The 144179-nt window shown below is 50.2% G+C and overlaps 1 long non-coding RNA gene across 1 annotated transcript; it reads right to left on the bottom strand.

Annotated features, from left to right (window-relative positions):
- Positions 1-83032: 83032 nt before the first annotated feature.
- LOC141152872 (uncharacterized) lies at positions 83033-143548 on the bottom strand. Its single transcript, XR_012247177.1, has 3 exons — positions 143418-143548; positions 84631-84758; positions 83033-83195 (listed from the first exon to the last, which is right to left on the bottom strand). It is a non-coding gene; the product is annotated as an uncharacterized lncRNA (long non-coding RNA).
- Positions 143549-144179: the final 631 nt, after the last annotated feature.

Raw genomic sequence — 144179 nt, 5'->3', positions numbered from 1 at the left:
AGCGCGATTGTGGGCACAAGGCAAACTAATGCTGCCTGGTGTGCATGGTGCTGAAGAGAGAGTGGAGGTGACGATAGATCAAGCCTCTATATCAGGCCCGCTGGGATGTCCAGGAGACCCCGCTCCCTCCTTCCACAAATACATTTGAATAGTGTGGCATGGGGACTGGGACAGAGGGCCGCTAGTCAGCCCGCCCCGATGTGCAGCAGCGTGTTGAGGTCAGCACGCTGCTGACATTATCACACTGTTGCTAGTGCCGCAGAGACACGTCGGGCACCGACGGAGCCGAAGATTAAATGTTTTATCAATGTGGATGAGTGAGGGAGGGGGTTATGGCACATAATGGGGGAACAATTGTGAAAGGGGGCACAGTTTTGTGAGAGGCAGTGGGTGGGATACTTTATTCTGAAGGCCAGTTTGTGTGTGAGGGGGGATATTTTGGAGAGGAGCAGCATAGAGGAGGATATTTTGCAGAGAGGCAGCGCAAGGGGATATTATCAAGAAGGGCAGTATGGGGAGATATTTTGGAGAAGGGCAGTGTGTGTGTGGCTGTGACACCCCAGGGGTCTGGTTGCCACAGTGATAGAGATATTACGTCTGAGAGCAGGTGGGAGGTCTCTTGGTCAGGAATCCTATGCATGCCACACCTCCTGCCCAGTCCTGGGAGGGGAAGAACTTCCCCTATATAAACCTGGGGCTGAGGCAGGGTTAGAGAGTTCAGAGGGAGAGTTCAGCCAGGAGGGCTGACGGAGCTGTGGCTCCGGCTGGGCCCAGCTCCTGGGCCATGCCAGAAGTAGAGACAGAGAAGAGAAGCAGCTATGGGAAGAAACAACAGGAGCTCTGTGGGAGCAGTGTTACAAGGAGTCAGGGGCTGGCAGCTGCAGAGCTCGCCCTGACTGAGAAGCTATCACCGGACCCAGAGTCCGAGGCTGTGGGGACTAACTCCTACCCAGCAGCAGAATCCGTCAGGCAGGGGATTTCAGGTCCTCTGGCCAAGAAACCCGAAGGCACGGTCACACGCATGGGACCAGCACCGCCGTCGTGGAGCGGAAGCTACTAGAAGGCCCCGAGTCACCGGCCATACGGGTGAGCACCACACGGTACACTCAGGGATGTGGGCTACTTATACCCGCCTCTAGCAAGGTAGCCAGAAGAGTACAGTCAGTTTGGGAGGCCTACAACTCCGCCTGGCCAGGGGAGATCCCATCTGCTCAAGGACTAACCAGGCCCCGATCGCTAGCCAGTACTCCGGGAGGGTCTATCTTTATCACCAGTAAAGACCCTGAATTACACCGCATCGTCTCTGAGTGATTCCTGCTACCCAATCATCCACGTCGGCTGCACTGAGGCCATACCCCTCCCGTTGGGGGTGATACTATCACGCTGCACAATCCTACCACCGGCCTCAGCGGTCTGCCCTGCAGCGGCAGCTCCTTCGCTGCATTCAACGGGTGGCGTAGTCGTCCAACATCTACCGCTAATACAGCGCCACTTAGTCTGACTCCCTGGGCACGGACCGGGTCACCGCCACGAGACTACAACCTTCAACAGATCCGGCTCCGGGTAAGCTCCCGCGTGCGCAACGCTGCGCGACACAGGCCCAGGGGTGCGTCAACTTTTGGCGTAGTCGGCAGGATCTCGTGCCCGCAACCACCGGGTACTGCGTGCCTGAAAAAGACTGTTCAAACTTACCAGTGGTGAAGATTCCCGCCATCCGGCGCCATCTTCAGCCTTCTTCCCGCCATCGGTGAAGATTCCCGCCATCCGGCGCCATTTTCAGCCTTCTTCCCGCCTTCCGTGGAGTTTTCCCGCCATTGGACGCCATCTTGAGGACGCCGCGCGGGAAGAAGAGGGGCGTGGACTCCGAAAGCGCGCGAGAAACTGAAGCCCCGCCTCACGTCCGGACGTTGCGTAAGGTCCTGGAAGGAGCCCAGCAGACGCCGACGTCACAGGAGCGCGACGGAAGGTCCTCAACCCTGACGATCCACTGCGGAGCCGCGGCCTACGGAAGAGGATCATCGCAAGGTAGGCCACGGTCCACTAGGGGGGAGAAGGATGTCGGATACGGAGGAGAGCTTCACCGCTTCAACCCCCGCCAGCGCCACCGCTGTTGCGGTCATGCCTTTCACCATGCCCTATATCCCGGGGGCAGCCTGGCTACCCCAGTACTCAGGGGAGTCACATACCCTGCATGACTTTAGAGAAAAGCTGGATAGCCTCTTCCAGGTGTACCCCCTCACAGAAGAGCAAAAAGTGAGCATCCTGGTGGCCCAATTAACCGGGGCAGCCCAAAGGGTGGTAAAGTCCTGGCCACCTGGGAGGAGGACTGTCGCAGAGATACTAACCCAGCTAACCGAGGAGGAGCTGCAGTACTACCAATACGAGGAAAGCCAAGAGGACCCGGACGGGTCTGAGGACTACCCTCAGGAGGGAGCACAAAGAGGACATAGCTACTGAAGGGAAGTAGCGTGAATAAAGAGCTGTAAATAGTTACCCGTAAGGGTACAAGGACTGCTGCTAATTAAAATATGGTCCCCGTTGGGATTAATGAATTGTTCCCCATGTGCCCCTATCTTAAACCAGGCTGAGGACTGTGAGCAGCCATTCCTTATCCCCACTGGCCGAGGACTGAGAGCGGCCATATCTTGTGTATAATTATGTGTTTCTAGTTATTTATAGGAGTCCTTGGTGGATTTACCGGGAATCCTTTGTACATGGTTGGAGCGTAACCCAGGAATGGACTAAAAGACTGTTAAGGACTCGGGGCAGGACAGACCCCTACCTGGTTACGTCTCCCTGTTTTGGTGAAATGGACACCTTGCTTTCTTCAAAGACTGCACCCGGTTACGGACACGCCGTAACCATCTTTATGTGTTTTTCTTATTGTATTCTTATTGTTTATACCTTGTTATGTTTTTCTAAAAATATGTTTAGTCCCGGAGTACTAAATTTCACTAGGGGGGAATGTTACACCCCAGGGGTCTGGTTGCCACAGTGATAGAGATATTACGTCTGAGAGCAGGTGGGAGGTCTCTTGGTCAGGAATCCTATGCATGCCACACCTCCTGCCCAGTCCTGGGAGGGGAAGAACTTCCCCTATATAAACCTGGGGCTGAGGCAGGGTTAGAGAGTTCAGAGGGAGAGTTCAGCCAGGAGGGCTGACAGGGAGCTGTGGCTCCGGCTGGGCCCAGCTCCTGGGCCATGCCAGAAGTAGAGACAGAGAAGAGAAGCAGCTATGGGAAGAAACAACAGGAGCTCTGTGGGAGCAGTGTTACAAGGAGTCAGGGGCTGGCAGCTGCAGAGCTCGCCCTGACTGAGAAGCTATCACCGGACCCGGAGTCCGAGGCTGTGGGGACTAACTCCTACCCAGCAGCAGAATCCGTCAGGCACGGGATTTCAGGTCCTCTGGCCAAGAAACCCGAAGGCACGGTCACACGCATGGGACCAGCACCGCCGTCGTGGAGCGGAAGCTACTAGAAGGCCCCGAGTCACCGGCCATACGGGTGAGCACCACACGGTACACTCAGGGACGTGGGCTACTTATACCCGCCTCTAGCAAGGTAGCCAGAAGAGTACAGTCAGTTTGGAAGGCCTACAACTCAGCCTGGCCAGGGGAGATCCCATCTGCTCAAGGACTGACCAGGCCCCGATCGCTAGCCAGTACTCCGGGAGGGTCTATCTTTATCACCAGTAAAGACCCTGAATTACACCGCATCGTCTCTGAGTGATTCCTGCTACCCCATCATCCACGTCGGCTGCCCTGAGGCCATACCCCTCCCGTTGGGGGTGATACTATCACGCTGCACAATCCTACCACCGGCCTCAGCGGTCTGCCCTGCAGCGGCAGCTCCTTCGCTGCATTCAACGGGTGGCATAGTCGTCCAACATCTACCGCTAATACAGCGCCACTTAGTCTGACTCCCTGGGCACGGACCGGGTCACCGCCACGAGACTACAACCCTCAACAGATCCGGCTCCGGGTAAGCTCCCGCGTGCGCAACGCTGCGCGACACAGGCCCAGGGGTGCGTCATGGACATTTTGGGAAGGACGCATAACAATTATTTATTCAGGGGTGCAGCATGGGAGTCATTTCTTGGGCAGTATAATGATAGTCTTATTTTTAAGAGCTTCATGTCGGGAAGTGCTCCTGAAGACTGAGAAAAGGGAAGTCTGCAGAGATGAGCTCTGAGCATGAAAATGTGGTGCCCCTGAGGGTTCAGTCGCAACAGAGATACTGCACCTCACCCAGAGGTGTGGTGTCTCCCTTCTCTCAGGTAAGCTGGGAGTGCTGCACAGAACCCCAACCACCTACATCCAACACTACACCGCTCCAGGCCAGCAGGAGGGGCAAGACGCAATGTAGTTTTCTGCTGAGCCCTGGCCCTGGCTGGAGTAGGGGGGAACCCAAAGGTAGGGGGAACCAGTAGTGAGTGTGGGTGGAGGAAGTTGAAAGAGGGAACACACATACAGCAAGTGTAGTGCCGGCGTCCCTGCCCTCTGCTAGGCAGGGACGCTGCTCCCCTCACCGCTATGCCCCGTGCCCGGCGTCCCTCTCCCGCTCTGCTGTCAGCGCGCGCTCCTTCCCGGCGTCCTCCTCCCGCTCTGCTCTCAGCGCGCGCTCCTTCCCGGCCCCTGTGCTTAGGGCGCGCGCGTGCGCGCTCCCCTCCTCTTAAAGGGGCCGCGCGCGTCGTCCTAAGGAGTCCCCGGCCAATGGCCGGAGGACTTCATCATATATAAGGCACCTCCTCCAAAATGGAGGTGCCCGAGCAATGTTGTTTGCACCTGTGTCTCACCTGTGCTTCAGCCCTCAGGTCCCGTTGCCAGTTACCTGCCAGTTACCTGTCAGATTCCTGCCTGATTACTTGCTACCTGTCTGCTAGTCTGAGGTCCGACGGTCTGCCTTACTACTCCTGTCAGTCTGTCTAAGGACCAGCCTGCCCGCTCACCTGGGAGCGCACATCAGCTACCTGCCTGCCTGCCTGAGGTCCGACGGTCTGCCTACCAACTCCTGTCAGTCTGTCTATGGACCAGCTTGCCCGCTCACCTGGGAGCGCACATCTGCTATCTGCCTGCTAGCCTACCTGGAGGCTCCGCCGTCACGTGCTGTGACCACCTGCCTGTCCAGTGACTCCTGCCCGCTCACCTGGGAGCGCTCATCTGCTACCTGTCTGTTTGCCTACCCGGAGGCTCTGCCGTCACGTGCTGTGACCACCCGCCTGTCCAGAGACTTCTGCCCGCTCACCTGGGAGCGCTCATCTGTCGCCTGTCCGCTGGTCTTCCTGGAGGCTCCGCCGTCACATGCTGTGACCACCCGTTCATCCAGAGACTCTCGCCTGCTCACCTGGGAGCTCTCGTCTATCTTCAGCCGCCACAGGTCGTACCAACCCTATACCTAGAGACTGCCCCGGTCACTTGCCGTGACCTCCAGCCCGTTCACTCAGAGACTGTCCCGTTCACTCAGAGACTGTCCCGTTCACTCAGAGACTGTCCCGTTCACTTAGAGACTGTCCAGGTCACCTCCTGTGACTGCCTGCCTGGTCGCCACCCGCTCCCTTACAAGGACCGCCCCCTTGTATTGTAGCCCAGAGGTTCCGCCTCCCAGACCCGTTACAGTTTGCTCGGGCCATGGAACCCGGTGGCACCCAAGCTCCCTCGCTCTCGGACCTGTGTCATGAACTGTCCCGTCAAAGGTCCCAACAGGAGTCCATCCTGGGTCACCTGCGGAATGTCAATACTCGCCTGGACACTCTGACTGCTCCACCGACAACCTCCGCCAGTGCCATGTCTCGCAATCCGGCAGCCCGGCTGCCCACTAATACCATGGTATCCTACCCCGGACCCCGGCTTTCTGCACCTCCTCGCTTCGGAGGCGACTCTGTCCAGGCTCGGGGCTTCATAAATCAGTGCACCCTGCACTTTGAACTATTGTCCCACCAGTTTAACTCCGACCGAGCCAAAATTGCATTCATCATGTCCCATCTCACCGGGGAGGCTCTGGCCTGGCTAAATCCTCTATGGGAGAGAGGAGACCCCCTGGTGTCCAACTTGCCTGCTTTTCTCACGGCTTTCCGGAAAGTCTTCGACGAACCCGGACGGAAGACCTCATCCGCATCATCATTGCTACGCCTCCGTCAGGAAAGCCTCACCGTGGGCCAATATGCCATACGGTTCCGTACCCTTGCCTCGGAGCTGGCCTGGGATAACGACGCTCTGGTTTCCGTCTTCTGGGAGGGTCTGTCCGGCCGTATTAAAGATGAACTTGCCGGTCGGGACATTCCTACCACTCTCGATGACTTAATAACTCTTGCCACCCGGATTGACCTACGGTTCCAGGAGCGTGTCAGAGAGGTCACCCGTGAGAGGAGGTTACTACGTCTAGCTCCTACTTTTCAGAAACCCGTCACTCCTTCTGTCTCTAACCAGGTACACCCTCCTGAGCCTATGCAGGTCGACCAGACCAAGATGGTCAAGACCCGTCAGGACTTACGCCGTGCCGAGGGGACCTGCTTCTACTGTGGCAGTAAGGAGCACCGGATCCGTGCCTGCCCGGAGAGGTCGGGAAACGCCTGTGTCTAGGTTCGCTCAGAGAGGTCCACCTAGACAAGAATAAATCCTCTCCATCCCTGCTGTTGTCAGTTTCAATCGTCTACGGGGAGAACCGTTATTTCGAACTAGCCCAACTGGACTCTGGAGCAGCCGGGAATCTTATTTCACAGTCCCTGGTAGAGAAATACCGCATCCCCACCAAACCTCTGGCTGTACCCTTGTCTGTGGCTGCCGTGGATGGGGGGCTCTTACCACGCCCCATCCAACTCATCACCGAATCCATTACTCTGCAGGTGGGAATGCTGCATTCTGAAAGTATCTCCTTTCATGTTCTGCCTGGACTCTCTCACGCCCTCTTGCTAGGTCTGCCTTGGCTCCAGAAACATGCACCCGTGCTTGACTGGCAAACCGGAGAAGTCCTTCGCTGGGGACAAGACTGTCATAAGACCTGCCTGGTTCCCGTCCATCCCGTCCGTCCCTCTCCTACCCCAGCTAATCTACCTGGACTTCCGATTCCTTATTGGTCTTATGCTGATGTCTTTAATAAAAAGGAGGCAGAGACATTACCCCCTCATAGACCATACGACTGTCCCATCGACCTGTTACCCGGTACTACTCCTCCCCGTGGGCGTATTTATCCTTTATCCGCTGCTGAGACCCGGTCGATGTCCGAATATATTAAGGAGAATCTGGCCAGGGGATTCATCCGGAAATCTACCTCCCCGGCGGGAGCAGGCTTCTTTTTCGTCAAAAAGAAGGACGGCTCTCTCCGTCCCTGTATAGACTATAGAGGCCTAAACCAGATCACGGTGAAGAATAAGTACCCCCTTCCGCTCATTCCAGAATTATTTGATCGTCTGAGGGGGGCTAGAATCTTCACCAAACTAGACCTCCGTGGGGCGTACAACCTGGTTCGTATCCGTCAGGGGGATGAATGGAAGACGGCATTCAACACCCGGGACGGCCACTATGAATACCTGGTAATGCCCTTTGGTCTCTGTAACGCTCCTGCCGTCTTTCAAGAGTTGGTCAATGACATCTTCCGGGACCTTCTCTACTCCTGCGTAGTGGTGTACCTGGACGACATCTTGGTCTTCTCTCCGGATCTCCAGACTCACCGGAGGGACGTTCGTCAGGTCCTGCTCAGGCTCAGGCAGAATCACCTCTTCGCTAAATACGAGAAGTGCCTCTTTGAGCAGACCTCGCTTCCGTTTTTGGGCTACATTATTTCTCAGACCGGCCTACGAATGGATCCAGAGAAACTGTCTGCCATCGAGAAATGGCCCCGACCGGAGGGGTTGAAAGCCATTCAGCGGTTCCTGGGCTTCGCCAACTACTACCGCCTCTTCATACCACACTTCTCTTCCCGGACTGCCCCAATTTCCGCGCTCACCTGTAAGGGTACTAATCCCAAACAGTGGCCGCCCGAAGCAGAAGAAGCCTTTCTTTCCTTAAAACAGGCCTTCTCTTCCACCCCGGTGCTGCATCGCCCGGACGGCAACAAGCAGTTCTTCCTGGAAGTGGACGCCTCCTCCTCTGGAGCTGGAGCGGTACTTACTCAAAAATCTTCTTCCGGGAGGATGGTAACTTGCGGCTTCTTCTCTAAACTCTTCTCCTCCTCAGAGCGCAATTATTCCATAGGAGATCGAGAGTTATTGGCCATCAAACTGGCATTGGAGGAGTGGCGTTACCTGCTTGAGGGGGCTCTTCACCCGGTAATAATTTACACTGACCACAAGAACTTGGCTTACCTCCAGCATGCCCAGAGACTTAACCCGCGCCAAGCCCGGTGGTCCTTGTTTTTTGCTCGTTTTGATTTTGTCCTTCATTTTCGCCCGGCTGACAAAAACGTCAAGGCGGACGCCTTGTCTCGATCCTTTCTGGTATCTGATCTCGAGGAAGATCCGAAACACATCATCTATCCCGCCAGAGTAATGCAGGTGGCTCCCGTGAGTCTAAATCGTCTCCCTCCCGGAAAGACGTTCGTATCAGTACCTGATCGGGAGAAGATCCTTCACTGGGGTCACTCGTCTAAACTGGCTGGCCACGCTGGTCAGAAGAAGACCCTCCAGCTTATTTCCCGTCACTACTGGTGGCCTACCCTGCACAAGGATGTAATAGACTTTGTTTCTGCCTGTGTGTCCTGCGCCCGCAACAAGGTTCCGAGACATCTGCCAGCCGGTCGCCTCCTTCCGCTCCCAGTACCTGCTGCCCCCTGGCAGCATATTGCAATGGACTTCATAACTGACCTCCCACTCTCTGCCGGTTGTACGGTCATTTGGGTGGTCGCTGACCGCTTCTCCAAGATGGCTCATTTCGTTCCCCTACCAGGCCTCCCGTCTGCACCCGAGCTAGCTAGAGACTTTATTCGTCACATCTTCCGTCTTCATGGCCTGCCCCTCCACATCGTGTCGGATCGTGGGGTACAGTTCACCTCACGCTTCTGGAGAGCCACTTGTAAACTACTAGACGTCACCCCGGACTTCTCTTCCGCTTACCACCCACAGTCCAATGGTCAAGTGGAGCGGATCAATCAGAACCTGACCAGTTACCTCCGGCACTTCGTTAATGCCCACCATTCTGACTGGGTGGATCTCCTACCATGGGCCGAGTTCTCTTACAATAATCACGAGAGCGAATCCTCCTCCAAATCCCCGTTTTTTGTAGTCTTTGGTCAGCATCCTCGGATTCCTTTTCCTGTCTCCACCTCGGTGGACAACCCGGCTGCGGAATCTCTCGTTAGCAAATTTTCCTCCATTTGGGAGAGTACCCGATCCGCACTCCTTCAGTCGTCCGAACGGATGAAAAGACACGCTGACAAAAAACGCCTGGATCCTCCTCAATTTCGTCCAGGAGATAAGGTCTGGCTCTCATCTAAATATGTTCGACTCAAGATACCTTCTTACAAGTTAGGGCCTCGGTTCATCGGACCTCTGGAGGTCACCAGTCAGATCAACCCGGTGGCCTATAAATTGAAACTCCCGGCCAACTTACGGATCCCTAACTCCTTCCATGTATCTCTCCTCAAACCTGTGGTACTTAACTCTTTTTCCAAGTCTACAGGTACGCCTCCTGCTCCGGTTTCCGCTGAGGACGAGTTTGAGGTAGAGAACATTCTTGCCACCAAAAGGGTAAGAGGAAAGACCTTTTTTCTGGTAGATTGGAAGGGGTTTGGTCCTGAGGAGAGAACGTGGGAGCCCCGGGAGAACATCCATGCCCCTCTCATCCTAGCTAAATTTCTGTCTGGCCTAAAAAAGGGGGGGCCTAAAGGGGGGGGTACTGTAGTGCCGGCGTCCCTGCCCTCTGCTAGGCAGGGACGCTGCTCCCCTCACCGCTCTGCCCCGTGCCCGGCGTCCCTCTCCCGCTCTGCTGTCAGCGCGCGCTCCTTCCCGGCGTCCTCCTCCCGCTCTGCTCTCAGCGCACACTCCTTCCCGGCCCCTGTGCTTAGGGCGCGCGCGCGCGCGCTCCCCTCCTCTTAAAGGGGCCGCGCGCGTCGTCCTAAGGAGTCCCCGGCCAATGGCCGGAGGACTTCATCATATATAAGGCACCTCCTCCAAAATGGAGGTGCCCGAGCAATGTTGTTTGCACCTGTGTCTCACCTGTGCTTCAGCCCTCAGGTCCCGTTGCCAGTTACCTGCCAGTTACCTGTCAGATTCCTGCCTGATTACTTGCTACCTGTCTGCTAGTCTGAGGTCCGACGGTCTGCCTTACTACTCCTGTCAGTCTGTCTAAGGACCAGCCTGCCCGCTCACCTGGGAGCGCACATCAGCTACCTGCCTGCCTGCCTGAGGTCCGACGGTCTGCCTACCAACTCCTGTCAGTCTGTCTATGGACCAGCTTGCCCGCTCACCTGGGAGCGCACATCTGCTATCTGCCTGCTAGCCTACCTGGAGGCTCCGCCGTCACGTGCTGTGACCACCTGCCTGTCCAGTGACTCCTGCCCGCTCACCTGGGAGCGCTCATCTGCTACCTGTCTGTTTGCCTACCCGGAGGCTCTGCCGTCACGTGCTGTGACCACCCGCCTGTCCAGAGACTTCTGCCCGCTCACCTGGGAGCGCTCATCTGTCGCCTGTCCGCTGGTCTTCCTGGAGGCTCCACCGTCACATGCTGTGACCACCCGTTCATCCAGAGACTCTCGCCTGCTCACCTGGGAGCTCTCGTCTATCTTCAGCCGCCACAGGTCGTACCAACCCTATACCTAGAGACTGCCCCGGTCACTTGCCGTGACCTCCAGCCCGTTCACTCAGAGACTGTCCCGTTCACTCAGAGACTGTCCCGTTCACTCAGAGACTGTCCCGTTCACTCAGAGACTGTCCAGGTCACCTCCTGTGACTGCCTGCCTGGTCGCCACCCGCTCCCTTACAAGGACCGCCCCCTTGTATTTTAGCCCAGAGGTTCCGCCTCCCAGACCCGTTACAGCAAGTATATAATAGGAAGCCATATTAGGGCTGTGATTCACTTCAGGAGGGAGTGAGAGAACACTGTACAGTGAAGTACAGTGTGGAGGGGAGCAGGGAGCAGGCTCCATAGTTAGGGCCCAGGATAGAGGCCCCGGAGGGGAGCAGGGAGCAGGCTCCACTATACTTAAAGGATCCCAGGGGGTACGGCGAGTGCAGGACGGCACCCGTACGCCCCGCTCCTGCCAGGAAACAGGAGGGATCGTCCTTGCCGCATTCAAAACCCCAGGGGGTCAGGCAGGGGCGTACATAGGAATCATGGGGCCCCATAGCAGAAGCTCTGATTGGGCCCCCCCCCCCCCCAAAAAAAATTAAATAATTGTCTGGGTCACCAAAGATCAGATCTCACAACTTTCCATCCTTTACACAGCAATTTTCCTCCTGCTGACGTCCTAGATCTCTCTTTCATTGCCCCATAAAGTATGATGCCAATAAAAGGGCCCCCCAAACACAGTATGATACCCCCATGGTGAATTCCTCCATATGCGCAGTATAATGACCCTAATGTACCCCACCTCAACTCCCAGGGCAAAGTATGCTGACCCCAACACAGTATGATCCCCCAACTGTGAGCCTCTAGAGCTAGAGAGGATGGTACATAATAAGGGAGGGTGTTATACATAATAAGAGGAAACTATATAACTAAGGACGGCGCTATACATAATAAGTGAATACACTATATACTAAGGGACTGTGCTATACATAATAAGGCTGCATTCCTGCATCTATGTGGAGTGTCGGTGTGCTGCCCTGTTTTACCGACGCATTGAGCATGTCCTATTCTAATCCTCAAAATCAGATCAGAACAGGACATTCTCTGACCCTCACAGCTCTCATTCTCAGATCCGTGATTTTCATGGATGTGTGAATGGATCTATAAAACTCTACGAGTCAGTGGACCATCCGATAAAAAAATCTGGCAGCACAAGGACATTTCACACAAATGTGAGAATGCAGCCTAAGGGATTTTACATGTAACATTATCACTCCAAGTCACACAGTGCAGATACAGAATAATATTTACATCCAGGCACTTACCGCTGATGTCTCATCTGATCAGAGTCAGTTTCTGCTGCTTCTTCTCCATCTGGTCAGACCTTCATGTCGACATCTCCCAGCCACGTCTCGTCTTGTCACGATGATCTCCAGCCTAGAAAATAACAAGGTCACATATTGTATGCATACATGTGTCTCCCCCGCTCTGTGTCCTCAAATACAGATATGCACCCCCTCATTAATATACTATTAGCCACTTAGTAATCAAAATATAAAGTGATAAGCAGCACTGTGCCCCCCATTAACTATAATCTCCACAAGCCAATAATATAAATTATTCAGTCTCTGTGACTCTCCCCAATTAACTGTAAGGCTATGTGCACACGGAAAACATACAAGGCTTTACAGTGCAAGAAAAGTGAAACCCCATAATTGCTCTCTCCCAGCACCCCCATCATTGCTCTCTCCCACCACCTCCATCATTGCTCTCTCTCAGCACCCTATCATTGCTTTCTCCCAGCACCCCCATCATTGCTCTGTCCCAGCACCCCCATCATTGCTCTCTCCCACCACCTCCATCATTGCTCTCTCTCAGCACCCCATCATTGCTCTCTCCCAGCACCCCCATCATTGCTCTCTCTCAGCACCCCCATCATTGCTCTGTCCCAGCACCCCCATCATTGCTCTCTCCCAGCACCCCCATCATTGCCCTCTCCCAGCCCCTCATCATTGCTCTCTCCCAGCACCTCCATCATTGCTCTGCCAGCACCCCCATCTTTGCTCTCTGCCAGCACCCCCATCTTTGCTCTCTGCCAGCATCCCCATCTTTGCTCTCTGCCAGCATGCACCCCCATCATTGCTCTCTCTCTCAGCACCCCCATCATTTCCTCTCAGCACCCCCATCATTGCAGTCCCAGCAACTCCATCATTGCTCTCTCCCAGCCCCTCATCATTGCTCTGTTCCAGCACCCCCATCATTGCTCTCTCCCTGTCCCCCACCATTGCTCTGTCCCAGCACCTCCATCATTGCTCTCTCCCAGCCCCCTATCATTGCTCTGTCCCAGCACCTCCATCATTGCTCTCTCCCAGCACCCCCATCATTGCTCTCTCCCAGCACCTCCATCATTGCTCTCTCCCAGCCCCCCATCATTGCTCTTTCCCAGCACCCCCATCATTGCTCTGTCCCAGCACCTCCATCATTGCTCTCTCCCAGCCCCCCCATCATTGCTCTCTCCCAGCCCCCCATAATTGCTCTCTCCCAGCACCCTCATCATTGCTCTCGCCCAGCACCCCATTATTGCTCTCTCCCAGCACCCCCATTATTGCTCTCTCCTAGCACCTCCATCATTGTTCTCTCCCAGCAACCCCATCATTGCTCTGTTTCAGCACCTCCATCATTGCTCTCTCCCAGGAACACGTCATTGCTCTCCCCTTCCCCACCATCCCCATCATTGCTCTCCCCAGCCCTATCAGCCCCATTATTGCTCTTCCCAGCCCCATTATTGCTCTTCCCAGCCCCATCATTCCTCTCCCCAGCCCCATCATTGCTCTCCCCAGCCCCATCAGCCCCATTATTGCTCTTCCCATCCCCATCAGCCTCATTATTGCTCTTCCCAGCCCCATCATTCCTCTCCCCAGCCCCATTATTGCTCCTCCCAGCCCCACCATCCCACCATTGCTCTCCCCCCACCTCCCCTCCCCAGCGTTTCAGTAAACAAAAAAAAAACTTACCTCAGCTCGCTCCCCTGCAGCATTCTCCTGGTTGCCGGCAGCTTTCTTCCTGACCCAGGCGTGCGCTGCATGATGACGTCATCAAGCTGCGCGCGCCTGGGTCAGGGAGGAAGCAGAGGACGATCCCTCCAACTCCGCTGCTATTCTCCTCCTGACAGCAGCGGAGCTGCAGGGATCGCTCCCCGACCGCCGCTTGCAGGGAGCAGCTGCACCTTGCGGGCCCCTTGGTGCAGCTCCATGGTGGGGACCCGGCGCAGCTGCACCGGCGGTATGTCCACCCCTGGACTGCTATGGGGCCCTCCTCGCTCACGGGCCCCATAGCAGTCGCGTGGTCTGCAGCCATTGGCGGTACGCCACTGGGGTCAGGCTGGTCCCGGATCCGACGTACAGGTAGGACTGCAACATACCCGAGCGGGACTGAGAGTGGGCAGCCTAGGGCAACGGTGAGAAGGGCCAAGTGTGGAGAAGGTCGAGTTAGGCACATCTGAAAGTGGGGTTCTGCCAAGCACCCCTGAACTGCCTGAAGGAGGACTGAGCCCCTGCCCGGTGAACGCAGCGCGACTGGGGAGGCTATCACCTGTGAATTTGCCTTAAAGAACTGTAAGTAAAGCCCTGGACGACTGCACGAAGTGCCTCTGTCTGTTTCTTTACTGGCGCCAACTTTCCTCACCGCACCACAACGCCCAGCGCACCCACTTCCATTCATCCTATACTGCCCTGAGGCCTACTCCACCTGTGGGGAGCCGTCCCATCAAAGCTGCCCCTAACATCAGCCTCAGCGGACTGCCGCAGCGCTGGTAACCTCTTACCAGGATCCACAGGTGGCGTCACAAACTTTTATTTCCATTTTTACTAAACCCCCTTTTTTGGCGCACTGTCCGCCCTGGGCCAGCCACCGTGATATACATATATACTGCCCCAGTCAATAAGACCCCACCGGGGGCGCGACAGCTCGCTTTTGGCGTCACGAACAGGATGCGTGACCAGCCCACCATCGGCGGATATTGTGTGCCTAGAGAAGTGTTTTCTGCACTGTATGCAGCGCCCGCCCTGGAAGAACGGGCGCCATTATCTGCATGCCAAAAGACAAGAAAATAGAGTCTCCCATCTGTCGCAGAGTGCATCTTCTTACAGTCACCACTGTACTTACGAGAGCTTCAATCAGCAAGATATCTTGAGTAAACAGTATTTACTTCATACTGGTTAAACATGAGATACAATTCAGTGTCACACAGTCCGTGTGCTGCTGACATAACACATTCAGGAAAGGAAAAAAACACAGGAAGTAAAAACAACCAACAATTGAGATCTTTCCTCCCACCACATTACAGCAAGCATATAACTTTACACACTATCGCCATCTGCTGTCTGGTTAGTATAAAGTCCTTCTTTCACTTATAATAAGTCCTAATCTGTTGTATATGCCAACACCCTTTCTCAACAGTAAGGACTTATTCAATCAAACCCAACTTTTTTATTAGTCTCTGGTGTTTATCAGCATTCAACGCCTTTGTGAAGATGTCTGCGGTCATTTTTTCAGTAGGACAATACTCTAACTTCAAGACTCCTTGTTCCTGATGATCTCTCAAGAAATGATATTTCACATCAATATGCTTGGTTCTTGGATTGACTCTTTCCATCTGAGCAAGAACAAGACATCCTTGATTGTCCTCGTTCAGTTTTGTTGGTTCCAACTGTGGTTGTCCTAATTCTATCAACAATTGTCTTAACCACAGTACTTCTTGACTCGCATGTGCTGCGGCAACATATTCTGCTTCTGTTGAAGACAGTGTCACAATTGACTGTTTCTTACTTGTCCAACTTATTGGCCCACCTGAGAGAAAAAAAATATGTCCACTGGTAGATCTTCTGTCAGTTGGATCTCCAGCCCAATCTGCATCAACATATCCTGTTAAAATGCAATTATCACTTGTGGGTAATTTCAGCTTAACATTGCTAGTTCCTTTCAAATAACGCATTACTCTCTTCACGGCATTCCAATCAGCTTTATTTGGTTTTGATACCTTTCTACTCAGGATTCCTACTGCTGCTGCGATGTCTGGTCTTGTAACGGTCGCTAGATACAGTAGTTTTCCTATTGCTGTTCTGTATTCTTCATTATTTGGTAGCATATTTTTTTCACTGTTCATCTCTTTGAGATAATTAGTTTCCACTGGAGACTTTACTGTTTTTGCATCCTTTAATCCAAATTTTTCTGTCATGTCTTGAATCATGTGATTTTGATTCAGTAGGAAACTTCTGTCTTCTTCTCTTTCTACCTGTATTCCTAGGTACTGTTTTACATTTCCCAAGTCTTTGATTTCGAAATGTTGCTTCAGGATTTTTAGAATGTTTTCTTTATCCCTTTCTTGTTTAAAACAAATCAAAATGTTGTCTACATATATGAGTACATAAATCCATCTATTAATCAGCCTTTTTGTGTACAAGCATGGATCAGCTTTGCTTCTTTGAAATTTTTCATTTGTAATCACTTCCGTGATTTTGTCATTCCATGCTTTAGCTGCTTGCTTTAAACCATATATGCTTTTCTGTAGTTTGCAAACTTTGTTTGGATTTCTTTCATCTTTGAATCCTGGAGGTTGTTCCATGTAACGGTCTTCTGTTAAATCTCCATTCAGAAAAGCTGTCTTTACATCCAGATGTCTCAGTTCCATCTGTTTCATTGCTGCAACTGTAAGTAAAGTTCTTATTGTAGTGTGTTTGACAACTGGAGCAAATGTCTCATCATAGTCTTCTCCATATTTTTGAGAATACCCTTTAGCTACGAGTCTTGCTCGGTATCTTTCAGCTGTGCCATCTGTTTGGTATTTTACTTTAAAAATCCATTTACATCCTATGGCTTTTCTTCCTTCTGGCAAATCTGTTAGTGTCCATGTATTTGAATGATGCATGGATTTAATTTCTGTTTCTGTTGCTTCTATCCATTTATTAGCTTCTTCTTCAGGAAGTTTAGATATGTCTTCCCAAGAGGTAGGCTCATAGATTTTTCTTATGCTTGTCTTGTATGAGAGACGTTTTGGTGGTTTTCCTTTGTTCTCTCTCATTGAATGTCTTGGTTCTGTGTCTGTTTGTAGTTGTGATTCTTCACTTTCAGTATTTTGTTCTTCATTAATTTCTACTTCTTTCTCATCAGATATTTCTTCAGTTATGTCACTATTGTTTTTCTCATTTTTTGTTTCAACTGAAATCATAATGTCTTCATTTAAATCTTCAGTGAATGTCACACTGTTACTCACCATAACTCTGTCTGTTTTGGGATCTAGGATTCTATATCCTTTGCAATTTTCACTATATGCAACGAATATTCCTTCCATGGATCTGTTTTGAAGTTTGGAACGTTTTTCTGTTGGAATGAATATAAAAACTTTACATCCAAAAACTTTTAAATAATTGACTCTTGGTTTCATACCTTGCCACAGTTCATATGGAGTTTTCGTCAGTTTTCTGGAAAAAAGTCGGTTCTGCAGATATGTAGCTGTCATTGCTGCCTCACCCCAATATTTCTCTGGTAGTTTGGAATCCGTCAGCATACATCTTATCATTTCTGTTAGAGTTCTGTTTTTCCTTTCTGCTACTCCATTTTGTTCAGGTGTGTATGGAACAGTTTTCTGGTGTTCTATTCCATTTTGTCTTAAGTAGTGTTCTATTCTGTGACCTGTAAATTCACCTCCATTATCACTTCTGATGACAATTGGCTTCCTTTGAAATTTGTTACTTGATCTTGTTACATAGTCTACAAGTTTATCAAAAACTTCACTTTTGTTCTTAATTAAGTATGTGACTGTGTATCTTGGGTAGTCATCTATAAAAGTCAACATGTATCTATTGCCTCCTGATGTAGTCACTTTCATGGGTCCACATACGTCAGTGTGCACCAAATCAAGTGGTCTTTCACTTTTCATCTCACTTTCTTTTGGAATAGATATCCTTGTGGCTTTGGATTTTATACAACATTCACATCTTACGGTAATTGAGCAATCTGATATCTTTAAATCTTTTGTCAATTCTTTTCTCTGTAGTTCCCTTATACTGTCAGGGTGTCTATGACCTAGATGTCTATTCCACATGTGAATACAGTTTTTGTGATCATGTGTACATACCTTCATGTGTTCCTTTGGTGTGTCAAAATGATATAATTGTTCATCTGCCTTGACTTTGGTGATCACCTTGTTTCCTGCAATAATTGCACACTCATTGTCTTTGAATTTTACTGTAAGTCCTATTGCTGTTAAACGTTTCACAGATAATAATCCGCCTTCCAATTTTGGAACATACAACACATCCTGTACAAGTATCTTTGAATCTTGTCCGAACTTGTTTGAACAATTTAGCATACCTTGTCCGATACCTTCTGCGGTTATTTTGCTTCCATCTGCAAGATAAATGGCTTCTTTCTTATCTAAATCAAGATCAGTAAAGAAATTCTTGTCACTTGTCATATGACTCGTTTCTCCTGAATCAATAAACCAACCAAGTGATGATTTCTTGTCTGTTACTTTAAATGTGCCATTCCAATTATTCTCACATGAATCGGAAATTGTGTTTTTTACTTTCTGTGTATGCTCTTTATGTTGTCATTTTTGTTGTTCTGCTTTCCATATGGTACAGTCTTTTTTTAAATGACCTTTTTTCTTACATCTGAAGCATTCTCTTGTCTCTTTATTATAGGGTTTTTTAAATTCTGTAGCTTTAAGAGCGTTTTCACTGTCCTTTTTAGTAGAAGAATCATTTCTTTGTTCTTTTCTTCTCTGATATTCATCTATTAGTCTTGTTTTCACAAAATCTAATGTAATGTCAGTTTCTGGTCTCGTCTCAAGGGCATTTATCAAGGCTGTATACGAATCTGGTAAACTGCACAATAATATAGCTGTTACATGACTTTCTTTAATGTCTTCACCAATAGATCTTAGCTATGATATCACTTCCATCACTTCCATCATTGAGAATATGTGCTTCTGCATGTCGTCATTTGCACTCAATCTCATACTGTAAAGCTTTCTTAATAAAAATAACTTGTGATTCAAGCTAGGTCTTTCATACAATTTCCTTAATTCTTCCCACATTCCTTTCGCTGTTTCTTCATTTCTTATATGTATTAATTGAGCACCATCCACTAATAAGCTAATGGTGGCTCTCGCTTGTCTATTCTTCTTATCCCATGTCTGATTATCTTGATCTGGTCTTTCTGTAACAATTACTTCCCATAAATCATCCTTAGATAACAACATCTCTACTTTGAATTTCCATAACTGATAATTTTCACTATTCAGTTTAGCTACTGTGAATTTCAGTTCTGTGTTACTCATCATCTTTATATAGTCTTACTTGTTTAGAGAGTTGTACTGAAGATATTCTCCTGTTTTTTCTTGCTAGTTCCTGTATGTCCTGCCTGTGTTGAATTCTCTGTAATCATATCCAGCTCCTGGGATCATGAATTCCTCTGTCACTCTGTATCTGGATTTATTTCCTTCTGTTTACAGAGCTTATCTGTGTGCTCCGTTATCTGGGGTTATAAACCAGGATCCTCTTGTAGTGCGGGCCTGTAGTGTCTGGGCTCCGGCCTGGGCCCATAACCTGTCGCAGAGTGCATCTTCTTACAGTCACCACTGTACTTACGAGAGCTTCAATCAGCAAGATATCTTGAGTAAACAGTATATACTTCATACTAGTTAAACATGAGATACAATTCAGTGTCACACAGTCCGTGTGCTGCTGACATAACACATTCAGGAAAAAAAAACCACAGGAAGTAAAACAACCAACAATTGAGAGCTTTCCTCCCCCACATTACAGCAAGCATATAACTTTACACACTATCGCCATCTGCTGTCTGGTTAGTATAAAGTCCTCCTTTCACTTATAATAAGTCCTAATCTGTTGCATATGCCAACACCGGGTACCGAGTCTCCCCCATATATTCCCCTGGGTTAGACACAGCTCTGACGTAGTCCAGCGTTCACCAAATCCGGTGACTGTGAATAGCAGTAAGTAATATTACTGCTATTCACAGTTGCTGGGTACTGACTTCACCGCTAATCAGAGTTTCCTGCTTCTGCTGCCATCTGTGAGCACTAATGGCTCTGAACAACGGTGACCTAAGTAACTACACTGCTCATCAGAGCCGCTCAGTCACACTGCCTTCTATTAGACCCGGCGACTCTAATGAGCAGTGTAGTTACTGACGTCACCGTTGTTCAGAGCCGCCAGGTTTCCCGGATCGCAGTGGTAGCCGGAGATTCTGATGGGCAGTATCATTACTTACTGCTATTCACAGTTGCCGTTGCTGGATTTGGGAAACGCTTGGCTATGTCAGAGCTGCATGGGAACATTTTTTCAAATAAATTGGTGAACGAGGTGTAAGGGGGTGTGCCGTGAAGGATGAGGCTCCCCAAACTGAATCCAATGGAATTAAAGGATGGGGGGTAGTGTTTCGGGAAGGATGGGTCTATAGAGAGCACTGGGTCAGGACATCTGTCATGCAGATATCTGATATAAAAGGCCAGAGTGACAAGGCGGGAAGGGAGTTGGTGTCAATAAGTGAAACCAGCAGGAAGTGTGCTGAGAATGACATCGTGGTCTAGTCACCAGGATGTGCTTGTAGGCCTAGACCAGACCAGTGGGGTGTTGTGAGCCAGTTAGCGGGATCCAGATGTTGCCGGTCAAGACCCGTGAGCCAGACTACGCAGGTCAAGACCTGAGGCCTAGCACTATGCCGGTCAAGACGTGTAAACCAGACTACGCAGGTCAATACCCGTGAACCAGACTTTGCAGGTCAAGACCCTAAGCCTGGCCCTCATTCAGCCTAGCCCGATAGATGACCGTTGCTGATCAGACATCAAAGACCATGTGCTCCAGTCTGGAAGTGGATGTCTGCTGCGATGATCAGGAGGCGCAAGTGAGCTGGGCTATTACTTTGAGTGCAGGCGTTGGCTGGGCTCGTTATGGGGCTGTGCAGCAGATGGGACGGGGGACGGGCAGTGTCAGAGGGCGCATAGGGCATTACTTGATTTTGTTAGAATGACTTGTGGTCTAACGGGAAATACCGGTGACCCCCCGTTAGCATCTGAACTTAAAGGGATTGTCTGACGAACAAAAGTTAATTTTAATCAATATATCTTGGAATGGTAATAACTTCCACAATTGGATGTATTTAAATAAAATGTTCTGTGCTAAAATAATCTTATAAATGTGCCCCTGCTGTGTACTGTGTAATGGTTGTGTCTGACCGTGCTGGAAAATGGTCTGATAATACCACATCTCCTGGGCAGGGGGAGGAGAAAAAAGTATACAGACATGGCAGAACGGGGGCTCAGTGGTTAGCACTGCAGCCTTGCAGCACTGGGGTCCTGGGTTCAAATCCCACCAAGGACAACATCTGCAAGGAGTTTGTATGTTCTCCTCGTATTTGCGTGGGTTTCCTCTGGGTTCTCCGGTTTCCTCCCACACTCCAAAGACATACTGATAGGTAATCTACATTGTGAGTCACAATGGGGACAGTGACGAGAATGTCTGTAAAGCGCTGTGGAATTAATGGCGCTATATACAGGTGCATCTCACAAAATTAGAATATCATCAAAAAGTTAATTTATTTCAGTTCTTCAATACAAAAAATGAAACTCATAGTATATAGAGTCATTACACACAGAGTGATCTATTTCAAGTGTTTATTTCTGTTAATGTTGATGATTATGGCTTACAGCCAATGAAAACACAAAAATCATTATCTCAGTAAATTAGAATACTTTATAACAACAGCTTGAAAAATGCTTTTAAAATCCAAAATGTTGGCCTACTGAAATGTATGTTCAGTAAATGCACTCAATACTTGGTCGGGGCTCCTTTTGCGTCAATTACTGCACCAATGCGGCGTGGCATGGAGGCGATCTGCCTGTGGCACTGCTGAGGTGTTATGCAAGCCCAGGTTGCTTTGATATCAGCCTTCAGCTCGTCTGCATTGTTGGGTCTGGTGTCTCTCATCTTCCTCTTGACAATACCCCATAGATTCTCTATGGGGTTAAGGTCAGGCGAGTTTGCTGGCCAATCAAGCACAGTGATACTGTTTTTAAACCAGGTATTGGTACTTTTGGCAGTGTGGACAGGTGCCAAGTCCTGCTGGAGAATGACATTTCTATCTCCGAAAAGCTTGTCGGCAGAGGGAAGCATGAAGTGCTCTAAAATGTTCTGGTAGACGGCTGCGCTGACTTTGGTCTTGATAAAACACAGTGGACCTACACCAGCAGATGACATGGCTCCCCAAACCATCACTGATTGTGGAGACTTCACACTAGGGTTTACTGACTATGGTGAACAACATTAAAATGTAACTTTTATTATGACATTAAAAATGTGTTTTTAATCGCCCACCCTGCTTATAATCAGTCTATCCACTCTACTCCATATAACATGAACAGAGCAGATACTAATATTGTTTAAAAATATATACAGTGCAGACCAGGGCCGGCTCCAGGTTTTTGTGGGCCCCGGGCGAAAGAGTCTCAGTGGGCCCCTTTAGCACATACCACGATTCAAGATGCACAGATACGGCGGAGAAATATAGGTATACAACACAGGGCCCAGCCTGCCACCTCATCCATCACATATACAAACATGCAAATGTGGCACCCCAGGGGTCTGGTTTTCCACAGTAATGTAATGTTATGTCTGAGAGCAGGTGGGAGGTCCTTTGGTCAGGGATCCTGTGCATGCCACACCTCCTGCCCAGTCTTGGGAGGGGAAGAACTTCCCCTGTATAAACCCTGGGCTGAGGCAGGGTTAGTCAGTCAAGGAGAGTAGAGACAAGAAACAGTCACAGGAAGAAACAGCAGAAGCTCAGTGGGAGCAATACTACTACAAGTCAGGGGCTGGCAGCTGCAGAGCTCGCCCTGACTGAGAAGCTTTCTTACCGGACCCGGCGTCCGAGGCTGTGGGGACTAACTCTTACCCAGCAGCAGAAGCCGACCGGCAGGGGATTTCAGGTCCTCAGGCCCAGAAACCCGAAGGCCTCGAGTCACCGGCCATACGGGTGAGCACCACACGGTACACTCAGGGACGTGGGCTACTTATATCCGCTTCCAGCAAGGTAGCCAGAAGAGTACAGTCAGTTTGGGAGGCCTACAACTCCGCCTGGCCAGGGGAGATCCCATCTGCTCAAGGACTGACCAGGCCCCGTTCACTAGCAAGTACTCCGGGAGGGTCTATCGTTGTTACCAGTAAAGACCCTGAATTACACCGCACCGTCTCTGAGTGGTTCCTGCTACCCCCATCATCCACATCTGCTGCCCTGAGGCCATACCCCTCCCGTTGGGGGTTATACCATCTACGCTGCACCATCCATCCACCGGCCTCAGCGGACTGTCCTGCAGCGGCAGCTCCATAGCTGCATTCAACGGGTGGCGTAGTCGTCCTGCATCTACCGCTGTTACATCGCCGCTCAGTTTGACTCCCTGGGCACGGACCGGGTCACCGCCACGAGACTACAACCCTCAAGAGATCCGGCTCCGGGTAAGCTCCCGCGTGCGCAACGCAGCGCGACACAGGCCCAGGGGCGCGTCACAAGCACACACACACAATACGCAGACTTGTGTGGCACCCTGCTACCACAGGTACCACAGGACCCAAAAGGGTGCATGGATGGACTTCTCCACAAGAGGCCCTCACTACATGCAGATGCGACACCCCAGGGGTCTGGTTGCCGTAGTAATAGAGATATTATGTCTGAGAGCAAGTGGGAGGTTTCTCTGGTCAGGATCCCTAAGCATGCAACACGGTCCGCCCAGACCTGGGAGGGGAGGAATCTGCCCTTATAAACTGGGTCTGGGTCGGGATTAGAGCAGTCAGAGCCTGGAGAGGGAAAGGAAGAACAGGAGCTCTGTAGGAGCAGTAGCAGAAGTCCAGGGGCTGGAGCTGAGCAGAGCTCGCCCTGGACGAAGACACTAAAACCAGACACAGGAGTCCGAGGCTGTGGGGACAGATATACACCCAGCAGCAGAAACCAGCCGGCAGGGGATTCCAGGTCCTCTGGCCATAGAAGCCCGGAGGCTCAGTCACAGAGAAGGGACCAGCGCCGCCATCCAGGAGCGGAGGCTAACAGAAGGCCCCAGGTCACCAGTCATACGGGTGAGCACCACACGGTATACTCAGGGACGTAGGCTACTTGTAACCGCTGACAGCAAGGTAGCCAGGAAGAGTGCAGATTAACGGGGAGGCCTACAACTCCACCTGGCCAGGGGAACTCCTGCTTGCTCGCAGACTGACCAGGCCCCTTATACTAGTCAGTACTCCCGGGAGGGTCTGCCTTGTACCATCAGTAAAGACCCTGAACTGCACCACACGTCTCTGTGATTCCTTGTTGCACCAGCACCATCAGCACTGGGACCCTCACACCATCACTCCCATCATCTCTCACATTAGCTGCCCTGAGGCAATTACTCCTCCCGTGGGGAGTTATCCCATACTCGGCTGCGCAACCAACATCAGCCTCAGCGGTCGGCAGCGCAGCGGCGGTCCCCACTGACCGCAATCCACGGGTGGCGTAGTCGGACACTTATTACAACATTTAGACTGCCACTGGTTTGACCGCCCTGGGCACGGACCGGGTCACCGCCACGGAGAACTACAACCCCCAGCGATCCGGCTCCGGGTATTCCCCCTGCACAGCAGCAGCAGCACAGGCCCAGGGGGCGCGTCAACTTTGGCGTAGTCGGCAGGATTTCGTGCCCGCAACCACCGGGTACTGCGTGCCTGAAAAAGAGACTTTTATACTTACCTGTGGTGAAGTTTCCCGCCGTCCGGAGTCGTTTCCCGCCATCCGGAGCCGATTCCCGCCAATCAGACGCCATCTTGGACCGTTTCCCACCGTCTTCTGCCTTCTTCCCGCCATCAGACGCCATCTTGGACCGTTTCCCGCCGTCTTCTGCCTTCTTCCCGCCATCCGCAGCTGCTTCCCGCCATCGGACGCCATCTTCAGGACGCCGCACAGGAAGAAGAGGGGCGTGGACGCCGAAAGCGCGCGAGATCCGAAGCTCCGCCCCACACAGTGACGCTGCGCAAGGTCCTGGAAGGGAGGAAGAGCGACGCTGACGTCATCGGAGCGCGACGCCAGGTCCTCAACCCCGACGATCGACTGCGGAGCCGCGGCCTACGGAAGAAGAGCATCGCAAGGTAGGCCACGGTCCACTAGGGGGGAGGAGGATGCCGGATACCGAGGGGAGCTCCACTGCCACAGTCACCGCCAGCGCAACCGCTGCTGCGGTCATGCCCTTCACCATGCCCTATACCCCGGGGGCAGCCTGGCTACCCCAGTACTCAGGGGAGTCACATACCCTAAATGACTTTAGAGAAAGACTGGATAGCCTCTTCCAGGTGTACCCCCTCACAGAAGAGCAAAAAGTGAGCATCCTGGTGGCCCAATTAATCGGGGCAGCCCAAAGGGAGGTAAAGTCCTGGCCACCTGGGAGGAAGAGGACTGTCAGAGAGATACTAGCCCGGCTGAAAGACACGTTTGACACCCGCACCTCAGCCGAAATAAAACTAAGATTTTATGGGTGCAAACAACGGGCTCATGAAAGTATAAGAGACTATGCTTTAAACTTACAAGAGGCCCTGAGAGCCATTAAGCAGGCAGACCCTGACAGCGTGGGAAATGAAGATAAGCTGTTGACTGAACAATTTATTGAGGGTCTACTGTGCAATGCCCACCGAACCCAGTTGCGGGCAATGGCCTTACAGGACCCTGACCTGGACTTTGCACAGTTCAAGGACAGAGCCATCCGGGTGCTCAGAGAACCGGCACAAGGTGGCGCTGTGACCCACAGGCGCCCTGCTATCACTTACCACCAGGAGACGGCGCCCTTGTCTGCAGGGCCTGTGGGAGCTGATGCGCAGGCTTTAAACAGTGACCCGGCTATAGACCTGCACCATCAGGTCCAAGAGCTGACTAAGAGCGTTGCCGCGCTAACCAGAACTGTGCAGTCTTTACAGGTCTCTTCTCCAGGAAAGATCCAGCTGGCATCCGGACCGGAGGACGTCCCGTGGCGCCGACTGAGGAGGACCCCACCGGCCAGAGAAAGACCCAGCGACAGATACGAGGACGGACGACCCATCTGCCGCCGCTGCAATCAACCCGGACATGTGGCAAGGTACTGTCATTTAAACGGGCACAACCTGGGGTAGAGGGCCAACCCCCAGGCATAAGACCATCAGGCCCATCAAACTGGCGTGATAAATACGTAGGGGGACGTCCAATCTTGCCTGTGGTACTGGATGGCATTCCTATGAGTGCCCTACTAGACACCGGGTCACAGGTCACCACCATCCCGTACGTGCTCTTCAAGCAGTACTGGAATGACTCGGACATAACCCGCTACCCAGATGACGACCTGAGTATCATCGCCAGCAATGGTCAGCCCGTGCCGCAGGTGGGATTCAAAGAGGTGACCATTAAGATCGGTAAAGTCGAACTGGCGGCACAAGGACTGATTATAGTGGACATAGACCGTCATGAGAGTCACCCTAGAATAACCTTGGGAACTAATGTGATTGAAAATTGTCTTGCAGAGGTGATTCTCATTTTACAGCAGGTTGCCAAGAACGCCAGTTCTGGCCAGCAGCGTGTGCTCGAAAAAGAGATCCGGGCACTGATGAAGCGGCAACAGGTGGAACTATCTGGTGGTGAGATAGGTAGCGTGAGAATGTGTGACCCGTTCCCTATTGCCATGCCCCCAAAAAGTGAGATGATGATTTGGTGCCGGGCAGCTATTGGTCTAAGAGGTAGAGACTACCAAGCAATGGTAGAACCCGTCTACTCAGACAGTAGGCCCACCATTTTGACAGCACGGGGGGTGGTCGATGTACGCCATGGGAGGGTGCCCGTTCGCATCATAAATATCGGGGAGAGAGAAGTACACCTGCCCCGGTATGCCACGCTAGCCAAATTGTTCACCATAAACCAGAATTCTGTACAGGCCGTGGAACCCTTGCCTCCATCTCAACCAGAGGAAGGTAACGGCTCTAAGAAACCAATGGAGGACTGGTGTCAGCAACTACATTTGGGTACTGACTCCACTCCCTCACACCAGAAACAGGGAGTCTATCGGGTGGTTCAAGAGTACGAGAGAGTGTTTAGTAAACACCCGTTAGACTTCGGGCGAGTAAAGGGGGTAGAACACCACATCCCCACGGGAGACCATCCTCCCATAAAGGAGAGATACCGACCCGTACCCTCTGCACACTACCAACATGCCAAGGGGATGCTTAGAGACATGAAGGAGGCTGGGGTAATCAGGGACAGCTGTAGCCCCTGGGCAGCTCCACTAGTCTTAGTGAAAAAGAAAGACAACACCATGAGAATGTGTGTAGACTACAGGAAGGTCAACCGTATCACACACAAAGATGCGTACCCGTTACCAAGGATAGAAGAGTCCTTAGCTGCATTAAAATCTGCTAACTTCTTCTCTACTTTGGATCTCACTAGCGGGTACTGGCAGGTTCCTGTAGCAGAGGCGGACCGGGAGAAGACCGCATTCACCACCCCGATGGGTCTCAGCGAATTTAACTGTATGCCGTTCGGGCTCTGCAACGCACCAGGAACCTTCCAACGGTTGATGGAATGCTGTCTGGGACACCGGAACTTCGAGACGGTCCTGTTATACCTGGACGATGTCATCGTCTATTCCAAGACCTACGAGGACCACCTGAAACACCTGGCAGAAGTGTTCGAAGCTCTGGCGAATTACGGCCTAAAGGTGAAACCCTCCAAGTGTCACCTCCTGAAACCAAAGGTGCAGTACCTGGGACACGTGGTGAGTGCTGACGGAGTGGCTCCTGACCCCGATAAGATCACCGTGATTAAGGACTGGCCAAGACACTCTCCAGCATAAAGGAAGTGCGGCAGTTCCTCGGGTTGGTAGGCTACTACCGAAGATTCATTCCCGGTTTCACCAAAATGGCAGCCCCTATGCAGGACCTCCTGATAGGTCAATCTCGGAAAGCCAAAAACCAGAAGCCGCCCTTTAGGTGGGAAAAGCTGGAAGAGGAGTCCTTCTGCCAGCTGAAGATGGCCCTCACAGGGGATGAAATCCTGGCATATCCAGACTACAGCCAGCCCTTTATCCTCCACACGGACGCAAGCAACATCGGGCTAGGAGCCGTACTGTCCCAGATCCAGCAAGGGAAAGAACGGGTAATCGCTTACGCCAGCCGAAAGCTACGGCCCACGGAGAGGAACCCTGAGAATTATAGCTCATTCAAGCTGGAGTTCCTGGCAGTAGTGTGGGCAGTGACCGAACGTTTCAAGCATTACCTTGCCTCCTCCAAATTCACCGTGTACACGGATAACAACCCGTTGACACACCTGGACACTGCAAGGCTCGGTGCCCTGGAACAGAGATGGATGGCCCGCCTGTCCAACTTTGAATTCACCATCAAATACCGGGCAGGACGATCAAATGCCAACGCGGATGCCCTGTCTAGAATGCCGAACTTACCGGACGTAGGGGAAGATCCAGAAGATCTGGAAGAAGTTGAGCTCCCTGCGTTCCATCGTCATGGGATTACCCTGTATTCCCACCGTGTGAAGGACAGGCGCTCCATGACGTTCAATCCCTTGCCCCACTACAACTGGGCGGAGACACAAGACAGTGATCTCGCAGTCCATTTGGTGAAGGAAATGCTGACCCAAGCCGATGCCAGTCTTGACCCAGACGCTCCGGAGGAGACCAAGCAACTGTGGAAGGAGAAAAGTAAGCTGTTCCTCTACAGGGAGAAGCTGTGCCGGAGAATGGTTAACTCTCGAACACATGAGTTGACCTGGCAGGTAGTGGTCCCAAGACGAGACGCGGCTATGGTTCTGGAGGCATACCACAACGGAGCAGGACACTTCGAATGGAAGAAGCTGGAGTTCTTGTTGCGTGAACGGTTCTACTGGGTAGGCATGAGAGGAGCCATCGAGAGGTGGTGCAGAGACTGTGGCCCGTGCCACCTGAGAAGAAAGGACCGTGCCAGCCAGAAGACTCCCTTGCAGCCCATCATCACCAGACAGCCACTGGAACTGGTAGCCCTGGACCATGTGAAACTGGCTCCAAGCAGATCTGGGTATGTCTACGCCCTCACAATCGTAGATCATTACTCCCGGTTCCTGGTGGTGGTCCCGGTCAAGGACTTAACGGCTCAAACAGCAGCTAGAGCCTTCCAGCAGCACTTCTGCCGTCCACACGGGTACCCGGACCAAGTGTTGACAGACCAAGGACCAGCCTTCAAAGCGGAGGTCTTCCAGGAGTTCTGCAAACTGTATGGCTGCAAGAAGATAAGAACAACGCCCTATCACCCTCAAACCAATGGACTCTGCGAGAAGATGAACCAGGTGGTGATAGATCTGCTAAAAATGTTGCCCCTGGAAGAACGCAGTCTGTGGCCTGAGAAACTGCCCGATCTGGTGGACCTGTATAACCACATCCCTGTAGGTTCCACCAACTGTACCCCGGCTTACCTAATGAGAGCAAGACCTGGTAAGCTGCCTATTGACCTGGATATGGGAGTCCTGACGCCTGAGGACACCTCGCCAGAGGCAGACTGGGATACAGAACGGCAGCAGCAGTATCGGAAAGTGCAGGAGAGCGTCGAGCGAAGTCTGTCTCAAGCTAGAGAAAGACAAGAGAAGGCTTATAACCAGTATGCTCCCGCTGTTCCCCTGGTACCTGGAGAGCAGGTCTTGAAGAGGAAGAGGCGGCTCCACAAGTTGGACGACCAGTGGGAGAAGGACCCATACACCGTACTGCCATCAAGCCATGAGAACCCAAAAATCTGCGTAATCAGTAAGGATGGAGGAGAAACCACAGCCATTGTCTCCAGAGACCACCTGAAGAAGTGTCCCGAGCAGCTGCAAAGCCCTGAAGAAGATCAAGAAAACCCTCAACCCGCAGAGGAAAGGGAAGAAATGATCAGTACCGTACTCGGAGACTTCCCCCGGTCTTGGACACAAGTAAACGGCGCTGTCGTGGTACCCGTCCTCACCTTTCTCCAGCCAGCCCCGCAAGTGCCTACAGAGGAACCGGTAGAGCTGGAAGAGCAGCCGGCCCAAGAGGCAGAAGAGTCCACACCAGCAGTACAGGAGGATCAACCCTCTGCTAGTAGTGAGCCTGCTGTGCCCCTAGTGAGCCAAAGAGTGCGCAGAAAGCTGCCCAGCTTGCCCATAACACCTCCTACACCCTGTAGTGCAGAACCAGTTAGTGAGCTCCGTAGGTCCACTAGAGTCACTAGAGGTCAGATACCCGCTCGCTGGAGAATCTAAACCAATGCACTGTAAAGTTGACTGTTTATTGAAAAACGTTTATGGTTTATGTTTGTTGCCTGTTACTAATTATGTTTCTCAGTTACCCTGCAGATTTATTTGGACTAACAGGTTATGGACACTGGATAACTGGAACAGTTTTGTAGATAGTTGCACCTTGGTGCCCCTTTGCGAAGACGGCCGCGGAAAAGAAAACCTGTCTGGCGTGGCCTACTTGCGGCCCAAAGTAGCTAGCTCCAGCCTTGTAGCCACGCCCAGGGCCAACGCAAGGGGTTTGCTTTGGACAGGTCCCCTATTCTGTGCCAAGACTTCGCTTTGTTGGGTGACATGGACACCCCTTTGTATCATAAACTTCACCTTGGGTGATATGGACACCCGGTCATGGAAACGCCGTGACCTCTACAGACTAAAGTTTCTTGTGAATATGTTATTGTATTATTGTTATACCTTGTATTTATGTTTCTTTAAAAATGTGTTTAGTCCCGGAGTACTAAAATTTACTAGGGGGGAATGCGACACCCCAGGGGTCTGGTTGCCGCAGTAATAGAGATATTATGTCTGAGAGCAAGTGGGAGGTTTCTCTGGTCAGGATCCCTAAGCATGCAACATGGTCCGCCCAGACTTGGGAGGGGAGGAATCTGCCCTTATAAACTGGGTCTGGGGCGGGATTAGAGCAGTCAGAGCCTGGAGAGGGAAAAGAAGAACTAGGAGCTCTGTAGGAGCAGTAGCAGAAGTCCAGGGGCTGGAGCTGAGCAGAGCTCGCCCTGGACGAAGACACTAAAACCGGACACAGGAGTCCAAGGCTGTGGGGACTGATATACACCCAGCAGCAGAAACAAGCCGGCAGGGGATTCCAGGTCCTCTGGCCATAGAAGCCCGGAGGCTCAGTCACAGAGAAGGGACCAGTGCCGCCATCCAGGAGCGGAGGCTAACAGAAGGCCCCAGGTCACCAGCCATACGGGTGAGCACCACACGGTATACTCAGGGACGTGGGCTACTTGTAACCGCTGACAGCAAGGTAGCCAGGAAGAGTGCAGATTAACGGGGAGGCCTACAACTCCACCTGGCCAGGGGAACTCCTGCTTGCTCGCAGACTGACCAGGCCCCTTATACTAGCCAGTACTCCCGGGAGGGTCTGCCTTGTACCATCAGTAAAGACCCTGAACTGCACCACACGTCTCTGTGATTCCTTGTCGCACCAGCACCATCAGCACTGGGACCCTCACACCATCACTCCCATCATCTCTCACATTAGCTGCCCTGAGGCAATTACTCCTCCCGTGGGGAGTTATCCCATACTCGGCTGCGCTACCAACATCAGCCTCAGCGGTCGGCAGCGCAGCGGCGGTCCCCACTGACCGCAATCCACGGGTGGCGTAGTCGGACACTTATTACAACATTTAGACTGCCACTGGTTTGACCGCCCTGGGCACGGACCGGGTCACCGCCACGGAGAACTACAACCCCCAGCGATCCGGCTCCGGGTATTCCCCCTGCACAGCAGCAGCAGCACAGGCCCAGGGGGCACGTCACAGACACCTCCACCCTTCCACCTCATACCACCAGAGGGAGCCCTGTTAGGGATATATAACCTGGAGGGTGGAGTTAGGTAGTCAGTGAGTTCAGTCAGTGAGTTCAGTCAGACAGGTGAGAGAGCAAAAACAACATAGAAGCTAGGCCAAGTTGCAGGCTGGCCAGAAGCTTAGAGAGAGGAAGACACGGACCAGGAGGCCTACAACCCGCTCACTGGGGAGAGTTTTGAAGTGCACCCTTCCTAATAAGTACCCTGGACCCTACCTGCCGTTACACCAGTAAAGGTACTGAAGCGAATCCCCTGTGTGCGTGTCCGTCATTCCCCCTGTCCCGACCGGACCATCTCTCACCTGCATCCCCTCCATCAACCCTGCCCCGGAGGCCCGCTCCGCCTGTGGGGAGCAAAAACATCCCAGCTGCCATCCCATCACCCCCGGAGGTCTGCAGCAGCGCTGGTAATCATTACCAGAAACCACAGGTGGCGTCACAAGACAAACTGTTAACAAAACCCCTTTTAAAGAGTGACCCCAGAGGACGGGCCCGGGAGCCGACTGCCGTGACATTCTACAAAGAAGGTAAAGGCCCGGGTACCGAGTCTCCCCCATATCCCCTGGGCGAGTCACACGCATGCACACACACACACACACACACAAAGGGCGCACGCACACACACAATACGCAGACACACACACACAATACGTAGACACGCACAAACACACAATACGCAGACACGCACACACACACAATACGCAGACACGCACACACACACAATACGCAGACACGCACGCACACACAATACGCAGACACGCACACACAATACGCAGACACGCACACACAATACGCAGACACACACACACAATACGCAGACACGCACACACACAATACGCAGACACGCACACACACAATACGCAGACACGCGCATGTGAGGCCCTCCCTGAGAAATGGGGGTTTACTCGGAGTCGGGTCGGTGTAAAGGGTAGCGGGGGAGGCAGTCGTGGCCTGGACCTGGTCCGTGCCCAGGGCGGTCACATAAAAGATTTTTAATGGGCTTTCAAGTAAGAGTGGTATTTTCTGACTACGCCACCTACGGTTTCCGGTGATGGACACCAGCGCTGCTTCAGTCCACTGAGGCCGGTGTTACGGGCAGCTAAGATGGAACGGCTCCCCGCCGGCGGAGCAGGCCTCAGGGCAGTGTGAGGAAGGATGGTGCCGCGCAGGAAATAACAGGCTGAAGCGGGGTGTGAAGTCATCCAGGGTTTTTTTACTCACATTAAGATAAACTTTAGCTGCAAAGCTTCCTGCTCCTCACGGCGTACTGCGGCCACCAGGAAGGGGGTCCAGCACTTTCCAGGTAGATCAGGAGCACCTGTCGAGACCCCTCTGGTGTGTGTTCCTCTCCTTGGTAAATTCTCCCACTAAGTCTTCTCCTGACTGTTTGTGTGGTTAGAACACGGTGTAAGGCCGGGTCCCACTGGATAAACGCAGGTAGAGAGGTACAGGTGGTGTAGGCCGCTCCGTCCGCATCCCTCCCGGGATCCACTAAGCCTCCGGGCTTTTCTGACTGAGACGTGAAGTAACAAAGTCAGATATCGGGGGCCGGTCACCCCTCTTGCAGTAGGAATCCCTCTGACTAGGCCAGAATAGAGAATACAGGTGGCGTAGGCCGCTCCGTCCGCACCCCCCTGGGATCCCTTTGCCTGTGGAGCCTATCTCCTCCGCTCCCCTCCAGGCCTCCTTAGGTAAGGACCTTGACCGGGTAGAGACAGTGGTTAACTCTGACCCGCTCCTCGTCTCAAGGCCAGAGAACGAGGACCGTGTATCTTTAGTCGGTTGCAGACTTTCTCTGAACTCTGGCGGGTGTCCTCAGTCAGAGAGGAAGACCACAATCACTGACGAAGATCACAATCAAAGGACCTTGAACTTAAGATGGCCGTAGATTAAATATGAATTAGTAAGTGTTGCATAAAAGTGTGTCCTCCACTCTCACCCACTACATGGTTCCCCCTATCTTTGGTTCCCCTAATCTCCTCTATCCTGGGCCGGGGCAGCACCCTAGTGCATTTAGGCCCCCTTCAGGACAGGAGTGGTGTAGTGTTGAATGGTGAAGTGGTGTCCTGAGAGATGCTCCATTCTTACCTGGAAGAGGAGATACCACACCTCGACTGAGGTGCAGTACCCCTATGACGACTGAACCCTCAGGGGCGCCACACGCACACACAATACACAGACATGCACACACACAATACCAGACACGCGCACACACAATACGCAGACACGCACACACACAATACGCAGACACGCACACACACAATATGCAGACACGCACACACACAATACGCAGACACGCACACAACACGCAGACACGCACACACACAATACGCAGACACGCACACACAATACGCAGACACGCACACACACAATACGCAGACACGCACACACACAATACGCAGACACGCACACACACAATACGCACACACACACACAATACGCAGACACACACGCACACACAATACGCAGACACACACGCACACACAATACGCAGACACACACGCACACACAATACGCAGACACACACGCACACACAATACGCAGACACGCACATACAGTGCACAGACATGCGCATGCACACGGTACGCAGGCATGCACACGGTATACAGGCATGCACACACACACACATGAACATGCTCCACAGATATACACACACAATACGCAGACACGCACAGATACATACACATACATATTTGAACACATTCTTAAAAACACATATAAAACAGACATAAATATATACACTGTGTGCACAATTATTAGGCAAGTTGTATTTTAGAGGATTATTTTTATTATTGATCAACAACTATGTTCTCAATCAACCCAAAAGACTCATAAATATCCAAGCTTAATATTGTTGGAAGTTGGAGTGGGTTTTTTTTAGATTTGGCTATCCTAGGAGGATATCTGTTTGTGCAGGTAACTATTACTGTGCAGAATTATTAGGCAACTTAATAAAAAACAAATATAATCCCATCTTACTTGTTTATTTTCACCAGGTAAACCAATATCAGTGCACAAAATTTAGAAATAAACATTTCTGACATGCAAAAACAAAAACCCCAAAAGATAGTGATCAATATAGCCACCTTTCTTTATGATGACACTCAACAGCCTTCCATCCATAGATTCTATCACTTGCTTGATCTGTTTTCGATCAACATTGCTTGCAGCAGCCACCACAGCCTCCCAGACACTGTTCCGAGAGGTGTACTGTTTTCCCTCCCTGTAGATCTCACATTTTATGATGGACCACAGGTTCAGATCAGGTGAACAAGGGGGCCATGTCATTATTTTTTCTTTTTTTAGACCTTTACTGGCCAGCCACGCTGTGGAGTAGTTGGATGCATGTGATGGAGCATTGTCCTGCATGAAAATCATGTTTTTCTTGAACGATACCGACTTCTTCCTGTACCACTGGTTGAAGAAGTTGTCTTCCAGAAACTGGCAGTAGGTCTGGCAGTTGAGCTTCACTCCATCCTCAACCCGAAAAGGTCCCACAAGTTCATCTTTGATGATACCAGCCCATACCAGTATCCCACCTCCACCTTGCTGGCGTCTGAGTCGGAGTGGAGCTCTCTGCCCTTTACTGATCCAGCCTCTGGCCCATCCATCTGGCCCATCAAGAGTCACTCTCATTTCATCAGTCCATAAAACCTTTGAAAAATCAGTATTAAGATATTTCTTGGCCCATTCTTGACGTTTTATCTTATGTTTCTTGTTCAAAGGTGGTCGTTTTTCAGCCTTCCTTACCTTGGAAATGTCCCTGAGTATCGCACACCTTGTGCTTTTTGATACTCCAGTAACATTGCAGCTCTGAAATATGGTAAAACTGGTGGCGAATGGCATCTTGGCAGCTTCACGCTTGATTTTCCTCAATTCATGGGCGGTTATTTTGCGCCTTTTTTTGGCCAACACGCTTCTTGCGACCCTGTTGGCTATTTGCCATGAAACACTTGATTGTTCGGTGATCACGCTTCAAAAGTTTGGAAATTTCAAGACTGCTGCATCCCTCTGCAAGACATCTCACAATTTTGGACTTTTCAGAGCCCGTGAAATCTCTCTTCTGACCCATTTTGCCAAAGGAAAGGAAGTTGCCTAATAATTAAGCACACCTTATATAGGGTGTTGATGTCATTAGTCAACACCCCTCCTCATTACAGAGATGCACATCACCAGATTTACTTAATTGGTAGTTGGCTCTCAAGCCTATGCAGCTTGGAGTAGGACAACATGTATAAAAAGTATCATGTAATCAAAATATTCATTTGCCTAATAATTCTGCACATAGTGTATACACACTCATACACACTGACATACACAGACATTCACATCATACATGCACACACACATAAGAAATATTTTTTACACTGTGTTCCAAATTATTATGCAAATAATATTTTCTCAGATTTTCCCAAATTACCTATATGAATTGCAGTCATTGTAATTTTCCAGTCAAATAACTATTAGAGTACAATTGAAAGGTTTTTGTACAAACTGCCTATGATAACAGTATATTTTTAAAAAATTAAAAAACTCAAACTACACTCAAAATGCATGTTCCAAATTATTATGCACAGCAGAGTTTTCAACCTTTTCATTTTAATAAAGAACAAAAAAATGGTCATTTTTGAAAATTATAAGCATTAGCAGGTTATTACAAACTGAAATCAAACAGTTTCAACTCAAAACTTTATTCTAGGTGATGTTACATTTGCACATAGGACCCCTTGTTCGAAAGGAGCTTCTGAACTCTCTCGTCCATTGAATTTGTCAGGTTTTGGATGGTTTCTGCTTTAATTGTTTTGCATGAGGACAGAATACCCTCCCAGAGCTGTTGCTTAGATGTGAACTGCCTCCCGCCATCATAGACACTCCTTTTGATGATGCTCCAGAGGTTCTCAATGGGGTTGAGGTCAGGGGAGCCTGGGGGCCACACCATAAGTTTGTCCCCTTTTATGCCCATAGCAGCCAGAGATGCAGATGTGTTATGTGCAGCATGAGACGGGGCATTATCATGCATGAAATGATCTCGATGGTCCAGATGGATGGAGTGGAGGATGGCTGGTTGATGGACACCCCATGCAAACACGGCTACGGCGTTAACAAGGAGGAGGTGGAGTAATGTTTTGGGCTGGAATCATGGGGAGAGAGATTGTCGGCCCTTTTAGGATCCTTGAAGGGGTAAAGATAAACTCCATAATGTATGTTGAGTTTCTCAAACAGCACTTCCTTCCATGGTTCAAGAAGAAGAACCATGCATTCCGCAGCAAGATCATTTTCATGCATGATAATGCACCATCTCATGCTGCACATAACACATCTGCATCTCTGGCTGCTATGGGCATAAAAGGGGACAAACTTATGGTGTGGCCCCCATGCTCCCCTGACCTCAACCCCATTGAGAACCTCTGGAGCATCATCAAAAGGAGTGTCTATGATGGCGGGAGGCAGTTCACATCTAAGCAACAGCTCTGGGAGGGTATTCTGTCCTCATGCAAAACAATTAAAGCAGAAACCATCCAAAACCTGACAAATTCAATGGACGAGAGAGTTCAGAAGCTCCTTTCGAACAAGGGGTCCTATGTGCAAATGTAACATCACCTAGAATAAAGTTTTGAGTTGAAAACTGTTTGATTTCAGTTTGTAATAACCTGCTAATGCTTATAATTTCAAAAATGACCATTTTTTTGTTCTTTATTAAAATGAAAAGGTTGAAAACTCTGCTGTGCATAATAATTTGGAACATGCATTTTGAGTGCAGTTTGAGTTTTTTATTTTTTTAAAAATATACTGTTATCATAGGCAGCTTGTACAAAACCCTTTCAATTGTACTCTAATAGTTATTTGACTGGAAAATTACAATGACTGCAATTCATATAGGTAATTTGGGAAAATCTGAGAAAATATTATTTGCATAATAATTTGGAACACAGTGTATATGGGGATTGGTGAAGCTCGCTCACCTGCGCCCTGGCCTGTGTCCCGTCCAGCTCCTCAGTCATGTGGCAGTGCAGGGCCTCAGGCGTGTCACATGGCCCTGGACCATCAGGGGGGCCCACTCGCCGTCAGGGCCCGGCCGCTTCCCCGGTATCTGTGCAAGACCGCCGGTGCTGTTCAAGCCCTGCTCTGCTACATGCAGCAGCAGTCAGTGTGCGGTCAGTGTGCTGCTGCTCCACCAATCAGGCCCAGTGTTGTCACTTTCCAGACATGGCCGCGCGCTGTGCCCAGTGCCGCTGTGTCTGGTAGTAATGACGCGGCAGGGGCGACACACAAGCACAATTAAAGGCGCAGTGTCGCACCTGCGTGTCATTACCACCAGACACAGCCGCACTGGGCACAGCGTGCGGCCATGTCTGGAAAGTGACAGCACTGGGCCTGATTGGTGGAGCAGCAGCACACTGACCGCACACTGCTGCTGCTGCATGAAGCAGAGCAGGGCTTGAACAGCACCGGCGGCCCTGCACAGATGCTGGGGAAGCGGCCCAGGCCCAATAACGAGTGGGCCCCTCTGATGGTCCAGGGCCCCGGCATATGCTCGGGTACGCCGGGTGTTGACGCCGGCCCTGGTGCAGACCCTTTTGTGAGATTTCATGTTCATGTGTGTCATTGCACTTCGCCCACACACTACAAGAATGATAGCTATGGAGTGTTCAGTTCAATTTTTTTTACTACACTCCTCAATTAACTATTCTCTATAGCATGTCCGTCAACCCCCCCCACTCCCCTTTTTATTTTCCTCTCCAGAGTATGGGGTTTTATGCTATTCAATCATCACTTACGCTCATAATCACTGCACTATACCATTTAGCTCATATACATGTGGCACTCCAGGGGTCCGGTTGCCACAGTGGCATTGCCTCCCTCGAAAGAGGTAATGCCATGCCTGGAAGCAAGCAGGGATCCCCTAGTCAGGTATACTAAACATGCAACATTTTCCTGGCTCCAGACCAGCAAGGGGAGCACCTCCCCTTAGCAACTGGGATCTGGGGGTGGGGTTAGTTAGTCTTAGTGTGAGCAGTTGAAGCGAGGAGCTGGGGACTGGAGCTGCGTGGCAGCTCACCCCAGAAGAATCACCAGCACAGAAGAACCGGACACCGGAGTCCAAGGCTGTGGGGCACTGAAGGCCCAGACACAGAAACCAGAGGGTAGGAGACTGCAGGTCTCCTGGCCCCATCAGACGCCCGGAGGCTCAGCAGCACCGCAGGGTCCAGCACCGCCACGAGGGAGCGACGCGCCAGCAAGGCCCTAGCTGCCTGCCATACGGGTGAGCACAGAAACGTTGCACTCAGGGACGAGGGCCACCGCACAGCTACAAGCAGCAGGGCCAAAGAGTTTAGTGGAAAGGGAAGGCCTTCAACTTCACCTGGCAAGGAGGATTCTTTACTTGCTTCCAGGCTGCCCGGACTTCCACTTCTAGCCAGTACCCTAATCCCGGCTTGTCTAATCAGCACCAGTAAAGACCCTGGGACTGCACTTCCTTGTCTTCCTACTGTCAGAGTATACGGGTTCTACCAGGGCCTGATAATCTTGACCCCTGAGACCAATTGCTGCTCGACACCATATCAACATTTCACTCCTCGTGGGCATTGCAATGGGGAATGGATCACTTATCCTGACACTGCCGATTTCCCCTCCAGACAGTTCTACCTGTTGTCTTTTCATCAGGGCTCTGATCTCCCTCTGTAGAACCCGCTGCTGACTGGAACTGGCAGTCTCTGCGACCTGTTGTAACAAAACAATAATTTCTGCAAGACAATTTTCTATCACATTAGTGCCTAAGGTTATCATGGGATGACTTTCTAGACGATCAATATCAACAATAATCATTCCTTGTGATAGCAATTCTACTTTGCCAACTTTTATGGTCACCTCTTTATACCCCACCTGAGGCAAGGGCTGACCATTGCTGGCATAGATACTAAGATGTTCATCTGGACTGTGGGTAATGTCTGAGTCAGTGCAGTATTGTTTATAAAGGACATATGGCATCGTGGTCACCTGGGACCCAGTGTCCAGCAACGCGTTCATTGGGATGCCATCAAGCATGACAGGTAGGACCAGGCGTCCTTCCACGTACTTGTCTCGCCAGCTTTGTGGGCCTAGTCGTCTTACTCCTGGGGGATTGGCCCTCTGCCCCAGGGGTTGCTCATTTTAAACCGCAGAATCTTGCATAGTGCCCCGCCTTTTGACAGCGGCGGCAGATGGGTTGTCCGTCCTGGTCGTAGCGATCGCTGTTCCTCCCTCTGATCGGTGGAATTCTCTTCTGTCGTCGCCACGGGACGTCATCTGGACTAGAAGCCAGCTGGATCTTTTCCTTGGGGGACACTTGAATGGCCTGCACAGTTTTGGTTAACGCAGCCACGCTTTTGGTAAGCTCCTGGACCTGAAGGCGCAGGTCTGCAGATGGGTCATTGTCCAGAGTCTGCGCGTCAGCCTCTACAGGTTCTGTGGATGCCACCTCTTGGTGGTATGTGATAGCTGGGCGCCGATGGGATGCACCGCCGCCTGGTGTTGATTCTCGCAGCACCCGGATGGCTCTGTCTTTAAATTGTGCAAAGTCTAGATCAGGGTTTTGCAGAGCCATAATGTGCAGCTGTGTCCTGTGAGCGCTGGACAGGGGCCCCTCAATAAACTGCTCAGTCAGCAATCTGTACTCATCATGCACACTGTCGGGGTCTACCTGCTTGCTGGCCCGCAGCGCATCCTGCAGGTTAAGAGCATAGTCCCGTACACTGTCCTGTACTCTTTGTTTGCACCCGTAAAACTTCATTTTAATTTCTGCTGCAGTGCGGGTGTCAAAAGTATCCTTTAATCGGGCCAGTATTTCTTTTACAGTGCCTTTGTCTCTGCCCGGCCAGGACTTCACCTCTCTCTGGGCTGCACCGATTAGCTGGCCTATGAGGATGCTGACTTTTTGCTCCTCAGACAGGGGGTACACTTTAAACAAACTGCGCAATCTTTCCTCAAAGTCATTCAGGGTGTGCGTCTCCCCTGAGTACTGGGGCACCCCAGGGGTCCGGTTGCCACAGTGGCATTGCCAGGGGTGGATTAAGAGTAGCCAGGGCCCCGGGCAGTTTAGAGGGCGTGGGGCCCCCCTTCCCAGGTACCCGATGTATCACATGACATGTCACATGATCCTCATTGATTGATCACTTGATAGGTCTTGTGAGTAACACACAGATATTCTGATCACATCTATAGACGGAAAATGACGGAATTTTTTTCCATTATGTACAACCCTATACATAACATAGCGCTATATATGCCAAAAGAGAGAACCAGGTGATGGCGCTTTCTTTGCCACCTGGTTCTTCCTTTTGGCATCCTCTTTGTGGGATACTCCTGTCTCAGGATACAATCCCACCTCACCAGGTCGGCCGCAGTCTTTTGCAAATTCATCCATACTACAAGCGGGAGTTGTGCCTCTGCTTGCACAACCGCATCAGGTGAGCAATTTCCTATAGATACTCACCCTTTTAATTGATCAAATCTTACTACGCTTAGATAGCGCCACGTTTTTTCTCCTTTAGGAAATCTATTATCATAGCACTATATATAGTAGAGCAGGGTGGGAGATTAATTTTCCCGAGGGGCCACATGAGAGACCATGACTGTTGTGGAAGCCGAGCCAATAGGCTGAAATTAATTCTCCTCAATATTAATATTAACAAAATAATTTTAAAAAATTATATTAATTGTATGACTTAATATTGAGCAGAATTAAGTATTCTGATATCCCCCTATATACAGTATAAGCCCTCACATAACTCCCTATGCACAGTATAAGCCTTCATAGCCTCCTATATACAGTATGAGCCCCACATAGCTCCGTATATACAGTATGAGCCCCTAACTAGCCTCCTATATACAGTATGAGCCCCTAAATAGCCTACTAGATACAGTATGAGCCCCACATAGCTCCCTAGATACAGTATGAGCCCCACATAGCTCCCTATATACAGTATGAGCCCCTAAATAGCCTCCTATATACAGTATGAGCCCCTAAATAGCCTCCTAGATACAGTATGAGCCCCACATAGCTCCCTATTTACAGTATGAGCCACTGCATGGCCTCCTATATACAGTATAAGCCCACACTGCCACCTACATACAATATGAGCCCCCACATAGCCTCCTATATACACACACAGTATGAGCAAGCACATAGCTCCCTATATACAGTATGAGCCCCACATATCTCCCTATGCACTGTTTAAGTCTTCATAGCCTCTTATATACAGTAAGAGCCCCCAAATGGCCTCCTATATACAGTATGAGCCCCACATAGCTCTGTATATACAGTATGAGCCCCTAACTAGCCTCCTAGATACAGTATGAGCCCCACATAGCTCCCTAGATACAGTATGAGCCCCACATCGCTCCCTAGATACAGTATGAGCCCCTGCATAGCCTCCTATATACAGTATGAGCCCCCACATAGCCACCTACATACAGTATGAGCCTCCACATAGCCTCCTATATACACACACAGTATGAGCCTGCACATAGCTCCCTATATACAGTATGAGCCCCACATATCTCCCTATGCACTGTTTAAGCCTTCATAGCCTCCTATATACAGTAAGAGCCCCCAAATGGCCTCCTATATACAGTATGAGCCCCACATAGCTCTGTATATATAGTATGAGCCCCTAACTAGCCTCCTAGATACAGTATGAGCCCCACATAGCTCCCTAGATACAGTATGAGCCCCACATCGCTCCCTAGATACAGTATGAGCCCCTGCATAGCCTCCTATATACAGTATGAGCCCCCACATAGCCACCTACATACAGTATGAGCCCCCACATAGCCTCCTATATACACACACAGTATGAGCCTGCACATAGCTCCCTATATACAGTATGAGCCCGCACATAGCTCCCTTTACTGATGGACTGTCAGTTCCACAGCCAGCTCAGAGAATGGTTGAATCCCACTCTGGGGGCGGCAACATGCCGCTGCCTGTGAGACACCTCTGACCACAGCATGAGGTGGCCCAAAGGCACCCCCTGACGGCTGTACCCAGGTCACCTGCCCCTCCTCTTCCCCTAGGTACGGCCCTATACAGTCTATATGAGAATACATGACTGGTATCTATAATATAATCAGAGATGTGTCCGTCTGTCTGAAGCCTCTATAGACTGTACATGCAATGTGCCTGCGCAGTCTGGCCAGAGACAGAAGAACACATCAGCCGTGACAGGTGAGAGGCAGGAGGACGAGGATAAAGGATTGTGATGCTGTATGCGTAAGAGCTGACCACATACCGCTATCTCCAGCGCCATTAGGACACATAACTCGATCTCTGGCGCCATTTTGTTGAAGACACTGTGTTCAAATTTGTCTTCAACAAAATGGCGCCGGAGATCGTGCTATGCTCAGGTGCAAACTCTGGCGCCACACTCCTCCAGCCTCACCAGAAGAACAGCAAAACAGGCAGGATGGGGGAGCATATACCAGGATGGTGGAGCATATACCAGGATGGGGGAGCATTCGGTTTCAGTCATGGGGTCTGACCCGGCGCCGGTTCAGTCATTGCTTTGAGAAAACAGAGCAGCCGCTGTAACCCCGGCCCTGACTGACAGCCAGCCTCAATGTAGAGCCAGTGTCAATCAGTGCTGGGGGCTCGGTTATAGCAGCCGCTCTGTATACTCAGGAGTGGTGACCGAACCGACACTGCCCCCATGACTGAAACAGAAAACTGGCGAGGAGAAAAAAGTTATGCTGGGCAGCATAATAACGCTGTTAACCTGCCATGTAACCGTTATATATGCAGGTTAATAGCGTTATTTCTGATGACAGGATCCCTTTAATTCTGTAGCACAATAATTGTTTGTGTTTTTAAAACATTCAAATAAAATAAATAAAATTGTGATCATGAGACAGATCTGGGGGCGATGAGAGATTGGGGTCGCGCCTACACCTTACACATCCCTGTGTAGCTCCAGCCTTAGTGACCACACACGGCCATCGCTCGGACATGTCGCTCCCCAGCATGCCTGATCGTTTCTCCCATCTCCTGGCGCCGGCAGTGCACGGCGGCTGAGTGTGCGCTCTGCTGCTCCGCAGAGGCTGGATCTGATAGATACACACACTGGCCATACAATACACTGTACAGACCCTATGACAACACTTCCTGGCACAGCACACAGGTGGGAATAGTTTTGTATTTTCATTGCAAATGACAAAGAAATCGGCACCGAAGATAGGATAAAAAAAATCAGATTATGAGATACTTGCAAAAATGTCACTTTCTCTTATTGAGCAGAGATATTAAAGTACACCCCTGTCAGTGTCAGCCGCGTCCACTGTGTGAGACCTCTGCTGCTGTCAGTGAATAGACACCACCTGCGCTCAGGTGCAACTAATGACTGCTTCCATTACCTTCCCACAAGCAGAGACCCAGACAGCTCAGATCACGTGACACTATAGTAAAAACAAGAAGTAAATGTGTAAATCACAAGACAGGGTGCACTACAAGCCGCAGCATGCTGACACCACAGTGCACACCTACCTCTCAGGGCACTGTACGGCGCCAGCCTCTGGCCGGTCTCTCCACTGCACACCGCCCGCTCCCGGCTCACACATCCTGGAGGGCCATTCCTGCTCGGCCTGACATCATGAGGCAGGGCGGCCCAGCGTTGATGCGCGATCGTCCTAACAACACGTGGCCGGCTAGGAGCGGCTGCACAGCGTGAGCGGGCACCTTACTTTTAAATAAGCGCGCCCGGCCGCCTGCGCTGTGTATGCTGGGTCCGCTCTGCCTGACGTCATGCGGCAGGGCGGGCTCAGAATCATTCAAGCCGTCTGCGGCCGCATCGTGACAAAAAAAAAGACATGGGATTGCGAATTATAATGGGGGCAATTCATGGCCCCCCCAGAGCCTTGGGCCCCGGGCGGTAGCCCAGATTGCCCTCATTATAATCCGCCTATGTGTGTGTGTATGTATATATATATATACATATATATATATATATATATATATACACTACCGTTCAAAAATTTGGGGTCATTTAGAAATTTCATTATTTTTGAAAGAAAAGCTCCAGTGTTTTAATGGTACATTGTGTTTGCTAACTGTGTAAGAAGGCTAATGGATGTTTAGAAAACCATAGCAAACTCTTGCACAAGTATGTTAGCCCAGCTGAAAACGGTTTGGCTGATTTGAGAAGCTACAAAATTGACCTTCCTTTGAGCTAGTTGAGAATCTGGAGCATTACATTTGTTTGCTCTTTGAAACTCTCAAAATGGCCAGAAAAAGAGAACTTTCATGTGAAACTCGACAGTCTATTCTTGTTCTTAGAAATGAAGGCTATTCCATGTGAGAAATTGCCAAGAAACTGAAGATTTCCTACAACGGTGTGTACTACTCCCTTCAGAGGAGAGCACAAACAGGCTCTAACCAGAGTAGAAAGAGGAGTGGGAGGCCCCGCTGCACAATTGAGCAACCAGACAAGGACATTAGAGTCTCTAGTTTGAGAAATCGACACCTCACAGCTCCTCAACTGGCAGCTTCATTAAATAGTACACGCCAAACGCCAGTGTCAACGTCTACAGTGAAGAGGCGACTCCGGGATGCTGGCCTTCAGGGCAAAGTGGCAAAGAAAAAGCCATATCTGAGACTGGCTAATAAAAGGAAAAGATTAATATGGGCAAAAGAACACAGACTTTGGACAGAGGAAGATTGGAAAAAAGTTTTATGGACAGACGAATCAAAGTTTAAGGTGTTTGGATCACACAGAAGAACATTTGTGAGACGCAGAACAACTGAAAAGATGCTGGAAGAGTGTCTGACGCCATCTGTCAAGCATGGTGGAGGTAATGTGATGGTCTGAGGTTGCTTTGGTGCTGGTAAAGTGGAGATTTGTGCAAGGTAAATTGGATTTTGAATAAGGAAGGCTATCACTCCATTTTGCAACGCCATGCCATACTCTGTGGACAGCGCTTGATTGGAGCCAATTTCATCCTATAACAGGACAATGACCCAAAGCACACCTCCAAATCATGCATGAACTATTTAGGGAAGAAGCAGGGAGCTGGTATTCTATCTGTAATGGAGTGACCAGCACAGTCACCAGATCTCAACCCCATTGAGTTGTTGTGGGAGCAGCTTGACCGTATGGTACGCCAAAAGTGCCCACCAAGCCAATCCAACTTGTGGGAGGGGCTTCAGGAAGCATGGGGGGAAATGTCTCAAGATTACCTCAGCATAATTAACAGCTAGAATGCCAAAGTCTGCAATGCTGTAATTGCTGCAAAGGAGCATTCTGTGACGAAAGCAAAGTTTGAAGGAGAAAATTATTCTTTCTAATAAAAATTATTATTTCTAACCTTGTCAATGTCTGGACTATATTTTCGGTTCATTTTGCAACTCATTTGATAAATAAAGGGTAGGAGTTTTCATGGAAAACACAAAATTGTCTGGGTGACCCCAAACTTTTGAACGGTAGTGTATATACGTATATATATTATACATATGCATTCCTACTATCAATATTAAAATATTAAAAACCACTATCCCATCTGATTCTACTTAAATTATTTTTTATAATATTTTTATACATATTGTATTTATACCCAGCCCATTCCCTTAAAACTATCAATTATTTATGCTGTATTTCCTCTATTGTCAATGCTTGAGATACGACCCAAAAAATCATGAGCCAAACTCATTTCCCGCCATCATTCAATTAGCCGCCTGGATGGTTTGGCCGATGCAGGAGACATAATGCCACTCCAATCTCTTCATCCAAATACAACTATACATAAAAAGTCTAAGGGTTCCAAAAATTATGCATTATGTCCACATATCAAAGACAGAGAAGTGTGCACCATAATTGTACCAATGAGGTTACGTCTACTAGCTAAAGGGCTCATTTACACTTATTGCAGATGTATGGCATGAGAATCGCTAGTATGGCACCCATCGACATGTATGGCCCCATGTTTTACCTTTTAATGCTTCTTTTGTCACTTTATTTTCTGTGCAGATTTGTCAATTGCAGCTTCAAGCCTTCTAAGGGGACTATTAAGTAAAGTAAAAAAAAAGATTTAAAAAAATATGAAAAAAAACCACAAAAGTTCAATTCACCCCCTATTACCACATCGAAAATAAAACAAAAAAAATACACATATTTGCTATCGCTGGGTTCAGAAACGCCCGTTCTATCAAAATATAAATTAAATTAATCTGATCGGTGAATGACGTAACGAGGAAAAAAAATTGAAATGCCAGAATTACGTTTTTTTGGCAGCCGCAATAATGCAATAAAATGCAATAACAGGAGATCAAAACAAAGTATCTACACCAAAATGGTATCAATAATAACGTTGGCTCATGGCGCAAAAAATAAGTGACTCGCCCCCAGGGCCGTGGGGTACTCGGCAGCCGGGCCTCTGGATGACGGTGGGGGATATCACGGTGGCTGGCCCGGTCCGTGGCCCAGGGCGGTCACCAAAAAGGGGAATTATATATAGGGGATTTGGAAAGTTTGTGACGCCACCTGTGGAATGCGGCTAAGGGGTGCCACCGCTGCGGAGCAGTCCTCTGGAGCTGGTGTTAAGGCAGCAGGGATGGTGTGGCTCTCCACAGGAAGAGCTAGCTCCAGGGCAGCGTGGGGTGTAATGGATGGTGGTGCAGGGGAGAGACGGCAGGACAGTCCCGGAGGAAAGACGGACACTCACACGGGGGTAAGATTCAGTACCTTTACTGGTGATGATGCAGGCACGGTCCAGGGTACTCCGGACGAAGGGCGCACTTTTGGGCTCTCCCCAGTGAGCGGGTATAGGGCCTCTTGATCCGTGGCTTTACTCGCTAAGCTTCTGACCTGCCTGGAGCTAGGCCTAGCTTGGTTACTGTCTCTCTTTGCACCTGCTGACCTGGTGGTAGGGCCTTCTCTTGGAGATCACTCTCCCTGGTCGCTGGGGCCTCCGTGACTCCTTACCCTGGTACTGTAATCAGCGTTTGGTGAACCTGGGACCTGTAGTCCTCCAGGGGTTCTGGTGGTCCCTACTGGGTATAAAGGGACCCCGTAGGCGCGGACCTGGTGTCCGGTATATATATATCGGGGTGAGCCTGGAATGCTCCTCTTCCCCCTCGCTACTTCTTCCTTCTCCTCTCGCCTTCGGCCACACTCAGGGCCCTCACTAGGCCTTCACTCGTGCTGTAGGCCTTGGCTCACCTAAGCATAGTGACGCGCCCCCTGGGCCAGTGCTGTGCAGGGGATACCCGGAGCCGGATCGCTGGGGGTTGTAGTCCTCCGTGGCTGTGACCCGGTCCGTGCCCAGGGTGGTCAAACCAGTGGCAGTCTTAGGTAATAACAATGTCCGACTACGCCACCCGTGGATTGCGGTCAGTGGGGACCGCCGCTGCGCTGCAGACCGCTGAGGCTGATGTTGTTTGCGCAGCCGAGTATGGGATAACTCCCCACGGGAGAAGTATTGCCTCAGGGCAGCTAGTGTGGATGATGGGAGTGATGGTGTGAGCGTCCCAGGACTGATGGTGCTGGTGCGGCGATGAAATACAGAGACGTGTGGTGCAGTTCAGGGTCTTTACTGATGGTATAAAGCAGACCCTCCCGGGAGTACTGGTTAGCAGTAGGGGCCTGGTCAGTCTGTAAGCAAGCAGGATCTCCCCTGGCCAGGTGGAGTTGTAGGCCTCCCCGACTATCTGCACTCTTTCCTGGCTACCTTGCTCTATGTGTAGCACCCCGAGGACTCGGCTGCTACAGGAGTATTGCACCTCAAACCAGAGGTGTGGTATTCCACTCCCGGGTAAGGATGGAGTGTGGGACAGAGCTCAGATAGCTTCATGCACTACACTCACCCCATTTCCAGGGGACAGAACAACGGTACTCCCACCAGATAGATGTGCAGGTACGACAGCGTCTGTCCCTGGCTGGAGTGGGGGGGGGGAGGAACATCCCAGTAGTGTAGGAGCAGATAGGGGAGGGACTCTGGGCATAGGTAGGAGCCCATTGGGTGCTAGTCACCTGGGCTCGGGTGTCAGAGGGAGTATATAAGGTGGGCACCATCTTTAGACAGGGTCTGTTCAGCCTGGAGGAGTGGAGAAAGGAGCTCAGCCAGAGAGGGCTGAGGGGGAGCTGTGGCTCCGTCTGGGCCCAGCTCCAGAGCCAGGCCTGAAGCATAGAGAGGGAAGGAAGAAGAGGAACACAAGGAAAGGCCCAGAGACGCAAGCAGAAGGAACCCTGAGATCCCATGAGTGAACTAAAACGGGTGAAGGGTTGGCAGAGAAGGGTACCGGATCCCAAACTGGTGGAGGTCAATCATCCTTAGCCAGGAACCGGAGGTTGTGGTCAAGCTTTGGCACGACCCCTCGCCACATCCACCAGGAAGGCACGCCACATAGGGTCAGGAAAGCCGGAGAGAGGTTTTGCCCCATAAGGCCCGAGGAAGCCGGACATAGGTGGGTCCCTGGTGAGGACGGCCAGTAGGAAGGAAGAGAGGGGAGCTCTGGACCACGCTCTGGAATCGCCTGGGAGTTGGCCGAGTCCCTGACCTGGTGGACGCAGCACGGCTCGGGTGGTCCTACTGTGCACAAGGATCTGATAAAGAACTGTGAGTAAAGCTTTTGAAACTGCACTTCCCGCCTCTGTGTTCCTGCCGTCACACCTGCACCCTCAGCACTGGGACACTCGCACCATCACTCCCATCATCATCTCTAACAGATCTGCCCTGAGGCCATACTCCTCCCGTGGGGAGTCATCTCATTCTCAGCTGCACACACAACACCGGCCTCAGCGGACTGCCGTGCAGCGGCGGTTCCGTGACCGCAATCCACGGGTGGCGTAGTCGAACATTCTAACATCTACTGCTAAATACTGCCGCTCAGTTTGACTCCCTGGGCACGGACCGGGTCACCGCCACGAGACTACTACCCCCATCTGATCCGGCTCCGGGTAAGCCCCCGTGCGCGCGATGCCGCACGACACAGCAGGCCCAGGGGCGCGTCAACTTTGGCGTAGTCGGCAGGATTACGTGCCCGCAACCACCGGGTACTGCGTGCCTGAAGAAAAGTTCACATTTACCGTAAAAAGGAGTCTCCCGCCAATTCCAGAGGGTTCCCGCCATCGGACGCCATCTCGGGTCGTTTCCCGCCGTTTGCCCGCCATCTGCAGCCTTTTCCCGCCATCCACGGAGTTTCCCGCCATAAGGAGACGATTCCCGCCATCTGAGACGATTTCCCGCCCTGGCAGAGCGGACTCCATTATGGGCGTGCCAGAGGGTGGCAAGAGGCCACCTCCCATCGTGGGCCAGGTCCAAGAATGGCGCCAAAAGCGGAAACCGCCCCCACCAGCAGAGACTGCAATGATAGAGATGTCCATCAGCGTGAGGGGGCTGCCCCTGGAACTGACTGTCACCAAGTTGCCCCGGGACCACCCTCAAGGGGGGCGGATAGAGAACAAAACAGAGAAGATGGGTGCGGCCTGGAGGAGTCTGGACAGATCGCACCCGGAGATGGAGGAAGAGTCGAGCAGCACTGACCCTGTGGTCCGGAACCTGTTGCAGGCTGCCACCCCAGAAGGCCTGGTGGAGATCCTGGCACAGCTCCCCAGAGATCGGGAGCGTGCACAGACCGCGCTGGAAGCCCTGGCCCGGAAGATGGCCCAGGTACAGCAGGAAGCACTGGCTGAGTGGAGAAGGGAGATGGTCCAGCAGGCTGGAACCCGCCAGCAGAGGACGCCACCCGCATCGTGGAGCATGTCTGCCCCTGAGGATGGTGCAGGAGGGACGAAGGCCGGAGACGACGCCGCGGAGGGAGCCGCAGGGATGGAAGCAGGTAATGGGGACGTCATCACCCCGAGCCCAGTAGCCGTAAGCCTGCCCCGGCTCCCCGTCGCAGAGAACGAAGTTCCACTCATCGCGCCCGTTGCCGCATCGCCGCTGCTACCAACTAGGCCTCAAGCGGCAGGAGCCGCGGTCGCGCCCTCTGTTACGCCACGCCCCTGGACCCTGAGTGTGGCAAAAGAGGAAGTGCCCCCGGCCTGGTCGCAAGGCCGAGCGCCCCCGGGCGCCGCGGTCCCCACAGCGCCCTCCTCCCGGAAAGCGCCATACCTGAATCCAGACAGGATGCCTACGGCCTGGACGCAAGGCCGAGCGCCCCCGGGCGCCGCTGCCCCTACAGCGCCCTCTACCTCCACCGTGCCACCCCTGGGTGAAGATCTGTTCGCACAGCATACTAGCCCGGACGGGCTGCCTTTCGTTTGGCCACCGGAGTACATCAACCCCCGACTCCGGAAGGAATGGCCTCTGTGTGAGCCTCTGATCCCGGCTCCGGCACCCGCCAAAATTGTTCCGCTCCCGCTGGAGGAGGCCCAATTTGCATGGGACCCCACCGGTGAAAAGCTCATGGGGTTCACCCAGGAGACCCGGGCGGACGCAGCCCGGCGTGAGGAATGCTGCCGTCAGCAGTTAGAGGTCTTCGGGAGAGAACGGCGAGAGAGGCGGATCCGCGAGGAACGGCTGCAGGTCCAAAGCGCGGAGCAGAAACGCCGGGCCCGACGAAACCCCCGTACGGCCCACGGTCCCCGCGCCACTGGGACTGTGATAAAGTTTCAGCTGGAGAATGGCTGGGGCTTTATCCGGGATCACCGAACCCCCGGCGACGTCTTTGTCACCCGCAGGGATGTCGAGTCTCACCTGCCGGAGGGACACCGAGGACGTGACCTTTACTCAGGTGATGAGGTCACCTTCACCCGGCACCAGTGTGCCAAAGGACCATACGCCCTTCACGTGCACCGGTTGACGGAGGAGGAGATACAGGATGAGGAAGATCAAGAGGACCCGGACGGGTCTGAAGACTACCCTCAGGAGGGGACAAGGGGAGGACATCGCTACTAAAGGGGAGTAGCATAAGCAAAGTACTGTAAATAATTTACCCGTATGGGTATTCGATATGCTAAGTGAAGTGTGGTCCCCGTTGGGACTAGTGTGGAACTGTTTAAAGGAACTGTTTCCTGTGTGCCCCTATCCCCAATCAGGCTGAGGACTGTGAGCAGCCGTTCTCCTATTCCCACTGGCCGAGGACTGAGAGCGGCCATACCCTGTAAATAGTTGCGCTTCTTCAGGCGCCCCCTACTGGTTTTATAAGGAACTGGTTTTTTTTCTATTAGTGACTGTTGCACTTTACCCGGTCACAACTTGCACCGTGGCCGGAAGAACAAGAACGTTTTATATAAAAGAGTTTTATATTGAAAGTTTATACTGCTAAAATGATAATATAAGAAGTTACCTGTAACGTTATATTTTCTGATAATGTTTTTTATAATGTTTTATATGTTAGTGTGTACTTTAAAAATTTTGTATGTTTTATAATGTTATGCTCTTTTCCAGCCCGAGGACGTGCTGTGGTTTACCAGGGGGGAATGTAGCACCCCGAGGACTCGGCTGCTACAGGAGTATTGCACCTCAAACCAGAGGTGTGGTATTCCACTCCCGGGTAAGGATGGAGTGTGGGACAGAGCTCAGATAGCTGCATGCACTACACTCACCCCATTTTCGGGGGACAGAACAACGGTACTCCCACCAGATAGATGTGCAGGTACGACAGCGTCTGTCCCTGGCTGGAGTGGGGGGGGGAGGAACATCCCAGTAGTGTAGGAGCAGATAGGGGAGGGACTCTGGGCATAGGTAGGAGCCCATTGGGTGCTAGTCACCTGGGCTCGGGTGTCAGAGGGAGTATATAAGGTGGGCACCATCTTTAGACAGGGTCTGTTCAGCCTGGAGGAGTGGAGAAAGGAGCTCAGCCAGAGAGGGCTGAGGGGGAGCTGTGGCTCCGTCTGGGCCCAGCTCCAGAGCCAGGCCTGAAGCATAGAGAGGGAAGGAAGAAGAGGAACACAAGGAAAGGCCCAGAGACGCAAGCAGAAGGAACCCTGAGATCCCATGAGTGAGCTAAAACGGGTGAAGGGTTGGCAGAGAAGGGTACCGGATCCCAAACTGGTGGAGGTCAATCATCCTTAGCCAGGAACCGGAGGTCGTGGTCAAGCTTTGGCACGACCCCTCGCCACATCCACCAGGAAGGCACGCCACATAGGGTCAGGAAAGCCGGAGAGAGGTTTTGCCCCATAAAGCCCGAGGAAGCCGGACATAGGTGGGTCCCTGGTGAGGACGGCCAGTAGGAAGGAAGAGAGGGGAGCTCTGGACCACGCTCTGGAATCGCCTGGGAGTTGGCCGAGTCCCTGACCTGGTGGACGCAGCACGGCTCGGGTGGTCCTACTGTGCACAAGGATCTGATAAAGAACTGTGAGTAAAGCTTTTGAAACTGCACTTCCCGCCTCTGTGTTCCTGCCGTCACACCTGCACCCTCAGCACTGGGACACCCGCACCATCACTCCCATCATCATCTCTAACAGATCTGCCCTGAGGCCATACTCCTCCCGTGGGGAGTCATCTCATTCTCAGCTGCACAAACAACACCGGCCTCAGCGGACTGCCGTGCAGCGGCGGTTCCGTGACCGCAATCCACGGGTGGCGTAGTCGAACATTCTAACATCTACTGCTAAATACTGCCGCTCAGTTTGTCTCCCTGGGCACGGACCGGGTCACCGCCACGAGACTACTACCCCCATCTGATCCGGCTCCGGGTAAGCCCCCGTGCGCGCGATGCCGCACGACACAGCAGGTCCAGGGGCGCGTCATATGCGGGTAGAAGTAGCCCACGTCCCTGAGTATACCGTGTGGTGCTCACCCGTATGACCGGTGACTTGGGGCCTTCCGTTAGCCTCCGCTTCACGATGGCGGTGCTGGTCCCTTGCTTGTGACCGTGCCTCCGGGCTTCTAAGGCCAGAGGACATGGAATCCCCTGCCGGTTGGATTCTGCTGCTGGACCTGGATGTCCCCACAGCCTCGGACTCCTTGTCCGGGTTTAGTGTCTTCAGCCAAGGCGAGCTTTCTAGCTTCCAGCCTCTGGCACTCGCTCCTGCTCCTACAGAGCTCCTAGTTGTCACTTTCCCTCTGTCTGCTGTCCTCCAGACCTGACTGCGTCTCTGTCTGGGACTTCACTCTAGGCTCTGACTGCTCTGCTTGTTCTGCAGGCTCTGTCTCTATCTTAATCCCGCCCCAGACCCAGTTTATAAGGGCAGATTCCTCCCCTCCCAGGTCTGGGTGGGCCGTGTTGCATGCTTAGGGCTCCTGACCAGAGAAACCTCCCACTTGCTCTCAGACATAATATTTCTATTACTGTGGCAACCAGACCCCTGGGGTGCCACAATAGCAGCCAGCGTGCTGCCTCTTCGCTGCTCTCTGAGCGTCAGCATGCTCTCTGCTCTGTCCCTCTCTGTGTCTGAGTAGGAACTCACTAAAAACTAGACTAACTCCACTTCCTGGCTCCACCCTCCATTTATATATCCCTAACGGGCTCCCTCTGCTGGTCTGAGGTGGTAGGGTGGAGATGTGTGAATGTGTGAGGGCCTCTTGTGGAGAAGTCCATCCATGCACCCTTCTGGGTCCTGTGGCACCAGTGCACAGCAGGGCACTACATCCACCCCTAGTAAAACTCATTACTCCTGGACTGAAGCATTTTTCTCAAAACAAGTTAAACAACAACATTTTTTCCCTTTATGGGAGGCACTTTTTTTGAATGTTACAGGTAACATTATAATACAATAGTATAAAGTATCTTCAGAGTTTCTCAAATCAGTTCCAGTGAGATCCCAACAGGGTATCCCTCTCACTGGTTAAAGTGCAAAGGTAGCTTGAGGGACCTGTCCGTAAACCCTCCACGTAGGCCCTGGGCGTGGCTGCAGGGCACAGGCGATCCGGGGTCAGACCACGACTTCTGCCACACCAAACAGGTTTTTGTTCTGAGGTCGCTTAAAAGGCACTCCAGGGAGTGCAACTATGTACATGACAGTTTTTGGGCTGCTCACAGTCCTCAGCCACCGAGTCCCTTATATATACCCTTATGGGTAACTAAATGCAATGAGAAGTGTCCGTGTCACATAAATTGTCCATTAACAAGGCAAAATAAATCAATAAATAAATACATGAAATTATTGCAAGAACATACCCTACGGGGTAACTATTTATACTGGCAGTGTTTCTCTATTCACTCCCTATACCTGACAGGGGTCTGGCCTTTTGTGCTACGCGATGACCTACGTAGTACTGGGATGCGTGTAGTGTGGATGCTTGCGCTATTTTCCGCTCTGTCAGCTCTATATGTTGGTGGACTGCAAGACTGCCTTAACCGCTCTACGGGACTGGCAAGTACACTGGTTCCTGGGCCTACTGGCTCTGCTTCTACCGGTGATCCTTCTTCCGGGGATTCTTCCTGAGCAGGCTCTTCCGGGGCACTTACAGGCCTTACTTGCAGTGGAGAGTCTTCTGGCTGTTGGTAGAAGTGTAGCACAGGTATTATTACTGCACCATCCAGTTGAGGCCAATCTGCCGGGAAATCTCCTAAGACAGTATGGAGTACTTCTTCTTTAGGCTCCTCCGGTATGGGGAGAGGCACTTCCTCCTGGGGCTTCAGCGGACTTGGGCACAACTTCAGATGGTCTCTTGATACTGTTGCAGTTGTTCTTCCACCGTCTTTGCTAATTAGACAGGTTTTCCTATTGTCGAATCTGGAATTCAACACAGTGTAAGGTTCCCTTTCCCACTGGTCGTCAAGCTTGTGGCTTCTTCTCTTTCGTTTCAGCACAACTTCTCCAGGTATCAAGGGTTCGGCTGGTGCACTCTTGTTGTACTGTGCTTCCTGATTATCTCTCACCCTACTTAAACTGTCTTCGACACAGGCCTGTACTCTCTTGTACTGCTCCTGTCGAGCCGTATCCCAGTCTTCAGTGGACATATCTGCTTCTGGCTCTACCACTCCAAGCTTCAGGTCCATGGGCAACCTTCCGGGTCTTGCTCTCATGAGGTACGCTGGAGTACAATTGGTGGAACTCACAGGTATGTGATTGTACAGATCTACCAGGTCAGGTAGTTTGTCTGGCCACTGGTTTCTTCCTTGAGAGGTAAGGTTTTCAACAGGTCGATGACTATGTTATTCATCTTTTCACATAACCCATTGGTTTGAGGGTGGTACGGTGTAGTCCGGATCTTCTTACACCCGTACAGATGGCAAAACTCTTTGAACAACTCGGCTTCAAAGGCAGGGCCTTGATCCGTCAGCACCTTATCCGGGTATCCATGGGGCCTGCAGAAGTAGGCTTGAAACGTCCTTGCTGCAGTTTCTGCCATCAGATCCTTGACGGGGGCTACCACCAGGAACCGGGAGTAGTGATCCACCATGGTCAGAGCATACGAGTAGCCTGATCTGCTGGGTGACAGCTTGACGTGGTCCAGAGCGACGATCTCCAGGGGCTGGGTTGTCTTGATGGACAGGGGTGCCTTCTGGTAGTCTTTTCTTCTGAGGCTACAGGGTCCACAATCCCGGCACCACCTCTCTATGGAACTCCGCATTCCAACCCAATAAAACCGATTCTTCAGGAGGGTTTCCAGCTTCTTCCAGCCAAAGTGCCCTGCTTGATCGTGGTAGGCCTCCAATACCATCTGGATGTCTGTCCTGGGCACTACGATTTGCCATACCATCTCATGGGTCCTAGGGTTGACGTACCTTCGTCACAGCTTCTCTCTATAGATGAACAGCCGGCTTCTCTCATTCCACAGTTGCTTGGCTTGTGAAGGAGCGTCCTTCTCAAGGGAGGAACCTTCCTGGGTTATCAGTTCTTTGATACGGCTGACAACTGGGTCGCTGTCCTGGGTCTCCTTCCAACTGTGGTGAGGTAAAGGGTTTAGTGTCTTACCACGAAACCTCCTGGAGGTGCGCTGCTCGTGGACTATCCCATTTCTGTGGAAGGCAGGTAGTTCAATCTCCTCCAGGTCATCCACTTCTTCTTCATGGGTCGCTGTCCTGGGTCTCCTTCCAACTGTGGTGAGGTAAAGGGTTTAGTGTCTTACCACGAAACCTCCTGGAGGTTCGCTGCTTGTGGACCATCCCATTTCTGTGGAAGGCAGGTAGTTCAATCTCCTCCAGGTCATCCACTTCTTCTTCAGTGTTCGGCTGGTGAGGCATTCTGGATAGGGCATCGGCGTTTGGCGTTCTTGTGGCCTGCCCGGTACTTGATGGTGAACTGATAGTTTGACAGTCGGGCCATCCAACGCTGTTCCATGGCTCCCAACTTGGCTGTCTCTAGATGTGTCAAGGGGTTGTTGTCAGTATAGGCCGTGAACTTAGTGGAGGCCAGGTAGTGCTTGAATCGTTCAGTGATGGCCCAGACCAAGGCCAGGAACTCCAACTTGAAGGAGCTATAGTTTTCTGGATTACTCTCGGTTGGACGAAGCTTCCTGCTAGCATAGGCAATCACCTTCTCCTTGCCATACTGCTTCTGACTCAACACAGCTCCAAGTCCCTCGTTGCTGGCATCAGTGTACAGCAGGAAAGGTTGGTTGTAGTCAGGGTAGGCCAGGATTTCTTCGCCAGTCAGGATCTCTTTCATCACTGCAAAGGACTCAGCCTGCTCTTTACCCCACTGGAAGAAGGGGTTTTTGCCTCTGTTGGACTGTCCTACCAGGAGATCTTGCAAAGGCGCTGCCTTCTTGGTGTAGTCCTTCGGTAATACCCGACCAGTCCCAGGAACTGACGTACCTCCTTGAGATTCTTCGGCTCCGGCCATTTCTGGATGGCAGTGACCTTCTCCGGGTCTGGTGCCACTCCTTCTGGACTGACGATGTGCCCCAGGTACTGAACCTTTGGTTTGAGCAGGTGGCACTTGAAAGGCTTCAATTTCATCCCATACCGGGACAACGACTCAAATACCTCTGCCAGGTGCTTCAAATGGTCCTCATACGTCTTGGAGTACATTATCACGTCATCCAGGTATAGCATCACAGTCTCAAAGTTACGGTGCCCCAAATAGCACTCCATCAATCTCTGGAACGTTCCAGGGGCGTTGCAGAGTCCGAAAGGCATACTGTTGAACTCGCAGAGTCCCATAGGGGTAGTGAAGGCCGTCTTCTCCCGGTCCTCCTCAGCAACTGCTACTTGCCAGTATCCACTAGTGAGGTCAAGGGTAGAGAAGTAATTTGCAGACTTTAATGCAGCCAGGGATTCCTCTATACGGGGCAAAGGGTATGCATCTTTATGTGTTATGCGATTTACCTGTCTGTAATCTACACACATTCTCATGCTTCCTTCCTTTTTCCTGACCAGGACCAGGGGAGCTGCCCAGGGGCTACAGCTATCTCTTATTACCCCTGCTTTCTTCATGTCATGCAACATTTCCTTCGCTTTCTGGTAGTGTGCTAGTGGTATGGGCCTGTAACGTTCTTTGATGGGTGGATGGTCACCTGTGGGTATATGGTGTTGTACCCCTTTAATCCTCCCAAAATCAAGTGGGTGTTTGCTGAATACCTGTTCGTATTCCTGGACCACCCTGTATACGCCTTGTTTTTGATGGACAGGAGTGGCGTCAGTCCCAACATGGAGCTGTTGACACCAATCCTCCAACTGAGCTTCGGAGTCATTGTCCTCCACTGTATCTGGTGGGGTCTAGGATTCCACTGTGTGTATGGCATCATCATTCACAGTATACAACCTGACAACAGTGGCGTATCTGGGTAATTTAACTTCATCCTCCCCACAATTTAGGAGACGTATGGGTACCCTCCCATTGCGTACATCAACCACCCCCCTGGCAGTTAAGAGTGTAGGTCGGTGCTCTGAGCTAATGGGCTCCACTACCGCCTGGTAGTTCTGTCCCTTGAGACCTATTGCTGCCCTACACCAAATCAGCATTTCACTCATCGGGGGAATCACAATGGGTATCGGGTCTGTCACCCGTACATTACCAATCTCACCACCTGTTAGCTTTACGTGTTGCTGTTACAAGAGGGCTCGTATCTCTTTCTGGAGCACCCTCCTCTGCCCTGGTTTGGCAGTGTCAGCAATCTGTTGGAGCAAAAACAACACTTCTCCCAAACAGTTACCAACAATATTTGTACCAAACATCATATACAAGTCTGTATCACCAGGGTTAGACTCCACTACAATCAGTCCTTGGTCCTTTAGTTCCGCTCTCCCCACCTTCACTGTCACGTCCTTAACCCCTACTAGGTTAAGAGGAAGGCCATTAGAGGCATACACAGAGGTTCGTGGCTGGCGACTGGAGTTCATCTATGGACCAGTACCTTTTGTAGAGGACATAAGGTATGATGGTTACCTGCGAGCCGGTGTTCAGTAACACAGGTGTTGCTATCCCGTCCAGCACGAAGGACAGGAAAGGCCTTCCTCCTACGAACCAATGGTACCAGCTTGATGGGCCTGGTTGATTCACTCCTGGGTGTCGGCCCTCGGCCCCAGGGTTTGCCCGTTTAAAGGACAGTTCTGCGCTGTGTGGCCTGCCTTGTTGCAGCGGTAGCAAATGAAGTCTCCTGGAAGGCGACGTTGGTCGTTAGTCCTCCCACAGGGTGGTGTTGTCCTCCTCCGGGGTGGCGTTGTCCTCCTTCTTCTCCTTTTCCAGGGGACATCCTCAAGGCTGTCGGCGAGTAGGATCCTTCCTTCCGGCTCAAGCTCCGTCTGTAGCTGCAAGGTGCTCAGGACAGTGGCCAGGGTTTTACTTAGCTGACGCACTTCAGAGCGCAGGCTGTCCAGCTCGCTAGGGGGCACTGTTTGCATCTTTGTTTCAGCCGTTAATGAAGGAGCAGTGGGTGCTGCGGGCACTGGGGTGGCCGCACCCTGGTAACGTTGGATAGCAGTATCTGATGTTTCCAGGGGCTGCAGACCCTTTATAGCCATGGCCTTAAGGGTGTAAAAGGTGGCATCTGGATGATCTAAGGCGCACCACCATACAGTTCTGCTCTCCTCCTGGGACCTCAACCCCAGGATGAACTGTTCCGTTAGCATTTTATTTTCATCTTATATTCTGGCTGGACTAACCTGTTTCAGGGCCCGCAGGGCTCCCTGTAAGCGCCAGGCGTAGTCCCGGATACTGTCCTCAGGTTTCTGGACACAGTGGTAGAACCTCATCCAGAGATCTGTCTCAGTGTGGTTTTCAAACACAGTTTGCAGTCTCTTAAAGATGATGGATACTGATTCCTGGTCTGCGGCTGGCCAGGTTTCAACTTCTCGCTCTGTGGCACCAGTCAATTGTCCCAGCACAACAGCAGCTCTCTGCTTACCAGTCATAGAATATGTGACATCCTCTCCGGTGCAAGCCCTTTTTTTAGTTTAGTTTACCCTGGGTGTTGGGGGACTCGGTGTCGGGCCCTGTTATGGAGAGATGGGATGCAGCCGTGGCCCGAACCCGACCCGTGCTCAGGGCCGTCACGTTAAAAGGAGATGGTGTGGGCTTGACCGGGTTGAGTGGCTAATTAACGACTACGCCACCTGTGGTGCCTGGTGAAGAGTCACCAGCGCCGCTGCAGTCCGCTGAGGCCTAGTGTTATGGCGGCCAAAGTTCTTACTACTCAACACAGGCGGAGCAAGGCCTCAGGGCAGAGGGACAGGATGGAGGGGGTAGTAGTAGAGGAAAAGGGATGCCGCGTCCTGCGGTGTGGCGCAGAAATAACAGTCCGGAGGCCATAGGGGTGAACTTCCAAGGCTTTAATCACGTAGTTGGCAAAGCAAGGCGACTCCCTGCTCCCTGCGGAGTCCCGCGCTCACCAGGGACGGGGGTCCGACAACCTCCGAGTCAGTCCAGCATTCAGTCGGGACCCTACAGCAGAGTGTTCCTGAACTACAGACCGAATCCTTTCCTGTCCGTGTGTGCATAAATAGGCCGGGACTCCCTCTGAACTCCTCTCAGAACAAGGGCATGGGTGGTAGCTCCGCTCCGTCCAATACCCGGTGGGATCCTCTGGGCCTACCGGGCTTTCCCGACCAGGACATAGAGTGGCAAGGTCGGGTGTCGGTACCCCTTTTGCAGCCGGAGTCCCTCTTAATATATCAGGTAGGCGAGGACAGGTGGCGTACACCGCTCCGTCTGCATCCTCCCCGGGATCCATTTGCTATGGAGCCACACTCTAGAGCTCCGTGCCTTCTTGGTCATGGTCCTCGACCAGGCTGAGATATTCCTTATCTCCCGCCTGCCCATCATCCCAAGGCCTAGGGACTAGGGCCGTGTCTCCATCCCCTGCAGGCCCACACAGGATCCACTTTCAGGGTAAGAGTTCACGTTCTGACACCAGTCAGGGTACAGCCATAGTACAGCCAAGTACTGTCAGGCATCAGTTAAGAACAACCAGAGAACAGAAGAGAACCAAGAGCCAAGATGGCTTTCTATTAAATATGAAATTTAAAGTGTAACTAACTTGTAGGTCCTCCACCCTCACCCACTAACTGGTTCCTACCACTTTGTGTTCCCCAGTCTCCCTGTAACCAGGGGAGCAGCACCTAGTGCATACCGGCTCCCTCTGGTGGAGAAGTGTGGTGTTGGATGCAAGGATTTGTGTCACGACTATCACACTGGTCTTACCTCAGAGGAGGAACACTACACTCCATTAGAGAAGTGCAGCATCCCTGTGGCGGTCGAACCCTCAGGGGCGCCACAGAATACATGTCCAGTACACCGCATATCTTTCTCTTGAATCCAGACAGGGTGTCTGGTTTGCCATCATACTGGGGGAGCCACTTCGCTCCAGGTAATACGGCAGGGCCATGGGTATCAATGGGGTCACGACCCCTGCTGGTGGAGCGGCCGCTCCGGCCTGTGCAGCGCCGGGCACAGATTGGGCATCAGGAGCGTTAACCAGTGCTCCGGCGGCTTGCTGGTCGTTGGCCATGGTTGCGGCCCCCTAGTGAACCGGAGCCTACCTTCTTCACTTTTTTTTATCAGGTAGGCCGCAGCTCCGCGGGTGACGGAATTCTTACAGGACCTTGCGACGTTCGCGTCTGACGTCAGAGCGTCCTCTGGACTCCTTCCAGGACCTGACGCTTCCTGGTTCGATGTCAGGGGCGGGGCGTGTCCTGGGCTTCGTGCGCTTCCAGCGGTTATGACGCGCCCCCTGGGCCAGTGTTGTTTGGGGGATACCCGGAGCCGGATCAGATGGGGGTTGTAGTCTCCGAGTGGCGGTGACCCGGTCCGTGCCCAGGGTGTCAAGCTCAGTGTGTGGCAGTCCTACAGATGTTGCTGGATGTTCTTTAGTGTCGACTACGCCACCCGTTGATTTGCGGTCAATACGGCCGCCGCTGCAGCAGGGTCCGCTGAGGCTGGTGGTGTGTGTGCAGCTTCTGGTAGTATAACCCCCAACGGGAGGGGTATAGCCTCAGGGGGTCAGTTGTAGAGGGTGGTGGTTGTGGTGGTGCAGTGAGGATAGCAATAAGACTCAGAGTCGGGCTGTGCAGTTCAGGGTTTTTACTTACTGCTGTAGTTCTGGTCACTCCGGCCTTGAGTGACCGCCCGAGCCGTGCTGCGTCCACCAGGTCCTGGACTCGGCCAACCCCCAGGTAATTCTGGAGCGTAATCCTGAGCTCCCTTTCTGACGTTCCTTTTCTCTGGCCTTCCCCACCAGGGATCCACCTATGTCCGGCTCCCTCGGGTCTCTTGGTGGGTACACCTCTTCTGGGTTCCCTGACCCTATACTTGGTCTGCCTTCCTGGTGGATTTAGTGGGGGGTCGTGGCAGATCCTGCCCACAACCTCCGGTCTCTGGCTGAGGATTAGTGCCCTCCACCAGCTTGGGATCCGGTACCCTTGTGCCAACCCTTCACCCTGTTGCTTGTATTTGGGCTCTTGGGGTTCCCTCTTCTTCCCCTCTGGGTCCTTCTGACTCCTCTCTCTCTTCTTTCAGGACTGCTTGACCCTCTACAACAGACTGACTAGTAGCTGTCTGCCTGTCTGACTGTCTGACCCTGATCTAAAATGGTTCCCACCTTATATACTCCCTCTATGTGTGAGCTCAGGTGACCAGCACCCAATGAGCTCCTAGCATTACCCAGACTGCTCCCCCTATCTGCCCCTACACTACTGGGATGTTCCACCCCCCTCCCACTCCAGCCAGGGACAGACACTATCGTACCTGCACATAAACTGGTGGGAGTACCGTCGGTCTGTCCCCCGGAAATGGGATGTATGTAGTGTATGCAGCCTACTGAGCTCAGTCCCACACTCCATCCTTACCCGGGAGTGGAATACCACACCTCTGGCTTGAGGTGTAATACCCCTGCAGCAGCCGAATCCTCAGGGTGCTACATTCCCCCCTGGTAAATCACAGCACGTCCTCGGGCTGTAAGAGAACAAAAACATCAAACATACAAATTTTTATCATAAAACATAAACATATAAAACAATATATATATCAGCATAAACTTTTCATAAATAACATTCTTGTTCCTCCGGCCACGGTGCAACTTGTGACCGGGTAAAGTGCGACAGTCTCTTCAAGAAAAACAACAGTTTCCTATAAAACCGGAAGGGGGCGCCTTAGAAAGCGCAACTATTTACAAGGGGAAAGTGGCCGCTCTCAGTCCTCGGCCAGGTATAAGGAAGGAATGACCGCTCTCAGTCCTCGGTCAGTGGGATTAAGGGAAAATACGGGTAACAGTTTACACTTGTCCCAACGGGGACATATTTAAAGCAGCAACAGTTCACTGTACCCCGACGGGTAACTATTTACAGTCTCTTTACCGTACTTTAACGATGGCGTCCTCCTGCTCCTTCTTTGTCTTCAGACCCGTCCGGGTCCTCTTGCTCCTCCTCACACCGCAGCTCCTCCTCCGTCAGGCGATGCACATGGAGGGCGTAGGGTCCTTTGGCACACTTGTGCCGGGTGAACGTGACCTCGTCCCCTATGTACAGGTCACGACCTCTGTGTCCCTCCGGCAGATGGCTTTCTACGTCTCTGCGGGTTACAAAGACGTCGCCGGGGGTATGATGGTCTCTTATGAAGCCCCACCCATGCTGCAGGTTGAATTTAATCACAGTCCCGGTGGTACGGGGACCATGAGCTGCACGGGGGTTCCTCCTGGTCCGGCTCTTCTGCCCTGCGCTTTGTTCTTGCAGCCGCTGCTCTCGGATCCACCTCTCTTTCCGCTCTTGCTCAAAGGCCGCCAACTGCTGGCGGCAGCACTCCACTCGCTCTGCTGCAGCTGCCCGCGTTTCTTGAGTGAACCCCATGAGGTCTCCTCCGGTGGGGTCCCACTCGAATTGTGCTTCTTCTAGCGGGAGCGGGGTTCTCCTGACGGGCTTCGGAGCCGGAATCAGGGGCTCGCACAGGGGCCTTGCTCTTTGGAGTTCCAGTTGGTAGTACTCCTGGGGCCATACAAAGGGCTGCCCATCCGGGCACGTGTGCTGGGCAAATAGATCTTCGCCCAGGTGCGGCACTCGAGATGTTGAGGGCGCGTTGATGGTAGCGGCGCCCGGGTTGACCAGGCCTTGCGACCAGGCTTGGGGCACCCTAAAGGTAAAGGGCACCGTAAGGACGGCGGCGCCCGGGGGTACTCGGCCCTGCGACCAGGCCGGTGGCTCCGCGGATGTAGGGGGCGCTGTTGGAATTGCGGCGCCCGGGGGTACTAGACCTTGCGACCAGGCCGTTGGTATTTCCTGTTTGGTCGCGCTCAGGGTCGAGGCGTGTGACGTCACAGGGGTCGCGGCCGCGGCTTCTGCTTGAGGCCTAATCCGGCACGGTGACGATGCAGTGACGGGCACGGCAGGGGGAATTTCGGGCTCTGCGACGGGGAGCTGGGACAGGTACACGGTTTCTCGGCTCGGGGTAGAGACGTCCCCTTTACCTGCCTCCGTTCGTTCAGCTCCCTCCTCGGCGCCGTCTCCGGCCTTCACTCCTCCTGCACCATCCTCAGAGGCGGTCTGTCTCCTCGTCTCGGGTGGCGTGCTCCGCTGACGGGTTCCGGTCTGCTGGGCCATCTCACGGCTCCACTCCGTCAGTGTGTCTTGCTGCACCTGGGCCATCCTCCGTGCGAGGCCCTCCAGCGCGGTCTGTGCACACTCCCGGTCTCGGGGGAGCTGTGCTAGGATCTCCACTAAGCCTAGTGGGGTTGTTGCTTGCAGCAGGCTCCTGACCACTGGGTCGGTGCTGCCTGTCTCTCCCTCCATCTCCGGGTACACTTTCTCTGGACTTCTCTCCAGACTTCTTGTCTCCGGGTGCGCTCTCTCCAGACTCCTCCAGGCTGCACCCATCTTCGTTGTTTTGTTCAGTCTCCGCCCACATTGAGGGTGGTCCCGGGGCAACTTTGTGATTGTCAGTTCCAGGGGCAGTTCTCTTACGCTGATGGACACTCCCAGCATCACAGTCTCTGTTGGTGGGCGCGGTTTCCGCTTTTGGCGCCATTCTTCGACCTGGCCCACGATGGGAGGTGGCCTCTTGCCACCCTCTGGCACGCCCATAATGGCGTCCGCTCTTCCAAGGCGGGAAATCTTTGGAAATGGCGGGAATCGTCTCCCAGTGGCAGGAAACTCCATGGATGGCGGGAAAAAGCTGCAAATGGTGGACAACCGGCGGGAAACGACCTGTGATGGGGTCCGTTGGCGGGGACCCTCCGGAACCGGCGGGAGACTTCTTTTTGAGGTAACGGTGAACTTTTCTTCAGGCACGCAGTACCCGGTTGTTGCGGGCACGTAATCCTGCCGACTACGCCAAAGTTGACGCGCCCCCTGGGCCAGTGTTGTTTGGGGGATACCCGGAGCCGGATCAGATGGGGGTTGTAGTCTCCGAGTGGCGGTGACCCGGTCCGTGCCCAGGGTGTCAAGCTCAGTGTGTGGCAGTCCTACAGATGTTGCTGGATGTTCTTTAGTGTCGACTACGCCACCCGTTGATTTGCGGTCAATACGGCCGCCGCTGCAGCAGGGTCCGCTGAGGCTGGTGGTGTGTGTGCAGCTTCTGGTAGTATAACCCCCAACGGGAGGGGTATAGCCTCAGGGGGTCAGTTGTAGAGGGTGGTGGTTGTGGTGGTGCAGTGAGGATAGCAATAAGACTCAGAGTCGGGCTGTGCAGTTCAGGGTTTTTACTTACTGCTGTAGTTCTGGTCACTCCGGCCTTGAGTGACCGCCCGAGCCGTGCTGCGTCCACCAGGTCCTGGACTCGGCCAACCCCCAGGTAATTCTGGAGCGTGATCCTGAGCTCCCTTTCTGACGTTCCTTTTCTCTGGCCTTCCCCGCCAGGGATCCACCTATGTCCGGCTCCCTCGGGTCTCTTGGTGGGTACACCTCTTCTGGGTTCCCTGACCCTATACTTGGTCTGCCTTCCTGGTGGATTTAGTGGGGGGTCGTGGCAGATCCTGCCCACAACCTCCGGTCTCTGGCTGAGGATTAGTGCCCTCCACCAGCTTGGGATCCGGTACCCTTGTGCCAACCCTTCACCCTGTTGCTTGTATTTGGGCTCTTGGGGTTCCCTCTTCTTCCCCTCTGGGTCCTTCTGACTCCTCTCTCTCTTCTTTCAGGACTGCTTGACCCTCTACAACAGACTGACTAGTAGCTGTCTGCCTGTCTGACTGTCTGACCCTGATCTAAAATGGTTCCCACCTTATATACTCCCTCTATGTGTGAGCTCAGGTGACCAGCACCCAATGAGCTCCTAGCATTACCCAGACTGCTCCCCCTATCTGCCCCTACACTACTGGGATGTTCCACCCCCCTCCCACTCCAGCCAGGGACAGACACTATCGTGCCTGCACATAAACTGGTGGGAGTACCGTCGGTCTGTCCCCCGGAAATGGGATGTATGTAGTGTATGCAGCCTACTGAGCTCAGTTCCACACTCCATCCTTACCCGGGAGTGGAATACCACACCTCTGGCTTGAGGTGTAATACCCCTGCAGCAGCCGAATCCTCAGGGTGCTACAGTTACGCCTCTCCGATTACCGCGGTTACGCCCCTCTTCTTCCCGCGCGGCGACAGGAAGATGGCGGACAATAGCGGAAAATCTCGGGAATGGCGGGAAACCTTCACCACAGTGAGTATTACAGTCTTTTAAGGCGCACAGTACCCGGTGGTGACGGGCACGGAATCCTGTTCGTGACACCAGAGGAATGACTCGCCCCCAGGGCCGTGGGGTACTCGGCAGCCGGGCCTCTGGATGCCGGTGGGGGATATCACGGTGGCTGGCCCGGTTCGTGGCCCAGGGCGGTCACCAAAAAGGGGAATTATATATAGGGGATTTGGAAAGTTTGTGACGCCACCTGTGGAATGCGGCTAAGGGGTGCCACCGCTGCGGAGCAGTCCTCTGGAGCTGGTGTTACGGCAGCAAAGATGGTGTGGCTCTCCACAGGTAGAGCTAGCTCCAGGGCAGCGTGGGGTGTAATGGATGGTGGTGCAGGGGAGAGATGGCAGGACAGTCCCGGAGGAAAGACGGACACTCACACGGGGGTAAGCTTCAGTAACTTTACTGGTGATGATGCAGGCACGGTCCAGGGTACTCCGGACGAAGGGCGCACTTTTGGACTCTCCCCAGTGAGCGGGGATAGGGCCTCCTGATCCGTGGCTTTACTCGCTAAGCTTCTGACCTGCCTGGAGCTAGGCCTAGCTTGGTTACTGTCTCTCTTTGCACCTGCTGACCTGGTGGTAGGGCCATCTCTTGGAGATCACTCTCCCTGGTCGCTGGGGCCTCCGTGACTCCTAGCCCTGGTACTGTAATCAGCGTTTGGTGAACCTGGGACCTGTAGTCCTTCAGGGGTTCCGGTGGTCCTTACTGGGTATAAAGGGACCCCGTAGGCGCCGACCCGGTGTCCGATATATATATATCGGGGTGAGCATGGTATGCTCCTCTGCCCCCTCGCTACTCCTTCCTTCTCTCGCCTTCGGCCACACTCAGGGCCCTCACTAGGCCTTCACTCGTGCTGTAGACTCTAATTCCACTGCCTGGCTCCACCCTCCATTTATATATCCCTAACGGGCTCCCTCTGCTGGTCTGAGGTGGTAGGGTGGAGGTGTGTGAATGTGTGAGGGCCTCTTGTGGAGAAGTCCATCCATGCACCCTTCTGGGTTCTGTGGCACCAGTGCGCAGCAGGGCGCCACATAAGTCCACACCCAGCCCCATATCCTGAAGAATCCGCATACGAGATGTAGGGAAACTACAGGGGTTGCTCAGGCACCTCCCAACTGGGGAGAGTGACATTTATACTAGATGCTTCCCAGCTATTGGCTGGGTGCATTTTGAAGATTCCTTATAGAACGGGCTGGCGAGCCGCTGGGAAGCCTGTGCGGTGTGCACAGGAAACAAGGAGCAGGAGACGTGCCAGGAGGCAGAAAAGTCATGTTGGCGTCCCTGCATGGAGAGGGAAGAGGGACTATGCAGGGGTGCAGGCATTAGTGTTACACACTATATTGTAAAATCAGTGGTGCCATTCAAAAGTACAACTCGTCCTGCGAAAAATCAGCCCTCCTACGGGTAAATTTACAGAAAAATAAAGTTATGGCTCTTGGAAGAAGGGGAGGAAAAAACTAAAGCTAACAAATTGAAAATGGCCATGGTGTGAAGGGGTTAAAGAGTAACCCTCGTTTAATTTTTTTTCCATAATCAGTGGTACAGGTGAAAATTAGAAACTTTGTAATATATCTTATCAGAGAAATCTGCTGCTTTCTCTGCCAGGAGTGAGATCAAATTCCCAATTCATGAGTAAAATGTGTCTTCAGTGAATAAAGATTTCCCCATTACTGAGATAGATGTCAGCCGGTACTCATAAAATTCTATGGAGAACTGTAACTGTTGTTTCAGAAGAACTTGGAGCAGAATGTCTGTGTCTTCCTCTAACTCCTCCTTTACCATAAAACTTTATGGGCACCAACTGTCATCTCCTATCTCAGTAATGGGAAAATCTATATTCACTGAAGACACATTTTATTCATGAACTGACAATGATCAGTCCAAGAGGTGAATGAAGCAAATTTCTCTGAGAAAATACAGTACAAAGTTGCTTAATTTGATTTATGAAATTAAAATAAAATGACGGTTACGCTTTACTCATTTCGAACTCTCACATAGCCTCTTTGCATCACATTCTTCTACGCTTTATGGTCACATTTATGCTTAATATTTATTTGGACACAATTTGGTTTAGAAGTTGTGCGGAAGAAGAAAAACAGGGGATAAAGTCCTTGTAGTGAGAATGAGCTCACTGATGGAATCACTGTTAACTCATTTTTCAGTCTGCTATGTTGTGAAACACACAGGCCGTCGTAGCAAAATGGTGAAAAAATTGTAATGAATTCTTTTTGCAAAAATGATTTTTAGCCAATAATGCATGCATTTATCTAAAAATATATTTTTTATTTGTAATTATTTGTTAATTTCCTTTAATATATTTGTTGAGAGGGGGCACCTAAAAAAGTGCCGACGTAGAAAAAAATAGATGGATGGCTAATTAGATAGAGGATTATTAGGTATTCAGTATATAACAATCACTTTAACATTTATAGTAGAGATGATGGAAAAAAAAGTAATAGCGAGTAAAATGGGTGAAAACACACAATGGGAAGTACAAGGAAAGAAACGAGGTTCACTAAAGAAGCTACAGAATTCTGATACGTTTTACAATCTAATGTACTAGAATATGTGTCAGTCTTTGTTAGGTTCTTATTCACCCGGAGAAGATGTATTAGGTGGCAGAAAACTAATGGAAATTGTTGAACATTGAACGCTTAAACATTTGGCTTCCGCCCAAGAATGAACTCAATTTCTTCATTATTGCACGGGGTGCATGTGACTGATAAACACTAAAAATAAATGTAAAAACTGCAATGCAAAACTAAATCCCCCAACAAATGTGTTTACTGTGCAATCAAGTGGTTTTATATATACAGTACAGACCAAAAGTTTGGAAACACCTTCTCATTTAAAGATTTTTCTGTATTTTCATAACTATGAAAATTGTCCATTCACACTGAAGGCATCAAAACTATGAATTCACACATGTGGAATTATATACTTAACAAAAAAGTGTGAAACAACTGAAAATATGTCTTATATTCCAGGTTCTTCAAAGTAGCCACCTTTTGCTTTGATGACTGCTTTGCGCACACTTGGCATTCTCTTGATGAGCTTCAAGAGGTAGTCACTGGAAATGGTCTTCCAACAATGGTTTTCACTTCACAGGTGTGCCCTGTCAGGTTTAATAAGTGGGATTTCTTGCCTTATGATTGTGGTTGGGACCATCAGTTATGTTGTGCAGAAGTCTGGTGGATACACAGCTGATAATCCTACTGAATAGACTGTTAGAATTTGTATTATGGCAAGAAAAAAGCAGCTAAGTAAAGAAAAACGAGTGGCCATCATTACTTTAAGAAATGAAGGTCAGTCAGTGCGAAAAATTGGGAAACTTTGAAAGTGTCCCCAAGTGCAGTTGCAAAAACCATCAAGCGCTACAAAGAAACTGGCTCACATGAGGACTGCCCCAGGAAAGGAAGACCAAGAGTCACCTCTGCTTCTGAGGATAAGTTTATCCGAGTCACCAGCCTCAGAAATCGCAGGTTAACAGCAGCTCAGATTAGAGACCAGGTCAATGCCACACAGAGTTCTAGCAGCAGACACATCTCTTCAACAACTGTTAAGAGGAGACTTTGTGCAGCAGGTCTTCATGGTAAAATAGCTGCTAGGAAACCACTGCTAAGGACAGGCAACAAGCAGAAGAGACTTGTTTGGGCTAAAGAACACAAGGAATGGACATTAGATCAGTGGAAATCTGTGCTTTGCTCTGATGATTCCAAATTTGAGATCTTTGGTTCCAACCACCGTGTGTTTGTGAGACGCAGAAAAGGTGAACGGATGGACTCTACATGCCTGGTTCCCACCGTGAAGCATGGAGGAGGAGGTGTGATGGTGTGGGGGTGCTTTGCTGATGACACTGTTGGGGATTTATTCAAAATTGAAGGCATACTGAACCAGCATGGCTACCACAGCATCTTGCAGCGGCATGCTATTCCATCCGGTTTGCGTTTAGTTGGACCATCACTTATTTTTCAACAGGACAATGATCCCAAACACACCTCCAGGCTGTGTAAGGGCTATTTGACCAAGAAGGAGAGTGATGGGGTGCTACGCCAGATGATCTGGCCTCCACAGTCACCAGACCTGAACCCAACCGAGATGGTTTGGGGTGAGCTGGACCGCAGAGTGAAGGCAAAAGGGCCAACAAGTGCTAAACATCTCTGGGAACTCCTTCAAGATGGTTGGAAGACCATTTCCGGTGACTACCTCTTGAAGCTCATCAAGAGAATGCCAAGAGTGTGCAAAGCAGTCATCAAAGCAAAAGGTGGCTACTTTGAAGAACCTAGAATATAAGACATATTTTCAGTTGTTTCACACTTTTTTGTTAAGTATATAATTCCACGTGTGTTAATTCATAGTTTTGATGCCTTCAGTGTGAATGTACAATTTTCAAAGTCATGAAAATACAGAAAAATCTTTAAATGAGAAGGTGTGTCCAAACTTTTGGTCTGTACTGTATATACAGTATATATATATATATATAAATAACATATATACATTTTCGGGCGTATGTGTGCAAGGTTGGAGTGGCCGTGCTCATCTAGTGCCGCACACATGAGGACCCCATCTAAAGCTTTCGGTAAGGTGTTACTTTATGCTTTGACTATTACATTTTTTTTTTCTCAAATAACTAACGGAAAAACTTCAAAGCAAACATTTAGACTCCAAAATTACTTCAGACCCCTATGTAATCCAGACTCTTTCCGTTTTTGCATTTCTGTTTTTTTCCTACCCTTCTTCCAGGAGCCATAACTTTTTCTTTTATTTTTCCCCCAACCTAGCCGTATGAGGTCTTGATTTTTGCAGGGCGAGTTCTACTTTTTAAATATCACCATCCATTTTACCACGCAATGAGCTGCTAAACAGAGCGATAAAAATCGAAGTGCGATGAAATTGACAAAAAAAAAAAAATGCAATTTCACATTTGATTTTTTGGATTATTTTTTTTATGCTGTTCATAGTAGAGTTAAAATGACCTGGCAGTCTGATTCTCCAGTACGCATATGTAGCACCCCGAGGGCTCGGCTGCTACAGGGGTATTGCACCTCAAACCAGAGGTGTGATATTCCACTCCCGGGTAAGGATGGAGTATGGACCAGGACTCAGTAAGCTGCATGCACCACACACACCCCATTTCCGAGGGACAGCTCAACTGTGCTCCCACAGAAGTGCAGGCACAACAGCATCTGTCCCTGGCTGGAGTGGGGCGGGGGAGGAAAACCCAGTGGTGTAGGAGCAGATAGGGGTGGGTCTCTGGGCATAGGTAGGAGCCCATTGGTTGCTAGTCACCTGGGCTCGGGTGCTATAGGGAGGTATAAAAGGTGGGCACCATCTTAGGAGACAAGACATGACAGACAGTCAGAGGAGAGGAGTGCAGTCTGAGGAGGAGTGACAAGGAGCAGAGCTGCTGCATGGGCTCTGCTCCCCAGGCAGGCCTTGTCAGGAGGCTGGAGCCTGAGAGAGAGAGAAGAAGGAACAGAAAGGAAAGTAAGAAAGGAACAAGAACATCAAGAAAGGCCCAGAGACACGAGGACAGAGGGAACCCCAAAGGCCCAGGAGATTGCGGGTGAAGGGTTGGCAGAGCAGGGTACCGGGACCCAAATTGGTGGAGGCAACAGATTCCTCAGCCAAAGACCGGAGGTTGTGACCACATCTTGGTGCCACCCCTCACTACATCCACCAGGAAAGCATACCATATAGGGTCAGGGAAACCGGAGATAGGTTTCGCCAATAGAAGGCCCGAGGGAGCTGGACAAAGGTGGGTCACTGGTGGGGACGGCCAGAGCAAGGAAAAGAAGGGAGTCCTGTGCCACGCTCTGGAATTGCCTGGGAGTTGGTCGAGTCCCTTGCCTGGTGAACGCCGCACGGCTTGGGCAGTCACTCCCTGCAGAAGTGACTCAGATGACAACTGTGAGTAAAGCATTGGAAACTGCAACCACACGTCTCTGTGTTTCATCACCGCACCAGCACCATTAGTGCTGGGACGCTCACACCATCACTCCCATCATCCACACTAGCTGCCCTGAGGCAATACTTCTCCCGTGGGGAGTTATCCCATACTTGGCTGCGCTTACAACATCAGCCTCAGCGGTCTGCAGCGCAGCGGCGGTCCCCACTGACCGCAATCCACGGGTGGCGTAGTCGGACATTTATTATCACAATACTAAAATTGCCTCTGATTTGACCACCCTGGGCATGGACCGGGTCATCGCCACGAGGACTACAAACCCCCAGCGATCCGGCTCCGGGTATCCCCTGCACAACACAGTCACATACAATACCTACCTTGCTTTTTTTTTTTATTATTATTATTATTATTATTTAAGTAATGCTAAAAAATGAAGCAACAAAATTAAGTAATGAAAAAAAAAATTGGAAAATAGTTTAAAATAATAAGTTTTGTGTCTCCATTTTCCATGACCTGTAACGTCTTAGTTTTCCGGTCAGTGGAGCAGTGTGACGGCTCGTTTTTTTCGTGTGCCGAGCTGTCGCTTTTATTGATACTATTTTCGTGTAGATACAGTGTTTTGATTGTTTCTTGTAGCATTTTTTTTTTGCAGAGTTGCAGCAACCAAAAAGTGCCATTCTGATGTTTGTGTTTTTTCTTTTTATAGTTTTTATCGATCGGGATAATTTAATATTTTGATAGATTGGACTTTTATAGGCGTAGACATATGAAATATGTTTGTTTTTTAATTTTTTCATTTATTTTTAAGATGGTAATTCAAATTGTTATATGTAAAAAAAAAAATGTAAACTTTTTTTTTTTGTTATACTTGAGAGTCGCCTTAGGGGACTTAAAAGCTTCAACCGCTTATATCTTACTAGCTATTGAACCCGTTCTACGCCCGGGTGGCGAGCATTTTTATTGGTATATGGTCTCCCATGCTGGTATGTGCTGCCCCCATCCTGTCCCCACCATCCTATACTGGTATGCATGGCACCCCTCATCCTCATCCTGGTATGCATGGCACCCCTCACCCCCAATCCTGGTATGCGTGGCACCCCTCACCCCCAATTCTGGTATGCGTGGCACCCCTCATCCCCCCAATCCTGGTATGCGTGGCACCCCTCACCCCCAATTCTGGTATGCGTGGCACCCTTCACCCCCAATCCTGGTATGCGTGGCACCCCTCACCCCCAATCCTGGTATGCGTGGCACCCCTCACCCCCCAATCCTGGTATGCGTGGTACCCCTCACCCCCCAATCCTGGTATGCGTGGTACCCCTCACCCCCCAATCCTGGTATGCGTGGTACCCCTCACCCCCCAATCCTGGTATGCGTGGTACCCCTCACCCCAATCCTGGTATGCGTGGTACCCCTCACCCCAATCCTGGTATGTGTGGTACCCCTCACCCCAATCCTGGTATGTGTGGTACCCCTCACCCCAATCCTGGTATGCGTGGTACCCCTCACCCCAATCCTGGTATGCGTGGTACCCCTCACCCCAATCCTGGTATGCGTGGTACCCCATACCTCATCCCTATCCTGGTATGCATGGTACTCCATCCCTATCCTGGTATGTATGGTATTCCTCATCCTGGTATGCATGGCCCCCCTCATCCGAATCCCGGTGTACGTGGCCCCCCTAACCCCCCCAGTCCCGGTATGCATGGCACCCCTCATCCCCCCAATCCTGGTATGCGTGGCACCCCTCATCCCCCCAATCCTGGTATGCGTGGCACCCCTCATCCCCTCAATCCCGGTATGCATGGCACCCCTCATCCCCCCAATCCTGGTATGCGTGGCACCCCTCATCCCCTCAATCCCGGTATGCATGGCACCCCTCATCCCCCCAACCCCGGTATGCGTGGCACCTCTCATTCCCCCAATCCTGGTATGTGTGGTACCCCTCACCCCAATCCTGGTATGTGTAGCCCCCGCATCCCTTTCACGCTGTACACACATCCAAAAAAAAATAAACACTTATACTCACCTTTCTTCTCTGTGCTCCAGCGCTGCTGCGTCCTGTTCTGCCGGAGGCCGGGGCGGAGCGCTGTGCCAGAGCACTGCGCTGTCCGGCGCCATTTTGCTGAAGACACTGCAAATGTGTCTTCAGTAAAATGGCGCTGGATAGCGCTATGTGCATGTGCCGATCCGACGCCTCACTCCTGCCCCGGTCTCCAGCGAAGAGAGGCGCCGCGGCAACGCTCCTCCCGGTCAGGTAAGTATGTAAGTATGGCGCCGGAGATCGCGGTATGCATTCAGTGTCTACGCATACCGCGATCTCCGGCGCCATACACTCCTCTTACCTGTAACGGCTCCATGCGTTCTTCTGCCTGGAGCCCGACTGCGCGTCACGCATGCGCAGTCTATAAAGGCTTCAGACAGAGGGACGCATCCCCCGTTATATTATAAATACTCCAATGCAAATGTTTTGCAATATACATTTAAAATCATGGTCTCCCATGTAGACCAACTGCAGGGAAGCATAGAGGGCCTTCAGTAGACCTTCGGCACTCATATTGTAGGGGGGTGGCGATAGGCACGTGGAATGGCCTACCCCCAGCCACATTATAAATGTCACGGTCAAATATTTTTCCATACACCTGTATGGCACTCATTGTTAAGGGGTTAATTAATTTAGGTCTCAGACTAGACCACATACAGTGGGGAAAAAAAGTATTTAGTCAGCCACCAATTGTGCAAGTTCTCTCACTTAAAAAGATGAGAGAGGCCTTTAATTGACATCATAGGTATACCTCAATTATGAGAGACAAAATGAGAAAACAAATCCTGAAAATCACATTGTCTGATTTGGAAAGAATTTTTTTTTTTAAATTTTGGTGGAAAATAAGTATTTGGTCAATTACAAAAGTTCATCTCAATACTTTGTTATATATCCTTTGTTAGCAATGTCAGAGGTCAAACGGTTTCAGTAAGTCACAACGTTGGCACACACTATTGCTGGTATGTTGGCCCATTCCTCCATGCAGATCTCCTCTAGAGCAGTGATGTTTTGGGGCTGTCGCTGGGCAACACGGACTTTCATCTCCCTCCAAAGGTTTTCTATAGGGTTTAGATCTGGAGACTGGGTAGGCCACTCCAGGACCTTGAAATGCTTCTTACGAAGCCACTCCTTCATTGCCCTGGCGGTGTGCTTGGGATCATTGTCATGCTGAAAGACCCAGCCATGTTTCATCTTCAATGCCCTTGCTGATGGAAGGAGGTTTGCACTCAAAATATCACGATACATGGCCCCATTCATTCTTTCATGTACCCGGATCAGTTGTCCTGTTCCCTTGGCTGAGAAACAGCCCCAAAGCATGATGTTGCCACCCCCATGCTTCACAGTAGGTATGGTGTTCTTTGGATGCAACGCAACATTCTTTCTCCTCCAAACACGACGAGTTGTGTTTCTACCAAACAGTTCTACTTTGGTTTCATCTGACCATATGACATTCTCCCAATACTCTTCTAGATCATCCAAATGCTCTCTAGCAAACTTCTGACGGGCTCGGACATGTAACGGTTTAAGCAGGGGACACGTCTGGCACTGCAGGATCTGAGTCCCTGTCGGCATAGTGTGTTACTAATGGTATTCTGTGTAACGTTGGTCCCAGCTCTCTGCAGGTCATTCACTAGGTCCCCCCGTGTGGTTCTGGGATTTTTGCTCACCGTTCTTGAGATCATTTTGACCCCATGGGGTGAGATCTTGTGTGGAGCCCCAGATCGAGGGAGATTATCAGTGGTCTTGTATGTCTTCCATTTTCTAATTATTGCTCCCACAGTTGATTTCTTCACACCAAGCTGCTTGCCTATTGCAGATTCAGTCTTCCCAGCCTGGTGCAGGGCTACAATTTTGCTTCTGTTGTCCTTCGACAGCTCTTTGGTCTTCACCATAGTGGAGTTTGGAGTGTGACTGTTTGAGGTTGCGGACAGGTGTCTTTTATACTGATAACAAGTTCAAACAGGTGCCAGTACTACAGGTAATGAATGGAGGACAGAGGAGCCTCTTAAAGAAGAAGTTACAGCTCTGTGAGAGCCAGAAATCTTGCTTGTTTGTAATTCACCAAATACTTATTTTCCACCAAAATTTGAAAAAAAAATTCTTTCCAAATCAGACAATGTGATTTTCAGGATTTGTTTTCTCATTTTGTCTCTCATAGTTGAGGTCTACCTATGATGTCAATTACAGGCCTCTCTCATCCTTATAAGTGGGAGAACTTGTACAATTGGTGGCTGACTAAATACTGTTTTCCCCACTGTAAATAAATCAGACCGTAGGATGAGTCAGACTCCTAAATTAATTAGACCCCAGAATGAATAAGATCCCAGACCAGAGGAACAAAATAATATTGTGGCCCCAAATTAGATACTTGGTTATTGTGCTTGATGTTCCCTTCATCAACTCTTGGTTTGGGGGCCAGTGTGTCCATTGGAACCTGGTTAAAGGGGTCTGCAATAAATGACTGTTCAAACCAAGCACAGGTGCTTGGGTGCATGGACAAGCAGTTTAGAGATCTCCTGTGCCCACAGCTCCCTGGGAATCTTCTACCCACTGCATATTGGATCCTCGTGTTGTACTCAGAAAATATCCATGCTCCTTGCTCCCCTGGCACAATCTAGATTCGAGGACCCAGCAGGGTGTTCACCATCTCCTCACTATATCCAAGCCCGCTCGCAGTTTACCTACGAATATACAGCTATATATTGCATTAGCCTTTTACCCAACATAATTATTTTGCAATCCTTCTCTAGAAATAGAAATTACGTGGTCATAAAAGTGTACTCCAACAAAATCCGGCACAGGTTAATAAAATACAGCCGTCACAGAATGGAGTGTGGGATACGTATATAAATTATATGCAAGTGTTGGCCATTAATTGTTCTGATAAACTGTTATTGAGCCGGTAATTGATTGCATCAGCTCAGCGGATTTTCCACTGATGCAGTAGAATCAGCACAATTGTATTTTGGAATTCACCGATCTTCCTTTTCATTTAGATAAGTGGAATTTGCTGAGTGATATTTCATTTATAGCCTCAACCTAAACAAGTCACTTATCATGGTGGAATCAGGCAACTAGGAGGAAACAACAAAGAGTTATATTATTTATATTATTTTTCTGCAAAGAAGAATACAAGGTATCTTGAAGAGCCAGAGCAAAACTGGCTTTTGGGGCTCAGGCAGATATTTGTGCTTCTATGTGACTTTTTTTTCCTCTTTGGACATTATTCTCAAAGGGAATTTGTCAGGAGAATTTCACCCCAAAACTATTTATATGCACATGTAACTCTTTGAAAGACAAATCCAGTAATACCTTTACACGGCCAGTGTTACACGCATGCCGCTAGGTTCAGATAGGGGCGAGACAAGTTACATGAATTCTTTGTAATCCTGGGGGAACCGTTACTCAGGGCGACCATAGACCATGTGCTGCAGCTTCTCTCAGGCACACAGGGGTATTGACCCTTAGGCACAGACACGTAAGTTGTTTCACTTGTTGACCAGACACACTTGACAAGAGTCCTCATAAACAGTAGAACAGTAGCATTTAATAAGAAGCCGCACCGCCAGTGCATGTTAAGATTTATGAGCAACAGGCTCCAGTGACAAACAGTACAGTTTCCTTAGCAGCACAGCAGTTCACAGTCTTCCCAGTAGTACAGGTCAGCACAGTTCTAATGCAAAGGCACATTAATGAACACCGCATTCTTTACAGCACAGTGAGATGGAGGAAGGGGAGGGTTTGCTGAGGGAGATGATCCCTGTGACACCATTTCTTCCAGTCGTTATGTTTCTGCCTGACAATACTCTGCACTGCTAGTTCAGGAACTCTACCTGACCTGTGTTTAGCTTCACTCCTGACTTTAATCCTTTTCACTTGCAGGGGCGCTTCTGTGAGATACAAAACACACACACCTTTCTCTTCAGCTCCAGCCAGATAGTAAACAACTTCCCCACACTCCCCCTGGGGCTCTGCTAAAACACTCCTCTTCTCCTGTGACTGGGTTAACCCCTCTAGTTGCTGGATGCTTATGGAGCACAACACTTCCTGTCTCCTGTGCTTGTGTTACTTCTAATAGTTGCTGAATGCTTTTAAAGCAACAGCACTACTTCTGCATCTCACATTCTGTAACAGCACTACTTCTGCATGTTGCGCCCAGGGGATGGGGAGGACTCGGCGCCCGGGCCATGTTGTTAATTTTGGGGATGTCGCGGTACCCAGCTCCTGGGCCCGTACCCTGGGCCTCTCTTTAAAAGGGTGGATGATTATATAAAAGTTTGTGACGCCACCTGTGATGTCTGGTGAGAATCACCAGTGCTGCGGCAGCCCACTGAGGCCGGTGTTAAGGCAGCTTGCGTGGTATAGCTCCCCACAGGTGGAGCTAGGCCTCAGGGCAGTGGGGAAGAAAGGATGCAGGACAGATGGGACCCAGCCGGGTCAGAGCAAGAACAGGGACAGACACGATAGTCACTTCAGTACCTTTTACTGATTTTATTCTAGGCACAATCTGGAGCACTGTAGGGTATAGGGTGCATATCAGGATCCTCCCCAGTGAGCAGGTATAGGGCCTCCTGTTTCTTGCCTTTGTCTGGTAAGTTTCTGACTGCCTGGAGCTAGACCTAACTTTGTCTCTGTCCTGCACCGGCTGACTTTGTGGTAAGGCCTTCTCTTGGAGTACGCACTCCCAGCTTGCGGGGCCTCTGTGACTCTGGTACGAATCAGCTCTTGGGTGATCCTGGGACCAGACGTCTTCCAGGGGTCTCCGGTTGTCCTTACAGGGGGGGGTATACGGCCCTGTAGACGCGGACCCGGTGTCCGGTATATGTTTTCTGGGGTGAGCTTGTACAGCTCCTCTGCCCCCAATGCTACTCACTCCTCTAGCCTTCGGCCTCGCTCGAGGTCCTCACTAGGCTATACACACTAGCAGTTAGCGGGCTGCCTCTTCTGCCGCTCTTATGGCATCGGCACACCTTAAGCTCACTACTCTGAGCTACAACTGAGTCTGGACTCCGCTCCACTGCAGGCTGACCTCTCTCAGGCTTAACTACTGCAGGATCTCACTCAACAGACTAGACTGAGCTCGACTCTGTATTCAGATCTGCACTTGCTGAACTCTCCAGAGGAACTGCTTACTGCCCAGCTCCACCTTCCCTATTTATATCCCTAATGGGCTCCCTCTGGTGGTCTGAGGTGGAAGGTGGAGGTGTGTGTGTGCTGTGGGGTCCTCTTGTGGAGGAATCCGTTCATGCACCCCTCCAGGATCTGTGGCACTCGTGCGCAGCAGGGGCGACACATGCATGTCACACAAGTCTGTTCTCCTTTACTGAGAAATCTGGAATTTGGAGGCAAACAATGTGGCAGCTATGGATTGTTGGAAAGGGGGTCCAATCTTATTTGATTTTGGGTAATAATAACTTGTGCGTGACTAACATCTCAAGAAACAGGATTGTAAGCAAAAATGTGATGGGTGGACTTGTCGATCACAGGGTATGGGGCTTGTCACTCGCGGGGTGCGGGGCTTGTCGCTTGCAGGGTGCCGGTCTTGTCGCGCAGGGTACTTGGCTTGTTGATCACAGGGTTTGGGGATGGGAGGTTACTGGGTTTTTCGCTCGCGGGTTGCCGGGCTTGTCCCTCGCGGGTTGCCGGGCTTGTCCCTCGCGGGTTGCCGGGCTTGTCCCTCGCAGGGTTGCCGGGCTTGTCCCTCGCAGGGTTGCCGGGCTTGTCCCTCGCAGGGTTGCCGGGCTTGTCCCTCGCAGGGTTGCCGGGCTTGTCCCTCGCAGAATTTGGGGATGGCATGTTGCTGGGCTTGTCGCTCGCAAGGTTTGAGGATGGGAGGTTGCTGGGCTTGTTGCTTGCGGGGTGCTGGGCTCGTTGCTCGTGGGGTGCCGGGCTCGTTGCTCGCAGGATGCCGGGCTCGTTGCTCGCAGGATGCCGGGCTCGTTGCTCGCAGGATGCCGGGCTCGTTGCTCGCAGGATGCCGGGCTCGTTGCTCGCAGGATGCCGGGCTCGTTGCTCGCAGGATGCCGGGCTCGTTGCTCACAGGATGCCGGGCTCGTTGCTCGCAGGATGCCGGGCTCGTTGCTCGCAGGATGCCGGGCTTGTTGCTCGCAGGGTTTGGGGATGGAAGGTTGCTGGGCTTGTTGCTTGCGGGGTGCCGGGCTTGTCACTCACAGGGAGCCGGACTTGTTCCTCTCAGGGTGCCTGGCTTGTTGCTGGCAGTCTTTGAGGCTGGCAGGGTGTCGGGCTTGTCGCTCGCAGGGTGCCAGGCTTGTTGCTCGCAGGGTTTGGGTCTTGTCTCTGGCAGGGTGCTGGGCAAGTAGTTTTTATAGTCTATTATTTCTATTAACTCCGTACCCCGCTAGGTATGTTGTGCCCTCCTGTCTTCTGGGCTTCATGGTTTCAGGGATCTATTGAGCGATCGGTGGGAGGTCTTAGGGCCCAAACTCTACCTGATCTACAGGCAATTAAAGAACCTATCAAATATGAAAAAACTTCTTAAAAGTTTTGTTACTTTTGAAATCCCTACCACCATGGAGAATACCCAAAACAGTAAGCAAGTAGAGTCAACACGGGAGAGAGAAATCTTTGTGATCACACTTTTTCTAGCACACTGACAGGAGGTGGCGAATGCTGACATTGGGAAATGGGGAATTTGAGATAGGGCACTTAACAGCTGGAGACAACCCACGACTATTTTCTTTATTAGGGCCTATGGATGAATTAGAGGATGATCCTCCATTTAGAAACTCAGTACTAGATCACTCCCTTCTCTGTGCGTACGTGGACCATCAATGCATTACATGGACAGCCCTTTCTTTTAGTGGATGCCATATTATACTAGATTTCCCATTCTCTGGCTGCTGCATAGTAAATATCCTTGATCCAGGGGGTATAAAGAAACCGAACCTACTGTGATCAGCTCATATTCGGGTAAAATGTGACATTACCTTTAGGAAAATGCTACTGAGCCAATTTTCCAATTTTTAAAATTTGCATCATACTCCATTGCACACAAAATGTAGTTCTTCATCTCACCAACTATGAAAAAGTCAACATCTAAGAACTTATTCTTACTTTTTTCTTTTTTTTTTTTCTACTAATTGAACTTTTATGGATGAAGTTTGCATTTTATAGCATTGCCTTCAGCTCTAATTGGTCTGGAAAATAAACTATTAGTTTCATTCGGAGCAAATTGCCCTTTTATTAATTAATATGCTTCTTCCCCTATAAGTGGTCATTTCAGATTAATTTCCCAGATCCCCCATAATATCCATCAGTGCTGACAGTCAACCTAATGGCGGAGAAGCCTGGAAAAGTACAAATGTTTCAATTTATAAATTGTTGCTCTTTTTTTTTCGGCAGCGTGTAACCTGCTGAGGATGATTGCACGGAATAAAGAGAATTGATGGAAACCCTTACAACAGCTCCATTTGTTACTTGTAAATTCTTGTAGAAAATCGGAAGGAACGGCTCTTATCACGGAGAACACATCCATCAGGGAGCTGCTCCTCTTTATGGTGATTTCCAGTATCAGCATTTCTGAGGAATCGTATACACAGAAGCTGGGCTTTTAGATAATCTGGCAAATAAAAGCAAGCCTCCTTCCTAAGCATCCACAACAGGTAGCCCCTGCCTTGTGGATATCCTCAGCAGAAAGTAACGCAAGCTCAGATTTCTTCTAATGAGGCTTAATAGACAACTGAACTACAAACTACTGTTATCGAGTAGAGCAATTAAAGGGTTTGTTCACTTTTTGGATTTTTTTTTAAATATCCTTAAAGGGGTCTACCATTTCTTTTTAATTAATGGCCTATCAATATCTGATCGGTGGGGGTGCAACACCTGGCAGCACCGCCGATCAGCTGTTACCAGCAGCAGTCAGAAGTTGGTAGATGCTGCCAGAACCCAGCAGCGCCGTCATTTTGATAGTGGCCACGGTCGGGTACTGCGAACGCACCCCCTATTTAATTGGGGCCACTATAGTTTTGGCAGGGCTGCTGTGTCCGTGAACTTCCGTCCATTGTTGATAACATTGAACCCCCCCCAATCAGATATTGATGACTTATCCTAGGGATAGACCATCAATGTAAAAGTCCTGGACAACCCCTTTCAATGCATGCATTTTGCACAGTTTGGCTTTTACAGGCTCTTTGTCTCCCCTGGACATTCAACTGTGATCATAAATCAGCTGGGAGGAGTTCAGAAAAAGACATAAAAGTTATAAACTCTCCCATTAAACTGTCAGAACAAGCTCACTGACCGATTCTCAGTTAATTCATTCTGCATCCAGCAATGGACAGTATACAACACAGAGGCTATAGAAGGCAAACGGTGCAAAATTTTTAATGAAACCCAATTACAACAATGAAATACTTTTCAGTGACAAAATGTCCCCAAAGGTGCTTAAAGTGAAGCCCAACTTGTGATTCAAATTGACTGAATGGTCGCCAACTTTAAAATGGAATTTTGTAATAAGTCTTAATTTGCCTTTTTTTTTTGCAATTTTTAGTTTTTATTAAAGAAACTGTCAGCAAGCAGGGGAGCTCCTGTAAGTCTCTATGGATTGTTTCTGCTAGACAGCAGAACATATGCTGCGCTTACCAGCACTTTTCTATTGAGCTTGTAAGCGCTGTTTTGAAGCTGAAACGCACTGTTACCTCCTAATCTCATCCAACTTTAGCTTACAAGCTAGATAGCAGCGATGGTCGGTTTCCTAGGCAATGAGCTGTAAACAAAGGGAAAGAAAAGTGTTAATATCTCAAAAACGGCTGCAAATTTTAATAAGCAGTAAATTACAAAAGTGCTTGTATTTACAAGTGTTATCTGATATTATCCATCTATTAATATTAGTCTCATTTCTGAAGGAATCAGTCAGATATTCCCCATTCATTTTATACTTTGGTAGGGACAATTCCATTAGTTGACCCCGATGTTGAACAGAGGGGACATTTAGAGGTTTCCAGTTAAGACACAGACTTTGACATAAAACATTAGAAGCTTATACAAAATTCTGCCTTATCTAGTGGCAGATAGTTATCTAGTACCTCATTGTAGTGATGCGAATGTAACAGATTGAGGACCACGATGGTCATAACTGGGCACTTCCAATCAATATTCAAGAATCGTCATTAACTGCTGCTGATGTCACTTGTGGGTTTGTGTGTGGCCCATGCATACACTTTTTAGCCCTTTATCTGAAAGTGCTGATGTCTTGCACAAGTTGAGGTCGACTCATCCACCTTTATCGTCTTCTAGAATGAGAGCGAGGTTTGCACCCTACTGTGCATTTAGAACTCATAGGAAAGGTCCACAAAATAGACTTTAGTGTCGATAGATGTGTACATACCCCAAGGACAAATTAACACTTAGTGGTGGTCACAGGGGCTGTTGCTCCAGGTAGCAAATTCTATGGCGGTGCAAAATTTCAACCTCACTTCCCCCATCTCCCATCTCCCACTGCTGCTTCTTGGAGGGAGGCAGGGGCACAGTGAGTGCCCACCTGGCCACCAAAGAACTAGATGATTAAAGCAGTCAGGGGCTGTTTAGACATCAAAGTCGATGCCACAGATTCCTATGCAGAGTGCAGCAGTAGAGACACGTTTTTCATCAGCTGCTGCACTCTGCATAGGCAGAGACCAAGATAAGAAAGCTCTCAGTAGGATGAGGTGAGCTTTGTCATTTATGCCACTGCCAATGCAGAGCACAGCAGCTGATGAGAAACTCATCTTGACTACTGCACTCTGCATAGGCAGCAATCGAACTAACAAAGCTCTGTCGTGAGCTTTGTCATCTCGGTCGCTGCCGAACAGCAGATGACAAACTGATCTCAATTGCTGCACTCTGTATAGGCAGGAACTGAGATGAAAAAGGTTCCCCTGCCTCTCTTCTTACTTGTTATTTTATGGAGGAGAGACAGAGACTTGCCAAGGGAACTGTCTTAAGTTTAAAATAAAGTGTTCCCTGTAAAAAAAAGGCAATAAAAAATCCATTCATACCAATTCTAAGAATGTTTTACATTCGAAACGCGTCTGGTGGTTACAAATATTAATTGCTTCCCTATGTTCCCCTGCACTGTGGAGTATATCTCCGTCATTTTGTTGACCTTATCTCTTAGATTTTAACCGTGAAAGAAATAAAGTATTCACATGTTTTTAATTAACCTTGGCTTCCTGGGCGCTGGATCAACTCTTCCTTCTCAGCAATTAGCAGAGCGCCTGCAGTAGCGCTGATCACGGACCCCGGGCTGAATACAAGCAACAGAGGGTGAGCTGGTATTTTTTGTCTTTTTCTGCAATAAAAAATTCAGACAATAAAGTTACAATAAACTTTAAGTTTTTACATACATTTTCATACCTTAAGTAGGGTTAGGGTAAGGTTAAGGACTAGAGTTAGGGGTAAGGCTACGGTTAGGGCTAGGGCTAGGGTAATAAAAACATACAAAAATATCATAAAAAAAAATCCACAAGTTCGAGGGCTCAAAATACTTGCTTTGACCCAGTTGCTGGCAAACCTTGATTTGCCACTGTTAACACCCCATATATACTTTAGTCTTGGTTTATGTCTTCCTCGTGGATTATCTATAGAGAAAACAGTACATCTCTGTGCAATTTATGGTCTAGGGATTGGGCAGCGATATTGATTTCTAGCAAACATGAATTAGAGAAATGTCACAATCTGAAAGTAATGAATTCCTCTGGGACTAGTTACACATCTGACCCTTAGACTCACTATCTGGTCCGGTGTGAGGATATTCGTCACAGATTATGCATTTATAAATAATAACAATCCCTACCGGAAAGTCAATGCAATCTTAAACCATTCTTATAAAACAGTGGCAATTTCCATGGACTTTACAGAGTTGGTGCAAGATCAATTTTGTTAAGTGCCCTTTCAACTGGCAGAGACAATATGGCTCATTAATGCAAAGCTATATGGTCTCCATGCACTGATTTGCAGGCTCCATCTACTGTATCTACAACTGTACAGACAGAATCTTTCCTAAAAACAATTTTTCTAGTGGAGAATTACTGTATACTTAGAGGTCAGTTAAGCATGGTGGTAAAACCATCTCCACAGGGTAAATCTGGACAAGTCATACAATGCACCAAATTTATCCCAGTGGATTATAAATGTGATCCTTTGGCTTATTTGCGGCACTTTTTTGTACCTAAATTTTTATGTAATTTGGTAAGGGTAACATTTAAAGGGAATCTGTAAGGTATTTGACCTGTAATCTTAGAGAAACATGATGGATGAGGCAGAGACCCTGATTCCAGCGATGTGTCACTTTGCTGGGTGCAGCAGTTGTGGCAGAATCACAATTTTCTTTGCTGCAGATCTAGCAGAGCTCAGAATGCTGAAAAGCTGCTAATCTGTGCTGGGGCTGGGATATACAAAGCAGGAGGACTAAACGGCACATGGCAGCTAGTCACCAAAGTGATAAAACATTATTTTATTGAAACAAAAACACAGTTCAGTAAGTGACACATCGCTGGAATCAGGCTCTCTGTCCCTGCATCATGCTTCTTTCAGATTGCATAGCAAAGACACGCCAGTAGCAGTGTGGAAGTCTAGTAGTAAATCTACCCCAATATTTTTTGCTTTGTAATCCAACAGAAAATAAACATTTTGGCATGCTCCACATGTATGGAGGGAAATTCCGTCTAGGGAGGGATGTCTGAGGACACAGAGACCGACAGAGTCTAGGAGAAGAGGCAGAAAAAAACTCCTTATGAAATCAGAGGTACATGGAGAAACAATAGAGACCCCATGAACCTCTTTGTCAGCCCCAGCCCGTAGTATAGATAAAATCCAGCAAACTCTCCACCAGGTGCACGGATGACATGATCTGTGTGCGTCAATGACTAAAGACGAAGAGATTACAGCTCCCACCATCCAATGTGGTGAAAATCGGCTTTTATTGAATAATCTATGGACAACAGGCAAGACACAAGTGCAGAAATGCAACACGTTTTGTATCACTTATGATCCTTCTTTATAGCATATGTAACGTCAATGCTGGCATACTTGTGTGGACCCTCTCCCTCCTCCCGACAGGGATGCAGACATACTCACCGCCCCGGACGCGTTGTGGTGTCCCTGTTCCCTCCTGTGTCTCCTCTGGACCTGCACATGCCGCGCAGGTCTCCCGGTGACACGCCTAGTGTGGGGCGCCACCGGAACAACGCGTATACTTTGGAAATGCTCCCAGCCAATAGCTGGGAGGCATCAGGTATTTAATGCACGCCCCCCCAGTAGGGAAGTGCCTGAGCAACCCCTGTAGTTTCTCTACTTAGTGTGTGTGTGCAACTAGTATGTTGGGAGGTCCCGGTCCTTGAGTCCCGTATATTGTCTGCAGTAGAACCTGTTCCTGAAAACCATGGTACCTGAGCCTGAAGTCGCCCTGGCGGTACCCAAACCTGAAGCCGTTCCGGCGATACCTGTGTGTCACCCTGGCCTGGATGCCACAAGTGTAATAAAGCTGTGTCTGAGAGCAAGGGGGAGGTTCTCTAGTCAGGGGAACATTAGCATGCAGTACCTCCTGTCTCAGGCCAGTAGGGGGAGCAGGCTGCCCCTATAAAAGCTGGTGCTGGGGGCAGGGTTAGAGAGAACTGGATGACCTGTCTCAGTACTGAGACTTGTGCCGGAGCAGAGCAGGGACAGAAAGTTGTATTGCACCTAAGAGGAAGTGTGGCAGGAGGAGAGCCACAAGCCAGAGACAAGAGGCGAAGTGAGCCTGTCTTAGCAGATAAAGGACTTAATTTACCAGACTTTGGTGTCTGAGGCTGGGAGGATTCCACATCCCACAGCAGATAACCAGTCCGCAGGGGACTGTATGTTCCTTGGCCTAAGAAACCTGGAGGCTCTGCCACAACAGAAGGGACCAGTAAAGCCGTACCAGGCCGGGAGCAGAAAGGAACCCACGTCGCAGGCCATACAGGCGAGAGTACACGGAAAGCTCGGAAACGTGGGCTGTTACCCTATAAGGAGGAGATAGCCAGAAGGAGCACAGAAAGCACGGTAGGCCTACACCCTCACCCTGACCAGGGCCAATTTCCCCATTGCTCTCAGACATCCAGGTCCCCTTCTAGCCGGGACTGTTTATGGGTCAGTTTACCTGTTTTAGTAAAGGCCCTGGACTGCAACCTGTTTGTGTGCTCCTTCACGCCTCCAGCACTACCGGTACTGGGACTCTCACCACCATCACTCCCACCATCCATTATACTGCCCTGGGGCCGCACTCTTCCCGTGGGGAGTCACACCACCTCAGCTGCATACACCATCAGCCCCAGCGGTCTGCCCTGCAGCGGCAGTTCCTAATGACCGCAAATCCACGGGTGGCGTAGTCGGACGTTATCAACAGCACATAGCAGACTACCACTGGCCTGACCACCCTGAGCCACGGAACCGGGTTGCCACTACTACTCCAACCGTTTCCCTATTGCCCGGATCCGAGTGCCCCACGGCCCAGAGGGTGAGTCAGCTTTGGCGTAGTCGGCAGGATTTCGTGCCCGCAACCACCGGGTACTGCGTGCCTTCAAAAGACTGTCATACCTGCCGTGGTGAAGGTTCCCGCCATCCGGAGCCGTTTCCCACCATCTTCAGTCGGTTCCCGCCATCCGAAGTTGTTTTCCCACCGTCGGACGCCATCTTCAGGACGCCGCGCGGGAAGAAAAGGGGCGTGGACGTCGAAACGGCGTGAGACCCGAAGCTCCACCCAACGCACCGACGCTGCGCAAGGTCCTGGAAGGGAGAGAGATTGACGCTGAAGTCACCAGGACGCGACGCAAGGTCCTCGTCCAGAGCTGCACCAGTGGATCCGCGGCCTACAGAAGAGGATCGTCGGAAGGTAGGCCACGCTTAACTAGGGGGGGAGGAAGATGTCGGACACGGAGGTGCCCACTACAACCAACGCAGCTGCAGCAGCGGTGATGCCCTTTTACCTGCCCTACATCCCTGGAGCGGCCCGGCTGCCCAAGTACTCAGGGGAGCCCCATGCCCTAACTGACTTTAAGGAAAGGCTGTACAGTTTGTTCCAGGTTTACCCCCTGACAGAGGAACAGAAGGTCAGCATATTGACAGGGCAGTTAACTGGCGCAGCCCAGCGGGAGGTAAAGTCATGGCCCGCTGAGGAGAAAAGAACTGTAAAGGGTATCCTGGCCCGGCTGCAGGGTACCTTTGACACACGTACCTCCGCTGAGATTAAAATGAGGTTCTATGGATGTAAGCAGCGGGCACAGGACAGCATCAGAGACTATGCCCTAAATTTGCAGGAAGCCCTGAGGGCCATACAACAAACTGACCCTGGCAGCGTGCAGTAAACGGATAAACTACTGACAGAGCAATTCATAGAAGGTCTGCTGTCTAGCGCCCACAGGGTCCAGCTGCGCCTCATGTTCTTCCAGAACCCTGACCTGACATTTGCCCAATTCAAGGACAGGGCCATAAGGGTGCTCCGTGAATCCGTAACAAGTGGCGCTATAAACCCCCGGCGCCCTGCTCTCACCTACCACCAGGAGGCGGAGCCCTCCTCTATGGACCCCGTGGGGGCTAATGCACAGGCCCTGAACCAAGCCCCGTCGAAAGATCTGCATCACCAAGTCCAGGAGCTGACCAGGAGCGTCACGGCGTTGACCAGGACCATCCAGGCGTTACAAGTGGACCCTTCAAGACCCATCGAGCTGGCTTCAAGTCCGGAGGATGTCCCGTGGCGTCGACAGAGGAGGATCCCGTCGTTCCGAGGGAGGCCCACAGACCGCTACGCAGAGGATGGACAGCCCATTTGCCGTCGATGCAACCAGCCCGGACACATTTCCAGGTACTGTAATTTAAACGGGTACAACCTGGGGCAGAGGGCCAACCCCCAGGCATAAGATCACCAGGCCCTTATAATTGGCGTGATAAGTACGTTGGACGGCACCATGAGAATGTGCGTGGACTATAGACAAATCAACCGTATCACCCACAAAGACGCATATCCGCTGCCTAGAATAGAGGAGTCTTTAGCCGCACTAAAATCAGCTAACTTCTTTTCTACTTTGGACCTTACTAGAGGGTACTGGCAGGTTCCTGTGGCAGAGGCTGACAAGGAGAAGACCGCCTTCACCACCCCGATGGGACTGAGTGAGTTCAACTGTATGCCCTTCGGGCTCTGCAACGCACCAGAGACCTTCCAGAGGCTGATGGAATGCTGTCTAGGGCACCGAAACTTCGAGACGGTCCTCCTTTACCTGGACGACGTGATCGTCTATTCAAAGACCTACGAGGACCATGTAAAGCACCTGGCCGAGGTGTTCGAAGCCCTGGCAGGCTACGGCCTGAAGGTGAAACTATCGAAGTGTCACCTGCTGAAACCGAAGGTCCAGTACCTAGGGCACATGGTAAGTGCGGAAGGAGTAGCCCCCGACCCTGACAAGGTCACGGCAATCAAGAGCTGACCAAGCCCCTCGAACATCAAAGAGGTGAGACAGTTTCTCGGGTTGGTAGGCTACTACCGAAGGTTCATCCCCGGGTTCACTAAGATGGCAGCTCCTATGCAGGACCTCCTGATTGGCCAGTCTGAGTCCCGAAGTCAAAAGCCACCCTTCAAGTGGGATAAACCGGAAGAGGAGTCCTTCCGCCAGTTGAAGATGGCCCTCACGGGGGATGAGATCCTGGCCTACCCTGACTATGGCCAGCCTTTTATTCTCCACACAGACGCCAGTAATGTGGGACTGGGAGCCGTACTGTCCCAAAACCAACAGGGCAGAGAAAGGGTGATCGCGTACGCCAGCCGGAAGCTGAGACCCACCGAGAGGAACCCGGAGAATTACAGCTCCTTCAAGCTAGAATTCTTGGCGGTGGTGTGGGCCGTGACAGAACGCTTCAAGCATTACCTGGCCTCCGCCAAGTTCACCGTGTACACGGACAACAACCCGTTGACACACCTGGACAATGCGAGACTGGGTGCCCTGGAACAGCGGTGGATGGCCCGTCTCTCCAACTATGACTTTGTGATCAAGTACCGGGCAGGCAAAACCAATGCCAACGCTGACGCCCTATCGAGAATGCCTCACTTACCTGAAGGCGACGAAGACCCAGAAGAGCTGGAGGAGGTAGAACTCCCCGCGTTTCACCAGTATGGAGCCGCTCAATACTCCCACAGCGTGAAGGAGGAGGATCTAACAACTGTGATGATCAATCCCCTACCTCACCACAGCTGGGCCGAGACCCAAGATAGTGACCCTGCCATCCGCCTAGTGAAAGATCTGCTGACCCAGGAAGACGCCCACATGGATCCGGATGCTCCAGAGGAAGCCAAGCAGCTATGGAAAGAGAAGAGCAAGCTGTTCCTCTACGAAGGCAAGCTGTGCAGAAGGATTGTCAACCACCGGACGCACGAGCTGACCTGGCAAGTCGTGGTCCCAAGGCAGGATGCAGCTATGGTCCTGGGGGCTTACCATGACAGAGCGGGGCACTTCGGTTGGAAGAAACTGGAGTTCCTGCTAAGAGGACGGTTCTTTTGGGTCGGCATGAGAGGGGCTGTAGAGAAGTGGTGCAGAGACTGTGGCCCTTGTCACCTAAGGAGGAAGGACTGTGCCAGCCAGAAGACACCCTTGAGGCCCATCGTCACCACGCAGCCTCTTGAGCTGGTAGCTCTAGACCACGTCAAGTTGGCTCCAAGCCGGTCAGGGTACATCTACGCCCTGACAATCGTTGACCACTATTCCATGTTTTCTCGTGGTGGTGCCGGTAAAAGACTTGACAGCCCAAACAGCGGCCAGAGCCTTCCAACAATACTTCTGCCGTCCACACGGGTATCCGGAACAGGTCCTGACAGACCAGGGTCCAGCGTTCGAGGCTGAAATCTTCCAAGAGTTCTGCAACCTCTATGGCTGTAAGAAGATTCGGACAACGCCTTACCACCCACAAACCAACGGGATGTGTGAGAAAATGAACAATATAGTCATTGACCTCCTGAAGACGTTGCCCCTGGAGGAACGCAGCCTGTGGCCAGAAAAACTGCCGGACCTGATAGACCTATACAACCATATCCCGGTGAATGCTACAAACTGCACCCCGGCTTACCTGATGCGAGCCAGACCAGGTAAGCTGCCCGTAGACCTGGAGATGGGAGTCCTAATGCCTGAGGACACCTCCCCGGATGCGGACTGGGATACGGAAAGGCAACTGCAGTACAAGAAGGTACAGGAGAGTGTGGAGAAGAGCCTGGCCCAGGTGAGAGAGGCAAGAAAAACTCTTCAACCAACACGCCCCTGCTGGTCCCCTGGAACCCGGTGAGCAGGTCCTGAAGCGGAAGAGAAGGCTACATAAGTTGGACGACCAGTGGGAAAGGGAACCCTACACCATACTGCAGTCTGACCACGACAACCCGAAGGTGTGCGTGATCACCAAGGACGGAGGAGAAACCACTAGTACCGTCTCCAGAGACCACCTCAAAAGGTGCCCCGAGCAACTCCGTAGTGCAGAAGAGGATCAGAGTGACCTTGAACCCGCAGAGGACAAGGAAGAAATGATCAGCACCGTTCTCAGAGAGTTCCCTCAGTCCTGGACTCGAATAAATGATGCCATAGTGGTACCCATCCTGCATTTCCTGCAACCGGCACAGCAACAACCAACACCAGAGCCGGAAGGTGAAGAGGAGCAAGCGGTTCCAGAGGCAGAAGAGCCTGTATCAGCAGCCCAGGAGAGTCAACCCTCTGCTGACAGTGAGCCTGCCATGCCTGCGGTAAGCCAAAGAACCCGCAGACAGCTGCCTGCCCTACCTGTACACCCAGCTGGTAGCTGTACCCCTAACGCTAGTGGGGAAAGCCAAGTCGGTCCACCACCAGACAGTGGGTTAAGGAGATCAACCAGGAGCACAAAGGGGCAGATACCCGCTCGCTGGAAAATATAGAGCGCGCTAAAATTGTAAATAACCCTGTTGCCAAATGTTGAATTGTTTGCCAAGTTACCTGCGTGATTAGTAATTGTGTGTTTCAGTTCCTTACAGTTGCCGTACAGACTCGAAGGTTATGGACTTTTTATAACCGGAATCTTGTATGGACTGCGTTCGGAGCCTAACCAAGGAATGAACTAAGACTGTGAAGGACTTGGGGTAGGACAGACCCCCACCTGGTTAAGGCTCCCCGTTGTATTGGTGATATAGACACCCGGTCACAGACCACACTGTGACCTTAAGAACTCAAGCTGTGCGTCGTCTGTCTGTTAATGTTTTATAGTCATGCATATTGTCTTTGTTTACTGTTTAGTCCCGGAGTACTAAATTTTACTAGGGGGGAATGTGTCACCCTGGCCTGGATGCCACAAGTTTAATAAAGCTGTGTCTGAGAGCAAGGGGAAGGTTCTCTAGTCAGGGGAACATTAGCATGCAGTACCTCCTGTCTCAGGCCAGTAGGGGGAGCAGGCTGCCCCTATAAAAGCTGGTGCTGGGGGCAGGGTTAGAGAGAACTGGATGACCTGTCTCAGTACTGAGACTTGTCCCGGAGCAAAGCAGGGACAGAAAGTTGTATTGCACCTAAGAGGAAGTGTGGCAGGAGGAGAGCCACAAGCCAGAGACAAGAGGCGAAGTAAGCCTGTCTTAGCAGATAAAGGACTTAATTTACCAGACTTTGGTGTCTGAGGCTGGGAGGATTCCACATCCCACAGCAGATAACCAGTCCGCAGGGGACTGTATGTTCCTTGGCCTAAGAAACCTGGTGTAACGGGTCTGGGAGACGGAACCTCTGAGCAACTATACAAGGGGGCGATCCTTGTAAGGAAGCGGGTGGTGACCGGGGAAGACGGGCAGGTAGTCACAGCAGGTGACCGGGACAGTCTCTGGGTAAACGGGCAGGAGGTCACGGCAAGTGACCGGGACAGTCTCTGGGTAAACGGGCAGGAGGTCACAGCAAGTGACCGGGGCAATCTCTGGGAGAACGGGCAGGGGGTCACAGCAAGTGACCGGGACAGTCTCTGGGTATAGGGTTGGTACGACCTGTGACGGCTGAGCCTCCAGGTAGGCTAGCAGGCGGATGGCAGGTGTGTGCTCCCAGGTGAGCAGGCGAGAGTCTCTGGATAAGCAGGTGGTCACAGCATGTGACGGCGGAGCCTCCAGGTAGGCTAACAGGCGGATGCAGATGAGTGCTCCCAGGTGAGCAGACAAGAGTCTCTGGACTGGCAGATGGTCACAGCACGTGACGGCGGAGCCTCCAGGTAGGCTAACAGACAGGTAGCAGGTGAGCGCTCCCAGGTGAGCGGGCAAGCTGGTCCATAGACAGACTGACAGGTATCGGAAGGCAGACCGTCGGACCTCAGGCTAGCAAGCAGGAAAGCGGATGACAGGCAGGAATCAGGCAGCAAACTGGCAGGAAACTGGCAGGCAACTGGCAGGCAACTGGCAGGCAACTGGCAGGTAACTGGCAGGTAACTGGCAGGTAACTGGCAACGGGACCTGAGGGCTGAAGCAGAGTAGTGAACAGTGCAACAACATTGCTCGGGCACCTCCATTTTGGAGGAGGTGCCTTATATATGGTGAAGTCCTCCGGCCATTGGCCGGGGACTCCTTAGGACGGCGCGCGCGGCCCCTTTAAGAGGGAGGGAGCGCGCGCGCCCTAAGCACCGTGGCCAGGAAGGAGCGCGCGCTGCCAGCAGAGCGGGAGGAGGACGCCGGGCTCGGAGCGGAGGGGTGAGGGGAACAGCGTCCCTGCCTAGCAGGGGGCAGGGACGCCGACGCTACAGTACCCCCCCCTTTAGGCCCCCCCTTTTTTAGGCCAGACAGAAATTTAGCAAGGATGAGAGGGGCATGGATGTTCTCCCGGGGCTCCCACGTTCTCTCCTCAGGACCAAACCCCTTCCAATCTACTAGAAAAAAGGTCTTTCCTCTTACCCTTTTGGTGGCCAGAATGTTCTCTACCTCAAACTCGTCTTCAGCAGAAACCGGAGCAGGAGGCGTACCTGTAGACTTGGAAAAAGAGTTAAGTACCACGGGTTTGAGGAGAGATACATGGAAGGAGTTAGGGATCCGTAGGTTGGCCGGGAGTTTCAATTTATAGGCCACCGGGTTGATCTGACTGATTAACCTCCAGAGGACCGATGAACCGAGGCCCTAACTTATAGGAAGGAATCTTGAGCCGGACATACTTGGACGAGAGCCAGACTTTATCCCCAGGACGGAATTGTGGAGGATCCAGACGTTTTTTGTCAGCGTGTCTTTTCATCCGCTCGGACGACTGAAGGAGTGCGGACCGGGTACTCTCCCACAAGGAGGAAAATTTGTTAACGAGAGATTCCGCAGCCGGATTATCCACCGAGGTGGAGACGGGAAATGGTATCCGAGGATGCTGACCGAAGACTACAAAAAACGGGGATTTGGAGGAAGATTCGCTCTCGTGGTTATTGTACGAGAATTCAGCCCATGGCAGGAGATCCACCCAGTCAGAATGGTGGGCATTAACGAAGTGCCGGAGGTAACTGGTCAGGTTTTGATTGATCCGCTCCACTTGACCATTAGACTGTGGGTGGTAAGCGGAGGAGAAGTCCAGGGTGACGTCTAGCAGTTTACAAGTGGCTCTCCAGAAGCGTGAGGTGAACTGTACCCCACGATCCGACACGATGTGGAGGGGCAGGCCATGAAGACGAAAGATGTGGCGGATAAAATCTTTAGCCAGCTCGGGTGCAGATGGGAGGCCTGGCAGGGGAACGAAATGAGCCATCTTGGAAAAGCGGTCAGCGACCACCCAAATGACCGTACAACCAGCAGAGACGGGGAGATCAGTTATGAAGTCCATAGCTATATGCTGCCAGGGGGCAGCAGGTACAGATAGCGGAAGGAGGCGACCGGCTGGCAGATGTCTCGGAACCTTGTTGCGGGCGCAGGACACACAGGCAGAAACAAAGTCAATTACGTCCTTGTGCAGGGTAGGCCACCAGTAGTGCCGGGTAATAAGCTGGAGGGTCTTTTTCTGACCGGCGTGGCCAGCTAGTTTAGACGAGTGACCCCAGTGTAGGATCTTCTCCCGATCAGGTACTGATACGAACGTTTTACCGGGAGGGAGACGATTTAGACTCACAGGAGCCACCTGCATTACTCTGGCGGGATCGATGATGTGTTTAGGTTCCTCCTCGAGATCAGACACCAGAAAGGATCGGGACAAGGCGTCCGCCTTGATGTTTTTGTCAGCCGGGCGAAAATGAAGAACAAAATCAAAGCGAGCAAAAAACAAGGACCACCGGGCTTGGCGCGGGTTAAGTCTCTGGGCATGCTGGAGGTAAGCCAAGTTCTTGTGGTCAGTGTAAATTATTACCGGGTGAAGAGCCCCTTCGAGCAGGTAACGCCACTCCTCCAATGCCAGCTTGATGGCCAATAACTCTCGATCTCGTATGGAATAGTTGCGCTCCGAAGGGGAGAAGAGTTTGGAGAAGAAGCCACAAGTTACCATTCTCCCGGAAGACGATTTTTGGGTAAGTACCGCTCCGGCTCCAGAGGAGGAGGCGTCAACTTCCAGGAAAAACTGCTTGTTGCCATCTGGACGATGCAGCACCGGGGCGGAAGAGAAGGCCTGTTTTAAGGAAAGAAAGGCCTCCTCTGCTTCGGGCGACCACTCTTTGGGATTAGTGCCCTTACGGGTGAGCGCAGAAATTGGGGCAGTCCGGGAAGAGAAGTGCGGTATGAAGAGGCGGTAGTAGTTGGCGAAGCCCAGGAACCGCTGAATGGCCTTCAACCCCTCCGGTCGAGGCCACTTCTCGATGGCAGACAGTTTCTCAGGATCCATTCGTAGGCCGGTCTGAGAAATTATGTAGCCCAAAAACGGAAGCGAGGTCTGCTCAAAAAGGCACTTCTCATATTTAGCGAAGAGGTGGTTCTGCCTGAGCCTGAGCAGGACCTGACGAACATCCCTCTGGTGAGTCTGGAGATCCGGAGAGAAGACCAAGATGTCGTCCAAGTACACCACCACGCAGGAGTAGAGAAGGTCCCGGAAGATGTCATTGACCAACTCTTGAAAGACGGCGGGAGCGTTACAGAGACCGAAGGGCATTACCAGATATTCATAGTGGCCGTCCAGGGTGTTGAATGCCGTCTTCCATTCATCCCCCTGACGGATACGGACCAGGTTGTACGCCCCACGAAGGTCCAGTTTGGTGAAGATTCTAGCCCCCCTCAGACGATCAAATAATTCCGGAATGAGCGGAAGGGGGTACTTATTCTTCACCGTGATCTGGTTTAGGCCTCTATAGTCTATGCAGGGACGGAGAGAGCCGTCCTTCTTTTTAACGAAGAAGAGGCCTGCTCCCGCCGGGGAGGTAGATTTCCGGATAAATCCCCGGGCCAGGTTCTCCTCAATATATTGGACATAGACCGGGTCTCAGCAGCGGACAATGGGTAAATACGCCCACGGGGAGGAGTAGTACCGGGTAACAGGTCGATAGGGCAGTCGTATGGTCTATGAGGGGGTAGTGTCTCTGCCTCCTTTTTATTAAAGACATCAGCATATGACCAATAAGGAATCGGAAGTCCAGGTAGATTAGCTGGGGTAGGAGAAGGACGGACGGGATGGACGGGAACCAAACCAGTCTTATGGCAGTCCTGTCCCCAGCGAAGGACCTCTCCGGTCTGCCAGTCAAGCACGGGTGCATGTTTCTGGAGCCAAGGTAGGCCTAGCAAGAGGGCATGAGAGAGTCCAGGCAGAACATGAAAGGAGATACTCTCAGAATGCAGCATTCCCACCTGCAGAGTAATGGATTCGGTGATGAGTTGGATGGGACATGGTAAGAGGCCTCCATCCACGGCAGCGACAGATAAGGGTACAGCCAGAGGTTTGGTGGGGATGCGGTATTTCTCTACCAGGGACTGTGAAATAAGATTCCCGGCTGCTCCAGAGTCAAGTTGGGCTAGTTCGAAATAACGGTTCTCCCCGCAGACGATTGAGACTGACAACAGCAGAGATGGAGAGGATTTATTCTTGTCTAGGATGACCTCTCTGAGCGATCCTAGACACAGGCGTTTCCCGACCTCTCCGGGCAGGTACGGATCCGGTGCTCCTTACTGCCACAGTAGAAGCAGCTCCCCTCGGCACGGCGTAAGTCTTGACGGGTTTTGACCATCTTGGTCTGGTCGACCTGCATAGGCTCAGGAGAGTGTGCCTGGGGAGAAACGGAGGGAATAACGGGTTTCTGGAAGATGGGAGCTAGACGTGGAAACCTTCTCTCACGAGAGACCTCTTTGGCGCGCTCCTGGAACCGTAGGTCAATCCGGGTGGCAAGAGTTATTAAGTCGTCGAGAGTGGTAGGAATGTCCCGACCGGCGAGTTCATCTTTAATACGGCCGGACAGACCCTCCCAGAAGACAGACACCAGAGCGTCGTTATCCCAGGCCAGCTCCGAGGCAAGGGTACGGAACCGTATGGCATATTGGCCCACGGTGAGATCTCCCTGACGGAGGCGTAGCAGAGACGATGCGGATGAGGTCCTTCGTCCGGGTTCATCGAAGACTTTCCGGAAAGCCGTGAGAAAGGCTGACAAGTCGGACACCAGAGGGTCTCCTCTCTCCCATAGAGGATTCAGCCAAGCCAAAGCCTCCCCCGTGAGGTGGGACATGATAAAGGCCACTTTGGACCGGTCGGAGATAAACTGGTGGGACAAGAGTTCGAAGTGCAGGGTGCACTGGTTTATGAAGCCCCGAGCTTGAGCGGAGTCACCTCCGTAGCGAGGAGGTGCGGAAAGCCGGGGTCCAGGACAGGATACCATGGTATTGGTGGGCAGCGGCGCTGCCGGGTTGCGAGTCATGACACTAGCGGTGGTTGCTGGTGGAGCAGTCAGAGTGTCCAGGCGAGAGTTGACATTCCGCAGGTGACCCAGGATGGACTCCTGTTGGGACCTCTGACGGGACAGTTCATGACATAGGTCCGAGAACGAGGGAGCTTGGGTACCACCGGGTTCCATGGCCCGAGCAAACTGTAACGGGTCTGGGAGACGGAACCTCTGAGCAACTATACAAGGGGGCGATCCTTGTAAGGAAGCGGGTGGTGACCAGGGAAGACGGGCAGGTAGTCACAGCAGGTGACCGGGACAGTCTCTGGGTAAACGGGCAGGAGGTCACGGCAAGTGACCGGGACAGTCTCTGGGAGAACGGGCAGGGGGTCACAGCAAGTGACCGGGACAGTCTCTGGGTATAGGGTTGGTACGACCTGTGACGGCTGAGCCTCCAGGTAGGCTAGCAGGCGGATGGCAGGTGTGTGCTCCCAGGTGAGCAGGCGAGAGTCTCTGGATAAGCAGGTGGTCACAGCATGTGACAGCGGAGCCTCCAGGTAGGCTAACAGGCGGATGCAGATGAGTGCTCCCAGGTGAGCAGGCGAGAGTCTCTGGATAAACAGGTGGTCACAGCTTGTGACGGCGGAGCCTCCAGGTAGGCTAACTGGCAGGTAGCAGATGAGCGCTCCCAGGTGAGCAGGCAAGAGTCTCTGGACTGGCAGATGGTCACAGCACGTGACGGCGGAGCCTCCAGGTAGGCTAACAGACAGGTAGCAGGTGAGCGCTCCCAGGTGAGCGGGCAAGCTGGTCCATAGACAGACTGACAGGTGTCGGAAGGCAGACCGTCGGACCTCAGGCTAGCAAGCAGGAAAGCGGATGACAGGCAGGAATCAGGCAGAAAACTGGCAGGCAACTGGCAGGTAACTGGCAGGTAACAGGCAACGGGACCTGAGGGCTGAAGCAGAGTAGTGAACAGTGCAACAACATTGCTTGGGCACATCCATTTTGGAGGAGGTGCCTTATATATGGTGAAGTCCTCCGGCCATTTGCCGGGGACTCCTTAGGACGGCGCGCGTGGCCCCTTTAAGAGGGAGGGAGCGCGCGCGCGCGCCCTAAGCACCGTGGCCGGGAAGGAGCGCGCGCTGCCAGCAGAGCGGGAGGAGGACGCCGGGCTCGGAGCGGAGGGGTGAGGGGAACAGCGTCCCTGCCTAGCAGGGGGTAGGGACGCCGACGCTACACCTGGAGGCGCTGCCACAACAGAAGGGACCAGTAAAGCCGTACCAGGCCGGGAGCAGAAAGGAACCCACGTCGCAGGCCATACAGGCGAGAGTACACGGAAAGCTCGGAAACGTGAGCTGTTACCCTATAAGGAGGAGATAGCCAGAAGGAGCACAGAAAGCACGGTAGGCCTACACCCTCACCCTGACCAGGGCCAATTTCCCCATTGCTCTCAGACATCCAGGTCCCCTCCTAGCCGGGACTGTTTATGGGTCAGTTTACCTGTTTTAGTAAAGGCCCTGGACTGCAACCTGTTGTCTGTGTGCTCCTTCGCGCCTCCAGCACTACCGGTACTGGGACTCTCACCACCATCACTCCCACCATCCATTATACTGCCCTGGGGCCGCACTCTTCCCGTGGAGAGTCACACTACCCTAGCTGCACACCTCATCAGCCCCAGCGGTCTGCATGCAGCGACGGTTCCTAATAACCGCAATCCACAGGTGGCGTAGTCGGACATAATCATCAGCGCATAACGGACTACCACTGGCCTGACCACCCTGAGCCACGGAACCGGGTTGCCACTGCTACTCCCATCGTTCCCCTACTGCCCGGATCCGAGTGCCCCACGGCCCAGGGGGCGAGTCACCTGAACCTGAATCCGCTCCAGCGGTATCCGAACCCAAAGTCGCTCCAGGGGTACCTGAACCTGAAGCCGCTCCGGCAGTACCTGTACCTGAAGCCGCTCCAGCAGTATCCAAACCTGAAGCCGCTCCGGCGAAACCTAAACCTGAAGCCGCTCCAGGGGTACCTGAACCTGAAGCCGCTCCGGCGATACCTGAACCTGAAGCCGCTCCAGCGATACCTGAACCTGAAGCCGCTCCGGCGGTACCTGAACCTGAAGCCGCTCCGGCGGTACCTGAACCTGAAGCCGCTCGGTGATACCTGAACCTGAAGCCGCTCCTACGGTACCTGAACCTGAAGCCGCTCCGGCGGTACCTGAACCTGAAGCCGCTCCGGCGGTACCTGAACCTGAAGCCGCTCCGGCGGTACCTGAACCTGAAGCCGCTCCGGCGGTACCAGAACCTGAAGCCGCTCCGGCGGTACCTGAACCTGAAGCCGCTCCGGCGGTACCTGAACCTGAAGCCTCTCCGGTGATACCTGAACCTGGAGCCACTCCGGTTGTACCTGAACATTTGATAAGATCCTATTAAAACGTATCGTAAGTGATCAGAAATGCGTTGCATTTCTGCAATTTCTCTACTTGTGTCTTGTCTGTTGTCTGTGAATTATTCAATAAAAGCCGATTTTCACTACATTGGATCGTGGAAGCAGGAATCCTTGTTTTTTGTCCCTGTTAGATCTATACCATACAAAACAGAGCCATTATGTAGCGCTGGCGTCCCTGCCCTCTGCTAGGCAGGGACGCTGCTCCCCTCACCGCTCTGCTCCGTGCCCGGCGTCCTCTCCCCGCTCTGCTGTCAGCGCGCGCTCCTTCCCGGCGTCCTCCTCCCGCTCTGCTCTCAGCACGCGCTCCTTCCCGGCCCCTGTGCTTAGGGCGCGCGCGCGCGCGCTCCCCTCCTCTTAAAGGGGCCGCGCGCGCCGTCCTAAGGAGTCCCCGGCCAATGGCCGGAGGACTTCATCATATATAAGGCACCTCCTCCAAAATGGAGGTGCCCGAGCAATGTTGTTTGCACCTGTGTCTCACCTGTGCTTCAGCCCTCAGGTCCCGTTGCCAGTTACCTGCCAGTTACCTGCCAGTTTCCTGCCAGTTTCCTGCTAGTTACCTGCCTGATTCCTGCCTGAATACTTGTTACCTGCCTGCCTGCCTGAGGTCCGACGGTCTGCCTTACAACTCCGGTCAGTCTGTCTAAGGACCAACTTGTCCGCTCACCTGGGAGCGCACATCAGCTACCTGCCTGCTTGCCTGAGGTCCGACGGTCCGCCTTACAACTCCGGTCAGTCTGTCTATGGACCAGCTTGCCCGCTCACCTGGGAGCGCTTCTCCGCTACCTGCCTGCTTGCCAGCCCGGAGGCTCCGTTGTCACGTGCTGTGACCACCAGCTATCTCAGAGACTCTTGCCCGCTCACCTGGGAGCGCATCTCCGTTACCTGCCTGCTTGCCAGCCCGGAGGTCCCGTTGTCACGTGCGGTGACCACCAGCTATTCCAGAGACTCTTGCCCGCTCACCTGGGAGCGCTTCTCCGTTACCTACCTGCCTGCCAGCCCGGAGGTTCCGCCGTCACGTGCCGTGACCACCTGCTATTCCAGAGACTCTCGCTTGCTCACCTGGGAGCACACATCTACCATCTGCCTGCTAGCCTACCCGGAGGCTCCGCCATCACAGGTCGTACCTACCCCTTACCCAGAGACTGCCCTGATCACTTGCCGTAACTCCCTGTCCGTTCACCCAGAGACTGCCACCCGCTCCCTTACAAGGGCCGCCCCCTTGTATAGTAACTCAGAGGTTCCGCCTCCCGGACCCGTTACAGTTTGCTCGGGCCATGGAACCCGGTGGCACCCAAGCTCCCTCGCTCTCGGACCTCTGTCTTGAACTGTCCCGTCAGAGGTCCCAACAGGAGGCCATCCTGGGTCACCTGCGGAATGTTAATACTCGCCTGAACACTCTGTCTGATCCACCAACAACCTCCGCCAGTGCCATATCTTGCAATCCGGCAGCTCCGCTGCCCACTAATACTATGGTATCCTACCCCGGACCCCGGCTCTCTGCACCTCCTCGCTTCGGAGGCGACCCCGTCCAGGCTCGGGGCTTCATAAATCAGTGCACCCTGCACTTTGAACTTTTGTCCCATCAGTTTAATTCCGACCGGGCCAAAATTGCCTTTATCATGTCCCATCTCACCGGGGAGGCCCTGGCCTGGCTAAATCCTCTATGGGAGAGAGGAGACCCCCTGGTGTCCAACTTGCCTGCTTTTCTCTCGGCTTTCCGGAAAGTCTTCGACGAACCCGGACGGAAGACCTCATCCGCATCCTCTCTGCTACGCCTCCGTCAGGAGGGTCTCACCGTGGGCCAATATGCCATACGGTTCCGCACCCTTGCCTCGGAGCTGGCCTGGGATAACGACGCTCTGGTATCCGTCTTCTGGGAGGGTCTGTCCGGTCGTATTAAAGATGAACTTGCTGGTCGGGACATTCCTACCTCTCTCGATGATCTAATAACCCTTGCCACCCGGATTGACCTACGGTTCCAGGAGCGTGCCAAAGAGGTCACCCGTGAGAGAAGGATTCCACGTTTAGCTCCTACTTTCCAGAGACCCGTCATTCCCTCCATCTCTCCCCAGGTACACTCTCCTGAGCCTATGCAGGTCGACCAGACCAAGATGGTCAAAACCCGTCAGGACTCACGCCGTGCCGAGGGGAGCTGCTTCTACTGTGGCAGTAAGGAGCACCGGATCCGTGCCTGCCCGGAGAGGTCGGGAAACGCCTGTGTCTAGGTTCGCTCAGAGAGGTCCACCTAGACAAGAATAAATCCTCTCCATCTCTGCTGTTGTCAGTTTCGATCATCTACGGGGAGAACCGTTATTTCGAACTAGCCCAACTTGACTCTGGAGCAGCCGGGAACCTTATTTCACAGTCCCTGGTTGAAAAATACCGCATCCCCACCAAACCTCTGGCTGTACCCTTGTCTGTCGCTGCCGTGGATGGGGGCCTCTTACCTCGCCCCATTCAACTCATCACCGAATCCATTACCCTGCAGGTGGGAATGCTGCATTCTGAAAGTATCTCCTTTCATGTTCTGCCTGGACTCTCTCACGCCCTCTTGCTAGGTCTGCCCTGGCTCCAGAGACATGCACCCGTGCTAGACTGGCAAACCGGAGAGGTCCTTCGCTGGGGACAAGACTGTCATAAAACCTGCCTGGTTCCCGTCCATCCCGTCCGTCCCTCTCCTACCCCAGCTAATCTACCTGGACTTCCGATTCCTTATTGGTCTTATGCAGATGTCTTTAATAAAAAGGAGGCAGAGACATTACCACCACATAGACCATACGACTGTCCCATCGATCTGCTACCCGGTACTACTCCTCCCCGTGGGCGTATCTATCCTTTATCCGCTGCTGAAACCCGGTCAATGTCCGAATATATTGAGGAGAATCTGGCCAGAGGATTCATCCGGAAATCTACCTCCCCGGCGGGAGCAGGCTTCTTTTTCGTCAAAAAGAAGGACGGCTCTCTCCGTCCCTGTATAGACTATAGAGGCCTAAACCTGATCACGGTGAAGAATAAGTACCCCCTTCCGCTCATTCCAGAATTATTTGATCGCCTGAGGGGGGCTAGGATCTTCACCAAACTGGACCTTCGTGGGGCGTACAACCTGGTTCGTATTCGTCAGGGGGATGAATGGAAGACGGCATTCAACACCCGGGACGGCCACTATGAATACCTGGTAATGCCCTTTGGTCTCTGTAACGCTCCTGCCGTCTTTCAAGAGTTGGTCAATGACATCTTCCGGGACCTTCTCTACTCCTGCGTGGTGGTGTACCTGGACGACATCTTGGTCTTCTCTCCGGATCTCCAGACTCACCGGAGGGACGTTCGTCAGGTCCTGCTCAGGCTAAGGCAGAACCATCTCTACGCTAAATTTGAGAAGTGCCTCTTTGAGCAGACCTCGCTTCCGTTTCTGGGCTATATTATCTCTCAGACCGGCCTACAAATGGATCCTGAGAAACTGTCTGCCATCGAGAAATGGCCCCGACCGGAGGGGTTGAAGGCCATTCAGCGATTCCTGGGCTTCGCCAACTACTACCGCCTCTTCATACCACACTTCTCTTCCCGGACGGCCCCAATTTCTGCGCTCACCCGTAAAGGTACTAATCCCAAAGAGTGGCCACCCGAAGCAGAGGAGGCCTTTCTTTCCCTTAAACAGGCCTTCTCTTCCGCCCCGGTGCTGCATCGCCCAGATGGCAACAAACAGTTCTTCCTGGAAGTTGACGCCTCCTCCTCTGGAGCCGGAGCGGTACTTACTCAAAAATCATCTTCCGGGAGGATGGTAACTTGTGGCTTCTTCTCTAAACTCTTCTCCTCCTCTGAGCGCAACTATTCCATAGGAGACCGAGAGTTATTGGCCATCAAACTGGCATTGGAGGAGTGGCGTTACCTGCTCGAGGGGGCTATTCACCCGGTAATAATTTACACTGACCACAAGAACTTGGCTTACCTCCAGCATGCCCAGAGACTTAACCCGCGCCAAGCCCGGTGGTCCTTGTTTTTTGCTCGTTTTGATTTTGTCCTTCATTTTCGCCCGGCTGACAAAAACGTCAAGGCGGACGCCTTGTCTCGGTCCTTTCTGGTGTCTGATCTCGAGGAGGATCCGAAACATATCATCGATCCCGCCAGAGTAATGCAGGTGGCTCCCGTGAGTCTAAATCGTCTTCCTCCTGGTAAGACGTTCGTACCAGTACCTGATCGGGAGAAGATCCTACACTGGGGTCATTCGTCTAAACTAGCTGGCCACGCCGGTCAGAAAAAGACCCTCCAGCTTATTACCCGGCACTACTGGTGGCCTAACCTGCACAAGGATGTAATAGACTTTGTTTCTGCCTGTGTGTCCTGCGCCCGCAACAAAGTTCCGAGACACCTGCCGGCCGGCCGTCTCCTACCTCTGCCAGTACCTGCTGCCCCCTGGCAGCATATAGCGATGGACTTCATTACTGATCTACCCGTCTCTGCCGGTTGTACGGTCATTTGGGTGGTCGCTGACCGCTTCTCCAAGATGGCTCACTTCATTCCACTGCCAGGTCTTCCGTCTGCACCCGAGCTGGCTAAAGACTTTATCCGCCACATCTTCCGTCTTCATGGCCTGCCCCGTCACATCGTGTCGGATCGTGGGGTACAGTTCACTTCCCGTTTCTGGAGAGCCACTTGTAAATTGCTGGACGTCACCCTGGACTTCTCCTCCGCTTACCACCCACAGTCTAATGGTCAAGTGGAGCGGATCAATCAGAACCTGACCAGTTACCTTCGGCACTTCGTTAATGCCCACCATTCTGACTGGGTGGATCTCCTGCCATGGGCCGAATTCTCGTACAACAATCACGAGAGCGAGTCTTCCTCCAAATCCCCGTTTTTTGTAGTCTACGGTCAGCATCCTCGGATCCCGTTTCCCGTCTCCACCTCGGCGGACAATCCGGCTGCGGAATCTCTTGTTAACAAATTTTCCTCCATATGGGAGAGTACCCGGTCCGCACTCCTTCTGTCATCCGAGCGTATGAAAAGACACGCTGACAAAAAACGTCTGGACCCTCCTCAATTCCGCCCTGGGGATAAAGTCTGGCTCTCGTCCAAATATGTCCGGCTCAAGATCCCTTCCTATAAGTTAGGGCCTCGGTTCATCGGCCCACTGGAGGTCATCAGTCAGATCAACCCGGTGGCCTATAAATTGAAACTCCCGGCCAACTTACGGATCCCTAACTCCTTCCATGTGTCTCTCCTCAAACCTGTGGTACTTAACTCTTTTTCCAAGTCTACAGGTACGCCTCCTGCTCCGGTTTCTGCTGAGGACGAGTTTGAGGTAGAGAACATTCTTGCCACCAAAAGGGTAAGAGGAAAGACCTTTTTTCTGGTAGATTAGAAGGGGTTTGGTCCTGAGGAGAGAACGTGGGAGCCCCGGGAGAACATCCATGCCCCTCTCATCCTAGCTAAATTTCTATCTGGCCTAAAAAAGGGGGGGCCTAAAGGGGGGGGTACTGTAGCGCTGGCGTCCCTGCCCTCTGCTAGGCAGGGACGCTGCTCCCCTCACCGCTCTGCTCCGTGCCCGGCGTCCTCTCCCCGCTCTGCTGTCAGCGCGCGCTCCTTCCCGGCGTCCTCCTCCCGCTCTGCTCTCAGCGCGCGCTCCTTCCCGGCCCCTGTGCTTAGGGTGCGCGCGCGCGCGCTCCCCTCCTCTTAAAGGGGCCGCGCGCGCCGTCCTAAGGAGTCCCCGGCCAATGGCCGGAGGACTTCATCATATATAAGGCACCTCCTCCAAAATGGAGGTGCCCGAGCAATGTTGTTTGCACCTGTGTCTCACCTGTGCTTCAGCCCTCAGGTCCCGTTGCCAGTTACCTGCCAGTTACCTGCCAGTTTCCTGCCAGTTTCCTGCTAGTTACCTGCCTGATTCCTGCCTGAATACTTGTTACCTGCCTGCCTGCCTGAGGTCCGACGGTCTGCCTTACAACTCCGGTCAGTCTGTCTAAGGACCAACTTGTCCGCTCACCTGGGAGCGCACATCAGCTACCTGCCTGCTTGCCTGAGGTCCGACGGTTCGCCTTACAACTCCGGTCAGTCTGTCTATGGACGAGCTTGCCCGCTCACCTGGGAGCGCTTCTCCGCTACCTGCCTGCTTGCCAGCCCGGAGGCTCCGTTGTCACGTGCTGTGACCACCAGCTATCTCAGAGACTCTTGCCTGCTCACCTGGGAGCGCATCTCCGTTACCTGCCTGCTTGCCAGCCCGGAGGTCCCGTTGTCACGTGCGGTGACCACCAGCTATTCCAGAGACTCTTGCCCGCTCACCTGGGAGCGCTTCTCCGTTACCTACCTGCCTGCCAGCCCGGAGGTTCCGCCGTCACGTGCCGTGACCACCTGCTATTCCAGAGACTCTCGCTTGCTCACCTGGGAGCACACATCTACCATCTGCCTGCTAGCCTACCCGGAGGCTCCGCCATCACAGGTCGTACCTACCCCTTACCCAGAGACTGCCCTGATCACTTGCCGTAACTCCCTGTCCGTTCACCCAGAGACTGCCACCCGCTCCCTTACAAGGGCCGCCCCCTTGTATAGTAGCTCAGAGGTTCCGCCTCCCGGACCCGTTACACATTACACAACTGTGTACAGGAGCCCTTCTTCTGTGTCACCCAATCCATGCAGTAAAAACTGTGCCACATTCATATGTACTTTATTGAGTATCTCTGCCTTGAGCAGGCTTTATAGGACTCCGTGCAGTGCACTTCATAGCTAGTTTGGCAGCATTGCTCTAGTAGTGTTATTAAAGGTAGTATTTTTAGGGTACTGTGGTATAAAACCCCTAAATGGCCACTGTCATGCTTCGCTCACTACTCTGATATGACTCTATGATTTGCAGACTGACATTGTAGTTATTATATAGCCTCTATGGCCGACATTATATGACTTCTGTACCTGGCAAGATCACTGTGATTTCATTTAAAGATACTTTATTAGATTAAAGGGGTATTTAATTGTTAGCCAGTTATGACTAGGATAAGAATATCTGCCTATATGTAACAGCCAGCGCTTGCCGAAAATTACAGACTATGCTATGCCATATAAGTAAATGAGAATTAAGGAAACGGCGTAACAAAGCCTGTTTAACTGTTTTCGTAGTCCTGACCACTAGTGGCTGCCACATGCAGCAGAATGGAGTTGGGACCGACATTTATCAGACATTTTTGGCAAATCCTATAGATATGTCATAAATGTCTGAAACGCGAATATCCCTTTAACTTCAAGTCTACAAACTATGCATCTATTGTATGGTATTTGGACATACCCTTAAAGTTTTAGACACCTAAATCGCTTAATTGCATATCTTGTTGGCTAAGTATTATTTTTGCGATAGGGTTTCATTAAAAATTTGGAATCTTTTGGTTTCCATAACTTCTATGTATCATAGTTGTTAGGGCTCACACCAGGTGAGGTGGATTCACTAAGCCATAGGTCAGGGTAAATACAAGGACTGACAGGGTCAATAGTACAGCGAGCTAGATTTGCCATGTGGCAAGTGAAACAGCGAGCAACCGGATAACAGGCTATGCTGGACAGCAAGCAAACAAGTGGAGCTTAGCACACTGGAAGCCAAAGAGCCAGAAGTGTAGACAAACACAGAGGAGCAGATGAAGGGTTAAACGGAAGGTCTAAATCAAGATTTAGATGCTAATTGCAGAATTCACATAGATTATTTCAGCTTGTTGTGAACAATCTCCACATAACAGTTCGTAATGCTTTCAGGAGACGATAGAGTAATCAGCACGTCTGAGGAAAAGTAAATGCAGGCTGTAGAAACCAGAGGAGTTTGCAGAGATGACTGCAACTTAATGTAAACAGTCTCTAGAAAACAGATTGTACTGCTTACAGCAACCAAAGGATTGATTGGCACTTCTAAAGAGAAGTAGATGCAGGCTGTAGAAATCACAGGAGTTTGCAAAGATGATTGCAGATAAAGAAACTAGATGGTGGTAAACTCCTAGACAAATAGCAACTCAACACCATACTGACTAAAGAGTCAGACACATAAGACAACAGTACAGAGCAGACTGCACAATGAGCTAACAGTGAATTCATAAGTGAGCTTGTTCTCATGGCAAGATCTGTAACCCTAATTATTGTTTCCTTACTAATCTTCTAAGCTAATGAATGAACACATCAAAGATAATTTTTCTACAGGTCATAAATCAGGTTAGAACTAGAAAATGGTTCGGGAGAAAAGAGATCAGTATTTTGGACCTACTGACAGAGTCACTGGTAACCCATTCTACAATCTATGTACTGTGATAAATAGGGGCTGTAGAATAGTTCACAATTTTTAATGAAACCCTATTGCAAAAATATTTTTTAGCCACAAATGCTTACATTTAATTAAGAAAATTCTCATGTCCCTTAGGTTTATATGAGATAATTTATACTAAAAATGCTACCACCACTGCACAGTCCAGATATTATATCATTCTGCACCCAGACCACACAAGTGCAGGTGTTATTGCCCAATTTAATGCATAAGTTAATCATCTTTAAAACCCACGCACTGTAACAATAGCATATGATGTTATAAGCTGATAATGTGATTCCAACCTTGCAGATGGCATGCTTTAAAATAAGATTTTTTCCTCCCTCCCCTCTTTCATCCAAAAGAGCTCAGGCGGCCTGCATAAAGGCTGCAGCAATTTACTGTTTGGTAACATATTAGATTTTACTGCTGGCTTTGCAAGAAATATGATCTACTCGAAACATCAATTTAAGTCGCATGCCTTGAAGCTAAAGACGCCTTTTGTTGCATCTTTAAAATTGTGGAGAAGTACAATACCGCTTAAGTTTGAAAATAATCCCCCCCCCCCCCTCCCAACAGCATAATATAATCTAATGGAATAATTTATGTGTATTTATTGTAATCATTAAAAAGGAAAAGCACGAGGAGAACGTCAGAAAGATTTAGCTTAAAGGTATAGGTGACATCTTTACATGTGGCATCTACAACATGTTTGGAAAGAGCTGGAGCATTTTCATTAATGTAAAAAATATTCCTAGAAATTGAAGCCCCTGAGTTGTGTGATTTATTGAGGTATTTGTATGAGATTAGCCGGAAAAAAAGTTTCCATAGGAAAAAAAACAAAAACATTAAAACAAATGGAACTAAGCTTTAATACCTCTTCTCGGAAGAAGACACTTTAACCACCTATCAATGAATGGGGCTGCGACAATGAGCGAATCTTTTGAATTTCAAATACACCAAGTTCGGCAAAGTTTTCCAAACAATTCGGATCATGGCAAATTTGCAAGCACTTAAAAGAGTTTCCAGTACTATTTTTATTTATTGTTACTATGGGCCTAAAAACTAACAGTCAGGTAGTTGATAACAGAGACAAATACCTGCTTGTTAGGTCTTAGGCTTATAGCTTTCACTCCATAACTTTATTGCTGAGCTGTGACATCCTCTCACTATCCAGATTCACTCCAAAATGACTGCTGCATTCCCTTCCTCTGCTTTTATTTGGGGTAGCACAGTCCCTTCTGATTGGTTGTGTAACACCATGTGATGTAATAGCTACAAAGCATTATTGGGAAACCCGCCCGGAAGCTGAGGTCATGTGAGCATTCTCTGGTTGATACAATGTTCTGCAATGTGTAAATTGGCCAATTCAAGTCACAAATTGTTCGCATTTGCCAAGTATAGTGAATTGTCAAAAAATTTGACATGAACTGGATTCACATGGAATCGATTAGCTCATCTCTAGGCTGAGCCACAATACCACATACAGTCAAGGGACAAGTGTTTTTTTTTTTTTCAAGCAACCCTTTTAATAACCTATTAGACTTTCAGTTAATTAGTTTAGTATTCTCCATAGTTACAGATGACGTTAATATTGGCCACCATCCAATTCTTAATAAGGGATGTCACTTAGCTTTACACTTAAAGGGAGTCTGTCAGCACAAAATGACTGTACAAACCAAGCACAGGCGCTTCGTGCACCCTTGGTGTAACCAAACAGTTCAGTGTGTAGCGCCCCGAGGGTTCGGTCGCTACAGAGGTGTGATATCTCACTTCCAGGTAAGGATGGAGTGTGGCTCAGGACCCTAACACCCACATGCACTACACCACATTTCCGTGGGGCAGGGCGACAATGCTCCCAAGAGTGAGCACAACTGCCCCTGTCCCTGGCTGGAGTGGGGGGGAGGGAACACCTAGAAAGGGGGAACCCGGTAGTGTGTGGGTGGGGAGAGTGCAGATCCTGGGTGCACTGAGTAGGAGTATAAAAGAGAGTAGCCATCTTAGGACAAGGTTCAGTTCAGTCAGAGAGAAGAGAGAGAAGAAGACAGGGAGCAGGGGCTCTGTACGAGCTCTGCTCCGCGGGCAGGCCAAGTCACAAGGCCTGGGCCTGGAGGAGAAGAAAGGAGAGGAGAGGAACAGAGGAGGCTCCAGGAGTGGAGTGAAGGGACCCCAGGGGTGCGGACCGGCCAGTCACCACCGTACGCCCACCGCTACCAGAGTAGGGGGGTCAGGCCAAGAAAGGGAACCGGATCCCTCATCTAGTGGAGGGGAGCAACTACCCTCAGCTAGTAACCGGAGGCCGTGGCATTGCACGTGTTACGGCCCCTCACTACACCCGTTAGGAAGGCACCATATAGGGTCCAGGGAAACGGAACATACATTTGCCCGCCAAGGACCGAGGCAGCTGGACAGAAACGTGGTCAATTGTGGGGTATGACGGGCCAGAGAAAGGACACACGAAGGGGGTCCTGAAAAGCATTCCAAAGGTACCTCGGAGTTGGCCGAGCCCCTCACCTGGTGAGCACAGTATGACGTGGGCAGCCATTACCTGCAGAAGTGGCTTGGAGTGTAAAACTGTGAGTAAAGACCCTGGACTGCATCACTGGACTCTGAGTCATTACTGCTGCGCCCATGCACCATCACCCCCACCATCTGGACTCATTGCCCTGAGGCTATACTCCTCCCGTGGGGAGTTATACTACCCTCTGCTGCGCACACAACATCAGCCTCAGCGGTCTGCCCCCCAGCGGCGGTTCTCAGTGACCGCAATCCACGGGTGGCGTAGTCGGACATTTAAACATTAAAAACCGAATAAACAGATCCGCCACTGGTTTGACCACCCTGAGCCACGGGACCGAATCGCCGCCACAGAGACCACAAACCCCCAGCATTACACAGAGACCCGGCTCTGGGTATTCCCCCACACACGGCCCAGGGGGCGCGTCAAGTGCAACTTCCCACCTTCTATCTCAGCCCTTCAATAACTTCTTTGATGCCCGAGCTGTCAATCAATGAAGGGAAGGGCAGAGATAGATGCAAAACTAGTAGGTAGGAAGGTGCTCTGAGCTGTTTGGCCCCCTGAGGATGCACCGAAGTTAGAACGGTCATTTTCTTCTGATGGATACTCTTTAAAGACCAGCAGAGTTATAATGGTGTCCGTAGAGTGAAGAGGATACAGTGTGAAAGGATGACATAGTGACTTAAGATTGTAAAGTGCATGGTAAAGGCAGAGCTAAAAGGGAAAAAGACGGTGGCAAAATGGGGCTCATCTCTAGTTTTTAAAAAAAGGCCCAACGACGAGGTATAGACTGGTTTCACGTTATCTGAGTATGGAACACAATGTACGAACCAACCACAAATCTCCTGACCTGAACTCAACAGCCTCATAGGCAGATATCGGATCAGTAGATGGATGTGGGAAACCGGCCATAGTTAGCAAATACTGTGATTGATGGATGGAGGAATTAAGAATAGGAAACAATTACTGTGATTGATGGGTGGAGGGGACACATGGCAGTCAAAGGTCTGGTTGCCATAGTCGTCATAACCTTTCCAGCTCCTGAACTCGCATACTGCTGCTCTTGTTCTTGGTAGACTGGTGCTCTAGTGCAGATTTTGCTATGAGACTCCTATGGCGGTTTTGAATGTGAGCTCATACTCTGTCCAGGACCATGGGGCATATTGCCAACATTTAAATAATATTTGAGTGAAGAAACTATTGTAGTCTAATGTTGTGATAGATGGGCCAAAGATGAACCACATTCTACCTCTACTGTCCAAGGGTCTGGATTCTGTTCTCCTCCTCTGGATTGACCACTAGTAGCCGCCATTATTCCCCTTGAAAATTGGGCTTCATTTCCACTCCTTACCACCAGAGGCGGCTGTTGTGTTCTGCGATCACCCTTACTAAGATGGCAGATTCTGAACCTTTGGAAGCCATCTTGGCATTGCAGTAGCTTCGGTATCCATGGTTACAACCACCACCAACAACTAACTGTCACTATAGGAGTGGTCATAACCAAGGATACCTAAGCTACTGCAATGCCCTGCACATGTGACGCGCCCCCAGGGCCATGGGGTACTCGGTAGCCGGGCTGGTCGATGCTGGGGGTGTCACAGTGGCGGTGACCCGGTCCGTGACCCAGGGCGGTCAATAAAAGGGGTTTTAAAGAAAAGGGAATAGAGTTTTATATATATAACATTCGTGATGCCACCTGTGGTATGTGGCTATATGGAGCCGCCGCTGCAGTGCAGGACCTCTGGAGCTGATGATGACGCAGCAGAGTTGGTTCAGCTCTCCACAGGCAGAGCTTAGCTTCAGGGCAGGAAGTGGTAATGTTATAGATGTTGCAGTCTCCGGCCCTCCGCTTTCTGCTGCTGGGCCTTCAGTGCCCCACAACCTCGGACTCCGTTTACCGATTCTTCTGCGCTTCCCTCTGGGGTGAGCTGCCGTGCAGCTCCACTCCCCAGGTCTTTCCTTGTCGCTGTCTTGTATTCAACTCCTCTCACTCAATCTTACTAACCCCGCCTCCAGATTCCAGTTGCTAAGGGGAGGAGCTCCCCTTGCTGGTCTGGAGCCAGGAAAGTGTTGTATGCTAGTATACCTGAATAGGGGACCCCTGCTTGCTTCCAGGCATGGCATCACCTCTTGTGAGAGGCAATGCCACTGTGGCAACCGGGCCCCTGGGGTGCCACACATGGGGTAAGCGACATAGTGAATCAGAAGAACTATACTACATTTCTAATGGAAGGAATTTGCTAATATTATTACACGTACTACTTATTCAGATAAGATCTTTCAGATGGGAATATCCATTTAAAGCCATATTGAGCACTCACTCACTGCTCGAGTATTGTGCTTAGCTGTTCTAGTCTCCTGATCTTAAGAACATTCTTACCCAAACTGTTCCTACTCCTCTCCGGATTGTTTCCTACAACTCCTATTGTTACCTCCAAGGTCTTCTATTACCACTTGCAGTTCCCTGCTCCTCCGGCCATTGGATTCCAGCTGTGCTCCACCAGTATCGTAACACAAAGTGTCATCAGGAGAACATAGGCTTCAATCGTTGTAAGTAAACTGTCCATCATGATGTCAATTTTCTGGGACACCCTACCCATTTAGGCATTGGAGAAGTTCCTATGGCCACAGTGATAGGTGGCCTTGACCTTCAATGCCGGGTGGAAGCCGTGACTCCTTCCCTGTGGCCAAAATACAACTGCTGTTCACAGCTGATAAGTCATACAAAAATGTGGAGACAAGTTATTAGGGTTCTCCAAGACATTAAAGGGGTTAGTCCCTTCCACATCAGGAGGTGAAGGGTGTTAATGACCTGGCGTTCGTTGGATCTTGCTAGGTCTGATAAACAGGACCAATGCGTGAGAAATGTAAAGTGGCCAATGGACGTCATCTCAGTAACGCGTTTCGCCTCCCAATGCTGGAAAATAAGGCACTTGATAATCCCTTTAACATTAATGACCTAAGCTAAGGATTGATCCCGAGCCCCGCGTCCACCCCCAATGAGTGCACTCATAATGATCACAAATGTGTATTTCTATGTTTTTAGGAGGTTGTGATCACTATTATCTAAGTATTGTATAAATACTATAGAATAATCATATTATAAGTGTTATATAAATCCGGTGTCTGGACGTTTCTGTATTATAGTCTATGGGATTTTTTGTGCATAAAAGGAAGTAATGACATATTTGGAGAAATTACAATGTTTCCAAGACATCAATCCCTGCTTTACTGTGAAATCTTACAGCTGTGGGAATATTTCCACGATGAGGTAGACTATGTGTAGACCCGGCGTGTCTCAAGGGTTCAATTACGTTCTTATTCCCATGGCCATACTATATTACCGACTACAGCTCATAACAAACAAAGAAAATCCAAAGGATTTATCCTTAACAGCAGGTGGAATATAGTCATTTGCACCTCCGGCATTAGATATAGGGATCATTCAGACAGGCCATATTTCTATACGCAATCTATAAGGAAAACTTACATCAGCGAGGAGATCACACAATGTGCAACAATGGGATCATGGAATGAAAGAATAATTGCCCCCGCTGACATTGATGGTGTTATTGGGGCATGAAATCACTTATTTGTGATTTCCAGTTGTTGGCTCCAAGGTTAAACATTTCTGAATATATCAAAAGAAGATGTCAGCAGACGTTCTAGAGAATCTGTCACCAGGGTTTTGCTATATAATTGGAGACCACCATGATGTAGGGGCAGAGACCCTGATTCCGGCGATGTGTCACTTACTGGGCTGTGTTTTGTTGTTTCAATACAATCAGAGTTTTATCAGCAGGAGATTATCACTGCAGTACTAGGTGTCTGGTGCCTCTTGGTCCAGCCACACCCCCCAGCACTGATTAGCAGCTACAGGTCCATCTCACTAAATTAGAATATCATCAAAAAGTTAATTTATTTCAGTCCTTTAATACAAAAAGTGAAACTCCTATATTATATAGAGTCATTACAGACAGAGTGATCTATTTCAAATGTTTATTTCTGTTAATGTTGATGATTATGGCTTACAGCCAATGAAATCACAAAAGTCATTATCTCAGTAAATTAGAATACTTTATAACAACAGCTTGAAAAATGTTTTTAAAATCCGAAATGTTGGCCTACTGAAATGTATGTTCAGTAAATGCCCTCAATACTTGGTCGGGGCTCCTTTTGCATCAATTACTGCATCAATGCGGCGTGGCATGGAGGCGATCAGCCTGTGGCACTGCTGAGGGGTTATGGAAGCCCAGGTTGCTTTGATAGCCGCCTTCAGCTCGTCTGCATTGTTGGGTCTGGGGTCTCTCATCTTCCTCTTGACAATACCCCATAGATTCTCTATAATAGATTCTCTATGGGGTTAAGGTCAGGCGAGTTTGCTGCCAATCATGCACAGTGATACTGTTGTTTTTAAACCCGGTATTGGTACTTTTGGCAGTGTGGACAGGGGCCAAGTCCTGCTGGAGAATGAAATTTCCATCTCCAAAAAGCTTGTCGGCAGAGAGAAGCATGAAGTGCTCTACAATCTCCTGGTAGACAGCTGCTCTGACTTTGATCTTGATAAAACACAGTGGACCTACACCAGCAGATGACATGGCTCCCCAAACTATTACCGATTGTGGAGACTTCACACTAGACTTCAAGCAGCTTGGATTGTGGCCTCTCCACTCTTCCTCCAGACTCTGGGACCTTGATTTCCAAAGGAAAATTGGAACTCTAGAACCTTGTGGAGTGTGTCAATGACTGCCTTCTGGACATCTGTCAAGTCAGCAGTCTTCCCCATGATTGTGGAGCCTACTGAAACAGACTAAGGGACCTTTTTAAACACATCGGAAGCCTTTGCAGGTGTTTTGGCAATTATTTTAATTTACTGAGATAATGACTTTTGTGTTTTCATTGGCTGTAAGCCATAATCATCAACATTAACAAAAATAAACACTTGAAATAGATCACTCTGTGTGTAATGACTCTATATAAGATATGAGTTTCACTTTTTGTATTGAAGAACTGAAATAAATTAAGTTTTTGATGATATTCTAATTTAGTGAGATGAACCTGTATATGTCACTATACAGTGCACACAGAAAGCTGCCAATCAGTGGTGTGGGCGGGGTTACACAGGGCTCAGCATTCTATCACAACTGCTGAACCCAGCAAACTAAGTAACACATTGCTGGAATCAGGGTCTCTGTCCCTACATCATGCTGCTTTCAGATTACATAGCAAAACCTGCTGACCGATTCCTTTTAAGACCCCTGTAGCATCGGCGTCTCTGCCTCCTGCCGGGCAGAGACACCGTTCCCCTCACCGCCGCGGTCCTGGTCCGGCATCCTCCCGCTCCCCTGCTGCGCGCGCTGCCTCCCTCTTAAAGGGGCCACGCGCGCTGTCCTAAAGAGTCCCCGGCCAATGGTAGGAGGACTTCCCCTATATAAGGCACCTCCTTATATACCAAAAGGTAGGGGAGAAAACAAGGGGATCTGCTACTTTGGATCTAATTCTTATAAACAGGGAGGAAATGGTTGAGGAGGTAAAGGTGGCTGGGACCCTAGGAGGCAGCGATCATGCTATTATAGAATTTTGGATAACTAGAGGAGGAAGACATGTGAAGACTCAAACTTCAAGGTTAGATTTTAGAAAGGCAGATTTTAAGAGACTCAGAAAGAGAATAGGAGGGATCCAATGGCTGGATGTCCTTAAGGACAAAAATGTCCAGGAAGGATGGGAAATTTTTAAAAATGAGATTCTCAAAGCACAATCGTTAACAATCCCGAAAAGTAGGAAGAATGGGAAGCATTTAAGGAAACCAGGATGGATGAACACAGAACTTAAACACATGCTAAAAAGAAAGAAAGAAATGTTTATTAAATGGAAAGAGGGAGGCATATCTAAAAAAGATTATAATGCAGTCTGCAGATCCTGCAGGGCACGTATCAGGTTAGCTAAAGCTGACAATGAATTAAGGCTTGCAAGAGATGTCAAAAGCAATAAAAAAGGATTTTGGGGGTATGTCAAAAGTAAAAGAAAAGTCAAAGATGCTATAGGATTTTTACAGGATGAAAATGGAGAAATGGTAAGAGAGGATGTTGAGAAGGCCGAACTTTTTAATTCCTATTTTGCATCTGTTTTCTCTCAGAAAGAAAATGTAACATCAACTGATCTTCACTGTCCTTTTAAAGGAATAGAGGAATCCAAGTTATCAGTAAACAGAAAGATTGTGAGGGAATATTTAGCTAACATAAATGAGTTCAAGTCTCCAGGTCCAGATGAATTACACCCCAGAGTACTGAAGGAGATTGTAGAAGAAATTTTAGAACCACTCTCCATAATCTTTGAAAATTCTTGGAGAACAGGAGAAGTCCCAGAAGACTGGAGAAGAGCAAATGTTGTTCCTATCTTCAAAAAGGGGAAGAAGGTGGACCCAGGGAACTATAGGCCGGTGAGTCTGACTTCTATACCAGGAAAGATCTTTGAACAAATTATTAAACAACATGTATGTAAGTACATGGATAAGAATGAAGTGATTAACCAGAGTCAGCATGGGTTTGTAACTAACAAGTCATGTCAGACTAACTTAATTTCCTTCTATGACAGAATCACTGACTGGGTGGATCAGGGAAATGCTGTAGATATAGTATATCTTGACTTCAGCAAAGCATTTGACAAAGTATCTCACATCATCCTTATTGAAAAAATGACCAAGTATGCAATGGACCAGGCAACTGTTAGGTGGATTCATAACTGGCTTAGTGATCGGACTCAAAGGGTGGTTGTAAATGGCTTCACATCCAGCTGGATGAATGTCTCAAGTGGGGTACCACAGGGCTCCGTCCTGGGACCTGTATTGTTCAACATCTTTATCAATGATTTAGATGAAGGAATTGAGGGTAAACTGATTAAATTTGCTGATGACACAAAGCTAGGAGGGATAGCTAATACTAGAGAAGAGAGAGAGAGGATTCAAAAAGACCTAAATAAACTGGAGCAGTGGGCAGCAACCAACAGAATGGTTTTTAACAGGGAAAAATGCAAAGTACTACATCTGGGCAATAAAAATGAAAAAAGCATATACAGAATGGGAGGAATAGAGCTAAGCAACAGTACATGTGAAAAAGACTTAGGTATACTAATAGATCATAGACTGAACATGAGTCAACAGTGTGATGCGGCAGCAAAAAAGGCAAATACAATTCTGGGATGTATTAACAGAAGCATACAGTCTAGATCACGTGAAGTCATTATCGGTCTTTACTCCTCTTTGGTCAGACCTCATCTGGAATACTGTGTACAGTTTTGGGCACCACATTTTAAAAAAGACATAGACAAACTGGAGCAAGTTCAGAGAAGAGCGACCAGAATGGTGACTGGTCTGCAAACCATGTCCTATGAGGAACGGTTGCAGGATTTGGGAATGTTTAGCTTGCAAAAAAGAAGACTGAGAGGAGACTTAATAGCTGTCTACAAATATGTCAAGGGCTGTCACATTGTAGAAGGATCATCTTTATTCTCATTTGCACAAGGAAAGACTAGAAGCAATGGGATGAAACTAAATGGGAGGAGACACAGATTAGATATTAGAAAAAACTTTTTGACAGTTAGGGTGATTAATGAGTGGAACAGGCTGCCACGAGAGGTGGTGAGTTCCCCTTCAATGGACGTCTTCAAACAGAGGCTGGATAGACATCTGTCTGAGATGATCTAGTGAATCCTGCTTTGAGCAGGGGGTTGGACCAGATGACCCAGGAGGTCCCTTCCAACTCTACCATTCTATGATTCTAATGATTCTATGATTCCTCTAAAATGGAGGTGCCTGTGCAAGGTTGTTGTTCCGTGTGCTAATACTTGCTTCAGCCCTCAGGTCCCGAGGTCCCGCTGCCTGTCAGTCCAGCCCGCCAGTCTGTCTACAGTTCAGCCCGCCAGTCTGTCTAACAGTTCTGCCCACCAGCCTGCCTACCTGGAGCACCTGCCAGTTACCTGTCGTGCCCGCCAGCCTGCCTACCTGGAGCACCTGCCAGTTACCTGTCGTGCCCGCCAGCCTGCCTACCTGGAGCACCTGCCAGTTACCTGTCGTGCCCGCCAGCCTGCCTACCTGGAGCACCTGCGAGTTACCTGTCGTGCCCGCCAGCCTGCCTACCTGGAGCACCTGCCAGTTACCTGTCGTGCCCGCCAGCCTGCCTACCTGGAGCACCTGCTAGTTACCTGCTGTGCCCGCCAGCCTGTCTACCTGGAACACCTACTAGATACCTGTCGTGCCCGCCAGCCAGCCTATCTGGAGCACCTACCTGTTACCTGTCGAGCCCGCCAGCTCGCCTACCCGGAGCACCTGTCTGACTATCTGCCGTACCTGCCTGCTGATCTACCCGGACCACCCGTCTGCCTTCCTGCCGTGCTCATCCGCTGTACCGGTCAGTTCCTGACATCTGACCCGTGGGAGTCACCTGCTCTCAAACAAGGTCGGTCCCAGAGTGCCACCTGGTTAACCTACCGGGTCCCTCCCTGGTTCACGGAGTCGACTAAGCCGCCGTGTGACCTGGGTCAGGCCGAGTAGGCACTTAGTTATGCCCCTCTGGTCCCTCTTTGCACCGAAGGACAGAGGTTCCACCACCCAGACCCGTAACAACCCCTGAATCCAAATTCTGAAATAGAGGGAAAACAACTATATAGGATCCTCATCTCTTGGCTGGAGTGGAAAGTGGTTACAAAGATTTCTTATTCTGAAGAACCTGTCCTGTATTGTGCAGACAACTGGGTTCTGCGTAATGCTTAAAGGGAACCTGTCATGTACATGCAATCTGATCTGTGTACACCAGGGTATAGAGAAGGAGGAGCTGAGTAGGATGATATATGTATTTGTGGGAAAAGATCCAGTATAACTTGTATTTTATTCATTTATACCCCTGATGTTTGTAAGCATGAGTCCAATGGGCGGTCCTACTCTTATGAGTCCAGTGGGCGGTCCTATTATTGATTGACAGCAATTTCTGCATGCAGTATCACACAGGGAAGACTGTCAATCAATAGTAGGACCGCCCACTGGACTGATAAGACTAGTACTGCCTACTGTACTGATAAAACTAGAACCACCCACTGGACTGATAAGACTAGGACCATCTACTGGACTGATAAGACTAGTACTGCCTACTGAACTGATAAGAATAGGACCGCCCACTGGACTGAAAAGAATAGGACCTACCACTGGACTGATAAGAATAGGACCTACCACTGGACTGATAAGAATAGGACCTCCCACTGGACTGATCAGACTAGGAACACCCACTGAACTAATAAAAATAGGACCACCCACTGGACTAATAAGACTAGGACCACCCACTGGACTGATAAGACTAGGACCACCCACTGGACTGATAAGACTAGGACCACCCACTGGACTCATATACTTACAAACACCAGGGATTTCAATGAATAAAATAAAAAGTTTTACTGAAACTTTTCCTCCAAAAATGTACATCAATATGATCAGCCCCTTGTGCTCTATAACATCCGGCACGTAGATCAGATACCATTTTCCTACCTGGCGTGGAAACTCCTTTAAACCTTACTGATACATTTCACAAAACGAATTAAAATTTCCTAATTTAATTTCAGCAAAGATGATTATTAAACATTTATTTATACAGGTATTTATTTAGCATGAATCTCGGGATGGAAACATTATTTGTAGAGCGGAGCGAATGACTCATGTTAGTCCATGGGGCCTCTCACATCCTATATCATAAGTTCAGCACTTACTTTATATTGCTGCTATTCAGCAAAACCCTGTCTCTGCCAAGACTTCCAATAATGTCTTTCTCCACAAGGTTTAATTACTGCAACTCTCTCCTGTGTTGCCTCCTGGAATCCCAGATCAATCATGTTTACTGGATCCATAGCAATGCCTGAGCCGGTTATCACCTAAATCCATGACTTCTCTCTAGCAATATGCGAGCCGGGTTCTTCCGTCTCTCAATATTTTCAACGGTAAATATTGCTTTTGGTTCTGACACATTGTAGAACCGCGTTCTGCAAGATCCAATTTCGGTGCTAATTTGGGTAGTTTACCTTACTGATACATATTATTTGTGTTCTTTTTTATCCCATATTTATTATAATATGCATTTGATAGACAATGTATCATTTAGGGGTTGCTCGGGATTAGAAAAACACAGATGATTTCTTCCAAAAACTTCACCTTATCTGTCTGCAGCCCCAATTCTCGAGTTTAGAAGTTATCCCCTATCCATTGGATAGGGAATAACTTCTCGGTCGCTGGGGATCTGACCACCAGGAGCCTCATTGATCCCAAAAACCCTGGAGCGATGGTTGATCGCTTGCACTGCCGCTCTATTCATTCTTAATGGGACCGCCTGAGATAGCCAAGCTCTGAGCTCGACTGGTCTTCATCACTTCCATAAGAATGAATGGTGCGGTAATGCGCATGATCGACCACCGCACCATTCACACAGAGCTTCAGAGCCCCGACTGTCGAGTTTGGTGGCAATCTCAGGGATTGGGAATTTATTCCCTATCCTATAGATCAGGGCCGGCTCCAGGTTTTTGTGGGCCCTGGGCGAAAGAGTTTCAGTGGGCCCCTTTAACACATACCACGATTCATGACGCACAGATAGCGAAGAGAAATATTATATTATAGTACAATGCAAAGATTTCACTTCCTACATTACATTAGCGATATCTATTGTAAATTCTACAATAGCTCAAAAACCGGCGAATCCTCACAGTGCACAGTGCAGACCGGACAGTATAGTCCTCCATACAGTATTATGGACCCACATAGTCTTCCATACAGTATTATGAGCCCCATATAATGCTCCATATAGATTACTGGCCTCCATATAACGCTCCATACAGGATACTGGCCCCCATATAACGCTCCATACAGGATACTGGTCCCCATATAACGCTCCATACAGAATATTGGCCGCCATATAACGCTCCATACAGGATACTGGTCCCCATATAATGCTCCATACAGGATACTGGTCTCCATATAACACTCCATACAGGATACTGATCCCCATATAACGCTCAATACAGGATACTAGTCTCCATATAACGTTCCACACAGGATACTAGTCCCTATATAACGCTCCATACAGGATACTGGTCCCATTATAACGCTCCATACAGGATACTGGTCCCCATATAACACTCCATACAGGATTCTGGTCCCCATATAACGCTCCATACAGGATAGTGGTCCCCATATAACGCTCCATACAGGATACTGGTCCCCATATAATGCTCCATACAGGATACTGGCCCCCATATAACGCTCCATAGAGGATACTGGCCCCCTTATAATGCTTCATACAGAATACTGGCCCCCACATAATGCCCCATGCAGGATGTCACCCCGTCTTATAATGCCCCATGCAGGATGTCACCTCTCCCCCCATATAATGCCCCATGTAGGATGTCACCTCTCCCCCCATATAATGCCCCATGCAGGATGTCACCTCTCCCCCCCATATAATTCACCATGCAGGATGTCACCTCTCCCCCCCATATAATGCCCCATGCAGGATGTCACCTCCCCCCCATATAATGCCCCATACAGGATGTCACCTCTCCCCCCCATATAATGCTCCATGCAGGATGTCACCTCCCCCCCATATAATGCCCCATGCAGGATGTCACCTCCCCCCCCATATAATGTCCCATGCAGGATGTCACCTCTCCCCCCATATAATGCCCCATGCAGGATGTCACCTCTCCCCCCCTTATATAATGCCCTATGCCGGATGTCACTTCTCCCCTAATATAATGCACCATGCAGGATGTCACCTCTCCCCCCATATAATGCCCCATGCAGGATGTCACCTCCCCCCCATATAATGCCCCATGCAGGATGTCACCTCTCCCTCCCCCCATATAATGCCTCATGCAGGATGTCACTTGCCCCCCCATATAATGCCCCATGCAGGATGTCACCTCTCCCCCCATATAATGCCCTATGCAGGATGTCACCTCTCCCCCCATATCATGTCCTATGCCGGATGTCAACTCTCCCCCTATATAATGCCCCATGCAGGATGTCACCTCTCCCCCTATATAATGCCCCATGCAGGATGTTACCTCTCCCCTCCATATAATAATGCCCTTTGCAGAATGTCACCTCTCCCCCCCATATAATGCCCCATGCAGGATGTCACTTGTTCCCCCCCATATAATGCCCAATGCAGGATGTCACTTGTTCCCCCCCATATAATGTCCCATGCAGGATGTCACCTCTCCCCCCATATAATGCCCCATGCAGGCAGGATGTCACCTCTCCCCCCATATAATGCCCCATGCAGGATGTCACCCCCCCCATATAAAGTCCCATGCAGGATGTGACATCTCCCCCCCTATAATGCCCTATGCAGGATATCACCTCTCCTCCCCATATAATGCCCCATGCAGGATGTCACCCCCCCCATATAATGCCCATGCAGGATGTCACTTGTTCTCCCCCCCATATAATGCCCCATGCAGGATGTCACTCCCCCCCATATAAAGCCCCATGCTGGATGTCACTTGTCACTCCCCCTATAATGCCCCATGCAGGATGTCACTTGTACCCCCCCATATAATGCCCCATACAGGATGTCACTTGTTCCCCCCATATAATGCCCCATGCAGGATGTCACTTGCCCCCCCCTTTTTAATGCCCCATGCAGGATGTCACTTCCCCCCATATAATGCCCCATGCAGGATGTCACCCCCCCATATAATGCCCCATGCAGGATGTCACTACCCCCCTTTTAATGCCCTATGCAGGATGTAACTCCCCCCCCATATAATGCCCCATGCAGGATGTCACCTCTCCCCCCATATAATGCCCCATGCATGATGTCACTCCCCCCCATATAATGCCCCATGCAGGATGTCACTTCCCCCCCCCATATAATGCCCCATGCAGGATGTCACTTGTTCCCCCACCATATAATGCTCCATGCAGGATGTCACTCCCCCCCATATAATGCCCCATGCAGGATGTCACTCCCCCCATATAATGCCCCATGCAGGATGTCACCTCTCCCCCCCATATAATGCCCCATGCAGGATGTCACTTGTCCCACCCCCACCATATAGTGCCCCATGCCTCCATACATATAAAAAAAAAATCAAATACTCACCTCACTTTTCACCTGCTGCCGCTGCTCTGGACTCCTCACCCGTGCCGGCGTCTTCCCGCTCTGCGCTGCCTGTGATCACTCAGGAGAGAGCGCGGTGTAAAGACATCACCGCGCCCTCTGACCTGAGACGTCACAGTGCAGCAGCCGCGGAAGAGACCGAAGCTGCTGCGGAGGCATGGGGAGAGGTAAATATTGTGCCGGGGCCCTGAACAAGCAGGGGGGAGCGGGGGAGCTGACACTGGCACCGCGCTCACGGATCTCATATCGCGCCGGAGTGCCTGACGGTGAGTGGGCCCCCCCACCTGCTCAGGGCCCCGGCACTTGCCCAGGTGCGCTGGGTGCTGATGCTGGCCCTGCTACAGATGTAGGATAATTTCCAAATTTTGAGAATACCCTTTAAAGGGAACCTGAACTCAGATTAATGTTGCCTGAAATATGGGAAACATGAATTAGACACTGGTGATTGCCGCCAGAAATGTTTTAATCTGAAAAGCTGCGACATTTCAAATAAAACATACTTTGAAAGCTGGCCTTGCTTCACCCTGCCCTGCTCTAGTTGACTGTCTCTCCCTATGTGTGTACAATTGATCGTGGGCAGGAGAAGGTGGATGGGGACCTACCTTGGATTACTCAATTGAAAGATACAGTGGCTTCAATGGAACAGAGCGGCAGGACACACATATGACCGACCACTAGATTCACATCATGACTGTGGTCTTGTGGTCAGGGAAAGTTGATGACGAAAGTCTCCCATTCTGATAATTAGTGGAATCGTTCAGTGGAATGAAAGAAACCATCCTATAAGTATCACCTAGGAGAGGTAGCTACTCTATAACTCAATGTCTGTCCTTATAATGAGTTTTGGAGCATGACCAGGAATTAATGCCCAGCCAGAAAGTCATCTACAGGCAGCTGTTTTGCTGTGCTTGCGTCTCCTTAAGGCAATGTGGGAGAAGTACTAGTTCTCACTACAAAGTATGATGGTCTGATGGTAATGCTCTAAGGGAAAAAATATGCTATATTGGGTAGCTTTTACCTATGCAGGTTCCAGCGCCGGTCTTTGCTTCCTTCCCTTATGGCCGGCTCCCTCTGTGCTAATTCTAACTGAGTTACTATGGAACCCGGAAAGCTCCTCTGATGGAATGATCAAAGCCCTTTTAAGGCTGACTCAGGCGGCTATGCACCGTCTGAGTATTCAGGTACTAGTGCATTCTAACACATGCTTTCCTGGAATCAAGCCAAACTTCCCACTTGGTTCTGCTCAAACCAAATGTCTGTCTAATTAGCTAATCCAGACTGCTGTCCAGAAGGGAGCTACTATTACCAGCTCAGTCCTGCTTTTCCTGGGGTACCTGATCACCAACTCGTCTCTGCAATTCCTGAAACAAGATACCAGATTGCCTACACTTCTCTACTGTTCCTATGCTGCCTGCACATTTGGTACTGTTCTATCTGTTTATTCATCTATAAGTCTACATATCCAACTATCCTGTCTCTCACTGTTCTATGTGCCGTTCGGCAAGCCCATCTCTGCTGTATCATCACCTCTGGTCAGTGCTGCTCACTCTGACCTATGACTAGGAGAATCCACTTCAACAGGTGAGCATTAAACAAAAGCTACTGTTCCTAGTTTCTGTTAGGGAAGAGTCAGATGGCCGTATAACTTGGATGAGGATCGCAACGAAATGCTTGGACTGGCCGGCGGCTCTCACGACTTCAGCTTGACAGCTGCATAGAAATACATGAAGTTGTCACACTCGGGTCGGGAGAGCTGACGGCCAGTCCGAGCATTGAGTTGCTATCCTCGTCCGAATTATATGGCCATCTGACTCCTCTAATTCCATGAGAGAGCTATTCTGCATACTTTTGTCATAGAGCATTGTCATTAGAATTCCATACTCAGCTGGTCTGTTTATAGCGAACCTGACAGTGGAATAAGACATCGGCTGCGTTACTACATCCATGTATGTTTTACTCTGAAACACTGCAGCATTTCAGAGATAAGAGACTTTGAAAAGCTGTTTGGGGACCATGCATCTTGTATGACTAGGCAAAGAGGCAGGTCCATGGTGGCCGCTCCCCTTCCCGCCCCGCTGCCCATGACTGACAGGTCTCTCCTTATGTGTGTGTATAGGGAGAGACCTGTCAGTCATTCATGGAGAGCAAATTAGGGACTTGCATCAGGCTAGTCATCCAAGATTCATGGTCCTCAGCCACAGAGTTTCAGAAAAACATACACCGCTGTAATAATGCAGCCAGCTTCTGATTCATGCTGCCCGTGGATTGGGCACAATGGGCCTCAACCGCTCCTCCTGTTCTTAAACTGGAGCTTGAATGAGAGATATTTCATGTCTTGGATTAAAGTTTCTAGAACCAATATATGTGGGATGAATGGAGAACGGCACTATAGAGTAACACCAGCAATAACTCGGTGCCATGTAGTCCTTGTGCTACACAGACGGTCATACAGGCTGATCTATAGGAAGTCAGAGGACTGCTTGTACTGCTTCATATTTATATTCTCTGAATAATGAAAATTAATGAAAATACTTAAATATATGTATTTTATCAGACGTAAAATGATGTGCGCAAGAATAGACGAAAAGGCATTATGATGACAGATGGTTTTAGTTGTAAATCATTGTAACACAATAAGTTGGCATCAAATAATTTGTACTACTAAAGGGCAACACATTACCATGATGTACTGCTGACCGGTCTCTCTGCAGAAAAAGCCCTGGGCACATTACATATTTATTCAGCATTATTTAAATTACATTTTCTAAATCCCCATTCATTTGAATTGTGTAAGGTATTTAAAGGGGTCTTCTGATTTTGGAAAACACCTGTTCCCAGGCTACAGTTTGCTTTAAAAAAAATAAACTGACTCTACTCTCCCTTCGCAGGTCCAGAACTGAGTCTCTGCCACTGATCTCGACAGCGCTGCAGCCAAGCAGTGAGCTCAGTGGCTCTGAGCGGCTTGTGCTGTCAACTTGGGCATCTAATATTGTCAACTGTTCATCTACTCAGATGCTCTCTTGTGTTATTTAACATATTATATTATTTTACTACCAACTCAGCTCTGCTGCTCATAGTGCTGTCTGCACCATCAACTCTACTGTGTCAAGGTACCTAACTGCCTACTCAACTTTGCAGATTCCTGCTTGTTATTTGCACTACTGCAAATTTATTGATTTCCTATTCAATCTACTGTTCCTTTTTGCTATCCAAACAGGGTGCCTGATTTCCTATTCAATTCTGCTGTTCCCTTGTGATATCCACACTCCTGCATCAATGTGCTGCCCACACATTTGTCTCTGCTGCATTTAGTGCTTCCAGCTCGGCTGATCTACCTGCCATCCTGCATATACACCTGTAATGACCCTCGCTGTTCCAGGTACCATCCAGTTGTCCTGTCCGGGCCACTAATCCTCACTTATGACTTAGTAAATCCATCTCATTAATTGAGCCCATAATACTGTAATGGGCAGAAATTATTAATGAACAGGTAACACAGCTTTTTCCGAAATGCTATCTGAAATGACCAGTTTACTTTCAAACATGAAAAATTTATTCTAAAAGAACCATTTAAAGGAAAAGTAATACACTGGACAACTATTAGACATGCCAATTAATTTTGCACCCCTCAGTAAAGGATCAAATGTGTCTGTTTAGGATCAATTTTAAAAACTTTATGGAAATTATAAAGTGTGCAAAACTAAATGGAGGCATAAGACAGATTTATCTGTATTGGGACGCCAGCACATCAGTCTCTAAAGTGCTTGACGTAAAAACGCTGGATGAATTCATGGTGGACATCTGGACCGGGGCATCCTTGTAAATGCATTTGGTGCCAATTCAAGGATGTACCTAATGGGAGAGTTTGGGCTGGAGCTTTTAAATATATAACAGGATAAGACAGGTTAAGGTTTCTTAAAAGCTTCTCTAAGAAAACCTCATCCTGAGTTCTTGGGATCCATCCTACTGTACAAGATGTGCTGGTTAAAAACGTATTAAACCTAATTGGCCGCATGTTATATTGAGAACACATGTTCCCCCCCACCCCCCGATAATCGGAAACTGGGGATTTTACAATAAATTGGGCTGCTTGGAAATTAGCAGAGGGAGGAAATGCATTACATTTTTATCTTAGAGGTGTATGGGTAACATCTTAGGGGCGTCTATGTGCTGCATTGATAAAAATAAGCTTGTAAGCAAAATCTACTAAAAAATCCACCATTACTGCTCTTGCACCTGTTCACACTTGCTTTATTCTTAGAGGTGCTGGTCAGTTTCTTTTGTAGCATTACTGTTCTGGTGCAGAATTCTGGTTGAGTTAAAAGACTCAAAGTTATGCACATAAGCGATACAACAGGGGCGGACATATCAGTGGGGCAACCTGTGCAACCGTACAGGGGCCCAAGAGGTCAGGGAGCCCCTACCTCCTCCAATGCAGGTGGAATTTTGCATTAGGATGAGATATTGGGCAGCAAAGGGCCCATATATTGTTCTTGCACAGTGGGCTCTTATCTCTGTGTCTGCCAGTGCAAAACACATGTTGGTAAGATATTTAATTCCTCCCATTATTATAAGACTGTTCTCAAGCGGCTTAAAAATTTCCAAACTTGCAATAATCCGAACCAAGCAATTACAAGTCCACAAATAAATTTTAACAAGATCTGCGGAAATGCAAAAAAATAAAGAAGTTACTACAGCTGCAGGCGAAGAAATGAGGGACAAGGTGACCCAGGGAGGTGCTACAGATGGTGGCTCAACAGTGCAATTCAGCTACAAGAGGAGGAGATGGTGCTTATGCGGCATATCCCCAGCAGTCGTGACAGATGTTCGCAGTTGCTTACAGGTAAGAATACAGCATGGATTATTTTTTCCCATCCATATTTTATTACAGGTTAGAAACATTGACACTTTTTCTTCCCTATATTGTTGTCCTTCAGCATTGACGTTTCTCTATTATCCTTCTTGTCATATATTTATTTTGTTTGCTTATAGTGCCATTAATTTCCACAGCACTTTACAGACCGTTCTCTTAATGCTTAGAACTACTGGACATGCAAAATAGTAATAAGTGCTCTGCAGACCATATAAGTTATCAAAGTGCAGTTAAATGCAGTACTTCTTGTATATAACTTCCTCAATTCCTTCATTTTTATTTTTGTTGCATCCGGACCAGACCACTATGACAACTTCTCCAGACAAATGTAAATTTTCCTACTGCAACATCTTTGGACCCTCGCTGCCACCAACATAAGTGAATTCAGAATAAATCTCTGAATTAGTCCACACGCCAGAAGTCTCAATTTTTTGAGACCCCGAATTGGACCACTTAATTTCAGATCCCAGACCAAATTCAGATAACTATGTCCCAACCTGATCCCCAAACAACTGTATTACAGGAAAGAGAGGTGGCACTAGGGAAATAGAGCAGAGTGCAGGGGACACGGGGAAATCTCTACAGAGACTCATGATACAGAAGGGTCAGAGAGAGGGGGCTGTATGCAGGGAAGGAGTGTGAGTAGTGTGTGATGGAGATTCTAGGGTGCAATGGATTTGAGTATAGAAGGCTAGTAGGGTGCAGACAGTGTGGGAAAATCACTAGGCAGCAGACTCGTAATCCAGGAGGCTCAGGTACAAAGGTTATAGTCTAAGGAAATCAAGCTGCCGTAGATGTGTATAGTCCTCCTTCCGTTACTTGCCGATCACATTATGTTGATTTGACAAGGCCACTCATTGCATTGGTATGGTTTGTTACTGGGACGAGGATGCCGGCACCAGGCTAGGAGGAAGTGATCAGCTATGGTCTTTTTGCAGACTGAGTGGTCCATACAAAATCATAGAAAAATGTCCAGTGTTGGTCCGGATCAAACTTGGCAATGAAAGTCTATAGGTCTGTGAAAAAATCGGACAGCACTCGGAGACCAAGTGCTGCCCTTTTTTCTCGAAGTGATAGATAGAAGAAGGTAGAGAAACTTTATTTTGTCATCAGAGATAAAGTGATGAAGCTCTGACGAAGCTCTGATGATACTCTCTTCAAAAATACTGATGAAATTCAGACTGATTTTTTTTCATACAAGAAAATCACTGATGTGTCTGTAGGGGGTCAGCCCTTACTGGACAATGAATAACACTGTGGCTTTAAGAGACCATGCTTCCCGCTGATTATCACACTTGGACTAGTTGCCTCCCCACTTCCCTGTGGTTTTGGTGTGTGCTGTTGAAGGAAGTAGTACCAGGAAGAGACAGAGACCTCGTGTGTGTCTGAGGTAACAGACAGGACGTTTGCCTGTGTCTTGATAAGGAGAGATAATAAGAGGACCTGATGTTCTCTGGGAAAAAGATAAAGACTGGACTATTGCAAGTTTGGTTGTCAGAACTGTGTCCAAAAGTAAAGAGCTGCATCGCTCCTCCGGAACAGCATCGCTCCTCCAGAACAGCTTCCCTGAAGATTGGTGACCTGAGAAAGCGATGCACCTTGTAGCCAGTCTCCACTCTGACTAATACAGCTCTGGCAAAAATTAAGAGGCCACTGCACAGTTTTCTAACAATCCCCATCTACATGTCTGACAGCCATTCCATTCCAGTGTCAGTTGAATTCCAACCAAAGTCCACCTCATTCTACTTAATGTGCTTCTGATTAGGTGATCGCCTGAACCAAATCTTATGTAACGAGGGAAAGTATAAAAAACACTGCTGTGGTCTTCACAATCCTCCTGCAATAGGACAAGCTGGATGGCAAAACAAATGCTTGGAATAGCCCAAAAGTAATTTGAATGAAAAAATAACTTTTAACCATGCCAAAGGAGTTGAAAAGAAAAGTCTTGAGTGAGGAACAGAAGGGCTCAATTCTGGCTTTTCTAGCAGAGGGATACAGTGAGCGTCATGTTGCCTCCATCCTTAAAATTTATAAGACGGCAGTCCATTACAACAAGGTCAAGCAGCAGACATTGTGGACAACAAAGCTACAGACCGGCAGAGGGCAAAAGAGACTCTCCACTGACCGGGATGACCGTCATCTTATTCCAATGTCACTCAGCAACCGCAGGATGACATCAAGTGACCTACAAAAGGAATGGCAAATGGCAGCGGGGGTGAAGTGCACAGCAAGAACAGTTGGTAACAGGCTCCTAGAGGCAGGCCTCATGTCATATAAAGCTATAAAAAAGCCTTTCATCAAGGAGAGCCAGGCTGAAGTTTGCCAAAGACCATAAGGATTGGACCATAGAGGACTGAAGTAAGGTAATCTTCTCTGATGAGTCTAATTTTCAGCTTTGCCCCACGCCTGGTCATCTAATGGTTAGACGGAGACCTGAAGAGGTGTACAAGCCACAGTGTCTTGCACCCACTGTAAAATTTGGTGGAGGATCGGTGATGATCTGGGGATGCTTCAGCAAAGCTGGAATTGGGCAGGTTAATCTTTGCGAAGGACGTATGAATCAAGCCGCTTACAAGATTATCCTTGAAAAACACTTGCTTCCTTCTGCCCAGGCAATGTTCCCCAACTCTGAGGACTGGTTTCTCCAGCCGGACAATGCCCCATGCCACACAGCTAGGTCAATCAATGTGTGGATGAAGGAGCACCACATCAAGACCCTGTCATGGCCAGCCCAATCTCCAGACCTGAACCCCATTGAAAACCTCTGGAATGTAATCAAGAGGAAGATGGATAGTCACAAGCCATCAAACAAAGAACTGCTTACATTTTTGTGCCAGAAGTGGCATAAGGTCCCCCAAAAGCAGTGTGAAAGACTGGTGGAAAGCAGCCAAGACGCATGAAAGCTGGGATTAAAAATCATGGTTATTCCACCAAATATTGATTTCTGAACTCTCCCTGAGTTAAAACATGAGGATTGTAGTTTCTAAATGAATAAGAACTTGTTTTCTTTGCATTATTTGAGGTCTGAAAGCACTGTTTCATTTTTATTATTTTTGACGATTTCTCATTTGCTGCAAATAAATACAACATTTTTAGCTTTGAATTTCAGAGACATGTTGTCAGTAGTTTATAGAATAAAACAACAATGTACATTTTACTCAAACATATACCTATAAAGAGAAAAATCAGAGAAAATGAAAATTTTGCAGTGGTCTCTTAAGTTTTGACAGAGCTGTAGATGAAGGTTGTGAATGGTGGAAGCTCCAAAAAACTATTCACTTATCATTTCCTAACATTAAATATATGTTTTCTAAGCTAAACAAATCCTTTAAGTCTCCAAGTCATGTCCTCTCTCCATAATATTTGAATTTGGGAAAGCCATGTTGTTCTGAAGCCCCAAAGCTGTCTTCTACTGTACAAGCATTTTCATCATCTCCTTCCATCAGTCAAATGCTATTTTTTATTATCTAGTGAGACTTACTGCCATCTTGACCTCAGAGTGACCAGTTCGATCCGTCAACTTGCCTGGAACGTGGTAAATCGCTGAACAATCTCCGTCATAAATCATCTTACATTGCTAATTTCATTATATGCTTGTAATGACTCGACAATCCCCATCGCTACGGCATTTTTGGCCCCTTAAGCAAAACACACTACATCCCTCATATTCCAAAGCACTTAACAGAAAACTGGGTTTGGTGCATGGAGATAAGCTGTTCTTGGCTCAGACGGACTTGACGGGATGCCTGTCAAGTGAGGGGCAAAGACGGAGCAGACTGGACAAGTCACATTTGCCATTTGTAACCCAATAGCTTCACGGTTTTCCTATTCGGCTCGCATTTTGTAATATCAATCACGCCTCTGTGGATGTGGGATTTGCTCTCTAATATATTCCATTAACATTTAAGTGGAAATTGACAAGTTGCTGCTGTCTTGCTCGGCTTTAAAGAAACCTCAGAAGGTGACTCACCGCTTTTACTCGTGAAAAGGCCGGTCATTCCCTTCCCTTGCCAGATTTTGCTAATGAAAACACACTTGGAATGAGTATAATTATTTCAGCAATGTGCAAAGAGTGTGAGACGAATAAAAGCACTGAAAGAAGGAGGAGAATGTTATGCTCTTCCATTCAGACGATCGTATTCTTGGTCTGTGTCCTGTCCGTGTCCACATGATGGATCCATAGCAGAATGCACTAGTCTCCTCCTAAGTATGGTGGATGTGCCGGTTACAGTTGTTGGATGGCACGTAGTTGTGCACCCATCTGTCAAGTAGACAAGTACACCGAGCTGCACACAAATGTAGTGGTCGTCACCCAAATTTGTGGACATGACTGACATGACTACCTTCAGCTGAACGTAGTGTGGTAATAAATGTAAGCAGCGGCTTAAGTATAGTTTAACAAATCAGACCCCCATATCAAAAATCTAGTCAGAGGCCCCTTGGTGCTGGTTCATGCCATCAAACTTTGATCCTAAAACTAGAGGAGCTCTCACTTGCACCACTTCTTGTAGGAGAGAACATTAGTGTAAACAGGTGTGAGACTCCAGAGGTACAGAAAATGCAGACTCAGTGGTAAAGTGAAACCAGTCATGGTTTATTAACTATGTACACTTCAGTAAACCAAGATGAATCTAGAGTGAAAGGCAATTAGAAAATTACTGAAAATAGATTTTAGCAAAGTTCTTGAAGTCTCTCTTTGCCGTAATGGGTATCCTCTGTCCCTAACTGTGTCTCTATGGCCCTAACCACTACCCTATAAAATTATAAACCCGGCACTACTGCACTTAGAAGTGCAACACCAATTGGCTAGTCGCCCACTAAGGATTCCCTGAATTTCCCTAGTACAGATAACTGCTGTCCAATTACCAATCTAGCATATAATAGACAAACTGATTTACCAACTTTGACAATATGATACACGGACTAGTATTAAGAAGGATACCATTCCGTTTACTATCAGAGCTGAGCTGGATCATTCTGTTGATCAGGCCTCCGTGCCTGCCACCACTCACCCGATCAGGGGGTTCTGTACCATTGATCAGGCCTCCATGCCTACTGCTCACTCGATCAGGGAGGTTGCGTACCATTGATCAGGCCCCCGTGCCTCTCGTTCACTCGATCAGGGGGAATCCGTATAGTTGATCCATGCCTGCCACTCATTCGATCCGGGGGATTCCATACTGTTCATCAGGACAATGAGAATTTCTTACTCTTCAGAAAGTCTCTGCACCGGTGGACTAGTCCACTACCGATTATAGTTATGCGTTTCTAGCCACAATTGCCTAGGGTTTGACTGTAAGCCAGTGCAGGTCTTACTCTACATGCGACTTGGAATAAATCGTGTCGAAGACTGATCTTGTGACCTGGCCCCTGGGCCTTTTAGAATTTCTTACTGCGTCACAGCAGATCACATGTCCATGTCCATCTAGCATTTCGCTTTCCCCTGTTCAACCAATCATCCTCCTTTTGGTTCCTAAATTGCTTTTTTTTTTAAGTTCCTACCCCTATAGTCTCTGGTCACTAGATGGCAGTGTCCATTCACACAAGCTTCACTGTACATTCCTGTTGTATGACTCATTCACTTCTTTACACTAGCATGAATCATAGGCTTCTCTAATGTTCAGAGGACACTTGTACAGTATCACCGATGCCTACCAAGAAAGAGGAATGTGCCAGCTCTAGGACCTATGTCCACACAGTTCTTTGCTTTTACTGTTTGGGTCAAGCAACCCCTAAAATAACTGATATGAAACAGGACATGTAAAAAAATGGTCCAATGAGCAGGTTCACAACAAGACAGAAATATTTAAAGGGGTTGTCCAGGATTAGAAAATCACAGCTGCTCTGTTATGGATCCGGGTGGTGGAACCTCTGTGCTGCGGTGCAAGGAGGGACCAGAGGGGCATAACTAGGTATCAACTCGGACTGACCAAGGTCGCACGGCGGCTCAATCGACTCCATGAACCAGGGAAGGACCGAGCAGAGGGACCAGGTGCTACTCTGGACCAGTCCTTGTATGAGAGCAGGTGACTCCCACGGGTTAGAAGGCAGGGACTGACCGGTACAGCAGATGAGCATGGCAGGCAGGCTGACGGGTGATCCGGGTAGACTGACTGGCAGACACCACGGGTAACTCCAGGTAGGCTGGCTGGTAGGCACGGCAGGTAACTGGTACATTCTCCGGGCAGGCAAGCCTGGCCCATAGACAGACTGGAGGGTTTGGACTGTACGCAGACTGTCGGGCAGGACTGGTAGTCAGACTGTCGGGCAGGACTGATAGTCAGACTGTCGGGCAGGACTGGTAGTCAGACTGTCGGGCAGGACTGGTAGTCAGACTGTCGGGCAGGACTGGTAGTCAGACTGTCGGGCAGGACTGGTAGTCAGACTGTCGGGCAGGACTGGTAGTCAGACTGTCGGGCAGGACTGGTAGTCAGGCTGGCGGACTGGACTGGTAGTCAGACTTGCAGCGGGACCTGAGGGCTGAAGCAGAGTTTAGAACACAGAGCTACAACCTTGCACGGGCTTCTCCATTTTGGAGGAGGTGCCTTTTACATGAGAAGTCCTCCAGCCATTGGCCGGGTACTGCTTAGGACAGCGCGCGCGGCCCCTTTAAGAGGGAGGGAGCGCACGCGCCCTAAGCACATTGCCCGGGAAGCGGCGCGCGCCGGCAGCAGCAGTAAAGCAGGAAAACGCAAGGACAGGAGCGTGGCGGTAAGAGGGACGGCGTCTCTGCCTTTCAGGGGGCAGAGACGCCGATGCTACAGTACCCCCCCATTTACTCCCCCTCTTTTTTAGGCCTGAAAGAAATTTTTTAAGAAGAAGCGGGGCGAGGATGTTCTCCCTGGGTTCCCAAGTTCTTTCCTCTGGGCCAAACCCCTTCCAATCCACCAGAAAAAAGGTTTTTCCTCTTACCCTCTTGGTGGCCAGAATGTTCTCTACCTCATAGACGTCCTCAGCGGAGACCGGAGCTGGGGAGGTACCTGGATCGTCGGAGAAAGAATTAAGAACAACCGGTTTGAGGAGAGATACATGGAAGGAGTTGGGAATCCGTAAGGTGGCCGGGAGTTTTAACTTTTAGGCCACTGGATTGATTTGCTTGAGGACTTCAAATGGACCAATCAACCGTGGACCCAGCTTGTAGGAGGGTATTTTGAGACGAACATGTTTGGAGGAGAGCCAAACCTTGTCTCCCGGACGGAATTGAGGTGGGTCCAGACGTCTCTTGTCGGTATGCCTCTTCATCCGCTCGGAGGATTGAAGAAGTGCGGATCTAGTGTCCTCCCAAATAGTGGAAAATTCGCTGACCAGAGACTCTGCGGCAGGATTGTCCACTGAAGCGGAGACGGGAAATGGAATCCGGGGGTGTTGACCGTAGATGACAAAGAACAGGAACTTGGAAGAAAATTCGCTCTCATGGTTGTTATAGGAGAACTCGGCCCAAGGTAGGAGCTCTACCCAATCGGTATGGTGAGCGTTGACGAAGTGCCGGAGGAAGCTGGTAAGGATCTGGTTGATACGTTCCACTTGGCCATTGGACTGAGGATGATAAGCAGAGGAGAAATCCAGGGAGACATTCAGCAGCTTACACGTAGCTCTCCAGAAGCGCAAAGTGAACTGGACCCCTCGATCAGACACAATGTGGAGAGGTAGGTCGTGGAGACATAAGATGTGATGGATGAAGTCCTTAGCCAGCACAGATGCAGACGGGAGACCAGGCAGAGGGACAAAGTGGGCCATTTTAGAAAAGCGGTCAGTGACCACCCAAATGACAGTACAACCGGCAGAAACAGGGAGATCAGTAATAAAGTCCATAGCAATGTGTTGCCACGGGGCAGCCGGTACAAGAAGAGGCAGGAGATGGCCGGCTGGAAGATGTCTGGGAACATTGTTGCGGGCACAGGATGAACAGGCCGCGACGAAGTCTACAACATCCTTTGCACAGGGAAGGCCACCAGTAATGTCAGGTAATGAGCAGGAAGGTGTTCCTCTGACCAGCATGGCAGGCTAATTTAGATGAATGACCCCAGTGAAGAACCTTCTTACGATCCGGAACCGCTACAAACGTCTTACCGGGTGGGAGACGAGACAGGTCCAAGGGAGCCACAGTCATCACTTTGAAGGGATCGATGATATGCATAGGCTCCTCCTCTTGATCGGAAGACAGGAAGGATCGGGACAAAGCGTCGGCTTTAACGTTCTTGTCCGCAAGGCGGTAATGTAGGGTAAAGTTGAAACGGGCAAAGAACAAAGACCACCGGGCCTGACGCGGATCAAGTCTTTGGGCATTTTGTAGATATGCCAGGTTTTTGTGGTCAGTGTAGATGACCACCGGGTGCAGAGCCCCCTCTAGCAGGTAACGCCGCTCCTCCAGCGCCAATTTGATTGCTAGCAGTTCTCAGTCTCCTATGGAGTAGTTGCGCTTGGATGAGGAGAAGAGCTTGGAGAAGAAGCCGCAGGTTACCATTCTCCCGGACGGAGATTTCTGGGTGAGCACCGCTCCGGCTCCGGAAGAGGAGGCATCAACCTCCAGAAAGAACTGTTTGTTGCAATCCGGACAGTGCTGCACCGGGGCAGAAGAGAAGGCCTGTTTTAAGGAGAGGAAGGCCTCCTCCGCTTCGGACATCCATTCCTTATGATTAGCTCCCTTACGGGTGAGCGCAGAGATGGGTGCAGTCCGGAAGAGAAATGTGGGATGAAGAGGCGGTAATAGTTAGCGAAGCCCAGGAATCGCTGAATCACCTTCAACCCCTCCGGTCGGGGCCACTTTAGGACGGCAGAGACTTTCTCGGGGTCCATCCGTAGACCAGTCTTAGAGACAATATAGCCCAGGAACGGAAGAGAGGTCTGCTCGAAGAGGCATTTCTCAAATTTTGCATAAAGGTGATTCTGCCTGAGCCTAAGCAGGACCTGACGAACATCCCTCCGGTGTGTGGGTAGATCCGGAGAGAAGACTAAGATGTCGTCCAGGTACACCACCACGCATGAATATAAGAGGTCATGGAAGATGTCGTTAAATAGTTCTTGGAAGATGGCTGGAGCATTACAGAGACCGAAGGGCATCACACGGTATTCATAGTGACCGTCCCGGGTATTGAATGCCGTCTTCCACTCGTCTCCTTGGCGGATCCGGACCAAGTTATACGCCCCACGAAGATCGAGCTTGGTGAAGATCTTCGCGCCTTTAAGGTGGTCGAACAGCTAAGAGATGAGCGGCAGGGGGTATTTGTTTTTGATAGTAATCAGGTTGAGTCCCCTATAATCGATACAGGGGCGTAGTGAACAGTCTTTCTTTTTTACGAAGAAGAATCCTGCTCCGGCTGGGGAAGTAGATTTCTGGATGAATCCCCTAGCCAGATTTTCTTCGATATACTCAGACATGGCCCAGGTTTCGGCCAGCGCCAAGGGGTAGATACGTCCACGGTGTCGAGAGGCACCGGGTACCAGGTCGATAGGGCAATCATATGGCCTATGAGGTGGCAGTGTCTCAGCTTCCTTCTTGTTGAAGACACCTGCATAGGACCAGTAAGGTGCCGGTAGACCAGGTAAATTAGCCGGAGTAGACGAAGGTCGAGTTGGGCGAACAGGAACCAGGCAGGTCTCATGGCAATCCTGCCCCCAACGGAGCACCTCACCGGATCGCCAGTTTAGAGCGGGTTCATGTCTCTGTAGCCAGGGTAGACCTAGCAGAAGGGAGTGAGAGAGTCCGGATAGCACATGGAAGGAGATCCTCTCCAAGTGCAACATTCCCACCTGAAGGGTAACAAGCTCAGTGACTAGCAAGATGGTCACTGGAAGGAGTCTTCCATCCACGGAAGCGACTGCCAATGGTTCAGCCAGGGGTTTGGTGGGAATCTGATACTTCTCCACAAGGGACTGAGAAATGAGATTCCCAGCGCCTCCGGAATCCAGGTGGGTGGTTTCAAAGAAGCGAGTCTCTCCACAGGAAATACGGAGAGGATTTACTCTTGCCTAGGACGACCTCTCCGAGTGGTCCTAGACACTGGAGTTTCCCGGCTTCACTGGACAGGAACGGATCAGATGCTCCTTACTACCACAGCTCCCCTCGGCTCGGCGTGTATCTTGGCGAGACTTGACCATCTTGGTCTGGTCAATCTGCATGGGCTTGGGTGAGCGTGCCCGGGGAGTTGCTGGTTGGGAGGCAGGTTTCTGTTAAACAGGAGCAAAACTAGGAAATCTTCTCTCCCGGGTAGTCTCCTTAGCTCGTTCCAGGAAAAGGATGTCAATCCGGGTAGATAGTGACACCAGGTCATCCAGGATGGTAGGAATATCCCGGCCGGCTAGCTCGTCCTTGATCCGTCCGGAAAGACCCTCCCAGAAGGTGGACACCAGGGCCTCGTTGTTCCAGGCAAGCTCAGATGCGAGGGTATGGAACTGTATGGCATACTGGCCCACGGTGAGACTTCCTTGGCGGAGATTGAGCAATGAGGAGGCAGTAGAAGTCCTTCGTCCGGGCTCATCGAAGACCTTCCGGAAGGCAGTGAGGAAAGCCGGAAGATCGGACACCAGGGGATCCCCTCTCTCCCATAGAGGGTTTAGCAATGCCAATGCTTCCCCGGTGAGGTGAGACATGATGAACGCCACCTTGGCCCGGTCGGAGGGAAACTGATGTGCGAGAAGTTCAAAGTGCAGCATGCACTGGTTCAGAAAACCTTGAAATAAAACGGGGTCACCCCCAAAATGAGGAGGCACGGAGAGCCGGGGTCCAGAGCTGGATGCCGAGGCACTGGTAGGCAGAGGCGCCGCCGGAGCGGGTGCTGCTCGGCTCGAGGCAGACACAGGTGGGACGGACAGTGTGTCCAGTTGAGAGTTGACAGACCGCAGGTAGGTCAGGATGGTTTCCTGTTGGGATCTCTGACGAGAAACTTCCTGGTACAAGTCAGCAAGCGAAGGAGCCTGGGGGCCACCGGGTTCCATGGCCCGTGCAAACTGTTACGGATCCGAGTGGTGGAACCTCTGTGCTGAGGTGCAAGGAGGAACCTGAGGGGCGTAACTAAGTATCAACTCGGACTGACCAAGGTCGCACGGCGGCTCAATCGACTCTGTGAACCAGGGAAGGACCGAGCAGAGGGACCAGGTGCTGCTCTGGACCAGTCCTTGTATGAGAGCAGGTGACTCCCACGGGTTAGAAGGCAGGGACTGACCGGTACAGCAGATGAGCATGGCAGGCAGGCTGACGGGTGATCCGGGTAGACTGACTGGCAGACACCACGGGTAACTCCAGGTAGGCTGGCTGGTAGGCACGGCAGGTAACTGGTACATTCTCCGGGCAGGCAAGCCTGGCCCATAGACAGACTGGCGGGTTAGGACTGTACGCAGACTGTCGGGCAGGACTGGTAGTCAGGCTGGCGGACTGGACTGGTAGTCTGTCTGGCGAACAGGACTGGTAGTCAGACTAGCAGAGGGACCTGAGGGCTGAAGCAGAATTTAGAACACAGAGCTACAACCTTGCACGGGCACCTCCATTTTGGAGGAGGTGCCTTTTATATGAGAAGTCCTGCGGCCATTGGCCAGGGACTCCTTAGGACAGCGCGCGCGGCCCCTTTAAAAGGGAGGGAGTGCGCGCGTGCCCTAAGCACAGTGCTCGGGAAGCTGCGCGCGCCGGCAGCAGCAGGAGAGCAGGAAGACGCCGGGACAGGAGCGCGGCGGTAAGAGGGACAGTGTCACTGCCTGTCAGGGGGCAGAGACACCAATTCTACATGCTCTTTTGTAAACCATGGGTTGGGTGTTGTATTGCAGCTCAGCTCCATTCACTTCATTGCAATACTAGACACAGCCCATGGACATGGGTGGAACTGTTTTTGAAAGAAAACAGCCATGTTTTTTTTTTTGTAAATCTTGGACAACCCCTTTCATGCAATAAGGAAATCAGGATAGTATGGAAGTTGTCATTAGGCCTTCAAGTATTCTGTTGGCATCTGGCATAATCCACTTGACTACCATTGGATGAAACATCATTCAGCATCAGTTTGTGTTGTTGTGCATAGTGATCTCAGACTTTTGTGGCTAATCAGCAATGGGAACCTCCATGAAAATCCCAAATGAACAGTTATTGCTGTATTATTGGTCTAAATGGAAGTTTAGGATTGGTGACAAATGCTCGAAGAACATGTGCACCAGTGACATAACTAGAGTCTGTTAGGCCCCGTTGCAAAATTTGGACATGGGCCCCCATCTACATGTTGGTCAGATGTATTAGCCCTTATAGCATTCTAAATCCTATAAATGCGTGTTGCCCCCCATAATGTAATAATGTTCCGTCCTGTAATAATGTCCCCCCATCCGGGGTCCCTTCCTGGTTTAATGTCACCCATCCTGGACCCCTTCCAGTAATTATGTCATCCATCCTAGGCCCCTTTATGGTATCATGTTCCCCATCCTGGGCCCCTTCCTGAAGTAATGCCCCTATCTCGGCCCCTTCCTGGTATAATTATCCACATCCTTGACACCTTCTAGTAATAATGTCCCCCATTCTGGTGTCATGTCCCCCATCATGGGCCCCTTCCAGTAATAATGGCCTCCATCCTGATCTAATGACCCCATCTTAGCACCTTCCAGTAACATGTCCCAATCCTTTGCTCCTTCCTGGTATAATATCCCCCATCCTGGGCCCCTTCCAGTAATAATGCCACCCATCTTGATCTAATGTCCCCATCTTGGCCCCTTCCAGCAATATTTCCCCATCCTGGGCCCCTTCCTGGTATAATGTCCCCCATCCCAGGCCTCTTCCTGGTATAATGTCCCAGTTCCTGTGTCCATCCTTTAAAATGTTCCTCGTTCTCCCACTGTTCTCTAACACATTTTTTTAAAAAAACTAAAACGACTCTTCTAATCTTCCTCACCTCTCATGATGTGAGGTGTTTTCTTCTGTTGCCCACGCAGAAGCCCGCAACTGATTTAGTCATGCCTGCTATGGGTGATGCATGACGTCACTGCTAAGCGCCGTCTGTGACCAACACTCAACTTCAGCTGGCGGACCTCTGATTGGCATGTATGGCGAGGCAGGTACCAGGCCACAATACATTTCAGCTGACTGTGCGTCCTCGGTTTCACATCCAACTCAAATTGGCACTGGTGTAGGCTGCCCCCCTTTCACACAGGCCTGGTCACGGACACACCTTCTGCGACCGAGATCGTGAAGCCCCTGATGTTCACTTCTAATTTCATGATGGCACAAGCTGGGCACAACATATTGGGCACTGAAATTCCAGCAGGTTTTTGTCACAAATGAGATATTACGTTACAAATATTGGAGTGCATTTTCTCCTGCAACCTTTTGTGAAAATTAGAAATTTGGGGCTAAAATAATACATGATTTGAAAAATATATGTTTTCTATTTTCATAATAAATTCTGGTACAAAATGCCGACTATGCCCTTAGATAAATTCCATGAGGGATGTAGTTTCCAAAATGGAGTTTTTTTTAGGGGGATTTCTCATGTTTTGGCAACTCAGGGCTAATACTGCTGCAAAAAACAAAAGTACAAATAAAATGGAGGCTCCAAAATCCACAATCTTTCTCCATTTCTGATGCCTGTGGTTAAGTGAAAAACATTATGGCCACAAATGAGATATTTCTAAAAACGGCAAAATCCGAGAAGCCGTTTCTCTGTTAACGCCTGTTGTATTACTGAAAAACATGGATTAAGACTGCAAGAAAAAAGAAGTTTAAATTTCATGTCCATTTTGGTTTAGGTCCGGTGAAACATGCAAAAGGTTATCCCGAATGCTGTTTTGGAGACTTAATAGTGTGCAATTTTTAAAATGTGGTAATTAATGGGGTGTTTCAAATATTTAACACCCTAAAAGCCAAAAACTGAATTGATCCCTAAAAAATAGGTTTTAGAAATTTCCTGGAAAACAAAAACAGTAGGAGCGCCAATGGTGAAGAGCCTGAGGTTTTGGGGGGGGGGGGAATGAAGGGGGAGGATGTTGTGACCACTCACCTGGTCCTGTTGTGCAAAGGACCCCCTCACAACAAGGGAAAACACTTCCAGGTGGGAGTCTGTAAGATGACTGCAGCTTAGCAGGAACTGCTGTGGAGAACTTCTGTCTGCTTCAGCGGTCACATGACCAGGACCGTGTGACCGAAGTGGGCGTTCCACAATGACATCACGGCAGGTCCTGTAGTACGCTAGTTGTAAACAGAGCAGCTTCCACCGCTCTCCACAGGGGAGATTGGCAATCAAGAAAGAAAGAATTGTGCGGTGTTAGTGAAGCGCTAGAACAACTAGACAGGGGATTAGGTTCTAACACACAAACCTTTTATTGTTTAGTACGCTCTCTAACGCCACGACGCGTTTCGATAGCAGACGCTATCTTCCTCAGGTAGATTAGAGAGCAAATGAAAGAGCAACCATTATATAGGGTAGGTGCACCAATCAAAGGACACTAACAATTATGACAACACAGGAAATACAAAACAGGAAGTTAAAAAAAAAAAAAAAAAGTAAGTAAAAGAAATGAATATCATATAAATATGAATATAAATACTACATTAGATCAAAAGGTTAAAAGAGAGGATAAAAGATGCCACAGTATACCCAATAGTGTCATGATGTACTAAAAGCCGGGATTAAGAATAAAATATAAAATTAATAAAAAAATAAAAAATGAATAAAAAATAGTAATGCGTGAATAAGAACCAAGAGAGAAATAGGGTTAATGAATCGCATTCTCAATTGTTAAATTAAGGCCCTCAGGGGACA

The sequence above is a fragment of the Phyllobates terribilis genome, unplaced genomic scaffold (assembly GCF_046119375.1).
Source record: "Phyllobates terribilis strain yellow unplaced genomic scaffold, ASM4611937v1 Scaffold_7__3_contigs__length_470593459, whole genome shotgun sequence".
Taxonomy (NCBI): domain Eukaryota; kingdom Metazoa; phylum Chordata; class Amphibia; order Anura; family Dendrobatidae; genus Phyllobates; species Phyllobates terribilis.
The sequence above is the reverse complement of the archived record's forward strand: the minus strand, read 5'-3'. Positions and strand labels throughout refer to the sequence as shown.